Genomic DNA, 143,624 nt, shown 5'->3' on the forward strand with positions numbered 1-143,624 from the left:
CCCAGGAGCCGTGCGCGTGGCCCACGGCCTTCCCCCCCAAAGGGGGGAAGGATCAGAGGGGAGTGCTGCTGTTCGGCACACTCGCCGCCACCAACGCGGCAAGGGTCCCCTAGTTCGGCCCCCTCCTCCCCAGCGGGAGAGTCGCGACTCCAGTCCGGACACCTTCACCTCGGAGGAGGTGCGGAAGCTGGATAAGATGGCCGAGGATTCGGACAGGAGCCACACGGAGCTCATGAGCGTGGTGGGGCGCATGCCTGAGGCCATCGAGTCGCTGGCGACCAGTGTGCGCGAATTCGGGGCAGCAACTGCCGCGAGTGGCCGCATGCTGACTGATGCCGTCAAGACCCTGACGGCTGTGATGCGCGCGCACACCAGGACCACAGGGGCACTCACTGCTGCCACACGCGCTGTCTCAGGCAGGCATCGCCAGGGCAGCCGCCGCGCTGGACCATCCCAGCAAGCCGCCCCTCGGCTGATTGTTGCGGATCCTGCAGTGTGGGCCCGGCCGAGTGCCACCACGCCACAGCACCAGCCAGCGCATCCCACACGCCAGCTGGCCCACATTGCGCCATCCGTCGCCGCCATTCCCCCACTGGGGCGTCAAGGGCAAGCGGCTGCAGCTGATGGTGGCCAGGCTCAGGTGCGCCACTCAGCAGACGGCCCCTCGAGGCCCAAACGCCGTGTAGGCCGCCCCCCAGCGGCATCTAGCGGAAGGGCATCTGAGCCTCAGGCACCTTCCCCCAGCCTCGCAGCAGCCACTGGGCAGAGCTTGCGAAGGAGCAGCCGGCCGGGCAGGGGAGGCAAAAGGCTGGGCAAGGTCTCGCCCTCGCGGGCCACTCAGTAGAGGGTGTGCGCAGCTTTCCTTTTATATGGCGGTGGCCATCTTTATTTTGCCCATGGTTGTGTTGTTGGAGGGCTTATTTTTTGCGTTAGGCCGACGTTGAGGCCCGGTTTGAAGAAAGGTGGAGTGACTCCTCCCCAGTTTGTGGGAGTGAGTCGTTTGTTGGGCTTTTTGTGGGGCCCGTTTATTGTTTTTGGGGATTATGTGGGAAGGGCTTTTCATTTTTGTGTAATAAAAAATTATCTTTATTCATGCAGTCTCCATGGTTGTTCTTCTTAGTGTTTGTTGGCTTCGCTGGCTGAGGGGTTGCGGAGCGGCTGCATTCATCTTCTCTCATGGCCCCTGGCCATTCCCTGACAGGGGGCTTAGAAGTACCGTGTAATAAAGTGGCGTCGTGCGGCCCTTGGCCCTGGTCGCTCCCTCCTGGGAACGTACTCCTGCTCCTCCTCCTCCTCCTCCTCATGCTCCTCCTGCTCCTCCTCCTGAGGTGCTGGTCCAACGTCAGGTGGCAGTGCCTGAGTCCTGCGGATAGCCAGGTTGTGTAGCATGCTGCAAACCACCACAAATTGGGAGACCCGGTCCGGCGAATACTGGAGAGCTCCTCCGGAGCGATCAAGGCAGCGGAACCGCTGCTTGAGGACCCCAATAGTTAGCTCGATGATGTTGCCGGTGGTTTGATGGCTCTCGTTGTAGGCCTCTTCAGCAGCGGTCCTGGGCGCGCGGAGCGGGGTCATGAGCCAGGTGCACAAAGGATAGCCTTTGTCCCCGAGTAGCCATCCTCTTGGGGGAGGCTGTGCCTGGAACATGTCATGCACAGTACTCTGCCGCAGGATAAAGGCATCGTGGCTGCTGCCTGGGAAGCTGGCATTGACTGCCATGATGCGCTGCTTGTGGTCACAGACCAGCTGCACATTCAGAGAATGGTAGCCCTTCCTGTTGCGATACTGCTCGCCATGCTCCAGAGGGGCCCGCAAAGCCACATGCGTACAGTCAATGGCGCCCTGCACCAAGGGGAATTCCCCGAGTCTGGAAAATCCCAATGCGCGCTGATGCTGGCTCTCCAGGGCCATGGGGAAGGAGATGAATTGGCTTCTCCTTCTGAACAGTGCTTCGGTCACCTGGCGGATGCAGCGATGCGCGCCGTACTGGGAGATGTTTGCTATGTCCCCAGCAGCATATTGGAAGGAGCCGGTGGCATAGAAGTTCAATGCCACCGTCACCTTCACTTCCACCGACAGAGACGTCCTGCACCTGAGCTTTGGCCGCAGATCTCGGCGAAGCAGGTGGCAGATCTCTGCAATCACCTCCTTTCGGAATCGGAGCCTTTTAACACATCGCGCGGCACTCATGTTTAGGTAGGAGCGCTGCTGGCGGTATAGCCTGACTGGGTAAGGCCTACGTGGCCGACGCCTGTAGCCCCCTCTGCCTCTAGCCAGGGCTGCCCCTCTCACAATGCGTCTGCGAGCCCTACGGACATGGAGCTGCAGCTCCGCGTTGGCACCCCATGCAACCCCCATCAAATCCTGGCAAACACTCTAATTTCCAAAAGGCCACTTGCAGTGCTCTGGCCTGAGTCCAAAAATACCTGGCTCTTGCTGCTTGAAACCAGTTAGCTATCCTCCTTGTTGTGTCTCCAGAAATGCGTTGCACAAGAGTGTTTTCTGAAAAAAGGCTGGCCTTTATACTGGAGAGTACATCCCCTTTAATTTGCGCCCCCCGGGGCCCGCGCTGGTTGTGTTGCGTTCCTTTTTCCAAACGCTCCGGCCGCCAGCCGCACAATGGGGCGGTCCGACTGAAGTTTGGAATCGGGGCGCACAAAGGGCGTTGCACGAGGATGTGACGTCATTTTCTGCGCGCGCATCCGGGCGGGCGCTAAACTTTGCGTCGGCGCTAATGGGCAACTTAATTTGGGGCGGGGCGCAAACTGCGCTGCCCCCGGGCGCTACACGCATAGCGCCCGAAAAACACTTCTCTTAAGGCGCTAACTGCTGGCGCAAGCGACTGAAAATCTAGCCCTATGACTCTATGACATTCTGACCACATGCCACCTGACCATGTGATCCCTGACCATATGGCATCTGAGCACATGATAGCTGATCATGTGACACATGGTCACATGACTTCTACAAATGCTATTGTGTTTACCTTATAAAGGTCGGGTCCCCTGTCGGTGAGTATTTTTGTTTGTGGTTTCACGTCAGCAGCGGTTGTGACAAGTTCCAAGAACCAGGAGGCCTCCCGTGAGCAGACGCAGAGGAGAAACCGAGGGCGGGGAAGAGGAGAAACCGAGGGTGGGGAAGAGGGGGAAAGAGAGGGGGGAAGAGGGGGAAAGGGAGGTGGGGAAGAGGGGGAAAGGGAGGGGGGAAGAGGGGGAAAGGGAGGGGGGAAGAGGGGGAAAGGGACGGCGGGGAAGAGGGGGAAAGGGAGGGCAGGGAAGAGGGGGAAAGGGAGGGGGAAGAGGGGGAAAGGGAGGGGGAAGAGGGGGAAAGGGAGGGGGAAGAGGGGGAAAGGGAAGGGGGAAGAGGGGAAAAGGGAGGGGGAGAGGGGAAAGGGAAGGGGGGAAGAGGGGAAAAGGGAGGGGGGAGTGGGGGAAAGGGACAGCGGGGAAGAGGGGGAAAGGGAGGGCAGGGAAGAGGGGGAAAGGGAGGGGGAAGAGGGGGAAAGGGAGGGCGGGGAAGAGGGGGAAAGGGAGGGGTGGAAGAGGGGGAAAGGGAGGGGGGAAGATGGGGATAGGGAGGGGGCGAAGAGGGGGAAAGGGAGGGGGAAGAGGCAGAAAGGGAGGGCTGGGAAGAGGGGGAAAGGGGGCGAGGAAGAGGGGGAAAGGGAGTGGGGGAACAGGGGGAAAGGGAGCGGGGAAGAGGGGGAAAGGAAGGGGGAAGAGGGAGAAAGGGAGTGGGGGAACAGGGGGAAAGGGAGCGGGGAAGAGGGGGAAAGGAAGGGGGAAGAGGGGGAAAGGGAGGGTGGGGAAGAGGGGGAGGGGGGTAAGAGGGGGAAGGGGGGTAAGAGGGGGAAAGGGAGGGCGGGGAAGAGGGGGAAAGTGAGGGGGGAAGAGGGGGAAAGGGAGGGCGGGGAAGAGGGGGAAAGGGAGGGCAGGGAAAGGGAGGGCGAGGAAGAGGGGGAAAGGGAGGACCGGGAAGAGGGGAAAGGGAGGGCGGGGAAGAGGGGGAAAGGGAGGGCTGGGAAAGGAAGGGCGGGGAAGAGGGGGAATCCGAGGGCAGGGAAGAGAGAAAACTGACGGAGGGGAGAAGGAGAAACCGAAGGCAGGGTACAGAGGAGACCGAGAGCGGGGGAGCAAATCACAGAGGGGAAACCAGAGGTCAAAATAATTTTTTTCCAACAGTCACTCATAGTAACTCACTGAATTTGTAGTGATGACTAACAGTGATAGTGGTAACACTCAGGTTCCCCTCATAACCAACAGTAATACAATAATTCATTGATAATCTATATGCAACTGATAGTAATATATGTAATACCTCGATAACCTACGTGTAAATAGCAGTAATTATATAACCCACTGATATTCACCTTGAATCCAAAGCCAGAATCCCCCTGCACTGCACAAGGTGAGGTCAGGCTCCCCAGTCTCCCTCTCCCCCTGAGTCCCCATTCCTCAGGCTCCCTCTCCTCCCAAGCCCCCATTCCGCAGTCTCCCTCTCCCCCATTCCCCAGTCAAATTCAAATTCAAATTCAAATCGCTTTATTGGCATGATAAGGTACATCTTATGTTGCCAAAGCATCAAAATACATTTATGGTTGAACACATAAACGCAGTTCTATTCATACAGTGTATATCCCTGAGTGTATAAATATACATTCGCCTTGTTTATATATACTCTTTTCTTAGTTTACTGGTTGTCCCTCTGTTCATGGCAAGCTGTGACATAGTGTGCCGCCAGTGTTACACAGCTTCTCTCCTCCCCCAGTAGGAATGGGAGCTTTTGGTTGTCATTCAGATTTCTGAATTCAGGGCATATTTGTGAGAATTTTTGGTAGAAATTCTCCCTGATGCCCTGATATTTTCCACAGGCTGTGAGGAAGTGCATCTCTGTCTCCACTACTCCCTGACTGCAGTGAGAGCATATCCTGTCTTCTCTTGGCAGCCTGGTCTGCCTGTGTCTGCCTTTTTCGATCGCTAGGCTATGTTCGCTAAGTCTGTACCTTGTCAAGGTTCTTCTCAGTTTGTTATCCTTTACCAGGGTCAGGTAATCAGCTATGTTGTATTGTCTGTTTAGGGCCAAGTAGCAATTGAGTTTGCTTTGGGTTTTTGTTGTTTCTGCCCAATATGTCAGATATTTTTCCTTTTGCTTAGCGATGATTGTGTTGGGTCGAATTCTTTGTGTTACCCTGTCACTGTCCTGGGGCTGGTTATTGTTAGTATTGTTAGTAGTTACTTCACTGAGTCCCAGGACTAGTTGACTGAGGGTATTCTTCTTTATGGTCAGCTCTTGGCATTTCAGGGCGTCGTAGTGATAGCATTGGGGGTTGCTCATTTGTAGGTGATTCCAAAATTTGGTGGCTCTTTTTTGGATAGTGATTATTAATGGATATTGGCCTAGTTCCGCCCTGCATGCATTGTTTACTGTTTTCCTTTGAGTCCGGAGGATACTTTTACAGAATTCTGCATGTAGGATCTCAATTGGGTGTTTGTCCCATTTTGCAAATTCTTGTTGTGTTAGCGGTCCCCATACCTCACTGCCATAGAGTGCAATTGGTTCAATTACTGATTTGAAAATTTTGAGCCAAATGCTAATTGGGATTTCTATTTGGATTGATTTTTTGATGGCATAGAAAGCCCTTCTTGCTTTCCCTTTCAGTTCATTCACAGCCAGTTTGAAGTTTCCCGTAGAACTGATTTTTAAGCCCAAGTATGTGTAGTTAGTGGTTTGTTCAATTTTGGTTGTTCCTACTGTGAAATTTATTTTGGGTCCCTGATGTTTGGATCTTTGCTGGAACACAAGGACTTTGTTTTTTGGGGGATTTATTGTCAGGGCCCAAGTCTGGCAGTACGACTCCAGCAGGTCCAGGTTCTGCTGTAGGCCCTCCTTAGTTGGTGACAGCAGAACCAGGTCATCTGCATAGAGGAGGAATTTAACCTTGGGTTCATATAGGGTGAGGCCGGGTGCTGTAGATTGTTCAAGTAGTTTTGCCAATCCATTAATGTAAATATTAAAGAGTGTCAGTGAGATTGGTGAGCCCTGCGTCACCCCCCGCCCCGTGGGAAGTATTTTGTTTGTTTGTCTCCAATTTTAACTGCACATTTGTTGTTTGTATACATTGATTTAATTACATCATATGTTTTCCCTCCTACCCCGCTTTCGATAAGTTTCAGGAATAAACCGTCATGTCAGATGGAGTCGAAAGCCTTCTGGAAATCTACAAAGCATGCGTAGATTTTGCTTTTGTTATGGTGAACGTGTTTGTCAATTAGGGTCTGTAGGATGAAGATATGATCGGATGTTCTATAGTTTGGCAGGAATCCAATTTGGCTTTTACTCAAGACATTGTGCTCCTCAAGGAAGTTTATAAGTCTTTTGTTTATGATGCTACAGAATACCTTCCCCAGGTTACTGTTTACACAGATGCCTCGATAGTTGTTTGGGTTGATTTTGTCCCCACTTTTGTATATGGGCGTTATGAGTCCTTTGTTCCAGATGTCAGGGAAATAACCGACACTCAGAACCAAGTTGAAGAGTTTTAGGATAGCCAGTTTCATTTTGTCGTCTGCGTGTTTAATCATCTCGTTTAGTATGCCGTCTGTCCCGCAATCTTTTCCTGGTCGCAGGTCCTTGAGTTTTTCAAGAAGTTCTTTTTCTGTTATTATGGCGTCTAGCAGGTTTTGGTTATCTTTTAAGGCCATTTCTAGCTTTTCCAGTTTTTTGCATATTTGGTGTTGCTCTGGTCTTAGTGTGTTTTTCTGGTATAATTTTTCAAAGTGGTTTACCCATGTGTCCCCATTTTGAATGGACAAATCGTCATGTTGTTTTTTGTGTAGTGTTTTCAAGTTGTCCCAGAAACAATTGGAATCAATGGATTCCTCCATGGAGCTGAGTGTATTCTTAATATATTGCTCTTTTTTGGTTCTGAGTGTGTTTCTGTATTGTGTTAGTGTCTGACAATAAGTAAGGTGTAATTCCTCGTTTTCTGGATGTCTGTGTTTTTGGTTTGATATTTTTCTAAGTTTTTTCCTCATGTTATGGCAATCTGGGTCAAACCATTTTTCATAGTTTTTTGTTTTGGGTTTGTTCTTGCGAGCTTTCAAGTTTGCACTTGTTGCCAAATTATCAAAAATATTGTTTAGGTTAATAACTGCCCGGTTTACGCCTTCTTTATTGTGAGTGTATATGTTATCCAGTCCCTCTACCCCCATTCCCATCTCCCTCTCCCCGTCTTCCCCATTCCCCAGTCTCCCTCTCCCCCATTCCCCAGTCTCCCGAGCCCCCATTCCCCAGCCTCCCGAGCCCCCATTCCCCAGTCTCACTCTCCCCCATTCCCCAGTCTCCCGAGCCCCCCGAACCCCCATTCCCTAGTTTCCCTCTCCCACCTCTCCCCCCTCTCCCCATTCCCCAGTCTCCCTCTCCCCCGAGCCCTCATTCCCCAGTCTTCCTTCCACCCGAGCCCCCATTCCCCAGTCCCCCTCTACCCCGGAGCCCCCATTCCCCAGTCTCCCTCTCCCTGAGCCCCCATTCCCCAGTCTCCCTCTCCCCCCCGAGCCCCCATTCCCCAGTCCCCCTCTACCCCGGAGCCCCCATTCCCCAGTCTCCCTCTCCCTGAGCCCCCATTCCCCAGTCTCCCTCTCCCCCCCGAGCCCCCATTCCCCAGTCTCCCTCTCCCCCCGAGCCCCCATTCCCCAGTCTCCCTCTCCCTGAGCCCCCATTCCCCAGTCTCCTTCTCCCCCGAGCCCCCATTCCCTAGTCTCCCTCTTTCCCCGAGCCCCCATTCCCTAGTCTCCCTCTTTCCCCGAGCCCCCATTCCCCAGTCTCCCTCTCCCCTGATCCCCCATTCCCCAGTCTCCCTCTCCCCTGAGCCCCCATTCCTCAGTCTCCCTCTCCCCGTGAACCCCCATTCCCCAGTCTCCCTCTCCCCCAAACCCCATTTCCCTAGTCTCCTTCTCCCCCGAACCCCCATTTCTGTCGCCCTCTCCCCGCGAACCCTCATTCCCCAGTCTCCCTCTGCCACCAAGCCCCCATTCCCCAGTCTCCCTCTCCCCCAAGCTCCCATTCAACAGTCTCCCTCTCCAAGCCCCTATTCCCATCTCCCTCTCCCCGAGCCCCATTCCCCAGACTCCCGCTCCCCCTGAAACCCCATTCCCCAGTCTCCCCCTTTCCCGCGAGCCCCCATGCCCCAGTCTCACTCTCCCCCATTCCCCAGTCTCCCTCTCCCCGAGCCCCAATTCCCCACTCTCACTCTCCGCCATTCCCCAGTACCCCTCCGTCCCCGTGCCCCATTCCCCAGTCTCCCTCGCCCCCCGAGCCCCCATTCCCCAGTCTCCCTCTCCCCCCGAGCCCCCTTTCCCTAGTCTCCCTCTGCCCCCGAGCCCCCATTCCCCAGTCTCCCTCTCCCCAAGCCCCCATTCCCCAGTCTCCCTCTCCCCCGACCCCCCATTCCCCAGTCTCCCTCTCCCCGAGCCCCCATTCCCCACTTTCACTCTCCCCTGAGCCCCCATTCCCGAGTCCCCCTCTCCCCCCAAGCCCCCATGCCCCAGTCTCCCTCTCCCCGAGCCCCCATTCCCCAGTCTCATCTCCGTAGGGGGTTTTGGTTTGGGGTTTTGTGTCTGGCCAGTCATTCATATCTGAGCTGCTCCAGCCCCGTGTGGTTCGAATCGCTTCCCCTTTGGTTCTGACCACCGGACTTATTTACAAGTAGCGATATAGACAAACAAGACTAGTGCTTTGGTGCAAAGAAAACCAATGTTTATTAGAATAGATAAACAATTACTATACAGAACACAATTACACTTAACGGGGGAGGAGAAACGGACAAGTCGAGGGAAAATGACTAAAATGACACTTTAGCAATTCCGCTTATCTCCCTCCCTTTACACCTATCTAGGTTGTCTTGTGATGGGCCAGAAAATTGATGCTCACCAGTCTAGGATGTTGAAACGCCTGCTCCGTGCCCTGTTGCCTGTCGATGTTTTAGGTTTTCACCGCCCAAAGCAGAGATACCCCAGTGTTTGAAACGTAACTGCGGGTATTCTACTTCCCTGGATGGGCTCTTCGTCGACGATCTTCTCGCTGGGTTGATGATACGGCAGGGCACCGGAGGCGAGGTGGGAGAGAGAGAGAGAGAGATGGCTTCTCGAGGGACTAGTTATACCCTTCCTGGTAGCCCTTATCTCCCGCCAGATCAGCTCATTTCTTTTGTCTGATCTGGATGTGTTAAAACTCATACAATAGGTACCGATCTGGGCCCATCGACCTGGATGGCCGGTTAATCGGTTTTAAATGTCTCATCAGTGTTCCTCTTTGTCCATCGCGTTTCGTGATGGGGCCATTCCAGTCTGAATGCCCCGTTGATCGTTTGTAAACAATGTCGATGTTCTCTAATGAAGGTCTGAAATGCAGCTAAGCTTGTCCCACTACATATTGAATGGCCTTGCCTGCTCTTGATTGTTTGTGTAAACAACCTTGATGGGTTTTAATCAGAGGCCCGAATGCCACTGGGTTTGCTTCTCATGCATAAATGCAGAAGGTCTGTCTGCATTTGAGTTTCTGGAAAGTTCCTGCTCACAATCATCAGAATCCAAGTTTGTGAGTCCAAACTGAAACTTACCAGCCTTGGCCATGAGGCTGACAGCAGCCATCTTGTTGAGCCCTGGATACCAAACTCAGTCCAACCAGGGTTTCTTTACTAAACCAAAAGTAAATCTTCGGGGGAGACATGAAATTTGCGAATCCTTATATCCCCCCTAGGATACTGAAACTTGCTTGGAGTGTCTAATTAAGGTGAGCAAATTTCTGACCCCCCACAAACAACCTTCCCCTATATTTATCTATCCACGATCCCTCGACACATACATTCCCCTTACTTAGAGAAAACCGCAGTGCACGACAGGCATCTATCGATAGAAACAATTACTATCTGTTACAGTAGTCCAAGCACGGCGGGGTCCAACACCCCTGCACTACTTGGGACATCATAAAACTTTATTACAACACATAACCTTTAATAAAAATCAACATCAGGCCAAAAACATATTTATTAAAATAACGAACGGAAGGAACGAGCTTTATTAAAAATAACATACGAATTGGCCATCACTCGGTAGTGATACAACACAAAACTCGCACGGGTGTTTCTTCTTCCACCCGGGCATATTGGTCCTTCCACAACCCTTTTGTTTTAAATTCTACCCCGGGACCCTTTCTCCTACACTGGACACAAACCAGGTCGAGGACGATCCCTAGCTGACAGACTACTAAGATGTGGGACGCCATTCGGATCCAGGAGGGGACCTCTATACTCTCAAAAACGTCCCACCAGGGCAGGGTCATAATATCTAAAATGTCGGCCCCTATCAGTACAGTCTTCTGTTCCAAAGTGTAGAAGTGCTTTTGTGATACTAGAACGGCTTTTAATAATTTGGTAAGGTGTTCTGGGAGAGGGGGAATCGGGTAACTGAAGTGGGCGACATATTTCTGGAGGTGGGTAAAACTCTCCTCCACAGTGAGGTGAACAGTGGACGGCCAGGAATGGGGACAATTCGTGTCTGTGCCACTTGAATTTCTGCCTCGGGTTTGAAACAGAAACTGCTGTCACTCGCCGCGCACCAGCTGTGCTGTCCATGCTGGTAGTGAGACGCTCCTGTGGTGACACAATATGTCCCACCTCATCTTTATGTGCTACCTGTGGGGGAACATGACCTTGTGCCATGGCTTCCACGGTACAATTTATAGGTTTCACGTCAGCAGCTCTGAACCCGCATTGTGGTTTCGAATAGGCATTCAAGTGCTGGGGACACAGGATGATGTGTGCTCCCCGGCTGCGGCACCCCGAAAGGTCAGTACCCGTCATAGCGTGCTCCCACTTTATGACATAGGGCGGGACCACTGTAAAACGAATGTGTGCACCCCCTTAAATGATTCCAATGTTCTCCACCCTGTATACCGGTGCGGGTCGGGCCGTCCCGCCCATGACCGGCATTCTTACAACTATCCCCATGGCGGTGTGGTTGGACCGCCCACAGTCCACTGGGACTGGGTAAGCCTCAGAAGCTAACCGGAGATGGCACGGGCTTAATGTGTTCTCAAAAGGGTGGAGGGCTGCGAGGTGTTTGTTGCTGATCCAGGAGGGGACTAAACCTTGCTTTAAATCCTCCAGATTTCTGCGGCCCTTGCCCAGCAACCATGCCCCATACAGCACGCACACCTCATTTTGTGCAGCCTGGTCAGAAGCGTTTCTGTCCTCCCTGATGAGAGCATTTACCGTCTTTGCATGTTTTTCCAGCTCCGCGATGATCTCCTTCAAATGGAGCATCATGGCCTGGTCTTCATGCAACTCAGAACCTACCACCTTATTCTCATCAGTTAAAATACCCTTTAATTGTGTTTTTAGACCATTAATCTGGGTCTGCAGCTTGATGTCATCTAAACTGTTGATGACCGAGGACCCCGTGTTAAAACCAGTTAAAACGTCATTAAAAACACCTCTTCTTTGCCTCCCAACCCCGTCCCAAACCTCGTGGTGAGTATATAATGCAGCCTTATTGACCTCCGAAAAGTCAAATTCCCGGAATTTTTGAAACATTTCTGTTAATAGGGCTTGATACAATTTTGCAGTCTCTGCGGGGCACCACGCGGGTAAGTGTACCTCAGTGAGGTTTAAAATCACCGAGGCCACCGCGTAATGCACGCCTTGATACAGCACCTGGTCTGTGGGTACTAGCACCAGGCCGTTCCCTGGTCCCTTGGTGGTGGCGGGGCATCCCTCTGCTACTGTCCGTGACATCGGGGTCGTGGGCAGGGGCCATCGGGGGCGGGTCACTAGTTCAGTGGCATTAACCGAGATTGGGGAGTACGGGATCGCGCATGCATCCAGGCGGGACTCCCAGTCGATCCCCCTCCTGTTATTTTGCCACTGGCTGCGGAAAAAGATGGAAACGCCTGTGGGGCAGGCTTTCTCTGATCCCCACATACAGACGTAGATCCCCTGATCCGGTTCCCACCATTTATCCCAGCACACACTTAACCCTCCCTGAGTCCTTGTAATGGTCCTGTGAGTGTCATTCCCTAACCTTTCCCACTCTACCCTGGGGTTCCCCATGTCTTTGCTTAACTTTCTGAGCCACCACCACCTATCCAGGGGAAAGTTCCCTTTACACGTCAAACATATTCTTTTGCCCACGGTGACGCTAATCCTTGGGGTGACAATTCGTATCCTCGGGCACTGGAGGGAGGCCTCCCCATACGTGAAGCCGGTCTCACTAGAATACTGGGTTGAATTGGATCCCAGCCATCCTGACCAGCTCCCTCGTGGACACACGAGGTGATTTCATCCGCCTCCCATAGACCACTTCCATCGTGTGCTAGGGGTGCTCTCTTCCCCGAGCATCCGAAAATATGATGGTCCTCGACATCGCCCCTTCTCGCTCGAACAGGGTGAGCAGGATTATGCCTCCGCACATTTCAAAATTCTGAAAAAGACATAAAAGCATCTAGCCAGGTTCCCTGGAGGCTCCCTGGCTCGGGGGAAGTGTGATCAGGTCCCGCGACCTCGGCTCACGTAGACAGCACTCTGGAACGGTTCCAAACTTAAAACTTATAGACTACCGGTTCCTTACATAGAATTAATGAAAACACCCTAACTTAACCTTCTACACATTACTTAAAATTATACTACCTAAACTATATACATCCGCCGCCCGTCTCCGGGCGGCCAGCTTAATCCCTGTTTGGGCTGCTGCAGGCTGCTCCCTGCGGCGTGGCTGCACTGATTTCCACTTCTGGTCCCTCACAGCTTATAGCTGCTGGCTAGGGACCTCTGTCTTTCGGCTTCTCCCTGACAGGGGAGGCCGCCCTTTTTAACTGAAGAGCCGGTGACCATACTTTTCTGGGCTGGGGTGGCCGAGGAGACCTCCTAGGGAGTGCTACTGGTGGGGCTACCCTGGCGAACGGACCCTTGGCTCGGGTCACAGTCCTCGCTGGCTGGGGGCCTTCTCCCTCGGGTCCCTCCCCTCCCAAACCTGAACTGGGGACAGGCAATCCCTCGCCACCGGCTGCCGGTGGCTGAGGGTCTTCCCCTCCAGGTTCAAAACCTGGTTCGGGCTCGGGGCCATCTGATTCGAGCTCCTTCTCCTCGGAATCCCATAGGAGAGGGGGAGTGGTCTGGACAAAGTGCTGGGGAACTTCTCCCTTAACGCACGCGACTGCGCCTGCATGTGCAGCCTGCGTGTGCATACCCGCTGTGGGCTGAGGATTTCTAACCTCGGGTTGAATCCCAGCTGCCTGTTTCCCTGTCTTCGGCTTAAACAACTTACATTGATTCACATGGAACCATTTTGTGCGCCGGGGCATTTTTACTGCGTAAACCATGGGGCTGGCTTTATCGACTATGCTATAGGGTCCCATGTACAGTGGCTCTAAACTCCCCACTCGGGCGTCGTTCCTAACCATCACTTGGTCCCCTATCTCCCACTGGTGACTCTTGCTAGGCTCGAGCAGCAACCAGTTATTCCGATGCTGCTTCCTCATGCTACTTGCTGCCTGTTCATAAATCTGTTTCAGGCGCTCGAGGAGTGTTCGGGCGAATTTATCCCGATTTATCTCCCGAAGCTGCCCTTCAGTAAGAACTGGGGCTAGGACATGGGTGGGGGTCCTCATAACCCTACCGGTCATGTGTTCGTGTGGGGAATACCCTGTACCCTTGGACAGGCTGGCCCGGATCCTCATGAGGACTAGAGGCAGGACCTCCGCCCATTTTTGGGGCGAGCCCACTGTCTCCTTCCTCAACTTTTCTTTAACGATGCGGTTCATGCACTCCACAATCCCTGAGGACTGTGGATTATGAGCTACATGCCACTTCCCCTTGATGCCGAGCAGCATAAGGGTGTTCTGCATTACTTGGCCAGTGAAGTGGCTTCCCTGGTCGGACTCCACAAACTGGGGTAGTCCCCACCGCGAGAACATCTCTCGCACCAAGATCCTTGCAGTCCCTAATGCTGTGGCCGTTTTGCAGGGGAAGGCTTCCACCCACTTGGAAAACACATCTACCAGGATGAGGCAGTATTTGTAGCCTCCCTGGGCGGTGGGCAGGGGCCCGATGTAGTCGATCTAGATTGACTGCCATGGTCCCTCTACCCTCCTAACGTGTTCCATGGGCACCTTCCTTCTGTGGGGGTCGGGGTTGTTTGCAGCACACACAAGACAGCTAGCACAGAACTCGCGGATGTCTTCCCGGAGTCCTGGCCACCATCCCGCCTGTTCCACCCGTTGCCAGGCGGTATCAGGCCCGGGGTGTCCCGCTCCCGGACCCTCATGGGCCAGTTGAAGGAACTCCCTCCGGTGTTGCTGGGGTACTACCCACTGTTCTTCTTTGAACAGCATGCCTTCCCTTATGGAGAGGGCCACTGCGCCGTAAGGGCCTTCTACCTTCCTGCCCTCCACTACTGTGCTAATGACGACTTTCAGGACAGGGTCCTGGGCTTGGACCGTTTTAAGGTCCGGGGCTAACACTACTCCTAAGCTCCCTTGGGTCCCGTCCCTGCCTCTAACTGCCGCCACGGGCCCAGACTCATACGGGTCCCAGAAAGTGCCTGCGCATGCACCCTCCTTGGCCAGCATGTCTGCTTGCTGGTTACCCTGGCTGCGGGGTTCTGTGGAGGAATGGGCCTTCACTTTGTGGATGAAGACCTCGCCTTCCTCCCCCACAGCTGCCAGGATTTTCTCCAGCAGGGGCTTTACTGTTAAGGGCCTCCCGTCGGCGGAGGTATACCCGCGACGGGACCAGATGGTCAGGTATTCCGTACGCGAGTTACAAGTGAACATGCTGTCCAAGCAAATCGTGTATGGGGTGGGGAAGATTTTGGGGTGGGTAACCACGTACACCACTGCGGACAGTTCAGCTTGTTGGGCGCTCATGGTGCTGGGGAGCTTGATCGCCAGGGCAATGTTTGCCATTGGGTCATAAACTCCATAACCTGTGAGTCGTTCGCCAGCAGATACCATGCTAGAACCATCTACATAGATTTTGCGGCCTGAGGGATGTATCCCGGCCCGTAAACCTACGTTCACCTCCCATACCCCTTCTCTGGAACACCGATGGGCTGTTCCAGGATATACCATATTGGCCGCGAGCTTTGGCTCACAAAGGCCCCTCACCTTCAGATCCATCTGCGAGAGGAGGAAGGTCCAGCGCACAATGCATGCACTGCTGACTGTCCCATCTTTAATCCTCCCGTCCAGAAGCATCTTGGTGGGTGTGTGGTGTGTGAGGAGGGTGATGGGAGAGGTGCCTGTGAAGATCAAGGATCTTTTCAAAGCCCAATACGTGGCCAAAAGGTGCCGTTCGCAAATTGAGTAGCTCCTCTCCATATGTGAGTACTCTGGAGGAGTAGACCACGGGCCTTAGCCTGCCGTGCTGCTCCTGGAGCAGCACAGCACTGAGACTATCCCCGCTGGCCGCTACCTCCAAGAAGAACTCTTTCCCCCCATCTATGGCTCCTAGGGCTGGTGCGGCCTGCAAGTCTCCCTTGAGCTTGACAAATGCTGCCTGGCAACCCTCATCCCAAGACCACTCCACTCCTTTGTGTAGGAGTCGGAGCAAAGGGGCTGCTGTGGCTGCATAGTCTTCAATGAAGTCCCTGCAGTACCCCGTTAACCCTAGGAATTACCTCACACCTCTCACTGTGTTGGGGACCGGCAACTCTTGGATCGCTTCCCTCCTAGCCTTGTCTATGGCTCTCTCCCCTGCGCGGACGGTTAGGCCCAGGAATTTAACTTTCCGCTGGCCAATCTGCGCCTTTTTCGGGTTGACTTTGAACCCCTTACTCTGTAGCAGCTCCAGCAGTTCGGCGAGTAGCAGGCCATGCTCCCCGACTGAGTCAGTACACAAGAGCAGGTCATCCACATACTGCAGCAACTGAGTGGGCTGACTAAATTCCTTTAAGCTATCCGCCATACGCTGATGGAAGATGCTGGGGCTGTTATGGAAGCCTTGTGGCAAGCAGTTCCAAGTATACTGTTGCCCCTTAAAAGTAAAAGTAAACTTATACTGGTCCTCCCTCCTCAAGGGGATGGACCAAAACCCATTTGAAATATCCAGCACCGTGAACATGGTCGCGGATGCTGGAATATTCCCGATGAGGTCGGCCACTGCTGCCACTGTGGGGGTGCATGCGGGGATATTGCTGTTGAGCACCCGATAGTCCACCGTGGTTCTCCATGAATTGTCCAGATTTCTGACCAGCCAAAGCGGAGAGTTAACATGGGTGGCTATGGGCCTCAACACTCCCTGCTGTACTAAAGAGGACATGGCTGCCTCCATGTCGGGCTCTGCTTCTCTGGGTAAATTATATTGCTTCTGGGGCTGAGCCATGGGGTCCCCGTCTACTCTGACCTCAAACCCGGTGACCCTCTGCTTCCCACTTTGCCAGGATGCACGTCCATTTGGTCCAGAGCGTGCCCAGGCGGATTGAGAGCAGCTTGGAGAATACTCCCGCCTGTTCCTTACCGGTGAACCCCGATAGAACGTATGGAACCCCGCTAGACAGAGGTGAGGTGGTGGGGTTAGCTGCGTGGATCACGGTGCATGATGCTCCCGTATCCAGCAGATAAGTTCCTTTAACCTTCTCTACCTCCATCTGCACAAGCGGTCTCTTCCATCCGTCATACCGGAGAGCACACAGGTAGACAAGCTGCGTGGGCTCCAGTCATTGTGGGGCGTCAAAGGGGGCCGAGGGAACCCCCACACCGGTGATGGCTGCTATTTTCCCCTGGCCGGTCAGGAAGAGAGATTGTATCGACTCCAAGAGTGACTCGATCGCAGCGGGAGGGATACCTGGCTCTGCCTTTTGGGCTGGGGCTGATGAATTCTTTCCCTTATTCTCCTTCCAGGGATTCTTACAATCCTTTCGCCAGTGGCCATCCTTCCCGCACCCATAACAGTTTAACTTGGTCTGGGAGGGACGGTTCCCCTCCTGGTGCCACTCTTTCTTATTCTGGCCCCCAGGTTTAACCTCCTGGACTTTCCCCTTGGGTTGGGGCATCTCAATATTATATATATATAAAGCAGTTGGTTTGTCTGTCTGTCTGTCTGTCTGTCTGTCTGTATGTCTGTCTGTCCGCTATACACTCAAAAGTTATAGAGCGTACCTACACATATGTTATATCAAAAGAAAGCTGATGATCAGGGGAGTGTCATAGGTGTATTTACTTTTTGGTCAGACAAAAATTGTTCGGACAGTATACAAAAAACGTTCAAAAATCCGCTCATTAGTGGTTGACCAATCCTACCGCTCATTAGCATTGAGTGACGTGATAGTTGATCAATCCTACAGTTCAGTGACCTGATGGTTGACCAATCGGTGCATCATGGGTGGGACCTAATCCTGCAGCCTCCCGAAACATCGCCGCCATTTTTTCCCCTGCTTTTCTTCAACAACGAGTGGGGCAGCTGTGTCGGCCCACCGGTGCGGGAGGTGAGTTGGGGTCACTCGGGCTGGGCCTCACAACCATTCAGCCCAAGACACAGAGCGGGGCAGCAGCAGCGGGTGGCCGTCAACCGCGTGGCCCTCTAAACTGCCCTGGCAACGCCGGGCCCCCCCAGCTAGTCCCTTATATTTTTTAATGCTATCGTGAGCTGGTGGATCACCATTTCCTCGGTGGTCTGGGGGTTACTGGGGTCAAACCAGGCCGCAGCCTGGGCTTGGATTCGGGGCAGGTAGTTTGTCATTAGACAACGGAGCCAGTGGGTCAATTGGACTTGGTTCAGTAATGTCCGCGCTGGCATTCCCGGGCATGTGCTCCAGTAGACTGGCCACAGTCTGTCTGCGAACACCTGCGGGGACTCCCCTGGGAGCTGTACCACTTTTTCCACCCGGGCGAACGGACTACCGTCATTGAGTCCCATGGCTTCCAATATCTCATTCCTCAAATCCTCATAATCTTTCTGCCCCTTCTTACATTCATCAGATAGGGTCTGGAGGAGATCACTCCCCAGAGAAAACAGCAGCATCTTAACTTGCTCTGCGTCATCGCAGTCATTGATGCACGCTGCCTGTTCGATCTCCCTGAAGTGCAGAGAGGGGTCTCCCTTTTCGGTGAGCTTGGGGATGTGACTAACCATGGCCCTGAGCTGTTGGGTGCCATGCGGCACCACAAACTGATTTTGGATGGCCCCTGGGTCCTCGTCATCAACGGGCAGGCCGTATCTCCGTTGTCGGAGGGGGTACACCAGTCCTGGTCCCGGCCTATCTAGCGGGGCCTGTTGTGCTTCCCCTCCCACCTCATCCTCCACCTCCCCTTGCTGCCAGGACTCCTGAAAGCTCGGAGCTATGGGTGGTGGCCGTGGGACCTCTGATTCCCTAGCCAACTTTGTTCTGGGCACTGCCTGTGGGACGGTTCTGTTTGGGTTGCCGGTAAAGTCCGACTGGCCCGCCTTCAGGCTGATGAGGCATACCATGCCCTTCGCCCTCGATAAGGCAATGACCAAGCTTTCTATCTCCTCCCTACAGGGCCCGTGATCTGCCTCCTCGAACCCCCGGTCGCAGGCTAGCTTGTATGCTGCCTTTACCTCCCTTACTTTCTCCTCCTGCTCTTTAAATTTTTAGGTGAGATCGCAAATCGTGTGCTGCAGCTTTATCTCGCTGCCCCTCGCCTCTCTGACCTGGTATTCTAAGTGCTCCATCTTGCGCCTAGTGCTGGCTTTAGTTTCAGTGGTCTGGTATTCCAAACGCTCTACCCTTGCCTGGTGTTCCTGTTGCACTTCGTCGGCCTGGGCCTCCAGGTGCTCTATCTTTGCCTGGTGTTCCCTTGCGTCTGCGCTCTCTCTTGGCTTAACGCCTGAAGTGCCACTAGCATTTTCTCTTCCACTAAAACCTTATCCTGCATTTCTAGGGCCAATTTCTTGAGCTTGGCAGCCTGTGCTGCTACAACACTGTCCAGCACTAGGACTAGTTTCTTATAACACATTAACCAGACTGCCTTTTCAATTGCCCTCTTATGCTGTTTACTCGCCGTCCACTGAGCGGCAGCGCCTATGGGACGCTCGGCCTTTAACATAGTGCCCACCCATTTCTTGGCGATATTGACCTTTCTACACACATAAGTGAACAACCTCTCTTCCATTGCGGTTTCTCCCTCCGCACCACAGTCTGTTATATCACATACTGTCGCCGATGGTCCTGCCGCGGTCGTCATTTCTGTAGGGGGTTTTGGTTTGGGGTTTTGTGTCTGGCCAGTCAGTCATAACTGAGCTGCTCCAGCCCCATGCAGTTCAAATCACTTCCCCTTTGGTTCTGACCACCGACCGGACTTATTTACAAGTAGCGATATCGACAAATGAGACTAGTGGTTTGGTGCAAATAAAACCAATGTTTATTAGAATAGAGAAACAATTACTATACAGAGAAAAATCACTATGGATGCAATATAATTACACTTAATGGAGGAGGAGAAACAGACACATCGAGGGAAAATGACTAAAATGACACTTTAGCAATTCCCCTTAACTCCCACCCTTTACACCTATCTAGGTTGTCTTGTCATGGTCCAGAAAATTGATGCTCACCAGTCTAGGATGTTGAAACGCCTGCTCCGTGCCCTGTTGCCTGTCGATGTTTTAGGTTTTCACCGCCCAAAGCAGAGATACCCCAGTGTTTGAAACGTAACTGCGGGTATTCTACTTCCCTGGACGGGCTCTTCGTCGACAATCTTCTCGCTGGGTTGATGATACGGCAGGGCACCGGAGGCGAGGTGGGAGAGAGAAAGAGAGAGATGGCTTCCCGAGGGACTAGTTATACCCTTCCTGGTAGCCCTTATCTCCCGCCAGATCAGCTCATTTCTTTTGTCTGATCTGGACATGTTAAAACTCATACAAAAGGTACCGATCTGGGCCCATTGACCTGGATGGCCGGTTAATCGGTTTTAAACGTCTCATCAGTGTTCCCCTTTGTCCAACGGGTTTCGTGATGGGGCCATTCCAGTCTGAATGCCCCGTTGATCGTTTGGAAACAGTGTCGATGTTCTCTAATGAAGGTCTGAAATGCAGCTAAGCTTGTCCCATTACATATTGAATAGGCCTTGCCTGCTCTTGATTGTTTGTGTAAACAACCTTGATGGGTTTTAATCAGAGGCCCGAATGCCACTGGGTTTGCTTCTCATGCATAAATGCAAAAGGTCTGTCTGCATTCGAGTTTCTGGAAAGTTCCTTCTCACAGTCATCAGAATCCAAGTTTGTGAGTCCAAACTGAAACTTACAGGCCTTGGCCATGAGGCTGACCGCAGCCATCATGTTGAGCCCTGGATTCCAAACTCAGTCCAACCAGGGTTTCTTTACTAACCCAAAAGTAAATCTTCAGGGGAGACATGAAATTTGCAAATCCTTTCATCTCCCCCATTCCCCAGTCTCCCTCTGTCCCCGTGCCCCATTCCCCAGTCTACCTCTCCCCGAGTCCCCATTCCCCCATCTCACTCTCCCCCCGAGCCCCCATTCCCAGTCTCTCTCCCCCCGACCCCCCGTTCCCCAGTCTCCCTCTCCCCGAGCCCCCGTTCCCAGTTTCACTCTCCCCCGAGCCCCCATTCCCCAGTCTCCCTCTCCCCCGAGCCCCCATTCCCCAGAATCCCTCTCCTCCGTGCCCCCATTCCCCAGTCTCCGTCTCCCCCCGAGCTGCCATTCCCCAGTCTCACTCTCCCCCGAGCCCCCATTTCCCAGTCTCTCTCTCCCTCCGAGCCCCCATTCCCCAGTCTCCCTCTCCCCTGAGCCCCCATTCCCCAGTCTCCATCTCTCCCCCCGAGCCTCCATTCCCCAGTCTCCCTCTCCCCGGGCCCCCCAATCCCCAGTCTCACACTTCCCCATTCCCCAGTCTCACTCTCCCCCCGAGCCCCCATTCCCCAGTCTCCCCCGAGCCCCCATTCCCCAGTCCGCCTCTCCCCCAGAGACCCGATAATCCAGCCTCCATCTCCCCCCCGAGCCCCATTCCTCAGTCACCATCTCCCCCCTCCCAGAGCCCCCATACTCCAGTACCAATCTGCCCCCCAAGCTCCCATTCTGCAGTCTCTGTCTCCCCTGAGCCCCCATTCCCCAGACTCCCTCTGTCCCGGAGTCCCCAGACTCCCTCTGTCCCCGAGAACCCATTCTCCAGTCTCCATATCCCACCGAACCCCGATTCTGCAGTCTCTCTCTCCCGCGATTCCACATTCCTGAATCTCCCTCTCCACCATTACCCAGTCTCCCTCTCACCCAATCCCCAGTCTCCCTCCCTCTCTCCCCGAGCCCCCATACCCCAGTCTCTATCTCCCCCCCGAGCTCCCATTGCGCAGTCTCTCTCCCTCCCCCGAGCCCCCATTCCCCAGTCTCCCTCTCACCTCGAGCCTGTAAGATTCTGAAAAGTGTAATAAAACCGCTGCTACCGTGTGGAGATCAAAATTGTGAACGAATTGTAAGATGATAATGGACAGATTTAAAATGTAAGAAATCAGCATGTGTTCTTTGTTTGTGAAGACACAAAATGGTGGTCAGTATGTGTTCTTTGGTTGAGAGGCCACCTGAGCAAGAAGGGGAGAACATACATCTCACAGGAACAGGAATGTGTCAAGCGGATGGAACTCCAATTAGGGAAGATTTGGAGTGGAACAGACCTATGCAAGGGAGGCAGTAAGTAATTTACGATCAACGAGGCCTTATAACCCAGTGGCGGGAGTTTTTCAGAGATAAGAAGGAGAACAGAGAAGAAAAAGCAGGAGGAAGATTGAAGTGAGAAAGCTGGCCAGTTCATGTTTCAACTTAGTTTCCTTTGACCGATCACCCAGAAATGCAGGAGTATGTATGAGAATTGGACATGGGCTTAGATAAAGTTAAAGAGGGTACTTTTATGTACATTTGAATCATTAAAGGGGCATTTTTATATACTTTGAATTGATATGTTGCAGGCATATTTATTGCCGGGAGTTCTTTGAATTTATTGCCAAAGGTGCTTCTATGTACACTTGAATTTTGAACTATAGTCTGATTAATAGACCAATTTTATTGATCACATTCTTGTCTGTCATTGTTAAGCTAATTCATAATTCTCAAGGTCCGAACAGTAGTAAGGGAAAGTGCTACAATCCCCCATTCTTCAGTCACCCTCTCCTCAGAGCCCCCATTCCCCAGTCTCCTACTCTCCCATTCCCCAGTCTCCCTCCCTTACCCGAGCCCCCATTCCTCAGTCTCCCTCTCCCCATTCCCCAGTCTCCCATTCCCCAGTCTCCCTCCCTTACCCGAGCCCCCATTCCCCAGTCTCCCTCTCCCCCATAGCCCCAGTTCCCCAGTCACCCTCTCCCCCTGAACCGCATTCCTCAGTCTATCGCCCCATTCCCCAGTCTCCCACTCCCCCATTCCCGTCTCCCTCTTTCCCGCGACACCATTCCCCAGTCTCCCTCTCCCCCCGAGCCCCCATTCCCCAGTCTCCCTCTTTCCTGAGACACCGTTCCCCAGTCTCCCTCTCTCCCCAACCCCCCATTCCCCAGTCTCCCTCTCCCTGAGCCCCCATTCCCCAGTTTCCCTCTTCCCCAATCCCCCATTCTGCAGTCTCCCTCTCCCCCGAGCCCCCATTCCCCAGTCTCCCTCTTTCCCCGAGCCCCCATTCCCCAGTCTCCCTCTCCCCCCAAGCCCCCATTCCCCAGTCTCCCTCTCCCCATCCCCCATTCCCCAGTCTCCCTCACCCCCCGAGCTCCCATTCCCCAGTTTCCCTCTCCTCCCGATCTCCCATTCCCGAGTCTCCCTCTCCCCCGAGCCCCCATTCCCCAGTCTCCCTCTCCCTCCGAGCCCCATTCCCCAGTCTCCCTCTCCCCCGAGCCCCCATTTCCCGGACTCCCTCTCCCCCCGAGCCCCCATTCCCTAGACTTCCTCTCCCCCGAGCCCCATTCCCCAGTCTCCCTCTCTCCCTGTAGCCCCCATTCCCCAGTCTCTCTCTCCCCCTGAACCCCATTCCCCAATCTCCTTCTCCCCCCGAGCGCCCATTCCTCAGTCTCCCTCTCCCCCCGAGCCGCCATTGCCCAGTTTTCCTCTCCCCCCGAGCCCCATTCACCAGTCTCCCTCTCCCCCTGAGCCCCCATTCCTTGTCTCCCTCTCCCCGCGAGCCCCCATTCCCCAGTCTACCTCTCCCCATTCTCCAGTCTCCCCCAAGCCCCCATTCCCCAGTCTCCATCTCCCCCCGAGCCCACATTCCTCAGTCTCGCTCTCTCCCGGGCCCCCATTCCCCAGTCTCCCTCTCCCCCCGAGCCTCCATTCCCCAGTCTCTCTCTCTCCCGGGCCCCCATTCCCCAGTCTATCTCTCTCCCCTGAGCCCCCATTCCCCAGTCTCTCTCTCTCCCCTGAGCCCCCATTCCCCAGTCTCCCTCTCCCCCGAGCCTCCATCCCCAGTCTCCCTCTCTGCCCGAGCCCCCATACCCCAGTCTCCATCTTCCCCCTGAGCACCCATTGCGTAGTCTCTCTCTCTCTCCCCTGAGCCCCCATTCCCCAGACTCCCTCTCTCCCCATAGCCCCCATTCCCCAGACTCCCTCTCCCCCCAAGCCCACATTCTCCAGTCTCGCTCTCTCCCGGGCCACCATTCCCCAGTCTCCCTCTCCCCCCGAGCCTCTATTCCCCAGTCTCTCTCTCTCCCGGGCCCCCATTCCCCAGTCTATCTCTCTCCCCTGAGCCCCCATTCCCCAGTCTCTCTCTCTCCACTGAGCCCCCATTCCCCAGTCTCCCTCTCCCCCAAGCCTCCATCCCCAGTCTCCCTCTCTTCCTGAGCCCCCATACCCGTCTCCATCTTCCCCCTGAGCACCCATTCCCCAGTCTTCCTCTCCCCCTAAGCCCCCATTCCCCAGCCTCCCTCTCTCCCCATAGCCCCCATTCCCCAGACTCCCTCTCCCCCCAAGCCCACATTCCCCGGTCTCGCTCTCTCCCAGGCCACCATTCCCCAGTCTCCCTCTTCCCCCGAGCCTCCATTCCCGTCTCTCTCTCTCCCGGGCCCCCATTCCCCAGTTTATCTCTCTCCCCTGAGCCCCCATTCCCCAGTCTCTCTCTCCCCCGAGCCTCCATCCCCAGTCTCCCTCTCTTCCCGAGCCCCCATACCCCAGTCTCCATCTTCCCCCTGAGCACCCATTCCCCAGTCTTCCTCTCCCCCCGAGCCCCATACCCCAGTCTCCCTCTCTCCCCATAGCCCCCATTCCCCAGACTCCCTCTCCTCCCAAGCCCCCATTCCGCAGTCTACTTCTTGCCCCAAGTCACCATTCTCCAGTCTCCCTCTCCCCCCTTCCCCAGTCTCCTTCTCGCCCCGAATTCCCATTCCCCAGACTCCCTCTCCCCCCAAGCCCCCATTCCGCAGTCTCCTTCTTGCCCCAAGTCGCCATTCTCCAGTCTCCCTCTCCCCCCTTCCCCAGTCTCCTTCTCGCCCCGAGTTCCCATTCTCCAGTCTCCCTCTCCCCCATTCCCCAGTCTCCTTCTCGCCCCGAATCGCCATTCCCCAGTCTCCCTCTCCCCCATTCCCCAGTCTCCTTCTCGCCCCGAGTTGCCATTCCCCAGTCTCCCTCTCCCCCCTTCCCCAGTCTCCTTCTCGCCCCGAGTTGCCATTCCCCAGTCTCCCTCTCCCCCCTTCCCCAGTCTCTTTCTCGCCCCGAATCGCCATTCCCCAGTCTCCCTCTCCCCCATTCCCCAGTCTCCTTCTTGCCCCGAGTTGCCATTCCTCAGTCTCCCTCTCCCCCATTCCCCAGTCTCCTTCTTGCCCCGAGTCCCCATTCCCCAGACTCCCTCTCCCCATTCCCCAGTCTCCCTCTCCTCCCGAGCCCCTGATCATGGAGGCTTTTTCAGAATACAGCTAACCTCCAGATGGCAAATATCAGACATGGTCTGTTTCACTTTCCAGTTTCACTTTCAGTTTCACTTTCAGGCAGCAATTCCTCAAAAATCAGCTGATTCCAGATGGTATAAAAATATCCGGGAAGACAAACCTTGCAGTCTTTCAGTTGATGGGCTAGCTGAAGTACAGGTGAAATCCAGACCAGCATCATGAGGTCAGTGATCACTTCACATTATTAGATGTATCGAGATTTTACAAAATAATAGTGACATTGTCAGTGATATTAACGCGGAGACAGGATCAGAGTGGGGGAGGGGGCAGGGGCGATAGTGGGCGACAAAGCACAATATTGTGGGACGTGTGGGAATATCCGATTTCAATGGGGATTCCTCATTATCATTTACTTCCAGGTTTCGTGTCTCCAACCTGCAAGACATGATTTCACCTGGACTATTTAAAGGGCCAGTTCACAGAGGCAATGGAGGAGGAGGTTTGCAGTTAACTACACTGGGCTGGAAGGAGTATAGGGAGGGTTATGGAAGGAAGGAGGACAAAGGCTGCGCCCAGGTTTAATGAGGCGTCCCTGGATGTCATTGAGTCCTCATCAGATGAGGAGTGCTGAGCGGCTTGTTCCTCCTGCACCTCTAGTCCTCACTGCTGTGCTATGTCGTGCAGAGTGCAGCACACCACGATTATCCTGCAGACCCTCATTGGTGAGTACTGAAGGACGCCTCCAGACCTGTCTAGGCAGCTGAAGCACAACCTGAGCATGCCAATGGCTTGCTCAATGACACATCTGGTTGTCATATGGCTCTTTTTATAACGCTCCTGGTGTTCATCAGTGGGGTTCCTCAGAGGTGTCATTAGCCAGGTTTGAAGGGGATACCCTTTGTCGCCTCGCCCTTAAGGCTGGTTGCAGGTCTGAACGTGTTGGGGATGCTGGACTGTCGCAGCATGAACATTGATGGAATGGAATCTCTTGTGGTTGACAAATACTCCTGGTTGATCTGTGGGGTGCTCAGATTGCCACGTGTGTGCAGTCGATGGCAGCCTGCACCTGTGGGAAGGCAGCCAGAGATGCGGATCCGAGTGCCTGCTGATTCTGGCTATTGTCATCACAGGGGAAGCTTATATACCTCCCAGCACTGGCAAACAATCCATCAGTCACCTGCCTTATGCATTTACTTGCAGCCGACTGCAAGACCCTCGCTATATCTCCGGTAGCGCCCTGGAAGGAACCGGAGGCACAGAAATTGAGGCTGTGGTGACCTTCACAGCCACTGGTAATGCATGGCCGCCAGGTCCACCAGGGAGCAGGTCTTCTAGGAGGCTGCAGATGTCTGCGCCCACCTGACGTGCCAATCTCAGCCTTCGGACCCATTGCTCTTCCGACACGTCAAGGAAGCTGAGCATCTACCTGTAGACCCTGTTAGATTGGTAGCGCTTCCTGTGACCTCAACCCCTCTGTTACTCCCTTGTCTGCTGGCCACCGGCGGCTCTCTCCACAGCACGTCCTTGCTGCCGATGATGCTCATTCTCTTCCTCGTCTAAAGTCGAAACAAAGCAACCATAGCGCCACCCATAGTGATCCTCTGTGTGTGAACACCTCTAATCTCTACAAACAACTCTCCTACCAAGAACTCTCACTAAACTGTTCCAGAGGGAACTGGGAAAGCAGCTGTGAGCTCTGAACCTTTGGGCCTTCTGACCTTTAACCTCCCCTGTAAAGAGCCGCCCAATCCCGCCTTGGGTTCATTGCTGAGTTTCCCAACCCTCGAAAAACCCGTTAATTACAAATCAGGTTCACAATCGCATTATAGGAGCCTGATTTATATATGTTAATGACCGTCCGACCGCTCCACGGCAGGACACTCGGATGCCCTGATATCCGTCGCCATTAAAAAGGCGGCGAGCGTGTGCACGTTGGGTTAGGGCTGCGTTTCAGCATTTAAATGTTTAACTCCACCCCCGACATTCTCCCGCCCGGCGTGAGGAGTTAATATCAAAACCACTGCTTTCAAACCCACTGAAATGAAGGGAGCTGGAGCTATCTGTTTATAGCAGAGGCATATTTATAGCAAGGCAGCTACCTCAGGGCAAACTCCTTCCTAAACCTGCCTCCCTGAGCCTGCCACAGTGAAAATACAACATTTCATAAAGCAGGGGACTGGTGATGGTGGAATTGCTCTCTCTCTCTCTCTCCACTCGATCTCCCTGTGTTCCCTCCCTCTCTGTGAGAGCTGGGACTGGTGCCTGCACTAGGTTCCAGAGGGTGGCAGTGTAGCGTTATTAGTTGCAGACGTTACGACTGTACACATAGACTGTGCGTTTTTATAAAAGACACAATCATCAATCAGCAAGTGTGTTGCTAATGGTTACTCGAAGGATGCTGTTTTATAACAATAATCATGTATCATTGTCAGTGTGCCACTGATTTATGATAACAGAATCAGTCACATTTCATGTGAGCATTCGGCGGAAGGGTTTGGGATCTGTCCCTGGGTCTGTGAGCACTCAGGGGAAGGGTTTGGGATCTGTCCCTGGGTCTGTGAGCACTCAGGGGAAGGGTTTGGGATCTGTCCCTGCGTCTGTGAGCACTCGGGGGAAGGGTTTGGGATCTGTCCCTGGGTCTGTGAGCACTCGGGGGAAGGGTTTAGGATCTGTCCCTGGGTCTGTGAGCACTCGGGGGAAGGGTTTGGGATCTGTCCCTGGGTCTGTGAGCACTCGGGGGATGGGTTTGGGATCTGTCTCTGGGTCTGTGAGCACTCGGGGGAAGGGTTTGGGATCTGTCCTTGGGTCTGTGAGCACTCAGGGGAAGGGTTTGGGATCTGTCCCTGGGTCTGTGAGCACTCAGGGGAAGGGTTTGGGATCTGTCCCTGGGTCTGTGAGCACTCGGGGGAAGGGTTTGGGATCTGTCCCTGGGTCTGTGAGCACTCAGGGGAAGGGTTTGGGATCTGTCCCTGGGTCTGTGAGCACTCAGGGGAAGGGTTTGGGATCTGTCCCTGGGTCTGTGAGCATTCGGCGGAATGGTTTGGGATCTGTCCCTGGGTCTGTGAGCACTCGGGGGAAGGGTTTGGGATCTGTCCCTGGGTCTCTGAGCACTCGGGGAAGGGTTTGGGTTCTGTCCCTGGGTCTGTGAGCACTCAGGGGAAGGGTTTGGGATCTGTCCCTGGGTCTGTGAGCACTCAGGGGAAGGGTTTGGGATCTGTCCCTGGGTCTGTGAGCACTCGGGGGAAGGGTTTGGGATCTGTCCCTGGGTCTGTGAGCACTCGGGGGAAGGGTTTGGGATCTGTCCCTGGGTCTGTGAGCACTCAGGGGAAGGGTTTGGGATCTGTCCTTGGGTCTGTGAGCACTCAGGGGAAGGGTTTGGGATCTGTCCCTGGGTCTGTGAGCACTCGGGGGAAGGGTTTGGGATCTGTCCCTGGGTCTGTGAGCACTCGGGGGATGGGTTTGGGATCTGTCCCTGGGTCTGTGAGCACTCAGGGGAAGGGTTTGGGATCTGTCCCTGGGTCTGTGAGCACTCAGGGGAAGGGTTTGGGATCTGTCCCTGGGTCTGTGAGCACTCGGGGGAAGGGTTTGGGATCTGTCCCTGGGTCTGTGAGCACTCGGGGGAAGGGTTTGGGATCTGTCCCTGGGTCTGTGAGCACTCAGGGGAAGGGTTTGGGATTTGTCTCTGGGTTTGTGAGCACGCAGGGGAAGGGTTTGGGATCTGTCCCTGGGTCTGTGAGCACTCTGGGGAAGGGTTTGGGATCTGTCCCTGGGTCTGTGAGCACTCAGGGGAAGGGTTTGGGATCTGTCCCTGGGTCTGTGAGCACTCGGGGAAGGGTTTGGGATCTGTCCCTGGGTCTGAGCACTCGGGGGGAAGGGTTTGGGATCTGTCCCTGGGTCTGTGAGCACTCGGGGGAAGGGTTTGGGATCTGTCCCTGGGTCTGTGAGCACTCAGGGGAAGGGTTTGGGATCTGTCCCTGGGTCTGTGAGCACTCGGGGGAAGGGTTTGGGATCTGTCCCCGGGTCTGTGAGCACTCGGGGGAAGGGTTTGGGATCTGTCCCTGGGTCTGTGAGCACTCGGGGGAAGGGTTTGGGATCTGTCCCTGGGTCTGTGAGCACTCGGGGGAAGGGTTTGGGATCTGTCCCTGGGTCTGTGAGCACTCGGGGGAAGGGTTTGGGATCTGTCCCTGGGTCTGTGAGCACTCGGGGGAAGGGTTTGGGATCTGTCCCTGGGTCTGTGAGCACTCTGGGGAAGGGTTTGGGATCTGTCCCTGGGTCTGTGAGCACTCAGGGGAAGGGTTTGGGATCTGTCCCTGGGTCTGTGAGCACTCAGGGGAAGGGTTTGGCATCTGTCCCTGGGTCTGTGAGCACTCGGGGAAGGGTTTGGGATCTGTCCCTGGGTCTGTGAGCACTCGGGGGGAAGGGTTTGGGATCTGTCCCTGGGTCTGTGAGCACTCGGGGGAAGGGTTTGGGATCTGTCCCTGGGTCTGTGAGCACTCAGGGGAAGGGTTTGGGATCTGTCCCTGGGTCTGTGAGCACTCAGGGGAAGGGTTTGGGATCTGTCCCTGGGTCTGTGAGTACTCAGGGGAAGTGTTTGGGATCTGTCTCTGGGTTTGTGAGCACGCAGGGGAAGGGTTTGGGATCTGTCCCTGGGTCTGTGAGCACTCTGGGGAAGGGTTTGGGATCTGTCCCTGGGTCTGTGAGCACTCAGGGGAAGGGTTTGGGATCTTTCCCTGGGTCTGTGAGCACTCGGGGAAGGGTTTGGGATCTGTCCCTGGGTCTGAGCACTCGGGGGGAAGGGTTTGGGATCTGTCCCTGGGTCTGTGAGCACTCAGGGGAAGGGTTTGGGATCTGTCCCTGGGTCTGTGAGCACTCAGGGGAAGGGTTTGGGTCTGTCCCTGGGTCTGTGAGCACTCGGGGGATGGGTTTGGGATCTGTCCCTGGGTCTGTGAGCACTCAGGGGAAGGGTTTGGGATCTGTCCCTGGGTCTGTGAGCACTCGGGGGGAAGGGTTTGGGATCTGTGCCTGGGTCTGTGAGCACTCAGTGGAAGGGTTTGGGACCTGTCCTTGGGTCTGTGAGCACTCAGGGGAAGGGTTTGGGATCTGTCCCTGGGTCTGTGAGCACTCGGGGGAAGGGTTTGGGATCTGTCCCTGGGTCTGTGAGCACTCGGGTAATGGGTTTGGGATCTGTCCCTGGGTATGTGAGCACTCAGGGGAAGGGTTTGGGATCTGTCCCTGGGTCTGTGAGCACTCGGGGGAAGAGTTTGGGATCTGTCCCTGGGTCTGTGAGCACTCGGGGGAAGGGTTTGGGATCTGTCCCTGGGTCTGTGAGCACTCGGGGGAAGGGTTTGGGATCTGTCCCTGGGACTGTGAGCACTCAGGGGAAGGGTTTGGGATCTGTCCTTGGGTCTGTGAGCACTCAGGGGAAGGGTTTGGGATCTGTCCCTGGGTCTGTGAGCACTCGGGGGAAGGGCTTGGAATCTGTCCCTGGGTCTGTGAGCACTCAGGGGAAGGGTTTGGGATCTGTCCCTGCGTCTGTGAGCACTCGGGGGAAGGGTTTGGGATCTGTCCCTGGGTCTGTGAGCACTCGGGGGAAGGGTTTGGGATCTGCCCCTGGGTCTGTGAGCACTCAGGGGAAGGGTTTGGGATCTGTCCCTGGGTCTGTGAGCACTCAGGGGAAGGGTTTAGGATCTGTCCCTGTGTCTGTGAGCACTCAGGTGAAGGGTTTGGGATCTGTCCCTGGGTCTGTGAGCACTCGGGGGAAGGGTTTGGGATCTGTCCCTGGGTCTGTGAGCACTCGGGGGAAGGGTTTGGGATCTGTCCCTGGGTCTGTGAGCACTCGGGGGAAGGGTTTGGGATCTGTCCCTGGGTCTGTGAGCACTCGGGGGAAGGGTTTGGCATCTGTCCCTGGGTCTGTGAGCACTCGGGGGATGGGTTTGGGATCTGTCCCTGGGTCTGTGAGCACTCAGGGGAAGGGTTTGGGATCTGTCCCTGGGTCTGTGAGCACTCGGGGGGAAGGGTTTGGGATCTGTCCCTGGGTCTGTGAGCACTCAGGGGAAGGGTTTGGGACCTGTCCTTGGGTCTGTGAGCACTCAGGGGAAGGGTTTGGGATCTGTCCCTGGGTCTGTGAGCACTCGGGGGAAGGGTTTGGGATCTGTCCCTGGGTCTGTGAGCACTCGGGTAATGGGTTTGGGATCTGTCCCTGGGTCTGTGAGCACTCAGGGGAAGGGTTTGGGATCTGTCCCTGGGTCTGTGAGCACTCAGGGGAAGGGTTTGGGATCTGTCCCTGGGTCTGTGTGCACTCGGGGGAAGGGTTTGGGATCTGTCCCTGGGTCTGTGAGCACTCGGGGGAAGGGTTTGGGATCTGTCCCTGGGTCTGTGAGCACTCGGGGGAAGGGGTTGGGATCTGTCCCTGGGTCTGTGAGCACTCTGGGGAAGGGTTTGGGATCTGTCCATGGGTCTGTGAGCACTCGGGGGAAGGGTTTGGGATCTGTCCCTGGGTCTGTGAGCTCTCGGGGGAAGGGTTTGGGATCTGTCCATGGGTCTGTGAGCACTCAGGGGAAGGGTTTGGGATCTGTCCCTGGGTCTGTGAGCACTCGGGGGAAGGGTTTGGGATCTGTCCCTGGGTCTGTGAGCACTCAGGGGAAGGGTTTGGGATCTGTCCCTGGGTCTGTGAGCACTCGGGGGAAGTGTTTGGGATCTGTCCCTGGGTCTGTGAGCACTCGGGGGAAGGGTTTGGGATCTGTCCCTGGGTCTGTGAGCACTCAGGGGAAGGGTTTGGCATCTGTCCCTGGGTCTGTGAGCACTCGGGGGATGGGTTTGGGATCTGTCCCTGGGTCTGTGAGCACTCAGGGGAAAGGTTTGGGATCTCTCCCTGGGTCTGTGTGCACTCAGGGGAAGGGTTTGGGATCTGTCCCTGGGTCTGTGAGCACTCGGGGGAAGGGTTTGGGATCTGTCCCTGGGTCTGTGAGCACTCTGGGGAAGGGTTTGGGATCTGTCCCTGGGTCTGTGAGCACTCAGGGGAAGGGTTTGGGATCTGTCCCTGGGTCTGTGAGCACTCAGGGGAAGGGTTTGGGATCTGTCCTTGGGTCTGTGAGCACTCAGGGGAAGGGTTTGGGATCTGTCCCTGGGTCTGTGAGCACTCGGGGGAAGGGTTTGGGATCTGTCCCTGAGTCTGTGAGCACTCGGGGGATGGGTTTGGGATCTGTCCCTGGGTCTGTGAGCACTCAGGGGAAGGGTTTGGGATCTGTCCCTGGGTCTGTGAGCACTCAGGGGAAGGGTTTGGGATCTGTCCCTGGGTCTGTGAGCACTCGGGGGAAGGGTTTGGGATCTGTCCCTGGGTCTCTGAGCACTCGGGGGAAGGGTTTGGGATCTGTCCCTGGGTCTGTGAGCACTCAGGGGAAGGGTTTGGGATCTGTCCCTGGGTCTGTGAGCACTCAGGGGAAGGGTTTGGGATCTGTCCCTGGGTCTGTGAGCACTCAGGGGAAGGGTTTGGGATCTGTCCCTGGGTCTGTGAGCACTCAGGGGAAGGGTTTGGGATCTGTCCCTGGGTCTGTGAGCACTCGGGGGATGGGTTTGGGATCTGTCCCTGGGTCTGTGAGCACTCAGGGGAAGGGTTTGGGATCTGTCCCTGGGTCTGTGAGCACTCAGGGGAAGGTTTTGGGATCTGTCCCTGGGTCTGTGAGCACTCAGGGGAAGGGTTTGGGATCTGTCCCTGGGTCTGTGAGCACTCAGGGGAAGGGTTTGGGTCTGTCCCTGGGTCTGTGAGCACTCGGGGGATGGGTTTGGGATCTGTCCCTGGGTCTGTGAGCACTCAGGGGAAGGGTTTGGGATCTGTCCCTGGGTCTGTGAGCACTCGGGGGGAAGGGTTTGGGATCTGTGCCTGGGTCTGTGAGCACTCAGTGGAAGGGTTTGGGACCTGTCCTTGGGTCTGTGAGCACTCAGGGGAAGGGTTTGGGATCTGTCCCTGGGTCTGTGAGCACTCGGGGGAAGGGTTTGGGATCTGTCCCTGGGTCTGTGAGCACTCGGGTAATGGGTTTGGGATCTGTCCCTGGGTCTGTGAGCACTCAGGGGAAGGGTTTGGGATCTGTCCCTGGGTCTGTGAGCACTCAGGGGAAGGGTTTGGGATCTGTCCCTGGGTCTGTGAGCACTCAGGGGAAGGGTTTGGGATCTGTCCCTGGGTCTGTGAGCACTCGGGGGATGGGTTTGGGATCTGTCCCTGGGTCTGTGAGCACTCAGGGGAAGGGTTTGGGATCTGTCCCTGGGTCTGTGAGCACTCAGGGGAAGGTTTTGGGATCTGTCCCTGGGTCTGTGAGCACTCAGGGGAAGGGTTTGGGATCTGTCCTTGGGTCTGTGAGCACTCAGGGGAAGGGTTTGGGATCTGTCCCTGGGTCTGTGAGCACTCGGGGGAAGGGTTTGGGATCTGTCCCTGAGTCTGTGAGCACTCGGGGGATGGGTTTGGGATCTGTCCCTGGGTCTGTGAGCACTCAGGGGAAGGGTTTGGGATCTGTCCCTGGGTCTGTGAGCACTCAGGGGAAGGGTTTGGGATCTGTCCCTGGGTCTGTGAGCACTCGGGGGAAGGGTTTGGGATCTGTCCCTGGGTCTGTGAGCACTCGGGGGAAGGGTTTGGGATCTGTCCCTGGGTCTGTGAGCACTCAGGGGAAGGGTTTGGGATCTGTCCCTGGGTCTGTGAGCACTCAGGGGAAGGGTTTGGGATCTGTCCCTGGGTCTGTGAGCACTCAGGGGAAGGGTTTGGGATCTGTCCCTGGGTCTGTGAGCACTCGGGGGATGGGTTTGGGATCTGTCCCTGGGTCTGTGAGCACTCAGGGGAAGGGTTTGGGATCTGTCCCTGGGTCTGTGAGCACTCGGGGGAAGGGTTTGGGATCTGTCCCTGGGTCTGTGAGCACTCAGGGGAAGGGTTTGGCATCTGTCCCTGGGTCTGTGAGCACTCGGGGAAGGGTTTGGGATCTGTCCCTGGGTCTGTGAGCACTCGGGGGGAAGGGTTTGGGATCTGTCCCTGGGTCTGTGAGCACTCGGGGGAAGGGTTTGGGATCTGTCCCTGGGTCTGTGAGCGCTCAGGGGAAGGGTTTGGGATCTGTCCCTGGGTCTGTGAGCACTCAGGGGAAGGGTTTGGGATCTGTCCCTGGGTCTGTGAGTACTCAGGGGAAGTGTTTGGGATCTGTCTCTGGGTTTGTGAGCACGCAGGGGAAGGGTTTGGGATCTGTCCCTGGGTCTGTGAGCACTCTGGGGAAGGGTTTGGGATCTGTCCCTGGGTCTGTGAGCACTCAGGGGAAGGGTTTGGGATCTTTCCCTGGGTCTGTGAGCACTCGGGGAAGGGTTTGGGATCTGTCCCTGGGTCTGAGCACTCGGGGGGAAGTGTTTGGGATCTGTCCCTGGGTCTGTGAGCACTCAGGGGAAGGGTTTGGGATCTGTCCCTGGGTCTGTGAGCACTCAGGGGAAGGGTTTGGGTCTGTCCCTGGGTCTGTGAGCACTCGGGGGATGGGTTTGGGATCTGTCCCTGGGTCTGTGAGCACTCAGGGGAAGGGTTTGGGATCTGTCCCTGGGTCTGTGAGCACTCGGGGGGAAGGGTTTGGGATCTGTCCCTGGGTCTGTGAGCACTCAGTGGAAGGGTTTGGGACCTGTCCTTGGGTCTGTGAGCACTCAGGGGAAGGGTTTGGGATCTGTCCCTGGGTCTGTGAGCACTCGGGGGAAGTGTTTGGGATCTGTCCCTGGGTCTGTGAGCACTCGGGTAATGGGTATGGGATCTGTCCCTGGGTCTGTGAGCACTCAGGGGAAGGGTTTGGGATCTGTCCCTGGGTCTGTGAGCACTCGGGGGAAGAGTTTGGGATCTGTCCCTGGGTCTGTGAGCACTCGGGGGAAGGGTTTGGGATCTGTCCCTGGGTCTGTGAGCACTCGGGGGAAGGGTTTGGGATCTGTCCCTGGGACTGTGAGCACTCAGGGGAAGGGTTTGGGATCTGTCCTTGGGTCTGTGAGCACTCAGGGGAAGGGTTTGGGATCTGTCCCTGGGTCTGTGAGCACTCGGGGGAAGGGCTTGGAATCTGTCCCTGGGTCTGTGAGCACTCAGGGGAAGGGTTTGGGATCTGTCCCTGGGTCTGTGAGCACTCGGGGGGAAGGGTTTGGGATCTGTCCCTGGGTCTGTGAGCACTCAGGGGAAGGGTTTGGGACCTGTCCTTGGGTCTGTGAGCACTCAGGGGAAGGGTTTGGGATCTGTCCCTGGGTCTGTGAGCACTCGGGGGAAGGGTTTGGGATCTGTCCCTGGGTCTGTGAGCACTCGGGTAATGGGTTTGGGATCTGTCCCTGGGTCTGTGAGCACTCAGGGGAAGGGTTTGGGATCTGTCCCTGGGTCTGTGAGCACTCAGGGGAAGGGTTTGGGATCTGTCCCTGGGTCTGTGTGCACTCGGGGGAAGGGTTTGGGATCTGTCCCTGGGTCTCTGAGCACTCGGGGGAAGGGTTTGGGATCTGTCCCTGGGTCTGTGAGCACTCGGGGGAAGGGTTTGGGATCTGTCCCTGGGTCTGTGAGCACTCTGGGGAAGGGTTTGGGATCTGTCCATGGGTCTGTGAGCACTCGGGGGAAGGGTTTGGGATCTGTCCCTGGGTCTGTGAGCTCTCGGGGGAAGGGTTTGGGATCTGTCCATGGGTCTGTGAGCACTCAGGGGAAGGGTTTGGGATCTGTCCCTGGGTCTGTGAGCACTCGGGGGAAGGGTTTGGGATCTGTCCCTGGGTCTGTGAGCACTCAGGGGAAGGGTTTGGGATCTGTCCCTGGGTCTGTGAGCACTCGGGGGAAGTGTTTGGGATCTGTCCCTGGGTCTGTGAGCACTCGGGGGAAGGGTTTGGGATCTGTCCCTGGGTCTGTGAGCACTCAGGGGAAGGGTTTGGGATCTGTCCCTGGGTCTGTGAGCACTCGGGGGATGGGTTTGGGATCTGTCCCTGGGTCTGTGAGCACTCAGGGGAAGGGTTTGGGATCTCTCCCTGGGTCTGTGTGCACTCAGGGGAAGGGTTTGGGATCTGTCCCTGGGTCTGTGAGCACTCGGGGGAAGGGTTTGGGATCTGTCCCTGGGTCTGTGAGCACTCTGGGGAAGGGTTTGGGATCTGTCCCTGGGTCTGTGAGCACTCAGGGGAAGGGTTTGGGATCTGTCCCTGGGTCTGTGAGCACTCAGGGGAAGGGTTTGTGATCTGTCCTTGGGTCTGTGAGCACTCAGGGGAAGGGTTTGGGATCTGTCCCTGGGTCTGTGAGCACTCGGGGGAAGGGTTTGGGATCTGTCCCTGGGTCTGTGAGCACTCGGGGGATGGGTTTGGGATCTGTCCCTGGGTCTGTGAGCACTCAGGGGAAGGGTTTGGGATCTGTCCCTGGGTCTGTGAGCACTCAGGGGAAGGGTTTGGGATCTGTCCCTGGGTCTGTGAGCACTCGGGGGAAGGGTTTGGGATCTGTCCCTGGGTCTGTGAGCACTCGGGGGAAGGGTTTGGGATCTGTCCCTGGGTCTGTGAGCACTCGGGGGAAGGGTTTGGGATCTGTCCCTGGGTCTGTGAGCACTCGGGGGAAGGGTTTGGGATCTGTCCCTGGGTCTGTGAGCACTCAGGGGAAGGGTTTGGGATCTGTCCCTGGGTCTGTGAGCACTCAGGGGAAGGGTTTGGGATCTGTCCCTGGGTCTGTGAGCACTCAGCGGAAGGGTTTGTGATCTGTCCCTGGGTCTGTGAGCACTCGGGGGATTGGTTTAGGGTCTGTCCCTGGGTCTGTGAGCACTCAGGGGAAGGGTTTGGGATCTGTACCTGGGTCTGTGAGCACTCGGGGGAAGGGTTTGGGATCTGTCCCTGGGTATGTGAGCACTCAGGGGAAGGGTTTGGCATCTGTCCCTGGGTCTGTGAGCACTCGGGGAAGGGTTTGGGATCTGTCCCTGGGTCTGTGAGCACTCAGGGGGAAGGGTTTGGGATCTGTCCCTGGGTCTGTGAGCACTCGGGGGAAGGGTTTGGGATCTGTCCCTGGGTCTGTGAGCACTCAGGGGAAGGGTTTGGGATCTGTCCCTGGGTCTGTGAGCACTCAGGGGAAGGGTTTGGGATCTGTCCCTGGGTCTGTGAGTACTCAGGGGAAGTGTTTGGGATCTGTCTCTGGGTTTGTGAGCACGCAGGGGAAGGGTTTGGGATCTGTCCCTGGGTCTGTGAGCACTCTGGGGAAGGGTTTGGGATCTGTCCCTGGGTCTGTGAGCACTCAGGGGAAGGGTTTGGGATCTTTCCCTGGGTCTGTGAGCACTCGGGGAAGGGTTTGGGATCTGTCCCTGGGTCTGAGCACTCGGGGGGAAGGGTTTGGGATCTGTCCCTGGGTCTGTGAGCACTCAGGGGAAGGGTTTGGGATCTGTCCCTGGGTCTGTGAGCACTCAGGGGAAGGGTTTGGGTCTGTCCCTGGGTCTCTGAGCACTCGGGGGATGGGTTTGGGATCTGTCCCTGGGTCTGTGAGCACTCAGGGGAAGGGTTTGGGATCTGTCCCTGGGTCTGTGAGCACTCGGGGGGAAGGGTTTGGGATCTGTCCCTGGGTCTGTGAGCACTCAGTGGAAGGGTTTGGGACCTGTCCTTGGGTCTGTGAGCACTCAGGGGAAGGGTTTGGGATCTGTCCCTGGGTCTGTGAGCACTCGGGGGAAGGGTTTGGGATCTGTCCCTGGGTCTGTGAGCACTCGGGTAATGGGTTTGGGATCTGTCCCTGGGTCTGTGAGCACTCAGGGGAAGGGTTTGGGATCTGTCCCTGGGTCTGTGAGCACTCGGGGGAAGAGTTTGGGATCTGTCCCTGGGTCTGTGAGCACTCGGGGGAAGGGTTTGGGATCTGTCCCTGGGTCTGTGAGCACTCGGGGGAAGGGTTTGGGATCTGTCCCTGGGACTGTGAGCACTCAGGGGAAGGGTTTGGGATCTGTCCTTGGGTCTGTGAGCACTCAGGGGAAGGGTTTGGGATCTGTCCCTGGGTCTGTGAGCACTCGGGGGAAGGGCTTGGAATCTGTCCCTGGGTCTGTGAGCACTCAGGGGAAGGGTTTGGGATCTGTCCCTGGGTCTGTGAGCACTCGGGGGAAGGGTTTGGGATCTGTCCCTGGGTCTGTGAGCACTCAGGGGAAGGGTTTGGGATCTGCCCCTGGGTCTGTGAGCACTCAGGGGAAGGGTTTGGGATCTGTCCCTGGGTCTGTGAGCACTCAGGGGAAGGGTTTAGGATCTGTCCCTGTGTCTGTGAGCACTCAGGGGAAGGGTTTGGGATCTGTCCCTGGGTCTGTGAGCACTCGGGGGAAGGGTTTGGGATCTGTCCCTGGGTCTGTGAGCACTCGGGGGAAGGGTTTGGGATCTGTCCCTGGGTCTGTGAGCACTCGGGGGAAGGGTTTGGGATCTGTCCCTGGGTCTGTGAGCACTCGGGGGAAGGGTTTGGGATCTGTCCCTGGGTCTGTGAGCACTCGGGGGATGGGTTTGGGATCTGTCCCTGGGTCTGTGAGCACTCAGGGGAAGGGTTTGGGATCTGTCCCTGGGTCTGTGAGCACTCGGGGGGAAGGGTTTGGGATCTGTCCCTGGGTCTGTGAGCACTCAGGGGAAGGGTTTGGGACCTGTCCTTGGGTCTGTGAGCACTCAGGGGAAGGGTTTGGGATCTGTCCCTGGGTCTGTGAGCACTCGGGTAATGGGTTTGGGATCTGTTCCTGGGTCTGTGAGCACTCGGGGGAAGGGTTTGGGATCTGTCCCTGGGTCTGTGAGCACTCGGGTAATGGGTTTGGGATCTGTCCCTGGGTCTGTGAGCACTCAGGGGAAGGGTTTGGGATCTGTCCCTGGGTCTGTGTGCACTCGGGGGAAGGGTTTGGGATCTGTCCCTGGGTCTGTGAGCACTCGGGGGAAGGGTTTGGGATCTGTCCCTGGGTCTGTGAGCACTCGGGGGAAGGGTTTGGGATTTGTCCCTGGGTCTGTGAGCACTCAGGGGAAGGGTTTGGGATCTGTCCCTGGGTCTGTGAGCACTTGGGGCAAGGGTTTGGGATCTGTCCCTGGGTCTGTGAGCACTCAGGGGAAGGGTTTGGGATCTGTCCCTGGGTCTGTGAGCAGTCAGGGGAAGGGTTTGGGATCTGTCCCTGGGTCTGTGAGCACTCAGGGGAAGTGTTTGGGATCTGTCCTTGGGTCTGTGAGCACTCTGGGGAAGGGTTTGGGATCTGTCCCTGGGTCTGTGAGCACTCGGGGGAAGGGTTTGGGATCTGTCCCTGGGTCTGTGAGCACTCGGGGGAAGGGTTTGGGATCTGTCCCTGGGACTGTGAGCACTCAGGGGAAGGGTTTGGGATCTGTCCTTGGGTCTGTGAGCACTCAGGGGAAGGGTTTGGAATCTGTCCCAGGGTCTGTGAGCACTCGGGGGAAGGGCTTGGGATCTGTCCCTGGGTCTGTGAGCACTCAGGGGAAGGGTTTGGGATCTGTCCCTGGGTCTGTGAGCACACAGGGGAAGAGTTTAGGATCTGTCCCTGTGTCTGTGAGCACTCAGGGGAAGGGTTTGGGATCTGTCCCTGGGTCTGTGAGCACTCGGGGGAAGGGTTTGGGATCTGTCCCTGGGTCTGTGAGCACTCGGGTGAAAGGTTTGGGATCTGTCCCTGGGTCTGTGAGCACTCGGGGGAAGGGTTTGGGATCTGTCCCTGGGTCTGTGAGCACTCGGGGGAAGGGTTTGGGATCTGTCCCTGGGTCTGTGAGCACTCAGGGGAAGGGTTTGGGATCTGCCCCTGGGTCTGTGAGCACTCAGGGGAAGGGTTTGGGATCTGTCCCTGGGTCTGTGAGCACTCAGGGGAAGGGTTTAGGATCTGTCCCTGTGTCTGTGAGCACTCAGGGGAAGGGTTTGGGATCTGTCCCTGGGTCTGTGAGCACTCGGGGGAAGGGTTTGGGATCTGTCCCTGGGTCTGTGAGCACTCGGGGGAAGGGTTTGGGATCTGTCCCTGGGTCTGTGAGCACTCGGGGGAAGGGTTTGGGATCTGTCCCTGGGTCTGTGAGCACTCGGGGGAAGGGTTTGGGATCTGTCCCTGGGTCTGTGAGCACTCGGGGGATGGGTTTGGGATCTGTCCCTGGGTCTGTGAGCACTCAGGGGAAGGGTTTGGGATCTGTCCCTGGGTCTGTGAGCACTCGGGGGGAAGGGTTTGGGATCTGTCCCTGGGTCTGTGAGCACTCAGGGGAAGGGTTTGGGACCTGTCCTTGGGTCTGTGAGCACTCAGGGGAAGGGTTTGGGATCTGTCCCTGGGTCTGTGAGCACTCGGGTAATGGGTTTGGGATCTGTTCCTGGGTCTGTGAGCACTCGGGGGAAGGGTTTGGGATCTGTCCCTGGGTCTGTGAGCACTCGGGTAATGGGTTTGGGATCTGTCCCTGGGTCTGTGAGCACTCAGGGGAAGGGTTTGGGATCTGTCCCTGGGTCTGTGTGCACTCGGGGGAAGGGTTTGGGATCTGTCCCTGGGTCTGTGAGCACTCGGGGGAAGGGTTTGGGATCTGTCCCTGGGTCTGTGAGCACTCGGGGGAAGGGTTTGGGATTTGTCCCTGGGTCTGTGAGCACTCAGGGGAAGGGTTTGGGATCTGTCCCTGGGTCTGTGAGCACTCGGGGCAAGGGTTTGGGATCTGTCCCTGGGTCTGTGAGCACTCAGGGGAAGGGTTTGGGATCTGTCCCTGGGTCTGTGAGCAGTCAGGGGAAGGGTTTGGGATCTGTCCCTGGGTCTGTGAGCACTCAGGGGAAGTGTTTGGGATCTGTCCTTGGGTCTGTGAGCACTCTGGGGAAGGGTTTGGGATCTGTCCCTGGGTCTGTGAGCACTCGGGGGAAGGGTTTGGGATCTGTCCCTGGGTCTGTGAGCACTCGGGGGAAGGGTTTGGGATCTGTCCCTGGGACTGTGAGCACTCAGGGGAAGGGTTTGGGATCTGTCCTTGGGTCTGTGAGCACTCAGGGGAAGGGTTTGGAATCTGTCCCAGGGTCTGTGAGCACTCGGGGGAAGGGCTTGGGATCTGTCCCTGGGTCTGTGAGCACTCAGGGGAAGGGTTTGGGATCTGTCCCTGGGTCTGTGAGCACACAGGGGAAGAGTTTAGGATCTGTCCCTGTGTCTGTGAGCACTCAGGGGAAGGGTTTGGGATCTGTCCCTGGGTCTGTGAGCACTCGGGGGAAGGGTTTGGGATCTGTCCCTGGGTCTGTGAGCACTCGGGTGAAAGGTTTGGGATCTGTCCCTGGGTCTGTGAGCACTCGGGGGAAGGGTTTGGGATCTGTCCCTGGGTCTGTGAGCACTCGGGGGAAGGGTTTGGGATCTGTCCCTGGGTCTGTGAGCACTCGGGGGATGGGTTTGGGATCTGTCCCTGGGTCTGTGAGCACTCAGGGGAAGGTTTGGGATCTGTCCCTGGGTCTGTGAGCACTCGGGGGGAAGGGTTTGGGATCTGTCCCTGGGTCTGTGAGCACTCAGGGGAAGGGTTTGGGACATGTCCTTGGGTCTGTGAGCACTCAGGGGAAGGGTTTCGGATCTGTCCCTGGGTCTGTGAGCACTCGGGGGAAGGGTTTGGGATCTGTCCCTGGGTCTGTGAGCACTCGGGTAATGGGTTTGGGATCTGTCCCTGGGTCTGTGAGCACTCAGGGGAAGGGTTTGGGATCTGTCCCTGGGTCTGTGAGCACTCAGGGGAAGGGTTTGGGATCTGTCCCTGGGTCTGTGTGCACTCGGGGGAAGGGTTTGGGATCTGTCCCTGGGTCTGTGAGCACTCGGGGGAAGGGTTTGGGATCTGTCCCTGGGTCTGTGAACACTCAGGGGAAGGGTTTGGGATCTGCCCCTGGGTCTGTGAGCACTCAGGGGAAGGGTTTGGGATCTGTCCCTGGGTCTGTGAGCACTCAGGGGAAGGGTTTGGGATCTGTCCCTGGGTCTGTGAGCACTCGGGGGATGGGTTTGGGATCTGTCCCTGGGTCTGTGAGCACTCAGGGGAAGAGTTTGGGATCTGTCCCTGGGTCTGTGAGCACTCAGGTGAAGGGTTTGGGATCTGTCCCTGGGTCTGTGAGCACTCGGGGGAAGGGTTTGGGATCTGTCCCTGGGTCTGTGAGCACTCGGGGGGAAGGGTTTGGGATCTGTCCCTGGGTCTGTGAGCTCTCGGGGGAAGGGTTTGGGATCTGTCCATGGGTCTGTGAGCACTCAGGGGAAGGGTTTGGGATCTGTCCCTGGGTCTGTGAGCACTCGGGGGAAGGGTTTGGGATCTGTCCCTGGGTCTGTGAGCACTCAGGGGAAGGGTTTGGGATCTGTCCCTGGGTCTGTGAGCACTCGGGGGAAGTGTTTGGGATCTGTCCCTGGGTCTGTGAGCACTCGGGGGAAGGGTTTGGGATCTGTCCCTGGGTCTGTGAGCACTCGGGGGATGGGTTTGGGATCTGTCCCTGGGTCTGTGAGCACTCAGGGGAAGGGTTTGGGATCTGTCCCTGGGTCTGTGAGCACTCGGGGGGAAGGGTTTGGGATCTGTCCCTGGGTCTGTGAGCACTCAGGGGAAGGGTTTGGGACCTGTCCTTGGGTCTGTGAGCACTCAGGGGAAGGGTTTGGGATCTGTCCCTGGGTCTGTGAGCACTCGGGTAATGGGTTTGGGATCTGTTCCTGGGTCTGTGAGCACTCGGGGGAAGGGTTTGGGATCTGTCCCTGGGTCTGTGAGCACTCGGGTAATGGGTTTGGGATCTGTCCCTGGGTCTGTGAGCACTCAGGGGAAGGGTTTGGGATCTGTCCCTGGGTCTGTGTGCACTCGGGGGAAGGGTTTGGGATCTGTCCCTGGGTCTGTGAGCACTCGGGGGAAGGGTTTGGGATCTGTCCCTGGGTCTGTGAGCACTCGGGGGAAGGGTTTGGGATTTGTCCCTGGGTCTGTGAGCACTCAGGGGAAGGGTTTGGGATCTGTCCCTGGGTCTGTGAGCACTTGGGGCAAGGGTTTGGGATCTGTCCCTGGGTCTGTGAGCACTCAGGGGAAGGGTTTGGGATCTGTCCCTGGGTCTGTGAGCAGTCAGGGGAAGGGTTTGGGATCTGTCCCTGGGTCTGTGAGCACTCAGGGGAAGTGTTTGGGATCTGTCCTTGGGTCTGTGAGCACTCTGGGGAAGGGTTTGGGATCTGTCCCTGGGTCTGTGAGCACTCGGGGGAAGGGTTTGGGATCTGTCCCTGGGTCTGTGAGCACTCGGGGGAAGGGTTTGGGATCTGTCCCTGGGACTGTGAGCACTCAGGGGAAGGGTTTGGGATCTGTCCTTGGGTCTGTGAGCACTCAGGGGAAGGGTTTGGAATCTGTCCCAGGGTCTGTGAGCACTCGGGGGAAGGGCTTGGGATCTGTCCCTGGGTCTGTGAGCACTCAGGGGAAGGGTTTGGGATCTGTCCCTGGGTCTGTGAGCACACAGGGGAAGAGTTTAGGATCTGTCCCTGTGTCTGTGAGCACTCAGGGGAAGGGTTTGGGATCTGTCCCTGGGTCTGTGAGCACTCGGGGGAAGGGTTTGGGATCTGTCCCTGGGTCTGTGAGCACTCGGGTGAAAGGTTTGGGATCTGTCCCTGGGTCTGTGAGCACTCGGGGGAAGGGTTTGGGATCTGTCCCTGGGTCTGTGAGCACTCGGGGGAAGGGTTTGGGATCTGTCTCTGGGTCTGTGAGCACTCAGGGGAAGGGTTTGGGATCTGCCCCTGGGTCTGTGAGCACTCAGGGGAAGGGTTTGGGATCTGTCCCTGGGTCTGTGAGCACTCAGGGGAAGGGTTTAGGATCTGTCCCTGTGTCTGTGAGCACTCAGGGGAAGGGTTTGGGATCTGTCCCTGGGTCTGTGAGCACTCGGGGGAAGGGTTTGGGATCTGTCCCTGGGTCTGTGAGCACTCGGGGGAAGGGTTTGGGATCTGTCCCTGGGTCTGTGAGCACTCGGGGGAAGGGTTTGGGATCTGTCCCTGGGTCTGTGAGCACTCGGGGGAAGGGTTTGGGATCTGTCCCTGGGTCTGTGAGCACTCGGGGGATGGGTTTGGGATCTGTCCCTGGGTCTGTGAGCACTCAGGGGAAGGGTTTGGGATCTGTCCCTGGGTCTGTGAGCACTCGGGGGGAAGGGTTTGGGATCTGTCCCTGGGTCTGTGAGCACTCAGGGGAAGGGTTTGGGACCTGTCCTTGGGTCTGTGAGCACTCAGGGGAAGGGTTTGGGATCTGTCCCTGGGTCTGTGAGCACTCGGGTAATGGGTTTGGGATCTGTTCCTGGGTCTGTGAGCACTCGGGGGAAGGGTTTGGGATCTGTCCCTGGGTCTGTGAGCACTCGGGTAATGGGTTTGGGATCTGTCCCTGGGTCTGTGAGCACTCAGGGGAAGGGTTTGGGATCTGTCCCTGGGTCTGTGTGCACTCGGGGGAAGGGTTTGGGATCTGTCCCTGGGTCTGTGAGCACTCGGGGGAAGGGTTTGGGATCTGTCCCTGGGTCTGTGAGCACTCGGGGGAAGGGTTTGGGATTTGTCCCTGGGTCTGTGAGCACTCAGGGGAAGGGTTTGGGATCTGTCCCTGGGTCTGTGAGCACTCGGGGCAAGGGTTTGGGATCTGTCCCTGGGTCTGTGAGCACTCAGGGGAAGGGTTTGGGATCTGTCCCTGGGTCTGTGAGCAGTCAGGGGAAGGGTTTGGGATCTGTCCCTGGGTCTGTGAGCACTCAGGGGAAGTGTTTGGGATCTGTCCTTGGGTCTGTGAGCACTCTGGGGAAGGGTTTGGGATCTGTCCCTGGGTCTGTGAGCACTCGGGGGAAGGGTTTGGGATCTGTCCCTGGGTCTGTGAGCACTCGGGGGAAGGGTTTGGGATCTGTCCCTGGGACTGTGAGCACTCAGGGGAAGGGTTTGGGATCTGTCCTTGGGTCTGTGAGCACTCAGGGGAAGGGTTTGGAATCTGTCCCAGGGTCTGTGAGCACTCGGGGGAAGGGCTTGGGATCTGTCCCTGGGTCTGTGAGCACTCAGGGGAAGGGTTTGGGATCTGTCCCTGGGTCTGTGAGCACACAGGGGAAGAGTTTAGGATCTGTCCCTGTGTCTGTGAGCACTCAGGGGAAGGGTTTGGGATCTGTCCCTGGGTCTGTGAGCACTCGGGGGAAGGGTTTGGGATCTGTCCCTGGGTCTGTGAGCACTCGGGTGAAAGGTTTGGGATCTGTCCCTGGGTCTGTGAGCACTCGGGGGAAGGGTTTGGGATCTGTCCCTGGGTCTGTGAGCACTCGGGGGAAGGGTTTGGGATCTGTCCCTGGGTCTGTGAGCACTCGGGGGATGGGTTTGGGATCTGTCCCTGGGTCTGTGAGCACTCAGGGGAAGGTTTGGGATCTGTCCCTGGGTCTGTGAGCACTCGGGGGGAAGGGTTTGGGATCTGTCCCTGGGTCTGTGAGCACTCAGGGGAAGGGTTTGGGACATGTCCTTGGGTCTGTGAGCACTCAGGGGAAGGGTTTCGGATCTGTCCCTGGGTCTGTGAGCACTCGGGGGAAGGGTTTGGGATCTGTCCCTGGGTCTGTGAGCACTCGGGTAATGGGTTTGGGATCTGTCCCTGGGTCTGTGAGCACTCAGGGGAAGGGTTTGGGATCTGTCCCTGGGTCTGTGAGCACTCAGGGGAAGGGTTTGGGATCTGTCCCTGGGTCTGTGTGCACTCGGGGGAAGGGTTTGGGATCTGTCCCTGGGTCTGTGAGCACTCGGGGGAAGGGTTTGGGATCTGTCCCTGGGTCTGTGAACACTCAGGGGAAGGGTTTGGGATCTGCCCCTGGGTCTGTGAGCACTCAGGGGAAGGGTTTGGGATCTGTCCCTGGGTCTGTGAGCACTCAGGGGAAGGGTTTGGGATCTGTCCCTGGGTCTGTGAGCACTCGGGGGATGGGTTTGGGATCTGTCCCTGGGTCTGTGAGCACTCAGGGGAAGAGTTTGGGATCTGTCCCTGGGTCTGTGAGCACTCAGGTGAAGGGTTTGGGATCTGTCCCTGGGTCTGTGAGCACTCGGGGGAAGGGTTTGGGATCTGTCCCTGGGTCTGTGAGCACTCGGGGGGAAGGGTTTGGGATCTGTCCCTGGGTCTGTGAGCTCTCGGGGGAAGGGTTTGGGATCTGTCCATGGGTCTGTGAGCACTCAGGGGAAGGGTTTGGGATCTGTCCCTGGGTCTGTGAGCACTCGGGGGAAGGGTTTGGGATCTGTCCCTGGGTCTGTGAGCACTCAGGGGAAGGGTTTGGGATCTGTCCCTGGGTCTGTGAGCACTCGGGGGAAGTGTTTGGGATCTGTCCCTGGGTCTGTGAGCACTCGGGGGAAGGGTTTGGGATCTGTCCCTGGGTCTGTGAGCACTCAGGGGAAGGGTTTGGGATCTGTCCCTGGGTCTGTGAGCACTCGGGGGAAGGGTTTGGGATCTGTCCCTGGGTCTGTGAGCACTCAGGGGAAGGGTTTGGCATCTGTCCCTGGGTCTGTGAGCACTCGGGGAAGGGTTTGGGATCTGTCCCTGGGTCTGTGAGCACTCGGGGGGAAGGGTTTGGGATCTGTCCCTGGGTCTGTGAGCACTCGGGGGAAGGGTTTGGGATCTGTCCCTGGGTCTGTGAGCGCTCAGGGGAAGGGTTTGGGATCTGTCCCTGGCTCTGTGAGCACTCAGGGGAAGGGTTTGGGATCTGTCCCTGGGTCTGTGAGTACTCAGGGGAAGTGTTTGGGATCTGTCTCTGGGTTTGTGAGCACGCAGGGGAAGGGTTTGGGATCTGTCCCTGGGTCTGTGAGCACTCTGGGGAAGGGTTTGGGATCTGTCCCTGGGTCTGTGAGCACTCAGGGGAAGGGTTTGGGATCTTTCCCTGGGTCTGTGAGCACTCGGGGAAGGGTTTGGGATCTGTCCCTGGGTCTGAGCACTCGGGGGGAAGTGTTTGGGATCTGTCCCTGGGTCTGTGAGCACTCAGGGGAAGGGTTTGGGATCTGTCCCTGGGTCTGTGAGCACTCAGGGGAAGGGTTTGGGTCTGTCCCTGGGTCTGTGAGCACTCGGGGGATGGGTTTGGGATCTGTCCCTGGGTCTGTGAGCACTCAGGGGAAGGGTTTGGGATCTGTCCCTGGGTCTGTGAGCACTCGGGGGGAAGGGTTTGGGATCTGTCCCTGGGTCTGTGAGCACTCAGTGGAAGGGTTTGGGACCTGTCCTTGGGTCTGTGAGCACTCAGGGGAAGGGTTTGGGATCTGTCCCTGGGTCTGTGAGCACTCGGGGGAAGTGTTTGGGATCTGTCCCTGGGTCTGTGAGCACTCGGGTAATGGGTATGGGATCTGTCCCTGGGTCTGTGAGCACTCAGGGGAAGGGTTTGGGATCTGTCCCTGGGTCTGTGAGCACTCGGGGGAAGAGTTTGGGATCTGTCCCTGGGTCTGTGAGCACTCGGGGGAAGGGTTTGGGATCTGTCCCTGGGTCTGTGAGCACTCGGGGGAAGGGTTTGGGATCTGTCCCTGGGACTGTGAGCACTCAGGGGAAGGGTTTGGGATCTGTCCTTGGGTCTGTGAGCACTCAGGGGAAGGGTTTGGGATCTGTCCCTGGGTCTGTGAGCACTCGGGGGAAGGGCTTGGAATCTGTCCCTGGGTCTGTGAGCACTCAGGGGAAGGGTTTGGGATCTGTCCCTGGGTCTGTGAGCACTCGGGGGGAAGGGTTTGGGATCTGTCCCTGGGTCTGTGAGCACTCAGGGGAAGGGTTTGGGACCTGTCCTTGGGTCTGTGAGCACTCAGGGGAAGGGTTTGGGATCTGTCCCTGGGTCTGTGAGCACTCGGGGGAAGGGTTTGGGATCTGTCCCTGGGTCTGTGAGCACTCGGGTAATGGGTTTGGGATCTGTCCCTGGGTCTGTGAGCACTCAGGGGAAGGGTTTGGGATCTGTCCCTGGGTCTGTGAGCACTCAGGGGAAGGGTTTGGGATCTGTCCCTGGGTCTGTGTGCACTCGGGGGAAGGGTTTGGGATCTGTCCCTGGGTCTCTGAGCACTCGGGGGAAGGGTTTGGGATCTGTCCCTGGGTCTGTGAGCACTCGGGGGAAGGGTTTGGGATCTGTCCCTGGGTCTGTGAGCACTCTGGGGAAGGGTTTGGGATCTGTCCATGGGTCTGTGAGCACTCGGGGGAAGGGTTTGGGATCTGTCCCTGGGTCTGTGAGCTCTCGGGGGAAGGGTTTGGGATCTGTCCATGGGTCTGTGAGCACTCAGGGGAAGGGTTTGGGATCTGTCCCTGGGTCTGTGAGCACTCGGGGGAAGGGTTTGGGATCTGTCCCTGGGTCTGTGAGCACTCAGGGGAAGGGTTTGGGATCTGTCCCTGGGTCTGTGAGCACTCGGGGGAAGTGTTTGGGATCTGTCCCTGGGTCTGTGAGCACTCGGGGGAAGGGTTTGGGATCTGTCCCTGGGTCTGTGAGCACTCAGGGGAAGGGTTTGGGATCTGTCCCTGGGTCTGTGAGCACTCGGGGGATGGGTTTGGGATCTGTCCCTGGGTCTGTGAGCACTCAGGGGAAGGGTTTGGGATCTCTCCCTGGGTCTGTGTGCACTCAGGGGAAGGGTTTGGGATCTGTCCCTGGGTCTGTGAGCACTCGGGGGAAGGGTTTGGGATCTGTCCCTGGGTCTGTGAGCACTCTGGGGAAGGGTTTGGGATCTGTCCCTGGGTCTGTGAGCACTCAGGGGAAGGGTTTGGGATCTGTCCCTGGGTCTGTGAGCACTCAGGGGAAGGGTTTGTGATCTGTCCTTGGGTCTGTGAGCACTCAGGGGAAGGGTTTGGGATCTGTCCCTGGGTCTGTGAGCACTCGGGGGAAGGGTTTGGGATCTGTCCCTGGGTCTGTGAGCACTCGGGGGATGGGTTTGGGATCTGTCCCTGGGTCTGTGAGCACTCAGGGGAAGGGTTTGGGATCTGTCCCTGGGTCTGTGAGCACTCAGGGGAAGGGTTTGGGATCTGTCCCTGGGTCTGTGAGCACTCGGGGGAAGGGTTTGGGATCTGTCCCTGGGTCTGTGAGCACTCGGGGGAAGGGTTTGGGATCTGTCCCTGGGTCTGTGAGCACTCGGGGGAAGGGTTTGGGATCTGTCCCTGGGTCTGTGAGCACTCGGGGGAAGGGTTTGGGATCTGTCCCTGGGTCTGTGAGCACTCAGGGGAAGGGTTTGGGATCTGTCCCTGGGTCTGTGAGCACTCAGGGGAAGGGTTTGGGATCTGTCCCTGGGTCTGTGAGCACTCAGCGGAAGGGTTTGTGATCTGTCCCTGGGTCTGTGAGCACTCGGGGGATTGGTTTAGGGTCTGTCCCTGGGTCTGTGAGCACTCAGGGGAAGGGTTTGGGATCTGTCCCTGGGTCTGTGAGCACTCGGGGGAAGGGTTTGGGATCTGTCCCTGGGTCTGTGAGCACTCAGGGGAAGGGTTTGGCATCTGTCCCTGGGTCTGTGAGCACTCGGGGAAGGGTTTGGGATCTGTCCCTGGGTCTGTGAGCACTCGGGGGGAAGGGTTTGGGATCTGTCCCTGGGTCTGTGAGCACTCGGGGGAAGGGTTTGGGATCTGTCCCTGGGTCTGTGAGCACTCAGGGGAAGGGTTTGGGATCTGTCCCTGGGTCTGTGAGCACTCAGGGGAAGGGTTTGGGATCTGTCCCTGGGTCTGTGAGTACTCAGGGGAAGTGTTTGGGATCTGTCTCTGGGTTTGTGAGCACGCAGGGGAAGGGTTTGGGATCTGTCCCTGGGTCTGTGAGCACTCTGGGGAAGGGTTTGGGATCTGTCCCTGGGTCTGTGAGCACTCAGGGGAAGGGTTTGGGATCTTTCCCTGGGTCTGTGAGCACTCGGGGAAGGGTTTGGGATCTGTCCCTGGGTCTGAGCACTCGGGGGGAAGGGTTTGGGATCTGTCCCTGGGTCTGTGAGCACTCAGGGGAAGGGTTTGGGATCTGTCCCTGGGTCTGTGAGCACTCAGGGGAAGGGTTTGGGTCTGTCCCTGGGTCTCTGAGCACTCGGGGGATGGGTTTGGGATCTGTCCCTGGGTCTGTGAGCACTCAGGGGAAGGGTTTGGGATCTGTCCCTGGGTCTGTGAGCACTCGGGGGGAAGGGTTTGGGATCTGTCCCTGGGTCTGTGAGCACTCAGTGGAAGGGTTTGGGACCTGTCCTTGGGTCTGTGAGCACTCAGGGGAAGGGTTTGGGATCTGTCCCTGGGTCTGTGAGCACTCGGGGGAAGGGTTTGGGATCTGTCCCTGGGTCTGTGAGCACTCGGGTAATGGGTTTGGGATCTGTCCCTGGGTCTGTGAGCACTCAGGGGAAGGGTTTGGGATCTGTCCCTGGGTCTGTGAGCACTCGGGGGAAGAGTTTGGGATCTGTCCCTGGGTCTGTGAGCACTCGGGGGAAGGGTTTGGGATCTGTCCCTGGGTCTGTGAGCACTCGGGGGAAGGGTTTGGGATCTGTCCCTGGGACTGTGAGCACTCAGGGGAAGGGTTTGGGATCTGTCCTTGGGTCTGTGAGCACTCAGGGGAAGGGTTTGGGATCTGTCCCTGGGTCTGTGAGCACTCGGGGGAAGGGCTTGGAATCTGTCCCTGGGTCTGTGAGCACTCAGGGGAAGGGTTTGGGATCTGTCCCTGGGTCTGTGAGCACTCGGGGGAAGGGTTTGGGATCTGTCCCTGGGTCTGTGAGCACTCAGGGGAAGGGTTTGGGATCTGCCCCTGGGTCTGTGAGCACTCAGGGGAAGGGTTTGGGATCTGTCCCTGGGTCTGTGAGCACTCAGGGGAAGGGTTTAGGATCTGTCCCTGTGTCTGTGAGCACTCAGGGGAAGGGTTTGGGATCTGTCCCTGGGTCTGTGAGCACTCGGGGGAAGGGTTTGGGATCTGTCCCTGGGTCTGTGAGCACTCGGGGGAAGGGTTTGGGATCTGTCCCTGGGTCTGTGAGCACTCGGGGGAAGGGTTTGGGATCTGTCCCTGGGTCTGTGAGCACTCGGGGGAAGGGTTTGGGATCTGTCCCTGGGTCTGTGAGCACTCGGGGGATGGGTTTGGGATCTGTCCCTGGGTCTGTGAGCACTCAGGGGAAGGGTTTGGGATCTGTCCCTGGGTCTGTGAGCACTCGGGGGGAAGGGTTTGGGATCTGTCCCTGGGTCTGTGAGCACTCAGGGGAAGGGTTTGGGACCTGTCCTTGGGTCTGTGAGCACTCAGGGGAAGGGTTTGGGATCTGTCCCTGGGTCTGTGAGCACTCGGGTAATGGGTTTGGGATCTGTTCCTGGGTCTGTGAGCACTCGGGGGAAGGGTTTGGGATCTGTCCCTGGGTCTGTGAGCACTCGGGTAATGGGTTTGGGATCTGTCCCTGGGTCTGTGAGCACTCAGGGGAAGGGTTTGGGATCTGTCCCTGGGTCTGTGTGCACTCGGGGGAAGGGTTTGGGATCTGTCCCTGGGTCTGTGAGCACTCGGGGGAAGGGTTTGGGATCTGTCCCTGGGTCTGTGAGCACTCGGGGGAAGGGTTTGGGATTTGTCCCTGGGTCTGTGAGCACTCAGGGGAAGGGTTTGGGATCTGTCCCTGGGTCTGTGAGCACTCGGGGCAAGGGTTTGGGATCTGTCCCTGGGTCTGTGAGCACTCAGGGGAAGGGTTTGGGATCTGTCCCTGGGTCTGTGAGCAGTCAGGGGAAGGGTTTGGGATCTGTCCCTGGGTCTGTGAGCACTCAGGGGAAGTGTTTGGGATCTGTCCTTGGGTCTGTGAGCACTCTGGGGAAGGGTTTGGGATCTGTCCCTGGGTCTGTGAGCACTCGGGGGAAGGGTTTGGGATCTGTCCCTGGGTCTGTGAGCACTCGGGGGAAGGGTTTGGGATCTGTCCCTGGGACTGTGAGCACTCAGGGGAAGGGTTTGGGATCTGTCCTTGGGTCTGTGAGCACTCAGGGGAAGGGTTTGGAATCTGTCCCAGGGTCTGTGAGCACTCGGGGGAAGGGCTTGGGATCTGTCCCTGGGTCTGTGAGCACTCAGGGGAAGGGTTTGGGATCTGTCCCTGGGTCTGTGAGCACACAGGGGAAGAGTTTAGGATCTGTCCCTGTGTCTGTGAGCACTCAGGGGAAGGGTTTGGGATCTGTCCCTGGGTCTGTGAGCACTCGGGGGAAGGGTTTGGGATCTGTCCCTGGGTCTGTGAGCACTCGGGGGAAAGGTTTGGGATCTGTCCCTGGGTCTGTGAGCACTCGGGGGAAGGGTTTGGGATCTGTCCCTGGGTCTGTGAGCACTTGGGGGAAGGGTTTGGGATCTGTCCCTGGGTCTGTGAGCACTCGGGGGATGGGTTTGGGATCTGTCCCTGGGTCTGTGAGCACTCAGGGGAAGGTTTGGGATCTGTCCCTGGGTCTGTGAGCACTCGGGGGGAAGGGTTTGGGATCTGTCCCTGGGTCTGTGAGCACTCAGGGGAAGGGTTTGGGACATGTCCTTGGGTCTGTGAGCACTCAGGGGAAGGGTTTCGGATCTGTCCCTGGGTCTGTGAGCACTCGGGGGAAGGGTTTGGGATCTGTCCCTGGGTCTGTGAGCACTCGGGTAATGGGTTTGGGATCTGTCCCTGGGTCTGTGAGCACTCAGGGGAAGGGTTTGGGATCTGTCCCTGGGTCTGTGAGCACTCAGGGGAAGGGTTTGGGATCTGTCCCTGGGTCTGTGTGCACTCGGGGGAAGGGTTTGGGATCTGTCCCTGGGTCTGTGAGCACTCGGGGGAAGGGTTTGGGATCTGTCCCTGGGTCTGTGAACACTCAGGGGAAGGGTTTGGGATCTGCCCCTGGGTCTGTGAGCACTCAGGGGAAGGGTTTGGGATCTGTCCCTGGGTCTGTGAGCACTCAGGGGAAGGGTTTGGGATCTGTCCCTGGGTCTGTGAGCACTCGGGGGATGGGTTTGGGATCTGTCCCTGGGTCTGTGAGCACTCAGGGGAAGAGTTTGGGATCTGTCCCTGGGTCTGTGAGCACTCAGGTGAAGGGTTTGGGATCTGTCCCTGGGTCTGTGAGCACTCGGGGGAAGGGTTTGGGATCTGTCCCTGGGTCTGTGAGCACTCGGGGGGAAGGGTTTGGGATCTGTCCCTGGGTCTGTGAGCTCTCGGGGGAAGGGTTTGGGATCTGTCCATGGGTCTGTGAGCACTCAGGGGAAGGGTTTGGGATCTGTCCCTGGGTCTGTGAGCACTCGAGGGAAGGGTTTGGGATCTGTCCCTGGGTCTGTGAGCACTCAGGGGAAGGGTTTGGGATCTGTCCCTGGGTCTGTGAGCACTCGGGGGAAGTGTTTGGGATCTGTCCCTGGGTCTGTGAGCACTCGGGGGAAGGGTTTGGGATCTGTCCCTGGGTCTGTGAGCACTCAGGGGAAGGGTTTGGGATCTGTCCCTGGGTCTGTGAGCACTCGGGGGATGGGTTTGGGATCTGTCCCTGGGTCTGTGAGCACTCAGGGGAAGGGTTTGGGATCTCTCCCTGGGTCTGTGTGCACTCAGGGGAAGGGTTTGGGATCTGTCCCTGGGTCTGTGAGCACTCAGGGGAAGGGTTTGGGATCTGTCCCTGGGTCTGTGAGCACTCGGGGGAAGGGTTTGGGATCTGTCCCTGGGTCTGTGAGCACTCGGGGGAAGGGTTTGGGATCTGGGGTGAGTCCTAGGGTATGGGAGCACTGAAAGTGGGATCCCAGGATCTGGTAATAATTTTATGCAAAGCCTGTGGTCTTGGAGCTTTGAAGGGTAAGGAATTGGTTAGGAGCTGGGAGACAGACAGTTGGGATAATGGGTTTGTACTCGAATTGTCAGGATGTGATTAGTGGTGCCCTCAGAGATCTGTCCTGGGGCCTCAGCTTTTCACTGTGTTTATCAATGACTTAGATGAAGGAATGGAGAGTTGTATATCCAAGTTTGCTGATGACCCTAAGTTTGGTGGCACAGTAAATAAGGCAGATAGGATTAGACAGTTCCAAAGGCACATTGACAGCTTAAGCGAGTCGGAAAAACTGCAGCAGATGGACTTCAGTGTGAGGAAATGTGAGCTCATCCGCTTTGGAGCTAAGAAAGATCAGAATATTTTCTCAATGGTGACAAGCTTGGAACTGTGGGGGAGCAAAGAGATTTAGGGGACCATGTACAGAAATCACTAAATCTAGTGGACAGGTACAGTAAATAATGAAAGAGGCTAATGGATTGTTTGCCTTGATCTCAATGGGGCTGGAATACAAAGGGTAGGCATTATATTACAGTTGTATAAAGCTCTGGTTAAACCACATCTGGAGAAGTGTGTTCAGTTCTGGGCACCGCACCTCATAAGGATATATTGGTCTTGCAGCGGGTGCAGCGTTGATTCATTAGAATGATGAATCCTGGGCTAAAAGGGTTATATTATGAGGGCAGGTTACATACACTAGCCTTGTATTGCCCTGGATATAGAAGATTAAGGGGTTTAATTGAGGTGTTTAAGATGATTAAAGGATTTGATAGGGTAGACAGAGATAAACTATTTCCTCTGGTGGGGGAGTCCAGAACAAGGGGGCATCAGCTTGAAATTAGAGCTAGGCCATTCAGGGGTGATGTCAGAAAGCACTTCTTCACACAAGGATAGTGGAAATCTGGAACTCTCTCCCCCAATAAGATGCTGAGGCTAGGCCAAATAAAAATGTCAAAACTGAGATTGTTAGATTTTTGTTTGGCAAGGGTATTAAGAGTTATAGAACGAAGGTGGGTGGATGGAGTTGAGATACAGATCAGCCATGACCTAATTGAATCGCGGAAGATGTTCCTATGTTCCTACCTATGTTCCTACAGGGAACTTTGTTATATCCGGCACCGACGGGATCGAGCTGTTACCGATCTATCAAAACTGCCGGACATACAAAGTTAATGTTGAAGCATACGGAGGTTTTCATCTCCGTATCTGACAACAAACACTGTTGCTTAGCAACAGCTTGTAAACAGTTGGCCCGTACCTTGGAAGCATCTCTGTAGCTTAGCAACAGCTTCAGGGAGACTTTCCAGAGCCCGACTGTTGAAAACAAAGCCACGAGAAGAAAAAAAACCTAACAAAACGGCTCCTGATTTCTGCCGGTAGATCGAGGTTTCCGGACATACAACCTCCGGATAAACCAAAGTTTCCTGTATTAAGGGTTGATCGTGGATTTCTGCTGGCCCTCTTGCGCCAAATGTTCATTTTTTGTTGCCTCCAGGACCATTACGGGATTCCAATGGGTTTCCCCCTAACTGAGGGATGCCAGGCAGTCCGGCTGCAATGGAGGTGTTCTGTGCCCTCTTGCACTGACCTGCACACCTGTTCTGCTATTATGACTTTGCCAGCATTTCTACATTGATTATATATGAGCTAAAAATGTAAGTTAGATACACATAAGGTGGGCTTTGATGAATTTGTTCTCTTACAGCAACACACTGAACGATTGCTTGAAAGCAAAACTTGGCCAGCTTCAATGTCACTTCACGTGGGCCCCACAGAAGGACAGTATTGACTTGGACGACATGAAGTATAGATTACAAGATTTAATACAGGCTGGTGTGAAATATCAGGCCATGCCACACAACCATCTCGCTTTTGTAAACTGTCTGCAAGGCAACTGTGAAGAGGCAATTCAAAACTTAAAGGAAGCTGAAAAGATTCTGAGGGAGAATCATGAACATGAATTTGAAAGAAGAAGCATCATCACCTATGGAAACTATGCCTGGGTATATTATCACATGGGACAAGTGACAGAGGCCCAGTCCTACCTCGACAAGCTGGAGAGGATCTGTAAACGATTTACTAATGGCTCTTGGTATACAGCACCGATACCTGAAGTATACGGGGAGAAGGGTTGGTCACTGTTGAAATCTTCCAAGAAATATTATGAAGAGGCAAAGGAATGTTTTGAGAAGGCTCTAGAGGAAGATCCTGATAACACTGAATGGAATGCTGGTTATGCGATTGCTCTGTTTCGTCTGGAAGGAGATACTTGTACCCCAGAGAGCAGTGAACCTAGTCCATCAATGAAGCAGTTGCGACGTGTGCTGGAGCTTGATCCAGATGACTCTGTAGCCATGGTGCTGTTGGCTCTAAAACTACAAGAGTTCAAGCAAAAGGAGGAAGCTCTCAAATTAGTTGAACAAGCCTTGAACAAGTCCCCTGATCTTCCATATGTAACTCGTTATGCAGCAAAATTTTTGAGAAGAGAAGGAGATGTGGAAAAAGCTGTGGAGCTGTTGAAGAAAGCATTAGAAATTTGCCCAAACTCTACCTTCTTACACCACCAAATAGGTCTGTGTTACAGAAACAAACTATTTCAACTGATTAAGTATCCTGGCAGCAAAGACCCTCGCAATCCTGCTTTTCAACAGAAAGCGGAGTTGATCAAACTATGCAAGTACTATTTTGAAAAGGCATTTGAACAGAAGCCATCATTTGTTTTTGCACAATTGGATTTTGCAGGAATCTGTTCATTAAATGGAGAATATCTCAAAGCAGAGGAGATCTACAGTAATCTACTGCAATTAGAGGATAATCGTCCTGATAATAAGCAGGCAATATGTTTACAGGCTGGGCTATTTGAACTGCGTCACAGAAGATCTGAATCAATGGCCATCACCCATTTTCTGGAAGGACTTAAAATCCAACGTGGCACAAAAGGTTGGGAATTGTGTCGCGAAAACTTGAGAAACATTGCAACAAAACAAATTGACAGGAATCCCAGAGACAGCAAGGCCTTTGGTGTTCTTGGGTTACTTCACCAGCTGGACGGGGAGAAGTGCGAAGCTATTGAGTGCTTTGAAAAGGCCTTGGAGTTTGATCGTGACAATGAAGAATATCTATGTGCTCTTTGTGAATTGCGCCTTTCTATCTAGGTCAACGCTGACTTTCCCAGCTGAACCTACACACAGCGGGGTAGAGTTTCTGCTTTGGGCGTAATCGGTAACTTAGGCGCAAATTGTGCTTGAAATTGCGCTAGATAGGTTACAGTTGAAGTTTCCGCTAGAATGTATTTGCATAATCACAAACAAAAAATCTTCAATGAACCAGTCCAATCGATCAGTGTAATAAAATTTAATCAGTTATTTTTCTTTCAATTTAAAAATATTCATTGTTGTATTTAAGAGTGATAACTTGGTGCAGTTTTATTAATACAGCTGAAAGTGGATTTACCACAAAAAAATAAGCATTTTTAATAGAAGTGTCCAGCAATTCACCGGTTAGAAACCTGATGTAACATGACTGAAAATGACTTAAAAAAGCTATACTGAACCATTTATTAGTTTCATTGTTGTCAGTTTGTAAATAAATTAAATAAATTTAACATGTAATACTTTAAAATCTTGCCCACTACTGCCTGGGCGCCTAAGAAAACGAGCTCAATTTGAAAACCCTCCTCGAACGGCCACAAACAGGAGCAACCAGCGGAAACTCGCCATCCTCGGGATTCCGATCTGGGGGCGTGGCCAGTTTTGGAGGCGGGGCCGACTTTGGATGGAATGATTTTTAAACCAGCGTTAAAGATCACAGAAAACTCGATTTACACTTGACGTAAATCATGGCCGAGTTTCCGTGATCTTTTGCGCTGGTTCGGCCAATTTCACCCGGATTGTACGGATAAAACTAACGCAAATTAGCGAAAACTCTACCCCAGTGTTTGAAAGATGCACTGATGCTCGCTGATCTATGGAAAAGTTTGGCAGGATCTGACTTAACTTGTTAAATATAGACTGTTAGTACTTTCATTCCAAGCAGCCTTTACTTTGTAAACGCATAAATATTTGTGAGTACAGTCCCCACCGATTTGCCCGCTATGCGTGATGGCCAGTATAATGCCTGAATAAAGATTATTTTCTCTCTCTCTCTGAAACGAACTGCCCGCAGCTCCCTGATTTCCAGCCGCTTCAATGGAAGCGGTTCAATTCCACCAGGTGACTTACGGCTAAAGGATATAAAAATAGATTAAAATGGTTAAAAATAATGAAGCTTTATCGTTGCAGATACAGATTTTCCAATGAGAAATGTTAATTTGCTGTAATATCAGAGGCTGAGTGTTAAAATAACCAATAAAAAGAAACTGTAGCTATGATTTTATTAGTATCGTTGATCTGTGCTAATGCTGACAGAAAGTGTCGCTCATAGTCCATAAGCCGTGATGGTGAACTGTACAAGCTCTGTAAGGAACATTCAGATCAGCCTTTAACACTGGCAGTAAAGTTAACAGCTGATGATTGTGGAGTGAATCAAGGCCCTTGCACTGCTCACTGTAGACGTAATGCTATTAGAGAAAGGCTAACCTAGAAACATAGAAAAATAGGAGCAGGAGTCGACCATTCGGCCCTTTGAGCCTGCTTCGCCATTCAATATGATCCTGTCTGATCCTCTATCTGAATACCATATTCCCGCTCTCTCCCCATACCCCTTGATGCCTTTTGTGTCTAGAAATGTATCTATCTCCTTCTTAAATATATTCAGTGACTTGGCCTCCACAGCCTTCTGTGGGAGAAATTCCACAGATTCATCACCCTCTGAGTGAAGAAATTTCTCCTCATCTCAGTCCTAAATGTCCTACCCCGTATCCTGAGACTGTGACCCCCTCGTTCTAGACCCCCCAGCCAGGGGAAACATCCTCCCTGCATCCAGTCTGTCTAGCCCTGTCAGAATTTTAGACGTTTCAATGAGATACCCTCTCATTTTTCTAAACTCTAGTGAATACAGGCCTAGTCGACCCAATCACTCCTCATATGACAGTCCTGCCATCCCAGGAATCAGCCTGGTGAAGCTTCGCTGCACTCCTTCTATGACAAATATATCCTTTCTTAGGTAAGGAGACCAAAATTGCATACAGTACTCCAGGTGTGGTCTCAGCAAGGCCCTGTATAACTGTAGTAAGACATCCTTGCTCCTTTACTGAAATCCTCTTGCAATGAAGGCCAACATACCATTTGTCTTCCTAACTGCTTGCTGCACCTGCATGTTTGCTTTCAGTGATTGGTGTACAAGGACACCCAGGTCCCTTTGTACATCAATATTTCCCAATCTATCACTATTTAAATAATACTCTGCCTTTCTGTTTTTCCTACTGAAGTGGATAACTTCACATTTATCCACGTTATACTGCATCTGCCATGTATTTGCCCACTCACTCAACTTGTCTAAATTGCCTTGAGGCCTCTTTGCATCCACCTCACAACTCACAATTCCACCTAGTTTTGTGTCATCAGCAAACTTGGAAATATTACAATTTGGTTCCCTCATCCAACTCATTGATATATATTGTGAATAGCTGGGGCCCAAGCACTGATCCCTGCGGTGCCCCACTATTCACTGCCTGCCACCCCAAAAAAGACCCATTTATTCCTACTCTGTTTCCTGTCTGTTAATCAATTTTCAATCCATGCCAGTATATTAACCCCAATCCCATGTGCATTAATTTTGCAAACTAACCTCTTATGTGTGACATTATCAAAGGCCTTCTGAAAATTCAAATACACCACATCCACTGGTTCTCCCTTATCTATTTTACCAATTCTATCCTCAAAAAACTCCAGTAGGTTTCTCAAACATGATTTCCCTTTCATGAATCCATGTTGACATTGTCTAATCTCGTTGATATTTCCTAAGTGTCCTGTTATCACATCCTTTATAATAGACTCTAGCATTTTTCCCTGTTACTGATGCTAGGCTAACCGGTCTGTAGTTCCCCATTTTCTCTCTCCTTTTTTAAATAGTGGGGTTACATTTGCCACCCTCCAATCTACAGGAACTGTTCCATAATCTATAGAATTTTGGAAGATGACAACCAATGCATCCACTATTTCCATGGCTACCTCTTTTAGTACTCTGGGATGCAGATTATCAGGCCCTGGGGATTTATCAGCTTTCAGTCGCATTAATTTCTTCAGCACTATTTTTTTACTGATATTAATTTCCTTTAATTCCTCCTCACTGGACCCTTGGATGCCTAGCATTTCTGGGAAGTTATTTGTGTCCTCTTCCGTGAAGACAGAACCAAAGTATTTGTTTTATTGCTCCGCCATTTCCTTGTTCCCCATTATAAATTCTCCCATTTGTGACTGTAAGGGACCTACATTTGTCTTCACTAATCTTTTTCTTTTTATATACTTGTAGAACCTTTTACAGTCTGCTTTTATGTTCCTTGAAAGTTTACTCTCATACTCTATTTTTCCCCTCTTAATCAATCTTTTGGTTCTTTTTTGCTGAACTCTAAACTGCTCCCAATCCCCAGGAGGAATCGCTCACAAAAAATATTAAGAATTCTGAAAATAAGTACAATAAATGGTGCACAAAGCTCAAGTACTCACATTTAAAGCAATTCCCAGTTTAAAGATGTTTTCTCTTGTCTGGACTTTCTTGATGGAGTCTCCAACATGAAGGGTTTAAAGATCGTGCTGAATAAAGGTACATATGTGCATGCCTGATGACATCATTGCACATACCTGATGACGTCACCACGTAAGATTGGAAGTGTGCATGCTCGAGAAATTCGATTTGTGCATGTGTGAACACAGCCTGGTGGAGCCTATCAAAGGAGGACGCACGCCTGATGACGTTAACGCATGGATGTTCAACTGCGCATGCGCAAACTCGAGCACATACGCGAAATGCGGCCGATGTGTGCATGTGGAAACTTAACAATGTGAGGACAGCATTGCTGTCAACGTGAGCTTAGCCATGAACTTTTATGCATTGGGCTCCTTCCAGGCTGGAGCAGGCGATATTTCCAACATCTCGCAATTCGCCATGCACTGTTGCATAAGAGAGATTACTGAGGCTCTGTATGCAAAGAGAGCTAAATACCTTTCATTCTCTTTTGCCAGAGAGAAGCAGGCGGAGTGAGCACATGGCTTCACCAGGATTGCTGACTTCCCCATGGTGCAGAGTGCAATTGATGTACGCATGTCACTTTGTGGGTGTTGCATGTCAACTCTGAGATGTACCGCAGCTGGAAGGGATTCTACTCCCTCAGTGTCCAGCTGAACCACCACGACAAACCAGAGGGTGGCTACTGGGCAACAAGGGCAATCTGCTTACCGCCTGACTCATGACTCCGGTGCACAACCCAACCACACGTGGGCAGCATACATATAATGAAAGCCATGCTGCCACATGCAATCTGAAAGAGCAGACCATTGGCGTCTTTAAACAACGCTTCCACTGCCTGGACAGCTCTGGAGAGGCAATGCAAAACTCGCCAGAAAACGTCTCAAATTCATCGTTTCTGCCGCATGCTCCACAACCTCGAGATCCTGAGGGCACTGCCCTTACCACCACGTATATGGCAAAGAGCTGAGGAGGAGGATGAGGAAGAGGAAGAGGAGCATGACGAGGAGGAGGAGGAGTATGGGATAAGGCAACCAACACAGCTCCTTTCTGGCCGGGCTGTCCGTGATTGACTCATTCGGCTACAGTGCCAATGAATGCAAACAAAGTTACCCATTCAGCAACAATCCCACACCTTACTTACGTCTGTTACTGACCATTACAGTGTCCTCTTGGCCACAATGCTACAATAAAAGTCAGCACAAAACAAACATCCCTAACCAAATTTTTTAAACAAACCATCCAATATTGCATTCCAAAGTAAACTATTCACCCTTGTGCAGTCCCTTAGTGCCTGTCTTCCATCTGCCTTTGCCTGCCCCAGTGCTCCTATGCAGTCCTACACCAGTGGCTGCAGCATGGCTGGTGGAAGGCTGCTGACTTTCAGTGGGGGAGACTGCAGATGGTATTGGAGCATGACCTTGAGCAGCTCTGGGCCTAGAAGGCTCAGCTTCGGACTGCACCACCTCGGCATGAGCAGCAGCAGCCTGGTCTGGCTGACACGCAAAATCAAGGGCACTGACAGAGTGGCAGTGGTGGGAGGTGTAGGATTCGCAAAAATCCAGGAAAATACAGTCTACATTGTAAAACCCCTGAAATGGCCACATTTTATGAACACAAGATGGAGTTGGCAGATCACATGACTCATTTCAGAAGGACATACCACTGCAGTATCTTACAGAAACCTGAGTCGCCACCGATTAGAAGATTCCAGAACTGACTGCAATTGATATGGTAAAATGGTTACAGTAGTAACGAAGTCAAAACAAAAGTATTTACACCTCAAGGTGTGTTAATTGCTAGCAAAACGCAAACCCATCTCTGAAATCACAGAGCACAGACAAAACCTATTATCTGTACCAAACTCAGAGGGACACAGGACAGATCCCATTAGTTTCATTTACAAGACATTAAAATAAAGTACCCGCTTTTGTCAAAGCAGCCTGCCCATTACTTTAACAAAAGAAAACCCCTGATTTGGCGCCAAGATAAGGGCAAGAAAACTATAACTGTTGGGGGAAAAGAGACAAAAACACAGTTTCACACAGACACGAGGAAAAAAGGCAGAGCGAGTGGAGAGGTTTGATTATGGTTCGAGGAGCACGGAGGGCCTACAAGTGCGAGCAGGAGAGCAGGTTCAGGAGCCGGTCCCATAAGGAAGATTGGAGATCCCGGACGATACAGGAGCACCAAGGTCAAGGACAGTTTTTTTTAAAACCCTGGTGAGCATAGAGGCCCAACTCCACCTAGCTGATCTAGTTGAGGTATATTTTAGAGACGGGAGGGTTTTTAATATTAAGGGCTTTGTAATTCGGGAGTGTTATTCATCCTTCATTGTGCCGTGCGCTTTCTCCACCCCCGTTTTATTATATCGCTGATCTAGAATTGATGTATTATGATAGTCAAGGTAACTCTTGTGTGTTAAATTTGAGTTCCCATTGAGAGGCGTGTTCATGATTTTTGTCTGCATTGTTTCTTCATTCTCTGTTTTATTCTCCTTAAAAATAAAGATACCTTTGATTTAAAACTTCCCTTGTCTCACCTGATCCATTTGTCTTCCGAGTCACAAGTTGGGCCAACACATCAAGGTGGTCTGGCAATAAGCCCAGTGTCTAGAACTGGTGAGGGGGGAGCACTTCGGAACCACTCACGAGCAGTGTGAAATCAAAAACCGATCTCGCACACCACAAGCTCGTTAAAATGATCCCTTACAGAGGACGAATGCTGTCAACCTGAGAGAGGACAACAGGTTCTTGCTGCAAGAAGCCACGTCCACTCCCCTGGGGCGGCGCCTCGGCAATCCTAGTAATCTGTTGGAGGACAGATTGCTGGAATGCTGTGACACCCTGCAAGCTCCTTTCGACACTGGTAACCGCAGCCACGAAGGCAGCAGCCTGTGCCTGTGTAGCAACAAGCTGAGCTTGCATGACCTGTCAGAGCTTCCACTGCAGCACTCAGACGTTGGGTGGCTCCTGCTTGTGCTGCAATGGAAGCTGAGACATCGGGCAGCAGATGCTGCATCATGATTGGGTCCACAAGTGCGTTAATCGATTTACCCACCATTTCAATGCTGGAAACGATGGGCTCCAAGCTCTGTATAAAGCCCTTTGCAAGGTTAGTGCTGGATTGCTCCCTGCTCTTTGATATTGCACTCAGACTTTCTGGCAGGCCTGACAATGCACCAAGCATTTTGTTGTGCATACCCATCAGCATTCTTCTGTAGGTCGCCCCATTGAAGTCCTCATCTGAGTCCTCTGCCGTAGAACTCGTGTGCGACCTCCCACTCTGGTGAGTTGCTACCTGTGCTACATTTTCCCCCTGCCCTGGCTGTAGTCCACTCATGCCTGTGTCTCACCATGTGCAGATCCCGCCTCTATGCTACCCTCTAAATTCATGCAGTGTCAGTATCTGAGCTGCTGCCTGTGAGTGTGAAATCGAGTGACGGTGCTGTGCCTTCAGTATCACTGCCTTCTTCCTCTTCCAGTTCCTGCTCCTCCACCACTGCCTGGCCAGGTTGGAGTTCTTGGCTCTCTGAAAGGAGAAAGGCCCAAGGGGAGGGTTGTGGTGAGGGGAGGGGGGAAAGCAAGAGGTGCATGTAAATCAGAAGAGATTGTTGAATGAGGGGGAAGTGGGATGTGAGAAGGGGGATTAGGAATGAGGATACCATCATCTTGCAGTGTTTCGGCCGCACCTGTCACCACGGGCTCAGTGGTAAGCACTCCAATGATCTCCAGCACTGTCTCCTCCATTAGGGTAAGGTTTGCCGGCGTGCCTGTCTCCCTGCAGGTAGCCCAGGCTGGCTGCAGTTATCAGCCACCTTGTCCTGTAAGAGAGAGGGAAGTATGTCACTGAATGTGGTGCAATGTGTTTGGGTGATGTGCCTGTCAGGTTCAATACCTGGCAGTGTGTACAAGCTGTGAGATGTGTGTGTGAGGCTTGCAGCAGTGCTAAGTGTGTGAGGGTGAGTGAAGCCATGAATGTTAGGTATGAGTCGTGATTAATAGAGATTGTTGTTCGGTGAGTAAAGGTGGTGTGGTGAATTGAGCAGTGTCTGAGACTAGTGGTTCAGTTGTAAGGATATGGCATTTGAAAATGAATTCACTCACCTTGACTACTCGTGTGAGGTCATTTAACTTCTTGCAGCATTGCATCCAGGTCCTCGGGGCTACACTGCTGGCATTGACCCCGACGGCTAGCTTCCTTTTCCATGTTTGCCTGGAGGGCCTGTAAGGGTTGGGGGGTTCTTTAAACTGGTTTAAAGTAATTTTCCTGGTCTTGCAGCCTTTGCCTGCACCAGACCAATTCCAATAAAACCAATTTTAAAACAGCGGTTCCAAATCGCTCCCCCTCCTTTAGTTCTGAGTGGAGGAACTTATAATTAATGATATTAAAATGGAACAAGTGGTTTGGATGAGAGAAAAATCAAGTTTTATTACCTAAATAAACTACAATCAAAAGAATAAACTATACCACACGAACACAGTAATTACAGTAAAACTATATAACAGGGGGTTGCAGACGGTGAAAACGAGGGATACAATGGCTACAAAGTTATTTAAACAATCTTAGCAATACCCTTAAATCACCACCCCTTAACTCCTGCTAAGTTGCCTTGTTGAGGAGTCAGAACACCCTGCTCACCTGTGGTCCAGCGAAGTAAGAGTGAGAGAGAGAGAGAGAGCAAGAGAGAGGCTCACCTATGGTCCCAGGAAGTAAAGAGAGAGATAGCTTTTCAGCAGCTATCTTATATATCTGGTGAGCCCCCCCTCCCCCTGCTGTTCTGCCCTGCAAGGGCTGTGTGCAAAATTCCCCGCCCAAAGGGTCCAATACACAAGAGAAAGCTGTGATTGGCTAACTCAGAGTGGTTAGACTGGGTTAATGTGCCTTCCGGAGCTCCCTGGGCTGAAACAAAAGGGAAATACAATTGCTCTATTGTCCAGTGCTGGGTGATTTAAAACCATTCAATTCTTAAACGGATCCCATTCAAGATACAAAAGTCTCTTCTGCAGTTTAGATGTATCCACTTGATATACAAACAAATGCTAATAGCATTCAATTGCTTTGTAAACAAAGCATTGTCCTTTGTCTTCAGCCATGTGGTGACAGCCATTTTTATCCCTGGAAATTTAAAAGCACAACGCCCAGGGATTCTTTAATCAAAAAAATTGATCTTCAGAACTATAAATTATTGCAAATTCTTACAGGCCCCTGGCCCCCTGTGGAAGCAGGACCTCTCTCCTCCTGTCCATCTCCTGCACCAAGGCCTCCAGTTCTATATCCGAGAATTTTGAGTCACGCTCTATCCCCTGTTGTGCCATTGTACTTCCTCCTGCTCACACTCTGTTCCCCAACCAGTTAAATCACCTCCTGCAGCCAGAAGCACCTCCCCTTTGCAGACTGGCTTTAAGAAGTGCAGGCTAGCTTTAATTGGTGCTAGCCTGGCACAAATATGGATTCCCTGCTGAGCGTACAGCCACACAGCAGCACATTCAGAGCTGAGCTGCACACCACAATCATTCCAGTTAGCAGGCAACACGAAGTTTGCGTGCTGCCTTCATTACTTTGAATGGGCGCAGGTTGATGCCGCATTGTGATCCCCGCACCCGTTTTTGGGGCAAACAAATGTTTAGCCCATTACCTGGTCATTATCACATTGCTGTTGGTGGGAGCTTGCTCTGTGCAAATTGGCTGCCGTGTTTCCTACATTACAACAGTGATTTTACTTCAAAAGTACCTAATTGGCTGTAAAGTGCTTTGGGGAGTCCTGAAGTCATGAAACGCGTTTTATCAATGCAAATCTTTCTTTTTACGTAATTGTTAACATCCTGAAACAATTTTGGACGTATACCATTAGGGCCATGGGATCAGGAACAACTGCACACTTTGGGGGCGAATTTCGGTTCAGCCCCATTTGGGGGCGGTAACCGAATTATCGCCGGAGATTTAGCACCCGGCGTGGTACTTCAGCTTACCACACCAGTGTGGAAGAGGAGCGCTATCTCGGGCGCTCCACTTCCTGTCGGGGTGGTGTCGGTTGTGGCCACACCTCCCTTTAATTAGTGCCCCGCGAGCAGAGTTCAGCCCGGCTACTGATCCACAAGGCTAGCGCTGACACTGCCCGCAGCAGCCTCGCGGGGCACCACCGAAATTCTGCCATGGGGTGGTAAGGGGTCGCAGCGGGGCACTAAACGGTCACGGTGCACGCCGATAACGTGGTGCCAGAACCTGAGCTGTGTTTGATGTCACAGATCTCCATGGGCCCTATTACCAACATAGACCTGTTGACCATCAAAGAAAGACCCAACAAAACCCAACCTGTTTGGTTGATCTCAACTCTTCCTTCTCACCATATTCCTCAGTCACCTCCTCTGGAATCCACTGATATGACATGCTTCAATAGTATCTCCATGGTAAATTGATCTCAGTGTCTCTAATGCCTAGAACTGGAAATTCTAGTCAGGCTATTGAGCCACTGGAACTGGGCTGCGGCAGACCTTCCTGACAGCCAGTCTGCACTAGAACTGACACCATCCCCAATCCCGGGGTCAGGGCCATTAGTATAAAGGGGGTGGACACTTGCAAGACATTCTCTCCACCACCCACCCTAAGACCAAAGAGCTGAGTTCCTGATCCTTTGCAGCCCGCTCAGTGCCGCTGTATTCCAAAATTAAAAATATACAAAATAATCTGCACACAGTGAGCAGGGCAGAGAACATGAGACCGACAGCCTGAAGCCCCCGAGGGGAACACTTCCGGCGCCAGACTGGTGAGGTCAAGGCGGGAGCACGGCCTGGATAAAACAAGGAATCAGAGTGGCTGTCATTATTGAAAGAAAAGAAACCAGTCAGTCCCCTCCCGCAGGTTGCACGTTCCCACAGACCAATCAGATCACTAGAGCAGCATTAAGGATATGGGTCACATGACACCATGGAAGAAAGAAATTGGCAGAAAAATAACAGAATTGTATCACTCCACAATCATCAGCTGTTAGGTTTACTGCCTGTGTTAAAGGCTGGTCTGAATGTTCCTTACAGAGCTGGTACAGTTCACCATCTCAACGTATGGACTATGAGCGATACTTACTGTCAGCCTTAGCACAGATCAATGACACTAATAAAATCGTAGCTACAGTTTCTTTTTATTGGTTATTTTAATACTCCGTCTCGAATATTGCAGAAAATTTACATTCTCATTGGAAAATCTGCATCTGCAACTATAAAGCTTGATTATTTTTAACCATTTTAACCCATTTTTATATCCTTTAGTCGTGAGTCACCCGCTGGAATTGAACCGCTTCCATTGAAGAGGCTGGAAATCAGGGAGCTGCGGGTGGCTCGTTACAGGGGCAGAAAATAATCTTTCTTCCGGCGTTACAGCGGCCATCGCGTATAGCGGGCAAATTGCGCAATCTGGGTGAAAGTGGCCGAACCAACGCAAAAGATCGCGGAAACTCGAGCATAAGTTACGTCAAGCGTAAATCGAGCTTTCCACGATCTTTAACGATTTAAAAAACATTCCCATCGAGGATGGCCACTCCCCAAGATTGAAGTAACGAGGATAGCGAGTCCGTTTGTGGACGTTCGAGGAGGGTTTTCAAATTGAGCTCACTTTCATAGGTACCCAGGCACCAGTGGGCACGATTTAATAGCTTTTACATCTTAAAAAATACTTAAATTACTAAAAATCTGATGGGTGTACAACAATGAAACAAATACATGGTTCAGTATAGTTTTTAAAGTCATTTTCAGACACTTTTAATCAGGTTAATCACAGTTGAAAGACTTATTAAAAATACTTATTTTTTGTGTTACATTCATTTTCAGCTGTATTAATAAAACAACATCATGTTACCACTCTTAAATACATCAATGAATGTTTTTTAATGCAAAAAAAAACTGATTACATTCTATTACACTGACAGATTGCACTGGTTCTTGGAAGATATTAGGCCAGAAATTCCTCCCCAAAGGCGTGAGTACGGAAGGGGTACTCACGCGTCTGGCCGGAGGAAATGCCGGTTTTCAGCATGCACAGCGTATGCGCTGAAAACCGGCATTTCCTCTCCTCTAACCCAAGAGTTGAAGAGGCTAGCGCGTGCGCTGTAGGGGGCAGCGCGTGCGTCTTGGATTTCCTCTGTTTTGGGGGATTTGCGCATGTCTAAAGGCCTCCGGTCTTTACGCTTGTAAAAAGCACACGTAAGTATTTATTTTTACAGGTAAGTGGTGTTTTAGTGTAATTTAGAAAAAATTTTCCCACAGGTTTATTATTTTAAAGAATCTACAATAAGGTAAGTTTAGTTTTAGACCCTTTTTATTAAAAAATTATTTTTTTCAAAAAAAAAAATTATTCTTTAAATTATTTTTTAAAACTTATTTATACTTAATTTAATGATTGGGATGTTTTTTAAATTTTTATTTAAAGTTTAAATAGTGTTTTGGGCCCCCGTAGTTTTCATGAGTTTGACAGTTCTTACTCTCAAACTCATGATTGAACCTTCCCCTCCCCTGATTGGTTGTACAGTGCTCACCTGATCCCAGCCGGCACATCGCACTAACTGTGCCGCTGGATCAGGTAAGCACTGCGCGCTGACATCTGAATCGGGCCTGTGACAGGAAATGCAAGCAGGCCCGGGCTTCAGATGTCAGCGCGCAGGGTGAGTGCAGATCGGGGGCTTGCACGCGCAGCAAGCCCCCGACACCAAGTTCTGGGCCATTATGTTTGTGAATATTCAAACATATTTTAGCAGAAACCTGAACTGTAAGCTGTCCAGTGCAATTTCAAGCACAATTTGTGCCCAAAGCAGAAACTCGACCCCGCTGTGTGTAGTTTCAGCTGGGAAAGTCAGCGTTGACCTAGATAGAAAGGCGTAATTCACAAAGAGCACTTAGATATTCTTCATTGCCACAATCAAACTCCAAGGCCTTTTCAAAGCACTCAATAGCTTCACACTTCTCCCCGTCCAGCTGGTGCAGTAACCCAAGAACACCAAAGGCTTTGCTGTCTCTGGGATTCCTGTCACATTGTTTTGTTGCAATCTTTCTCAAGTTATCACGACACAATTCCCAATCTCTCGTGCCACGTTCAAATTTCAGTCCTTCCAGAAAATGGGTGATAGCCTTTGATTCAGATCTATTATTACGCAGTTCAAATAAACCAGCCTGTAAACATATTGCCTGCTTATTATCAGGATGAATATCCTCTAATTTCAGTAGATTGCTGCAGATCTCCTCTGCTTTGAAATATTCTCCATTTAATGAACAGATTCCTGCAAAATCCAGATTTGCATTAATAAAAGTTATTAGGCGGGGCTCAAATGCCTTTTCTAAATGATACTTACATAGTTTGATCAACTCAGCTTTCCGTTGAAAAGCAGGATTGCAAGGGTTTTTGCTGCCTGGATATTTGATCAGTTGAAATAGTTTTTTTCTGTAACACAGACCTATTTGGTGGTGTAAGAAGGTAGAGTTTGGGCTAATTTCTAATGCTTTCTTCAACAGCCCCACAGCTTTTTCCACATCTCCTCTTCTCAAAAATTTTGCTGCATAACGAGTTACATATGGAAGATCAGGGGAATTCTGCAATGCTTGTTCAACTAATTTGAGAGCTTCCTCCTTTTGATTGAACTCCTGTAGTTTTAGAGCCAACAGCACCATGGCTACAGAGTCATCTGGATCAAGCTCCAGCACACGTCGCAACTGCTTCATTGATTAACTGGGTTCACCACTCTCTGGGGTACCAGAAAACCCTTTTAGACGAAACAGAACAGTCGCATAACCGACATTCCATTCAGTGTTATCAGGATCTTCCTCCAGAGCCTTTTTAAAACATTCCGTTGCCTCTTCATAGTATTGAGCAGCAGAACTCAACAGTGACCAACCCTTCTCTCCGTATACTTCAGGTATCAGTGCTGTATACCGAGAGCCATTAGTAAATTGTTTACAGATCATCTCCAGCTTGTCGAGGTAGGACTGGCCCTCTGTCAGTTGTCCCATGTGATAATATACCCAGGCATAGTTTCCATAGGTGATGATGCTTCTTCTTTCAAATTCATGTTCATGATTCTCCCTCAGAATCTTTTCAGCTTCCTTTAAGTTTTGAATTGCCTCTTCACAGTTGCCTTGCAGACAGTTTACAAAAGCGAGATGGTTGTGTGGCATGGCCTGATATTTCACACCAGTCTGTATTGAATCTTGCAATCTTTGCTTCATATCGTCCAAGTCAATGTTTTCTTTCTGTGGGCCCCACGTGAAGTGACATTGAAGCTGATCGAGCTTCTCTTTCAACAAATCCTTCTGTACATTGCCGCAAGAAAACAAAATTCATCAAAATCCATTTGAGACTAGCTGAGTCACGCCCTCCCCTCCATCCAGTTTCTTTAACTAAGGCTTTCTCCCGACTCCTGGACCCTATGGCCATGAAGACTCTGGTCACACAATTTTTTAATTTTTTTATTGTTTTTAATTCATTGATGGGATGTGGGTGTCGCTGGCTAGGCCTGCATTTAGTGCCCATCCCTAATTGCCCTTGAGAAGATGGTGGTGAGCCACCTTCTTGAACCGCTGCAGTCCATATGGTGTAGGTACACCCACAATGCTGTTAGGAAGGGAGTTCCAGGATTTTGGCCCAGCGACAGTGAAGGAACGGCGATACAGGTCCAAGTCAGGATGGTGTGTGGCTTGGAGGGGAACTTGTAGGTGGTGATGTTCCCATGAATCTGCTGCCCTTGTCCTTCTAAGTGGTAGAGGTCGCGGGTTTGGAAGGTGCTGTTGAAGGAGCTTTGGCGAGTTGCTGCAGTGCATCTTGTAGATGGTACACACTGCAGCCACAGTGCGCCGGTGCTGGAGGGAGTGAATGTTGAACGTAGTGGATGGAGTGCCAATCAAGCGGGCTGCTTTATCCTGAATGGTGTCGAGCTTCTTGAGTGTTGTTGGAGCTGCACTCATCCAGGCAAGTGGAGAGTATTCCATCATACTCCTGACTTGTGCCTTGTAGAGGTTGGAAAGGCTTTGGGGAGTCAGGAGGTGAGACACTCGCCGCAGAATTCCCAGCCTCTGGCCTGCTCTTGCAGCCACAGTATTTATATGGCTGGTCCAGTTCAGTTTCTGATCAATGGTAACCCCCAGGATGTTGATAGTGGGGGATTCAGCGATGGTAATGCCATTGAATGTCAAGGGGAGATGGTTAGAGTCTCGCTTGTTGGAGATGGTCATTGCCTGGCACTTGTATGGTGCGAATGTTACTTGCCACTTGTCAGCCCAAGTCTGAATGTTGTCCAGGTCTTGCTGCATATGGACATGGACTGCATCAGTATCTGACAAGTCTCGAATGGTGACCTCTGCAAAAACCATTGCAAAAGCAAAGAGTATGACTGCAAAATTTAAGCTTACACTCGTCTCCTTCATGCTGGCTGATGCACTAGCTCCTGGCCATTTAGTCTTCTCACCCAATGCACAGCAACACCTCAACCACCCGCACTCCCAATGATATGAACAGTCTGCCTCTTGGTTCGCCCATTACTCCTCCTTCTCACTCTTGTATTCCATTCGAAAATGGGAGTCTCCTCACTAAAAAGGTCAGTGCTAATTCTAAAATGCTCCCCCTCTCATATTGGCAGTCCAAGTAACAATCTACTAAACAGGATCGCCAACCTCGTCCTCCACAGGGATTCTGCTGGCTGTGAGCCAGATGATTCCCCACTCCAACATGCAGAAGGAGAGCCTTGTTGAATCCGTGAATCTTAAGGTATGGTGTTCTTCAATAAATAGACGGAGACTGCAGATCAACAATCAACAGGTGTTTACTGGATGAGGGTAGTCTAAAAACTAACAGTACAGATGCCTGCTCAAAGCTTATATACAGGCGTGGTCACTGCCGGTACTACAGTATACAGGAGCTGTAAAAGTAGTTCTCTCTTAAAGGTACATACGCTACAATTCCTCCCCTTTTAGATTAACAGTACCATAACATTCAAATAACAGTTAACACTTTAACATGCACATTTAACTGAAATTGTCCATTTATAGATTCAGTCTTTGGGGTGGCTTCCTGATCCTTTCTGGATAGCGCCTTTCCTGGGTGTCTTGTTCTTGGTGCGGAGGCGATTCTGGCCCCCTGTCATTGGTTAGTTCATCAGTTTCCGCTGCTACTGTTTCTGGGATAGATGCTACCGGTATGTCGGGTTCATCCCCAGGTACGCGAGACATGGGGTTGACTCGTTCCTGTGACGCTAGGATCTGGTCGACATGGCGTCTCACAATGTTCTCCCCGACATCCACTGTGTACATTAGTGGCCCCTGCCGTGTGCATATCGTTCCGGGTTGCCATTTCTCTGTTCGGTAGTCGCGGGCCAAGACAGGTTGTCCTACATTGAAGCTCCTTGTCGGCTTCTCATTGATGTGCTGGAATTGCTTATCCTCAACATTTCTTCGCACATTTGGTCTGAGCAAATCCAGACGAGATCTCAACCTTCGGTTAAAGAACATCATGGCCGGGGTCTGGTTGGTAACTGCATGTGTCGCATTTCTGTAGGCTAACAGGAAATTGTCCACCTTATGCTGTAGTGGAATGTCATCATCGCACATGGCCCTTACTGCCTTTTTAAAGGTTTGTACGAACCTCTCAGCCAATCCATTTGTGGCTGGATGATACGGGGCGGATGTGTAATGCCTTACCCCAATCCTTCTCATAAATTTCCGAAACTCTTCGGACACAAACTGTGGTCCGTTATCAGAGCAAATCTGCTCTCGCAAGCCGTTCCTGGCAAATATTGTCCGTAGGACTGCAATCGTTTTCTCCGTAGTGGTGGAGGACATTTTGATTACCTCAGGCCATTTCGAGTGCGCATCCACTGCTATTAAGAACATTGAGTCCATGAATGGACCAGCAAAATCAATATGCACCCGTTGCCATGGAGAGGAGTGCCACTCCCATGGGTGTAGGGGGGCATGTGGTGGGGCATTTTGGACCTTCTGGCATCCTGAGCAGCTCTTTGTTAGGTCCTTGATTTGTTGATCAATCCCCGGCCACCACACATAAGCCCGAGCAAGGCTTTTCATTTTCACCCCTCCCAGATGGCCTTCGTGAAGCTCATTGAGCACTCTCTCCCTTAACTTGAGTGGAATTACCACTCGGGATCCACACATCACTGTCCCCTGGCATACTGACAGCTGTTCTCTTCTGGATGAGAATGCTGGCAACAGTGAGTCGCCATGTGTTGGCCATCCCTTCACCGTCAAATCATATACCCGAGACAGTGTCGGATCATTTCGGGTCTCCTTCTCTATATCCGCGTTAGTTACTGGCAAGCGTTCAATTATCGACGAATAAAATAGTTGGATAGGGTCCACTGCTGGTTTCCATGCTGTTTCGTGCCCTTATACTCGATTTCATATTGGTGCGCCCCTAGAAAAAGGGACCATCTTTGTGGCCGTTGTGCAGTCATCACCGGAACGCCCTTCTTTGGATTAAAGATGGAGACAAGTGGTTGGTGGTCAGTCAGCAAGGTAAACTTCTGCCCATGCAGATAGTGGTTGAATTTTTTTACTCCCCATACTAGGCTGAGGGCCTCCCTGTCAACCTGGGTGCAGTTGTGCTCGGCTGAGGTTAGTGACCGAGACGCAAAGGCTACTGGCCTCTCCAACCCGTCTGGGAATTTGTGCGACAGCACCGCTCCAATACCATAGGGCGATGCATCACACCTCTTTTGATGTGATCAATTCTTTGCACTTCTGGAAAGCTCGTTTACATTCGTCATTCCACTTCCATGGTACCCCGTTTGCAGTAGGGTGTTCAGTGGGTGTAATACTGTAGACAAATTTGGTAAGATCTTATGGTAGTAGTTCACCAGCCTGAGGAACGACCTCAGTTGTGACACATTTTCCAGTGCTGGAGCCTTGACTACTGCCTCAGTCTTTTCAGGGGACTTATGTAACCCCTCTTCTTCAATAACGTGGCCACAATACAAGATCTGTTTCTGGAAAAATTCGCACTTGTGGTGATTAGCTCGTAGCCCATATTCCTTCAGTCTAGTGAGCACCTTTTCCAGGTTGGCGAGGTGATGACTGTCATTTTCGCCCGTGAGCAGGATGTCGTCCAAATAACACTGGGTCCCTGGAATCCCTTGCAGGACTTGATCCATTGCCCTTTGCCAAATAGCCGGAGCCGATGCTACCCCGAACACCAGCCGGTTGTATTGGTAGAGACCTTTATGAGTGTTGATCGTGAGGTATTGTTTCGAGGCTTCTACCTCCATTTGCAGGTACGCCTGGGCAGATCAATCTTAGTGAAGCGTTTTCCTCCAGATAGCGAGGCGAAAATATCTTCAATCCGTGGAAGCGGATATTGTACCGTGTGAAGGACTGGGTTCACTGTCACCTTAAAATCCCCACAGATGCGGACCTTCTTTGGTTCCCCAGGTGTATTACTCAGCGACCTCTTCATTACAGGAATGATGGGTGTAGCCCACTCGCTCCAGTCCACTTTGGACAGTACTCCTGAACGTTCCAAACCTTCCAGCTCTGCTTCGACGGCTAGTCGGATCGCATAAGGCACCGGTCTGGCCTTAAAAAACTTAGGGCTTGCATTTTCCTCCATTTTAATCGTCGCTGTTATGCCTTTTAGTGTTCCGAGTCCCTCCTGGAACACCTCTTGTGTGTCAGTTAGCATTTTTGACAGTCGTCCAGGTGTGACGTCGTCATCCTTTCTGGCCTCAACCTTCAGTGCCTGTATGGAATGCCAATCTAATTGTATCTTCCGGATCCATTCACGTCCTAGTCGTGGTGGTCCTCCATCTGGCAATACATATAGGTCCATTTTTGGTATTTCCTGGCCTTTGTATATCACATTCACCCTTATTTTTCCTTTGGGGTAGACTTTTTGCCCCGTGTACGTCTTCAAGACAATCTCTGTAGCTTTCAAGGGTATATGTGAGAATAGCCGCTTGTAGTCCCTTCGGTTAATGACTGTTAGGGCTGATCCTGTGTCCAATTCCATTTTCACTTGGACTCCGTCTATCTTGAGCGTGACCCAGATAGTCTGGTGATCCTCCATTTTGATTGCATTATGTAGTGTCAGACAACCCAGCTCCTTGCTTCCGGAGTCTGTATCACTTTTCTGTTCGTCTGAACTACTGTCCATCACCTTATGTACCTTTTTGTACTTCTCCTGTGGAGATTTCTTGCTGCTGGTTTTCTTCCCTGACCTGCAGACTCTTGCTATGTGTCCTGCTTTTCCACACTGTCTGCACACTTGGTCCTTGAACCAACAATCCTTGTGGTCGTGTGTTGTTCTGCCGCAGCGATAACACTTCCCTGCTCCATATGACATTTCATTGGTGCCATATTCTTGCGGTCTCCGTTGTATCTCTGCAGTGCCCCATGCGGCTGCTTCGTGTGATACTGCCATGCTGAAAGCCTTGATAAGCGTAAGATCCTTTTCTGATAGAAGCCGTTTCTGGGTTCCTTCACTTTGAAGCCCACACACAAACTTGTCCCTTAACGTATCTGCTAGTCCCATTCCAAACTGGCAGTGTTTCGATAGCTTGCGCAGTTGTGTTAAATACTCAGCATTTCTTTCATCTTTCTGCTGGTTCCTTTTGTGGAACTTTAATCTTTCTGTTATCAGCAGCGGTGTGGGGTTTAAGTGGTCCTGTAGGATTTCCACTATGCTTTCGAAATCCTTATCCACTGGCTTCTCTGGGGTTATTAGGTTTCGCAGTAAGCCATATGTTTTTGCACCCATGGAATTCAACAAAACCAGTGCTTTCCTGGCATCTGGCACTTCATTCTCCTTGCAGTACACCTCAATGCGTTCCACATATGTCGCCCAATCTTCGACTTCATTGTCGAACGCTGTGACACTGCCACTCTTCGGCGTCCCTGGGTGTGGTTAGACTGGCTAAAATGGCATCTCCCGTGCTCTCCCTTCTTCTCCGCTTGCTCAAAATGGCATCTCCCGCGCTTTTCTTTCTTCCTGCGCTCGCCCTTCTTCTCCGCTGCGGCTTCAAAAATGGCGTCTCCCGTGCTCTCCCTTCTTCTCCGCGGCTCAATGGCGTCTCCCGTGCTTCCTTTCTTTCCCCGCGGACGCTGCTCAGCCCTTGAGCACTGGCTGCGCTCTGCGCGTTCTCCTGTGCGCCTCCCTCGTTGCCGTCGCTCAGTCCTAAACCCCGGCAGTGCTTTACCCTCTCTCTCTTTTTTGTTTTCCGTCGACGCCGCTCGGTCTTCAACCCCCGGCTGCGCCCTGTGCGCTTTATCCTCTCTCTTACCCCGTCGACGCTGCTCGGCCTTTTCTGTGCCGTCGGTCGGCTCCAGCCGCCGCTGTCCGGGAAGGGTCTGCACTGTACCTGTTGCCAGTCTGTTGCTGGATCGTCGTGGCTGGAGAACCAATCCCAGCTCTCAACAGCCTCCCCTGCGATGTTCACTCTCTGCCGGATGACTGGGCGGTTGCTCATGGTCGACGCCCGTGCTTCTGGCCTCGACTTTCTTCCACTGTCCTCCCGGAGCGAATCCTTGGGAGGAAATGCAGAGTTGCAGGTAGATTCGAATCGACCTCGTCGCCACTGTTGAATCCGTGAATCTTAAGGTATGGTGTTCTTCAATAAATAGACGGAGACTGCAGATCAACAATCAACAGGTGTTTACTGGATGAGGGTAGTCTAAAAACTAACAGTACAGATGCCTGCTCAAAGCTTATATACAGGTGTGGTCACTGCCGGTACTACAGTATACAGGAGCTTTAAAAGTAGTTCTCTCTTAAAGGTATATACACTACAAACATATCCTTAAAGCAGAAAAGAAGACCCATCACAAAGGTATTCTCAGCATTCTGAAAGACCATGGGCCAGAAATTCGGGTCCCCATGGGTGAGTACGCGCTGTGTGCTCATGCATAGGGCCAACGAAAGTGCCGGTTTCATACATGCACTGCGCATGCGCTGGAAACCGGAACTTCCGTTCCCTTGATGGAAGGGGTTCACAGGTCAAACGCGTGCGCCGGAGAGGCAGCGCGTATGCCTGGAACTTCCATTTTTTTTACAGGTTTCTCCGGGAGGGTAAGTCTCCAGCAGCTGCGCGTTTAAAAAGCAAGTGCAAGGCCTGCTTTTAACAAGGTAAGTGGTGAATTAAGTACAATTAAAACATTTTTTTCACAGTTTTATTATTTTTAAATACTTTAAAGCAAGGTAAGTTTATTTTTAGCCCCGTTAAAAACAGTAATTAATTTTTTCAAAAATTTAAATTATTGTTTCAAATAGTTACTTCATGTAATTTATAGTTATTTTTAAAATGTGATGTATTTTTAAAAATGTATTTGAAGTTTTAGTTCGGTATTGGGGCTGATCTCTATTCATAGATTTGACAGGTCTTCCTGTCAAATTTATGAATGGAGATTCCCTGCTACGATTGGCTCTCCATGGCCCGCATGATCCCAGGGGACGTTTCAAACTAACTGCACCCCTGGGATATGCAAACACTGCGTGCCGGCAGCTGGAGGATGCCCAGGATCAGAATCCCATGCGGGCCCACAACACAATGGCAGGCGTGCTAGGTAAGTGCAGGTCGGGGGCTTTCACCCACGGGAAGCCTCCGACCCCAATTTCTGGGCCCATGTTTCATGAACCGACTCTTACCCTGCTGGAAACCTTCCACTGTGCCAACCTCCAGGTGAGGTGTTAAACCAAGGCAGCATCTGCCTGTTCCAGTGGTTCAGGTGGACGTTAAAGATTCTGTCGCACTATTTGAAGAAAAGCAGGGAGTTGTACTTTCCAACATTCTTCCCTCAAGCAACACCACCAAAAACAGATCCTCTGAGAATTCTGCATTCCTCTAACTCTGGCTCCTGTCCATCTCCCACCTCATCCACCAATAGCGGCCGTGCCATCAGCCCAGACAGGCCTGAAACTCTGGAATTCCCTCGCTAAAACTCTCCACCTCAATCTCCTCTTTTAAGACTCTCCTTAATACCTACCTCTTTGACTAAGCTTTTTGTCACCCCTCTAAGTATCTCTTACTTTGTCTTGGTGTCAATTGTTGTCTGATTACTGTAATGATCAATAACATGTCATTCTATAGTGGACACTAGGTGGAGCCGTAGAGCGGTGTAGAGCTGTATATAGCTGTATGTATAAGACTACACTACCCAGCTGTAGGTATATTAAGACTACATTACCCATGAGGCACTAGGCTACCCACAAGGCAGCAGTCAAGATGGAAGCCTCTACAGATACTGTACCTAGTACACATGTGCACAATATAAGTGTCTAGCAAAAGCTAGCTTTGTTCATAATAAGAATGTCTATTTATTAATAAACATAAGATGGTACCAGGATACCAAGAGTTGTAAATATCTGCTAAAAAATTGTGAAAAGCGACATGGAGAATTTGAAGCCACCAGAGCGTTTGAAACTCACAGGAAAAATCGACTACAATTGGCAGACTTTTAAACAACAATTCGAACTCTACATTGCAGCCATCGGATTCGGTACAAAGCCAGACGCAAGAAAAATAGCGTTGCTGCTTACGGTTGCAGGCCCACAGGCGATAGAGGTATTTAATACATTTGTATTTAATCCAGAGGAGAACAGAGAAAAATTAGAAGATGTGCTAAAAAAATTTGATGCACATTGCTCTCCCAAAAAGAATGAGACCTATGAAAGATACATCTTCTGTTCTCGGACACAGCAGCAAAATGAGACTTTTGATAGCTTTATAACTGATCTGAAACTGAAAGCACAGACATGTAATTTCTCTGAGCTGAAATCATCCATGATTCATGACCAGATTGTGTTTGGTATTCATGATAAAAAAGTCAGGGAATGTCTGTTGAGAGAAACCGAACTAAATTTGGAAAATGCAGTGAAAATATGCCAAGCCAGCGGGCTAGCTCGAAAGCACGCGAAGACTTTCAGTGAAATCAATAATGATGCGATTGTAATGAGTGATAATGCTGCTGTCGGTGCTGTGTCCTACAAGGGGAAGAAACATGGGCAGAACAGAAATGAAAAGCAATCGGAGGATGACATTTTAAATTGTAAATGCTGTGGTTACAAACATCAGTTAAGACAATGCCCAGCGTTTGGAAAAATGTGCACAAAGTGTAATGGAAAGAATCACTTTGCCAAACAATGCTATTCAAAAGTAAAAACTAAGAAAGGGCAACGAGTTAATGTAATTGAGGACACTGATTTAAGTGAGACATTTTTTGTAGGAATGGTGTCATGTGACAATATCAAAAAGGATACAGAAAATGTGCAGCCCTCAGAAATGGACAATGCTGAACATAAAGTTAATGCAGTAAAAGAGGACAAATGGATGATCCCACTGCAGGTAAATGAAACATTAGTTACCTTGAAACTAGACACGGGGCAAAAGCAAACTTAATCAGTATGAGTGACATTAACAATATGAAAGAAAAGCCCAAAATACAGAAAAAGTCAGTACTGCTGAAGGACTATAATGGACAGAAAATAGATAGCTTAGGTGTATGCAGACTTGAAGTGTTTGTCCCAGAAATATTGCTGCCAGCACAGTAACATTGTGCACTGTCACAGAACTCCACAGAGCCTATTATAAACAGAGGCCAGCTTAACAGCAGTAAAAGACCACTTGGCCCAAATGCCCCAAGGTGATAGGTTGATCTGAGCGCTGCCTGGTCACCATATCTCTCAGTCACCTCCAGTTTTCTTCTGAACCCACTTATATTATTTGCTTCAATGGCATTTCCCTAATAACTTGCTCCATATTTCTCTTAACATTTAGAAGGCTGAATCCAGTTAATTTTCTGGATGAATGGCTGAAGCAGAGGCAACCTTGAGGACGTCAGTGCCTGGAATGGCTCCTAGTTTCTTAGATGCGTCCCTGGTGAAGTCAGAGCCGGAAGAGCAAGACTGTTGGACACTGAGGGCAGGAAGCCCCACAGAGGGTGGTGTAGGCTGTCTAGGGCGAGATGGCAGAGATACTCACTGCTACCTCCACACAGTGCTGGAAGAGGTTCAATTACCTCCTATGCTAAGGCAAGACAAGGCACTCATACAATACACATCATCTATCACTCATAGAACCTTCACTCACATCTGTCCCTCTCATTCTCTTTCTCAGAATCTGGGTGTCAGAGGAACTCACTTCTGAAAAGGGCAACCTCTAAACACTCAAGCATCTAATTCCTCAAATCTACTCTCCCAACTCATATTGCCTACCACAAGGGCTACAATTAGTCTACAAGGTAATTTCAGTTGAAGGAACAATGTACCTCCTTATCTCTAAAAGGATATTTACTAGTCCTAGCCCCTTTGGGGCTATCCCGGATCAGGCGTATTTCTCAAGATGTTCACTTTCAACTAAAGTTTGAGGTAGCCGAACCTAAATACACTTAACTGGGTCTAAAGGTCTGGTCTATCTCTCCCTAAAGGAAAGGAGCAACCTGAGAATGTTACCATCCTCCAGATAGCACTTTTAATAAGTTTAGCCAGACTGTAACATCCCAGATATTATGAGGGTCCGGAGATCTCCCTTCAGAAATGTACCTCTTCACCAAAGAGTATACAGAGATTGGGTTCGTGAGTTATTGATACAGAAGACTTATGTGAAACAATTTTTAAAAAAAGAGAGATTTATTAAAAGAACCGACATGCAATTTACAGTTGGTGAATCAGTCAATCGCAACATTAACAGTTCTAAAAAGTGAAAAAATACGATCTTATTTTGAACAGAGAACCTTACTTTTAAATCTTAACTTCGCTACAGTATTACAGTTCTTAAAATTTTCTTATACAGGACATCCATCAAATATCAAATTACCTTCGATCCCTGAGGTACAAAGAGTGGAAGACTACAGAGCCGCCCCTGTAGTCGAGAATCGCTTTGCCCGATTAAATCGAGTCTGCTATTTCATTCGAGACTTCAATATTGATACACTTTTTCAGTTGTATTTCGTAAGGTTTTTGTTGATCCAAGTTAATTATCACTAATCATCTTTTAGCTGACCCCTGCACTTCTTACTGCCACATCAGCAATAGTTATTGGGAGTTTACCATTTATGTTCAAAGGGCAGATGTCCTTTACCTCATGTGTCATCCTTAAAAGGTTTAATCAAGATCATTTATCCAGGGTTGACCATTGTCCTGTTTTAATAAAGTTACCTATTCGGGGCCAACCATTAGAGTCATAGGGCTGGATTTTGCCACTGGGGTCAGGCTGGGGCGTGTCAGGTGGTTTTCGTGTCAAGACCCCGACTCCGATGTGAAGTGGGGAAAAAGTGCGATTTTCCCCTGATTGGGCACTTGATTTCCAGCGTGTGGGAACCTCTGGCCCAATTACTCTTTCCATCCCGAAAGTCGCCTCCGTTTACGTCATCAGTGCTGCTGGATTTAAGGCCTGGAAGCAGCCTTGCTTCTTCTGGAGACTGGAAACGCTTTGGACATTGTATGAAGGACTTCATTTACCGACCATGTCCACCAGCAAGCAAAAGTGTGCACCTCGCTTTCATGAGCCCTCCCTCCAAGCTCTGGTGCAGGGAGCAAGATCTAACAAGGAGGTGCTCTTCCCTTCCTCAGGGAGAAAAAAGCCACCCCAGCAGACTAAAGCTGTGTGGCTGCAAGTGGTCCAGGAGGTCAACTCCATCCCCATCTGCCGCAGAACCTGGCTGCCATGCAGGAAGAGGTTTCATGACCTTCTCCGCACAGGAAAAGTGAGTATGACTTTCCCATCACCCTCAATCTGATCCCCATCGCCTCTCCTCACCAGCACTCTGCTTTACCAACCTCTTCCTCCACATCCCACTTGACACTTACATCCCTGCACCCTTACCCATTCCCTCTCTCTCTATGGTCACATTCACTTAACTATTCGACCATGCATCCCTCACACTTTCTATCACTGTGATGCAATGACAACAACTTACAACACACAGGGCGGGCCTTTTGTCTCCTTCTAAGCATCTATGCCATGGAATCTCTGCACTCACTCCTTCATTCTCAGCCAAACTCCACTTGTGTCCCTCATTGCAGGAAAAGAGAGCCCACAATAAGAGGGAAAGAGTGAGAACAGGAGGAGGGCCACCCTCAGTAACCCAGCTCACTACCTCGGAGGAGGCGGCCCTGGAAATTGCCGGGATCGAGGACGATTCCCAAGTGGGGAACGGACAGGCAGGCGCATCACAGCAATCTGGTGACAGAATAGTTTGGCATCTCTCCCATTGACATTGCATGAGTCACTGATAATGAATCTGATGATCTAAGAGATTGACTTATGATAATCTGCACTATTCAATGTGCATGTAACCTTGACCTCACATCTCTAACTCTTTCCTTTACTGCCCCACAGGACCATCGACAGCCCCCATCCCCACTGTCCAAAAGGAAGAGCCTGAGCTTCCAGACACCTCAAGAGGAAGCTGCAACATCTGAGGGCGCCGCGTCAGCAGAATTAAGTGCACACAGCACCATCGCAGACACTCACACCTCAGTGGGACCGTGGGACATAGAGTAGTGTTGTCACCTGGTGTATCACAGCTCACAAGTGAGCATCAGCAGATGGTGGAAACAGGGACAGCAGTGGAGAGTCCTCATCGGAGGGTGCTGGACTCTGCCAGCTCAGCTCCGCTGCATGTCGACCCTGTGCCTCCGGGTCCATCCAGAAGGAGAGCCATGCTGGAACTCCAGGAATAGGTGCAGGAGTCTCTGGCAGGTTTTGTCTCCAGGATCGCTGCCAGTGTGGAGTGAATGGAGGAGTCCATCGCTAACATGAGCAGAGCCTTTGTGGAGGCGTTGGCGCATGAACGCATCACCATGGAAAGGATGGCAACCTCTGTGAAAAGGATGGCTACCTCCATGGTAAGGCTGGCTACCGTAGAGGAGAGGATGGCTACGGTAGGGGAGAGGATGGCTACGTTCATGGAGGAGCTTAGTCACCAGGGTATTGAAAACATGGTAATTGTTCAGAATAGACTGACATCTCTTGAGGAGCGATGGTCAGCTATTGAGCAAACAAACCAGACCTTCATGCAAGTCTTCTGGAGTAGGACTTCCAGTGCAGAAACGGGTCCTCGTGGCCCCCCTGCAGTGCAGCAAGGTGCTGTCCAGCCACTTGCTAGATCTGAAGTGGGGCTGACCCATGAGAGGGATGTTGGTGGCATACAACAAGGAAGTGGGGGCTCCTCTCCAAGCACTCACACAACCATGCCACTGCAGAGCCCTCGGTCAGAGCCCCACCAGTGTCCCCACCCAACTGAGATCGGCGTCTCAACCCCTGCACAGCCGCAGGAGCAGCAGACTGTTGCCGAGCCTTCACAGGCTCGCAACCCTAGAGGAAGCCAGCCAAGTCACAGGGGAAGTACCACGTAGGAGCACGCGTAAGAGGAAGAGAATGCACAAGTAGTCACAAGGGTAGTCACTTGGGTGTAATGTGTTTATTTTTTAAATGCCATCAGTTGCTTATTGTCATAAAAAATTCTGATGGTAAACTGCTGCAGTTGTGGCGTGTGTCATTTCGCAAAAGGGACTTCCACATTGAGGGCTTAGGGCGACTTGTAATTGTCAGTATGGTGGTCAGAGTGATAGGAATCCGTAGGTTCTTGGCCATTGTCGATGGTCTGATAAGAATTTGCGAGGCCAAAGTGTTTGATTGTGCAGGCTAAGCAAATCTGACCAAGATGAGTGCGTCCTTGCATCCCGGGCAGCAATGTGGTCGTGTGCTGGAGCCTTCTGGCCTGTGCAGCTTCAGGTGGGTGAGCAGCAGCTTGGCACTCCAGTTGTTGCTGCTTCTGTTGGTGGTGCTGTTGTTCATGGTTCTGCTGCTGCCACGGCTGGTCTTCATCCGAATCTGATGTCCAGGAGGAAAGGAAATAAATGGTTCCTATTGTTGAGTCTGTATGTTCCAGTTAGGTTTAGGATCAATCACTGGACACAGACAACAAGAATAACTTTTAACAGGTCTTTACTATTCGAACGTCAGGGCTGAACTGCCCAGCAAATCCTTGCACAACACTTATATACCGGTGTGGTCACCACCGGTATTACAGTATTACAGTATACAGCAGCCAAGAGAAAGTAGTACATCTCTTAAGGTAGTTCTCTTAAGGTGGAACAGGTTACATACACCACAATCCTCCCTTTTTAGCTTAACAGTTATATCCCCATTTAACATAACATAATAACATATATATATACAACTTCATGCAAAACAGTTCAAAGATTCAGTCTCTGAGGAGGCCTCCTGTTTAGAGTTGGATAACGCCTTTCAGGGGTCTCTGATTCTCGTTGCTGGGGTGACTCATCTAGTTGGTCTCTTATGGATTGGACATCATCATCAGGTACATTCACTTCTGAGGTAGATGCTTCAGGTTCACTAACTTCTTTCACGGTTGTCTCTGCTGTAACCATGGGTTCGACCCTTGTTCTCGATTCTACCAGTTGGTCAGCATGACGCCGTATTACATTTTCACCAATATCTACCGTGTACATCAGGGGTCCTTGTCTGGCCCAAATTGTTCCAGATTGCCATTTCTCGTTTTTATAGTCCCGGGCTAACACTGGTTGTCCTATTTTGAAACTCCGAGTGGTCTTGTTATTTATATGCTGGAACTGTTTGTTTTCAACTTCCCTCCGCACATTTGGTTTTAACAAGTCCAACCTGGACCGCAACCTCCTGTTGTAGAACATCATGGCAGGACTTTGGTTTGTCACTGCATGAGTGGCGTTTCGATATGCCAGTAGGAATTTGTCCACCTTGTGTTGTAGTGGAATCTGATCTTTGCTCATGGCCTTTATTGCTTTTTTAAACGTTTGTACAAATCTCTCGGCCAACCCGTTTGTAGCCGGATGATATGGGGCAGAGGTATAATGTTTCACCCCATTCTTCTTCATGAATCCCTGGAATTCTTCTGACACGAACTGCGGTCCGTTGTCTGAACATATTTGTTCTGGCAATCCATTTCTCGCAAATATCATTCTTAACACCGCGATCGTCTTTTCCGAGGTAGTGGTAGTCATCTTAATCACTTCTGGCCATTTAGAATGTGCGTCCACCGCAATTAAAAACATGGAGTCCATGAAAGGACCAGCAAAGTCAATATGTACACGTTGCCATGGGGTTGAAGGCCATTCCCATGGATGCAGCGGTGCAATCGGAGGTGCATTTTGCACTTTTTGGCACCCTGAGCAGCTTTTCGTCAGCTCCTCTATCTGTTGGTCGATACCCGGCCACCACACATAAGCCCTAGCAAGGCTTTTCATCTTGACTCCCCCCAGATGACCTTCATGCAGTTCCTTTAGAGTTCTCTCTCTTAACTTAGGAGGAATAATCACCCTTGTTCCATACATCAATGTTCCTTGACAGACGGACAGCTGTTCTCGTCTTGCTGAGAATGCCGGTAACAGTGGATCACCATGTGCTGGCCATCCCTTCACTGTCACTTCGTAGACCCTGGACAGTGTCGGGTCGTTCCTGGTTTCTCTTTCAATACTTGCATTGGTGACTGGTAAACATTCGATGATGGTCGAGTGAAATAACTCAACAGGGTCAACCGTCGGTGCCTCCTCCTCTGTAGGTAGTGGCAGGCGCGACAGCCCATCAGCATTACCATGCTGCTTTGTACCTTTGAATTCTATCTGATATTGATGTGCCCCTAGGAAAAGGGACCATCTCTGGAGTCTCTGTGCTGTCATCACCGAAACACCCTTCTTAGGGTTAAAAATGGATACCAACGGCTGGTGGTCTGTCAGAAGCGTAAACTTTTGGCCCTGCAGGTAATGATTAAACTTCTTTACTCCCCACACAAGGCTGAGAGCCTCCCTATCTATCTGAGCATAGTTGCGTTCAGCGGAGGTCAATGATCTGGATGCGAACGCAACTGGCCTCTCCTGGCCATTTGGCAACTTGTGTGAGAGTACTGCCCCAATGCCATATGGAGAAGCATCACAAGCCAAACGAATAGGCAGCGTTGGGTTGAAGTGAGCCAACACTTCCTCTGAGGGGATCAATGCCTTGCTTTCGTGAAAGGCCCTCTTACAGTCCTCGCTCCACTTCCATGGTACTCCCTTCTGCAAAAGAGCATTCAGCGGGTGCAGCACCGTGGATAAATTTGGCAGAAACTTATGGTAATAGTTAATCAACCCTAGAAACGACCTCAATTGGGATACATGATCCGGAGCAGGAGCCTTCACAACAGCTTCGATCTTGTCAGGAGACTTATGAAGCCCCTCCTGGTCAATGACATGACCACAGTACGAGATCCGCTTCTGAAAGAATTCACATTTCTGGCGATTAACTCGAAGACCATATTCTTTCAATCTGGTGAGCACCAGTTCCAAGTTTGCAAGGTGTTCCTCGTCATCATCTCCTGTAATCAGAATATCATCCAGGTAACATTGTGTACCTGGAATTCCCTGTAATACCTGCTCCATGGCCCTCTGCCAAATTGCTGGAGCTGATGCCACTCCAAAAACCAGTCTATTATACCGGTACAAGCTTCTATACGTGTTGATCGTGAGATACTGGCGTGACTCTTCCTCAACTTCCATCTGTAAATACGCCTGCGCCAGGTCTATCTTGGTGAAGTGTTTCCCGCCAGACAATGAAGCGAAGATATCTTCAATCCGTGGAAGCGGATACTGCACCGTGTGAAGCACCGGATTAACAGTGATCTTGAAATCACCACAGATGCGAAACTTCCCCGGTTCCCCCGGCTTGTTGCTCGATGAACGCTTCATGACTGGGACAATGGGTGTGGCCCACTCACTCCAGTCTACCTTAGACAGTACTCCTGAACGTTCTAGCCCTTCCAGCTCAGCTTCCACAGCAGGTCGTATTGCATAAGGTACCGGTCTGGCTTTGAAACATTTCGGGTTTGCATGTTCTTCAATCTTGATGTTTGCCGTAATTCCTCTCAGTGTTCCCAGTCCTTGTTGGAACACCTCTTTAGCATTGTCCAATATTCTGGACAATCGTTTAGGTTTGACATCTTTTGTACCGGAATCTACCGTTAGTGCTTTTAAGGAATGCCAGTCCATATTTATTTTCCTAATCCACTCCCGTCCCAGTAGTGGTGGACCTCCCTCAGGTAGCACATATAAGTCCATTCCTCGGCTTTCTTTGCCCTTGTGGACCACCTTACCTCTATCTTCCCGATGGGGTATACTCTTTGCCCCGTGTATGTTTTCAATACAATCTCCGTATCCCGTAGGGGAATATGTGGGAATAACCTTTTGTAATCTTTCTTATTCATGACCGTCAATGCCGATCCAGTGTCCAATTCCATCTTCACTTGGACTCCTGCTATCTGAAGTGTGACCCAAATTGTTTGGAGGTCTGCTTCCTTACCAACATTGTGTACTCTTAGACTACCCAGTTCATTACTGCTGGCATCTGAATCTGACTTCTGTTCGTTCGAACTGTTCTCTGTCACCTTGTGTGCCTTTTTGTACTTTTTGTTGCTGGTCTTCTTTCCTGACCGGCATACTTTAGCTATGTGACCAAGCCTGCCACATTTTCTGCATTCCTGATTTTTGAACCAGCACTGGTTCTGATCGTGTGTTGTCTTTCCACAACGATAACATTTTACTGTACTCAAGACCATTTGATTGGTACAGAGTTCCGGTGACCGTAGCTGCATTTCCGCAGTGCCTCTTGCTGCGGCTTCTTGCGATGCTGCAATAGTGACAGCTTTATCAAGCGTAAGATCATTCTCTTCAAGCAGTCGCTTTTGTGTTCCTTCTTTTAACAATCCACACACAAATTTATCTCTCAGCGCATCTGCTAGCCCTGTCCCAAACTGACAGTACTTCAATAGCTTACGTAGTTCAATTAAAAATTCAGCATTGCTCTTGTCTTTCAACTGCGTTCTTCTGTAAAATTTAAATCGTTCCGCTATCATCAGCAGCGTGGGGTTTAAATGATTTTTCAGGACAGTAACAATATTTGCGAAAGTCTGATCCGCCGGTTTAATTGGTGATAGAAGGTGCTTCAATAGCCCGTACGTCTTCGCCCCCATTGAGCTTAATAAGGTTAATGCTTTCTCATCATCTGGTACCTTATTTGCTTTACAATAAACTTCCATGCGTTCTACATACGTGGTCCAATCTTCGACATCACTATCAAAGGCATTAATGCTCCCATGTTTAGGCATCCTTGCAAGTTTTAAATTTTTAATTTTTTTATGGCGGCTTCCCGCGCTTGTCTTCTTCCCCCGCCTACTAAAATGGCGGCTTCCCGCGCTTGGTGGTCTTTCCCGCGCTCGTCTTCTTCCCCCGCCGACTACAATGGCGGATTCCCGTGTTTGCCTTCTTCCCCCGCTGGCTGCAATGGCGATTGCCTTGCTGCTGCCGTTCTCGCCTCCCCAGCGGTTCTCACTCCCCGGCGCTGCTTTGCCTTGCAGCCCGGTCCTTTACACCGGCTGCGTTTGAATTCTCCGCGGCTCTCGTGCCTTAAGCTTCTCAACTCCCCGACGCTGTTTTGCCTTGCAGCCCCGCTCGCAGCCCGGTCCTGTACACCGGCTGCGTTTGAGTTCTCCGTGGCTCTCGAGCCTTAAGCTGCCCCAGTCACTGCGCCTCTCGGCCTCGATTGCAGCCCGGCCCTTTCTACCGGCCGTGGTCGAGCTCTCCGCCCTTATTCCTCCGTTTTCCCTCCCCTACTCCACAGTCAACGCGGCCGACTTTCTGCTCGTGTCGCTGATCGGCTTACCCACCACCGTGGTAGAAGGGATGAACACTGCCTGTCGCTGATGGAGGGCTTCGTGGTCAGAATTCTTTTTCTTTTTTTTTTTCTTTTTTTAACCCGGGTTCTCGATGCCTCCCGTGCAATGGTGCTCAGCAGGATGATGAGGGCGGATGCCTCTTCTCGACGCCCGTTTTGAGGACGAAGCTGCCTTGGATGTAATTTTGCCGCAGGGTAAGATCGGACTCATCACCACTGTTGAGTCTGTATGTTCCAGTTCGGTTTAGGATCAATCACTGGACACAGACAACAAGAATAACTTTTAACAGGTCTTTACTATTCGAACGTCAGGGCTGAACTGCCCAGCAAATCCTTGCACAACACTTATATACCGGTGTGGTCGCCACCGGTATTACAGTATTACAGTATACAGCAGCCAAGAGAAAGTAGTACATCTCTTAAGGTAGTTCTCTTAAGGTGGAACAGGTTACATACACCACACCTATGCTTCTGGTATATGCCTCAGTTGAGGAAGTGCTCAGTCAAGGTGGCGAGAGGGGTTTCACATGAGGTCACACTGGAGATGGGTGTCAGGCTCCAAACTTCCACAACAATGAGTAGGCCTGCTAGAAGTTCCCCCAGACCTGAGACAACAAAGTTCTGCCACCTGCAAATGATGATTGGTGAAAACTCCTTTTTAATGGTGGAGCTGCAGCTGTTAGTAAGCAGTCCACTTGTGAGGCCACCTGGATTCAGTAGCGTGTTCCAGAGGAGACGTACAGCAAGTGGGAAAAGTGGGAAAATCAGAAAGGCCTCTCAAAATGGGATTATAGAGGCAACTAACTGGTTGTTAAGGGCTTTAAGGGCCTATCCCGCCTCTTGGAGGCAGGATGGAAATAGGATCAGAAAACACGCCTTTGGGAAAATTGCTCGGAGGCGGGATGGAGGCAGGATCGGGCTCGCCTGCCATTTTTGCGATTTTACCACCTCACACACCTCCAATCCCGCCTCCTCGGGCCTGGCAAAATTGAGCCCACAGAGTCATAGGGCGGGCTAGGGCATGTCAGGTGGAAATCGTATCAGGACCCCGACTCCTAAGTGAAGTGTTGAAAAAGTGCGATTTTCTCCTAATTGGCCAATTGATTTCCTGCACGTGGGAACCAGTGGCCCAATTAGTCTTTTCATACAGAAAGTCGCCTCCGATGACGTCATCAATGCTTTTGGATTTAAGGCCTGCAAGCAGCCTTGCTTTTTCTGGAGACTGCAAAGGCTCTGCGATTTATATGAAGGAGTTGAATTGTGGAAAATGTCAACGATCAAGCAAAAGTGTGCTCCACAATTTGATGAGCCCTCCCTCCTAGCTCTGGAGCATGGAGCCAGCTGTAATAAGGAAGTGCTGTTCCTTTCCTCGGGGAGAAAAAAGCCACCCCAGCAGACAAAAGCTGTGTGGCTGCAAGTGGCCCAGGTTGTCAAGTCCATTTCAATGAGCCGCAGAACCTGGCAGCAGTGCAGGAAGAGGTTTCATGACCTTCTCCGCACAGGAAAAGTGAGTATGACTTTCCCATCACCCTCAATCTGATCCCCATCGCCTCTCCTCACCAGCACTCTGCTTTGCCAACCTCTTCCTCCACATCCCACTTGACACTTGCATCCCTGCACCCTTACCCATTCCCTCTCTCTCTATGGTCACATTCACTAAACTATTTGACCATGCAGCCCTCACACTTCCTATCACTGTGATGCTATGACAACAACTACTTACAACACGCAGGGAGGATCCTTTGTATCTTTCTGAGCATCTATGCTATGCATTCACTGCACTCACTCCTTCCATGGTCCATGGAGGAGCTTAGTCGCAAGGGTATTGAAAACATGGTCATTGTTCAGAATAGAATGACATCTCTTCAGGAGCAATGGTCAGCTATTGAGCAAACAAAGCAGACCTTCCTGCAAGTCCTCTTGAGTAGGACTTCCAGTACAGAAATGGGTCCTCATGGCCCCCCTGCAGTGCAGCAAGGTGTGGTCAAGCCACTTGCTTGCTCTGAAGTGGGGCTGACCCATGAGAGGGATGTTGGTGGCAGACAACAAGGAAGTGGGGGCTCCTCTCCAAGTGCTCACACGACTATGCCACAGCAAAACCCTTGGTCAGAGCCCCACCAGATTCCTCACCCAAATAAGATGGGCGTTTCAGCCCCTGCACAGCCGTAGGAGCAGCAGACTGTTGGCGAGCCCGCACAGGTTCACCACCCCAGAGGATGCCCGCCAAAGGCGTCAAGACAGGAGCAGCAAGAGAGCGAGCAAGGGGCCTCCACATCAGCTGAAGCCACAGGGGAAGCACCACGTAGGAGCACGCATAAGAGGAAGATAAAGCACAAGTAGTCACAAGGGTAGTCACTTGGGTGCTGTGTTGTTTTGTTTTTGGACCAGTCATCATTGTGATTGTATTATAAAGAGTTTTGATGGCAAACTGTTGAAGTTGTGGCCTGTGTCATTTTGCAAATGGGACTTTCACATTGAGGGCTTAGGGTGCCTTGCGATTATCAGAATGGTGTGGTCAGAGTGATAGGATTCCGTAGGTTCTTCTCCATTGTCGATGACCTGGTAAGAAGGAGCGCGACTAAAGTGTTTGATTGTGCAGGCTAAGCAAATCTGGCCAGGATGAGTGCGTCCCTTGCATCCCGGGCAGCAATGTTGTCACGCGCTGGCACCTTCTGGGCCTGTGCATCTTCAGGTGGGTGACTAGCAGCTTGGCACTCCTGTTGATGCTCCTACTGTTGGTGCTGCTGTTGCTCATGATTCAGCTGCTGCCGCGGCTGGTCTTCATCAGACTCTGATGTCCAGGAGGAAAGGAATTAAATGTTCACCATGCTTCTGGAATATGCCTCCGTTGAAGAAGCACTTAGTCAAGGTGGGGAGTATAAGGGGTGGTGATGTGTGTCAGCTTCACCTCTGACTTATGAGCGGTTCGAATCGCTCCCACTCCCTTGGTACTAGACCTTGGACTTATTGGGGGTTGTGACAAAAGTGCAGCAGAAAACTGGTTTTGGTGCAAGAAACTTTGCTCTTTATTCAAGAGAGAAAATATAACACAACAATCTTATCACTCTAATAAAATGGGGAACACTTTGATACACACGAGGGAAATTACAGTAGAAAAATACCTCACCCCTCCCAATCCCACCTTACTAGCTAAGTTGGGCTCTAGAGGACCAGGGACAATGCTCACCAAACGAATCCTTGACAGCTGAGCTGGTTCACGGTTTTGGGGTTCACTGGATGTGTTGGTTGGTGCCTGCCGTACCCCGGATGTGGTAGAGGACATCAACTGCGTGTCTGGTCAGTCTTCGCGAGTCCGCTGATGCGGTAGGGTGCGTATTGGATTTATCGGGTGAGTACCCACTTTTCTTCTGTTAGAGATAGGGTTTAGAGTCTTTTTAAGTAAAAATCTTACCCGGGGTAAGTCAGGAATAGTTTGCAGAGTGGAAAACTTGCGAATCTTCGGTTTTCTCCCGAGTTGGTTTTCTTTGGTCGTGGTGGCCCAATATTACTCGGTTGGTTGGTGGTAATATTCGGTTGGTTGTTTCGTAAGGCCCTTGATGCCGGGAGGTATCTGATGGTCACTGGAACTGTTGCTCTGGTTTCTTCTTGTGTGTTGACCTGCTTCCAGAACTGTGAACTTCTTTGAACTCGATGAACTCCTGAGAACTGCCGAGAACTGTAGAGCTTGTAGAGAACTTGTTGTAACTGTGTAACTGCTGAACTGTGTAACTGCTGAACTGTCTTCTTGAGAAAACAGACCTTCAATTATACTAATTGGGGCCTCCTAATCTGCGCGCCAAATCAGTCCTGGTTTATTGTAAGATTTTGGCAGGCTCGTTAATAGTAACTTGTTTATGAATGTGTAAAGTGGTTTTGGGATGGTTCCATGAGCTGTTGAGCTCTTACTTGATTGTAGTCAATGTGCTCAGGTTTCAAGTTTCCTGACTGTGCCTGAGATTTCTATGGAGTTGGGCGAGGTGATTTGTTTTATGCATGTTTTGGATGGGTCCTGTAATTTGGGTGGGGACTGCTTTTCCGTGGGCCTATTGTTAGAATGTAAATTGTCTGATAGGGGCTGGTTAGAAAAGAGTTCAAAGTCCTTTTCTTTAGGATTTTTCTCTGAGTTTTGGGGGATCTGTGAATTTTGAAAATCTTACAGGAGAGGGGTTTCCCAGGAGGTCACACTGAAGATGAGTGTCAGGCTCCAAACTTCCACAACACTGAGTATGCCTGCTACAAGCTCCCCCAGACCTGAAACAACAAAGTTCTGCCACCTGCAAATGACCATCGGTGAAAACTCCTTTGTAATGGTGGAGCTGCAGCTGTTCGTAAACAATCCACTAGTGAGGCCGCCAGGATTACCTGGCGTGCTCCAGAGGAGGTGTGTAGAATGGGGAAAATGTGTTAAAATTGGAAAGGCCTCTCAAAATGGGATTATAGAGGCAATTAAGTGGTTGTTAAGGGCCTTAGGGACCTATCCCGCCTCTTGGAGGCGGGATGGAAAGTGGGTCAGAAAACACGCACTTGGGAAAATTGCTCGGAGGCGGGATGGAGGTGGGTATGGGCCCGCCCGCCAGTTTTGGCGATTTTAACAACTCACACGCCTCCAAATCCGCCTCCTCGGGGCTGCAAAAATCGAGCCCATAGAGTTAAGAAGGGAGAGTTATACAGCACTGAAAGAGGCCCTTTGGTCCATCATATCTGCGCCGGCCATCAAGCCCTGTCCATTCTAATCCCATTTTCCAGCACTTGGTCCGTAGCCTTGTAAGCTATGGCGTTTCAAGTGCTCATCTAAATGCTTCTTGAATGTTGTGAGGGTTCCTGCCTCTACCACCCTTTCAGGCAGCGAGTTCCACATTCCAACCATCCCATGGGTGAAAACGTTTTTCCTCAAATCCCCTCTAAACCTCCTGCCCCTTACCTTGAAACTATGGCCCCTGGTTATTGACCCCTCTACTAAGGGGAAAAGTTCCTTTCTATCTCCCCTATCTATGCTCCTCATTTTGTACAGCTCCATCATAACCTCCCTGCTCTTATATTCTATGCCTTGGCTAATGAAGGCAAGTATCCCATATGCCTTTTTAACCACCTTATCTACCTGTCCTGCTGCCTGCAGGGATCTATGTACATGCACACCAAGGTCCCTCTGATCATCTGTCCTTCCTAGGGTCCTACCATTCATTGTGTATTCCCTTGCCTTGTTAGTCCTCCCAAAATGCATCACCTCACGCTTTTCTGGGTTAAATTCCATTTGCCACTGTTCTGCCCATCTAACCAACCCATCTATATCGTCCTGTAGCCTGAGGCTTCCCTCCTCGCTATTTACCACTCCACCAATTTTCGTGTCATCTGCAAACTTACTGATCATACCTCCTACATTCATATCTAAATCATTAATGTACACTACAAACAGCAAAGGACCCGGCACCGATCCCTGCGGTACACCACTGGACACAGGCTTCCAGTCACAAAAACAGCCTTCGACCATCACCCTCTGCCTCCTGCCACTAAGCCAATTTTGGATCCAATGTGCCAAATTGCCCTGGATCCCATGGGCTCTTACCTTCTTGACCAGTCTCCCATGTGGGACTTTGTCAAATGCCTTACTGAAGTCCATGTAGAATACATCAACTGCACTACCCTCATCCACACACCTAGTCACCCCCTCGAAAAATTCAATCAAATTGGTTAGACATGATCTCCCCCTGACAAAGCCATGCTGACTATCCTTGATTAATCCTTGCCTCTCCAAGTGGAGACTATTTACTGTCTCTCAGAATTGTTTCCAATAATTTCCCTACCACTGATGGTAGGCTCACTGGCCTGTAATTCCTTGGTATATCCCTACTACGCTTCTTGAATAATGGTACTACGTTAGCTGTTCTCCAGTCCTCTGGCACCTTCACTGTGGCCAGAGAGTTTCTGAAAATTTGTGTCAGAGCCCCTGCAATCTCCTCCCTTGCCTCACACAACAGCCTGGGATACATCTCGTCTGGGCCTGGGGATTTATCCACTTCTAAGCCCACTAAAACCACGAGCACCTCCTCCCTCTTAACAACAATTTGTTTAAGTATATCACAATCCCCCTGCCTGATTTCTATGCCTACATCGTCCTTCTCCATAGTGAACACAGGTGCAAAATATTCATTTAAAACCTCACCTACATCTTCTGGCTCTAGACACAGATTGCCACTTTGGTCCCTAATGGGCCCTACTCTTTCCCTGGTTATCCTCTTGCCCTTAATATACTGATAAAACACCTTGGGCTTTCCTTTACTTTGCCTGCCAGTGTTTTTCTGCTGGTTTAATAAGGTTACTTATTCAGGGTCAACAACTGTCTTATTTCAATAGCCAGAATTCTTTCATAGCTATTTCATAGCTAAGAGATCCAAATTTCCAAATCCAGTTTGTCATGTTTAAAAGAATTTATAAGGTAGAATTCCTTATAAGGTATTTTCAGGGTCAACCACTGTCTTATCTCAACAAAGCCAGAATTCTTTCATAAGGTAGTATATTTTTCTAAAAAGGTTATATGGTGTATTTTTCTGAAAAGGTTATAAGGTAGAATTCCTTCACATCTCAGCATCATGGGAAACATGCATTAATATTGGGGAAAGTTTGTATGCCTTTCGCACACTCTTAACATTGTAGGAAATACAACCAGAGCCAAAGAAATACAACAGAGGGGTGGAGCAGCAGATCCTGAGCACACATGAAGAGGAGATGCATTATATCGTGGGCAAGGAGACAGGAGAACCTGTGTAAGAGGTTGAAATTGGAGGCACGATAGCAACAGAAGGTTGGAAAAAGTTGGGAAATGCTCATCCTAGGTAGTCTCAGCTTTATGTGTTTTCTCAAAGCATCGCAATCACCTTACACTCAGCAATTACTACTTCAAGAGAGAATGTCACCATGCGTGCTGTTAAACAAGCTCTTCTTTGTTTCACATCATAGGGAATGTTTTCAGGCTAGAAGCCAGCCATGATGATGACCACCCAGGCACTTCTGCTGGGGTATTAGCCGCTCGAACCACAGACTCATCTGCTGTCACTTCCTCACCAACTCCGTCATGGCATTCTAATTGTACCAGCACCACCACAGAGACACTGACAGGGGAGGAAGTAGCTGATGATTCAGAAGGGTTGTCACAGGGTGAAGCAGCTGAATTGGGAGGAAGCAATTGAACAGGAGATTGAGTTGCCATGGTGCCAGCAGGGCAGCAAGCAGCAGAACAAAGGGCACAAGAAGCCTGAGTTCCCAATCCTTTGTGGCTTTCTCAGTACAGCTGTGTTAAAAAATGTGGGACAATAATCTTCTAACATCACACACCGATGAGTCCGGGCAGCACGAGATCCCTGGGAGCAACACATGCAATCCCAAACCAGTGACACTGAGGTGGGAGTGGGACCAGGAGTAAGAGTGGCCTCCCTACTGGAAGATAAAGGATCCAGCCAGTCGTCCACTGCAGGTTACACGTCCCCACAGACCAATCAGATCACTAGAGGAGTAATAAGGATATGGGTCACATGATTTATGTACAGCACAGAAACAGGCCATTCGACCCAACTGGTCTATGTCGGTATTTATGCTCCACACGAGCCTCCTCCCACCCTACTTTATCAAACCCTACCAGCTTAACCTTCTATTCCATTCTCCCTGATGTACTTATCTAAATCCCTCTCTTCTTTACTATAAAGGACTCTGAGACGTTGCCCACACTCAAGGAATGCAATATAAATGCAAATTGTAGAGCTGGACGACACAGTGCATTAGACACTAGGGAAGAGTCTACAGCACAAAACTATCCCGAATTGAACACTTACTGCCAATCTCACTTAACATAGAAACATAGAAGATAGGAGCAGGAGTAGGCTATTCGACCCCTCGAGCCTGCTCCGCCATTCAATGTGATCATGGCTGATCATCCAAATTCAGTACCCTGTCCCTGCTTTCTTCCCATATCCCTTGATCCCCTTAGCCTTAAGAAATATATCCAACTCCTTCTTGAATATATTTAATGAATTGGCCTCAACTGTCTTCTGTGGTAGAGAATTCCACAGGTTCACCACTCTCTGGCTGAAGAAATTCCTCCACAGCTCAGTCCTAAATTGCTTGCCCCTTATCCTTAGACTGTGACCCCTGGTTCTGGACTCCCCAACCATCGGGAACATCCTTCCTGCATCTAGTCTGTCCAGTCCTGTCAGAATTTTATAAGTTTCAATGAGATCCCCTCTCATTCTTCTAAACTCTAGTGAATATAAGCCTAATCGACCCAATCTCTCTTCATACGTCATTCCTGCCATCCCAGGTATCGGTCTGGTGAATCTTCGCTGCACTCCCTCCATGGCAAGAACATCCTTCCTCAGATAAGGTGACCAAAACTGCACACAATACTCAAGGTGTGGTCTCACCAAGGCCCTGTACAACTGCAGCAAGACATCCTTGCTCCTGTATTCAAATCCTCTCGCTATGAAGGCCAGCATACCATTTGCCTTCTTAACTGCCTGCTGCACCTGCATGCTTACCTTCAGTGACTGGTGCACAAGCATACCCAGGTCTCGTTGCTCTTCCACTTTTCCCACTCTATTGCCATTCAGATAATAATCTGCCTTCCTGTTTTTGCCACAGAAGTGGATAACCTCGCATTTATCCACATTATACTGCATCTGCCATGCATAGCCCAATCGCCCAACCTGTCCAAATCGTACTGGAGTTTCTCTGCATCCTCCTCACAGCACACGCGCCCAGCCAGCTTTGTGTCGTCTGCAAACTTGGAGATATTACATCTAGTTCCCTTATCTAGATCATTAATATATATTGTGAATAACTGGGGTCCTAGCACCGATCCCTGCGGTACCCCACTAGTCACTGCCTTCCACTTGGAAAAAGACTCGTTTATTCCAAATCTTTGCTTCCTGTCTGCCAACTGTGATGTATGTAACCTGTTCCACCTTAAGAGAACTTAAGCCTGTTCCACCTTAAGAGATGTACTACTTTCTCTGGCTGCTGTATACGTAATACCGGTGGTGACCACACCGGTATATAAGCACTGTGTAGTAATATTGTATTCAGTATAGTCCCTACCTCCAACCAGTAAAGACCTGTTGAATTTACTCTTGTAGTCTGTGTAGTAATTATCACTACAATACACAGACTTAACAGTGGCGTGAAGTCCGATTCTTACCCTGCGGCAGTTATTTCCACGGCGGCTTCGTCCACAGACAGGACGTCGAAGAGAGGTTTCCACCCTCATCACCCTACTGGAAGACACGTCGAGCGGCAGGCATCGAGAAACCGGAGTGCAGAAGACATCCTGACCTCGAAGCCTCCATCAGCGACTGTCAGCTTCTTCTTTCTACCTCGGTGGTGGGTAAGCCGGGCAGCGACGCGACAGAAAGTCAACCACGTTGGCTGTACAGACGGGGCTGGGAAGACGGAGGAATAAGGGCGGTGAGATCGATCGCGACCGGAGATAAGGGCCGCATTCGGGCTAAAAGGTGCAGCGTCTGGGGAAACTGAAGGCGCGAGAGCCGCGGTGAAGTGGAGACAGCGTCGGGGGACGGTTGAAGACCGCCAAGCGCGGGAAAACCGGCATTTTGTGGGCGGAGGGCAACGACAAGAGCGGGAAGCCGCCATCTTGGATAACATAAAAATACAATAAATTGCAACGATGCCTAAACATGGGAACATTAATACCTTTGATAGTGACATCGAAGATTGGGCCATGTATGTAGAACGCATACAAAATTATTGTAAGGCAAATAAAATTCCTGATGCAGATAAAGCACTAACATTATTAAATTTAATGGGTGCGAAGACATACGGGCAATTGAAACACCTTGTATCACCAGATGAACCGGCGGATAAGACGTTCGAGGAGATTGTTACTGTCCTGAAAAATCATCTAAACCCCACGCCGCTGATGCTAGCGGAATGATTTAAATTTTACGACAGAAGGCAGCTGCAGAATGAAAGCAATGCTGAATATTTGATGGAATTACGTAAGCTAGCAAAATATTGTCAGTTTGGAACGGGACTGACAGAGGCACTACGAGATAAATTTGTGTGTGGTTTATTGAAACAGGATACACAAAAGCGACTGCTCGAGGAGAATGAGCTGACGCTTGAGAAGGCGGTCACTATGGCAGCAGCACACAAAGCCGCAGCGAGAGGCACGGCAGTAATGCAGCTACGGTCACCGGAACTCGGTACAAACAAATTGGGTTTGAGTTCTGTCAAATGTTATCGTTGTGGAAAGACAACGCACGATCAGAACCAGTGTTGGTTTAAAAACCAAGAATGCAGAACGTGTGGCAGGCTTGGCCACATAGCTAAAGTATGCCGGTCAGGAAAGAAGACCAGCAACAAAAAGTCACCGCAAGGAAAATACGCAAAGGTACACAAGGTGACAAAGAACAGTTTGACCGAACAGAAGTCAGATTCAGACGCTAGCAGTAATGAACTGGATAGCTTAAGAGTACACAACGTTGGTAAGGATGCAGATCTCCAGACAATTTGGGTCACTCTTCAGATAGCAGGAGTCCAAGTAAAAATGGAATTGGGCACTGGATCAGCATTGACGGTCATGAATAAGAAAGATTACAGAAGGTTATTCCAACATATTCCCCTATAGGATACGGAGATTATATTGAAAACATACACGGGGCAAAGAGTGTACCCCATCGGAAAAATAGAGGTAGAAGTGGTCCACAAGGGCGAAGAAAGCCAAGTAATGGACTTATATGTGCTACCTGAAGGAGGTCCACCACTACTAGGACGGGAGTGGATTAGGAAAATGAATATGGACTGGCACTCCTTGAAGGCACTAACGGTAGATTCCGGGGAAACAGATGTCAAACCTAAACGATTGTCCAGAATATTGGATGATGCTAAAGAGGTGTTCCAGCAGGGACTGGGAACACTGAGAGGAATTACGGCAAACATCAAGATTGATAACATGCACAACCAAATTTTTTTAAAGCAATACGACCTACTGTTGAAGCGGAACTGGAAGCACTAGAACGTTCAGGTGTACTGTCTAAGGTAGATTGGAGTGAGTGGGCTACGCCCATTGTTCCCGTTATGAAACGTCCTGCGAGCAACAAGCCAGGAGATCCAGGGAAGGTTCGCATCTGTGGAGATTTCAAAATCACCGTTAATCCGGTGCTTCACACAGTGCAGTATCCGCTTCCACGGATTGAGGATATTTTCGCTTCATTGTCTGGCGGGAAACACTTCACCAAGATAGACCTGGCGCAGGCGTACTTGCAGATGGAGGTTGAGGAAGAGTCACGCCAATACCTCACGATCAACACGCATCGAGGGTTGTACCGGTGCAATAGGCTGGTTTTTGGAGTGGCATCGGCTCCAGCAATTTGGCAGAGGGCCATGGAGCAGGTATTACAGGGAATTCCAGGCACACAATGTTACCTGGACGATATTCTGATCACAGGTGATGGTGATGAACAACATCTCACAAACTTGGAACTGGTGCTCAACAGACTGAAAGAGTATGGACTTAGAGTAAATCGGCAGAAATGTGAGTTCTTCCAGAAGCGGATCTCGTACTGTGGCCATGTCATTGACCGGGAGGGGCTTCATAAGTCTCCTGACAAGATTGAGGCAGTTGTAAAGGCTCCCGCTCCGGAGAATGTCTCTCAGTTGAGGTCGTTTCTAGGATTAATTAACTATTACCATAAATTTCTGCCAAATCTATCCACGGTACTGCACCCATTAAACGCTCTTTTACAGAAAGGGGTACCATGGGAATGGGGCAAAAACTGTAAGAAGGCATTTCGCAAAAGCAAAGAATTGATCACCTCAGAGGAAGTGTTGGCTCACTTCAACCCGACACTGCCTATTCGGTTGGCTTGTGATGCTTCTCCATATGGAATTGGGGCAGTACTCTCACACAAGTTGCCAAATGGCACGGAAAGGCCAGTCGCGTTTGCATCCAGATCATTGACCTCCGCTGAGCGCAACTATGCGCAGATCGATAGGGAGGCTCTTAGCCTTGTATGGGGAGTGAAGAAGTTTAATCATTACCTGCATGGCCAAAAATTCACACTTCTGGCAGACCATCAACCGTTGGTATCAATTTTTAACCCGAAGAAGGGTGTTTCGGTGATGACAGCGCAGCGTCTCCAGAGATGGTCTCTTTTCCTAGGGGCACATCAATATCAAATAGAATTCAAAGGTACGAAACAGCATGGCAATGCTGATGGGCTGTCGCGCCTGCCACTACCTGAAGAAGAAGACACGATGAAAGTTGACCCTGTTGAGTTATTTCATTCGACCGTCATCGAGTGTTTACCAGTCACCAATGCAAGTATTGAAAGAGAAACCAGGAACGACCCGACACTGTCCAGAGTCTACGAGGTGACAGTGAAAGGATGGCCAACACGGGGTGATCCTCTGTTACCGGCATTTTCGGCAAGGCGAGGCCAGCTGTCCGTCTGCCATGGTACCTTGATGTACGGGACAAGAGTGATTATTCCTCCCAAGTTAAGGGAAAGAGTTTTAAACGAACTGCATGAAGGTCATCTGGGGGGAGTTAAAATGAAAAGTCTTGCTAGGGCTTATGTATGGTGGCCGGGTATTGACCAACAGATTGAGGAGTTAACGAAAAGCTGCGCTGGGTGCCAAAAAGTGCAAAATGCACCTCCGATAGCACCGCTACACCCATGGGAATCGCCTTCAGCCCCATGGCAACGCGTACACATTGACTTTGCTGGTCCATTCATGGACTCCATGTTCCTAATCGCGGTGGACGCACATTCCAAATGGCCAGAAGTCATCAAGATGAATACCGCTACTTCAGAAAAGACAATTGCGGTGTTAAGAACAATATTCGCAAGGAACGGATTGCCAGAACAGATCTGTTCGGACAATGGACCACAGTTTGTATCGGAAGAATTCCGACAATTCTTAAAGAAGAATGGAGTAAAACATTATACCTCTGCCCCATATCATCCGGCGACAAACGGGTTGGCTGAAAGATTTGTCCAGACATTCAAAAAGGCAATTAAGGCCATGAACGATGATCAGATTCCGCTGCAACACAAGGTCGACAAGTTCCTGATGTCATATCGAAACGCCGATCATGCAGTGACCAACCAAAGTCCTGCCATGATGTTTTATAACAGGAGGTTGCGGTCCAAGTTGGACTTGTTAAAACCAAATGTGCGGAGGGAAGTGGAAAACAAACAGTTTCGGCATATTAACAACAAGACCACTCGAACTTTCGACGTAGGACAACCAGTGTTGGCAAGGGGCTATGGAAACGAAAAATGGCAGTCCGGAACAATTCGGGCCAGACAAGGACCTCTGATGTACACAGTAGATATTGGTCATAATGTGATAAGGCGTCATGCGGATCAACTGGTAGAGTCGAGAGCAAGGGTCGAACCCATGGTTGTGACAGAGACAACTGTGGAAGACGTTAATGAACCTGAAGCATCTAGCTCGGCAGGGAATGTACTTGATGATGATGACACCCAATACATTGGAAACCAAATAGAGGAGGCACCTCAACAACAAGAATCAGAGACTACTGAGAGGCGTTATCCAAGCTGTATCAGAAAGCCTCCTGAGAGACTGAACCTTTGAACTGTTATACCTGAAGTTATATATGCATATATGTTATTATGTTATGTTAAATGGGGATATGACTGTTAAGCTAAAAAGGGAGGATTGTGGTGTATGTAACCTGTTCCACCTTAAGAGAACTTAAGCCTGTTCCACCTTAAGAGATGTACTACTTTCTCTGGCTGCTGTATACGTAATACCGGTGGTGACCACACCGGTATATAAGCACTGTGTAGTAATATTGTATTCAGTATAGTCCCTACCTCCAACCAGTAAAGACCTGTTGAATTTACTCTTGTAGTCTGTGTAGTAATTATCACTATAACACACAGACTTAACACCAACCAGTTTTCAATCCAAGTCAGTACCTTACCCCCAATCCCATGTGCTTTAACTTTGCATGCTAGTCTCTTATGCGGGACCTTATCGAAAGCCTTCTGAAAGTCCAAATACACCACATCCACTGGTTCTCCCTTATTTAGTCTATCAGTTACATCCTCAAAAGATTCCAGTAGATTAGTTGAACATGATTTACCTTTTGTAAATCCATGTTGACTTTGTCCGATCCTGTCACTGTTTTGCAAGCGCTCTGCTATTACATCTTTTATAATGGAATCTAGCATTTTCCCCACTACTGATATCAGGCTTACCGGTCTATAATTCCTCATTTTTTCTCTACCACCTTTTTTAAATAGTGGGGTTACATTAGCTACCCTCCAATCCTTGGGAACTGTTCTAGAGTCTATAGAATTTTGGAAGATGACCAGCAATGCATCTACTATTTCTAGGGCCACTTCCTTAAGTACCCTAGGGTGTAGATTATCAGGCCCTGGGGATTTATCAGCCTTCAATCCCATCAATTTCCCTAACACCATTTCCCTACAAATATTGATTTCATTCACTTCCTCCCGTTCATTAGACCCTATGTTCCCCGACATCTCTGGGAGTTTATTTGTGTCCTCCTTTGTGAAGACAGAACCAAAGTATGTATTTAATTGGTCTGCCATGTCTTTGTTCCCCATTATAAATTTCCCTGATTCTGACTGCAAGGGACCTACGCTTGACTTTACCAATCTTTTTCTCTTCACATATCTATAGAAGCTTTTACAGTCAGTTTTTATGTTACCTGAAAGCTTACTCTCATACTCTATTTTCACCCTCTTAATTAATCCCTTTGTCCTCCTTTGCTGAATCCTAAACTTCTCCCAATCCTCAGGTTTGCTGCTTTTTCTGGCCAATTTATATGTCCTCTCCTTGGATCTTATGCTATCCCTAATTTCCCTCATTAGCCAATGTTGAGTCACCTTTTTTGTTTTATTTTTATGCCAAACAGGGATGAACAAATTCTGTAGTTCATCCATGCGATCTTTGAATGTTTGCCATTGCCTATTCACCATCAACCCTTTAAGTAACATTCCCCAATCCATCCTAGCCAACTCACGCCTCATACCATCATAGTTTCCTTTAATTAAATTCAGTACCCAAGTCACTGAATCAACTACTTCACTCTCCGTCTTAATGAAGAATTCCATCATATTATGATCGCTCCTCCCCAAGGGGCCTCGCACAACAAGATTGCTAATTAATCCTTTCTCATTACATAATACCCAGTCTAAGATGGCTTGATCTCTAGTTGGTTCCTCGACATATTGGTCCAGGAAACCATCCCGTATACACTCTAGGAATTCCTCTTCCACAGTATTGTTACCAATTTGGTTAGACCAATCTATATGTAGATTAAAGTCACCCATGATAACTGCTGTGCCCTTAATACATGAATCTCTAATTTCCCATTTAATGCTATCCCCAACCTCAGCATTACTATTTGTGGGTCTGTATACAAATCCCACTAACGTTTTCTGGCCCTTGGTATTTCTCAGCTCTACCCATACAGATTCCAAGTCATCAGAGCTAATATCCTTCCTTACTATTGTGTTAATCTCCTCTTTAACCAGCAATGCTACCCCACCACCTTTTCCTTTTTGCCTGTCCTTCCTGAATATTGAATACTCCTGGATATTGAATTCCCAGCCTTGGTCACCCTGCAGCCAAGTCTCCGTAATCCCAATTATATCATATCCATTTACATCTATTTGCGCAGCTAATTCATCCACCTTAATATGAATGCTCCTCACATTAAGACACAAAGCCTTCAGGCTTGTTATTTTAACACTCTTAGACATTTTAGAATTTTTGTTTACTGTGGCCATGTTTGATTTACACCCTTGATTTCTCTGACTTCCACTTTTGCTTTTCTCCTTCCTGTCTTTTGCTTCTATCCTTGCTTCCCTTTCCTCTGTCTCCCTGCACAGGTTCCCAACCCCCTGCCATTTTAGTTTAAACCCTCCCCAACAGCACTAGCAAACACTCCCCCTAGGACATTGGTCCCGGTCCTGCCCAGGTGCAAACCATCCAGTTTGTACTGATCCCACCTCCCCCCGAACCGGTTCCAATGTCCCAGGAATTTGAATCCCTCCCCCTTGCACCATTCTTCTAGCCATGTATTCATCTGAAATATCCTTCTATTTCTACTCTGACTAGCATGTGGCACTGGTAACAATCCTGAGATTACTACCTTTGAGGTCCTATTTTTTAATTTACCTCCTAACTCCCGATATTCAACTTTTAGGACCTCATCCCTTTTTTTACCTATATCGTTGGTAACTATATGCACCACGACAACTGGCTGTTCACCCTCCCCCTCCAGAATGCCCTGCAGCCACTCCAAGACGTCCTTGACTCTTGCACCAGGGAGGCAACATACCATCCTGGAGTCTCATTTGTGGCCGCAGAAACGCCTATCTATTTCCCTTACAATAGAATCCCCTATCACTATAGCTCTCCCGCTCCTTTTCCTCCCATCCCATGCAGCAGAAGCACCATGGTGCCAGGAAGTTGGTTGCTGCTGCCTTCCCCCGATAAGCCATCCTCCCCAACAATATCCAAAGCGGTATATCTGTTTGAGAGGGGGATGGCCACAGGGGACCCCTGCACTACCTGCCTGTGCATACTACTCTGCCTGGCGGTCACCCATTCCCTTCCTGCCTGTGCAGCCTTTACCTGCGGTGTGACCAAATGATTAAACGTGATATCCACAATGTCCTCAGCATCGCAAATGCTCCAGTATGTATCCATTTGCAGCTCCAGCGCCCCAATGACGTCTGCCAGTAGCTGCAGCTCGATACACTTCCCGCACACATGGTCGTCAGGGGCAGAGGAAGTGTCCCTCATTTCCCACATGGTACAGGAGGAGATGCCACGGGGCTGAGCTTTGCTGCCATGACTTACCCTATAATTAATTTAAGTTAAATCAATACCACCAATTATACTACAATTAAATGATATACTCAAGGGCCCTTCCTTCCTAGCACTCCCCGCTACACAACAGAGACCTTAGAAACTATAACCACAAAATTAAGACCTTCTAAACTTTATAAACTATGAACCTTAACTGCCATACTATAGAGTAGTATAAGTACTCACCCAATCAGCTGCTTCCTCCTGCCCGCGTCACGTTTTGAATCGTGAATTGGCTCTGGAACACCGCCGCTGGTCTGCGAGATTGGTAAGCCTGTGAAAAAAAGCCCGCGAAAGTGAGGTTAAATACTCACTGACCCTCCGCTCTCACCGCACCCGACAATGGCCTCTGTAAAAAAGCCCACGAAAGTGAGTTTAAATGCGCACGGAACCTTCACTCTCACTGCTCCTGAAACTGGCCTGTGACAAAGAGCCCGCGAAAGTGAGTTTAAATACTCACTGAACCTCCGCTCACCGCTCACTTATAGGATGTTGGTGTGAGAAATGGAAGAAGTAAGACTGGGACTTGTAAGGACATTGGGATATGTACCCTGACAAGAATTTGAATCAAGGGCACCAGACAAATCCTTGACTCTCCACCTTAACTCCTGCCGTTTACTACTCAGTCTATGTCGAGGAGTTAATGATGCCAGAATTTAACTCACCAAACTACCTAACATCAGCCAGCTCAGAGTGTATTAGCATTTACACTACTAACCTCCAAATAGGATCCACATGAGCTACTGAGTGAATGGATTAACCCTTTCTATCCAATGATCAAAGAGGAAGTCAGACAGTAAACTCATGAACTAAAAATTGGCTTTGGGGTCCACTCTACATAATAGGACCCCGAACTACGTTCATTTAGGAGGCTACTACTGAGACAGACCACTGGGGGGGGTCCGGAGCTGAGGGACCATTTGGACAGGAGTAGGCCATTTTGCCCCTCGAGCCTGTTCTGCCATTCAATTAGATCATGGCTAATCTGTATCTTAACTCCATTTACCCGCCTTGGTACCGTAACCCTTAATAACCTGGTCACACAAAAAAAAATTCAATCTCAGTTTTGAACCTTTCAATTGACCTAGTGTCAGCAGATTTTTGGGGAGAGAGTACCAGATTTCCACTACCCTCTGTGTGAAGAAGTGCTGTCTGACATCACCCTGAATGGCCTAGCTCTAATTTTCAGGTTATGCCCCCTTGTTCTGGACACTCCCACCAGAGGAAATAATTTATCTATTGTGTATAAAATTCTTTAATCATCTTAAACAACTCAATTAGTTCACCCTTTCATTTTCTATATTCAAGAGAATAAAAGTCTATGCAACCTGTCCTCATAATTTAACCCTTTTAACCCCAGTATCGTTCTACTGAAACTTCACCACTCTCTGGGGTACAAGAAGCTCATTCCAGATGAAACAAAGCAGTCACATAGCCAACATTCCATTCAGTGTCATCAGGATCTTCCTCCATTGCCTTCTCAAAACAATCCTTTGCCTCTTCATAGTATTAACCAGCAGAAGTCAACAGTAACCAATCCTTCTCCCCGTATACTTCAGTTATCTGTGTTGTATACCGAGAGCCATCAGTAAATCATTTACAAATCATCTCCAGCTTGTCGAGGTAGGACTGGGCCTCTGTCAGTTGCCCCATGTGATAACATACCCAGGCATAGTTACCATAGGTGATGATGCTTCTTCTTTCAAATTCCTGTTCATGATTCTCTCTCAGAATCTTTTCAGCTTCCTTTAAGTTTTGAATTGCCTCTTCACAGTTGCCTTGCAGACAGTTTACATAAGAACATAAGAAATAGTAGCAGGGTTAGACCTTTAGGCCCCTCGAGCCTGCTCCGCCATTCAATAAGATCATGGCTGATCTTCTACCTCAACTCCACTTTCCTGCACGATCCCCATATCTCTTGTTTCCCTTAATATCCAAAAATCTATCAATCTCTGTCCTGAATATACTCAACGACTGAGCCTCCACAGCCCTCTGGGGTAGAGAATTCCAAAGATTCACCACCCTCTGAGTGAAGAAATTTCTCCTCATCTCAGTCCTAAATGGCCGACCCCTTATTCTGAGACTGTGACCCCTGGTTCTAGACTCCCCGGCCAGGGAAACATCCTCCCTGCATCTACCCTGTCAAGCCCTGTAAGAATTTAATATGTTTCAATGACATCACCTTTCATTCTTCTGAAATCTAGAGAATATAGGCCTAGTCTACTCAATCTCTCCTCGTAGGACAGTCCCCCAATCCCAGGAAACAGTCTGGTGAACCTTCATTGCACTCCCTCTATGGCAAGGATATCCTTCCTTATGTAAGGAGACCAAAACTACACAATACTCCAGGTGTGGTCTCCCCAGGGCCCTATATAATTTCAGTAAGATGTCTTTACTCATACTCAAATGCTCTTGTAATAAAGGGGAGAGAGGCTGCGATGGGGAGGGGGGAGAGCAGCCGTGATAGGGATGGGCTACAATGGGGAGGGGGGAGGGAAGAGAGGCAGCGTCAGGGAGGGGGGAGAGAGGCCGTGATGGGGAGGGGGGAGACATGCTGTGAGGTGAAGAGAGGGAGTGAGGCCACAATGGGAAGGGTGGGCGGTTATCGGGAGATTGAAGGCCAAATGCTTCCTTGTTATGTCCTGGCCCACAAGGAATACTGAGAGACACTTGCCTTTTGGATCCAACAGCTGCCCCTTTCCTTCCACTGCCCGGTTTCCCGACCCCTGGGAAACCCGCTCACCAGCAGTGAATTTTAAATCAGGCTCTCAGTTGAACTGTGGGAGCCCAATTTAAATAAGTTAATGAAGTGTCCCGGCTCTCCACAGCGGGACACTCGGTCGCCCTGAGATCTGCCACCATATATAAGATGGAGGGTGTGTACGCCGCATGTTCGGGACAAGTTGTGATGGAATAAGCCATATTCCAAGAGAAACACCATCATATGAACAGATTTCTGATTTTATTAATACATGATATACTGGGTTTAAAAATCTAAAGCCTCGGCAACACAGGCTGTGTCAATGCAGACTTCTGAGATGGGATGGTTTGATAACACAAAAGTTGTAAAACATCATACAAGCTTTGAAATGGGAATTAGTTAAATATACTAAAACAATGGCCCTATTGAAATAGCAGTTTGGCGCTTCCAGAAGGTCTGGAGTTTGGGAGAAACACAATGGAATGACCCAAGTAAAGTGTTAAAAACTAACACGTTGAACAGAAACACAGAAACATTAAAAGAGGCATGTGCCTTTGAAAAAATGACATCAAGTAAAAGAAACACCTGCTGGTCAAATAGTTTTTATGTTAAGCTTGAAATATGGAGTCCCAAAGTCTGTTGTACAACCAACTGAAGTAAATAGGAAAACAATCAAGTACCCTGGTTGAAGTGTTTTTAATTTACATGTAGTAAATATGATACCAACAGAACACTTTGAAGATATGGCTTCAATAGATGACACCAAGCAATTACATGTTTTTTGTATTGAACTTGGAACACCATGGAGACACAACGTCTGCTAATAACCAGTTAAGCCAATATTAAGAATTGAATGGAAAACCTTCGATAAGAATGACATCAAATAAATACGACTGTCATATTGTTTTTATGATAAGTTTTTGAAACACCTAAACACAGAGACAGGATTCTAAAAGTTAACGGCTAAATTGACAATAAGATCAGAAAGAGTCAACAGAGGATGACTTAGAGATAATTAGCTTACATCAGCAGAAAACTTCAAAGAATATACCACTAAAAAGAGTATAAAAGATAGGATTTTCAAATGGAAAGTCAGAAGTTTCTGGGAAGGGGCAAGCAATTCTCGGCTTCAGAACCACTCTATAAGCCTAAAACTCTGAGTCTCGGGTAATCAAGGTATTTGATTTTGGTGGATATTCTGGATGAGAATTAAAAATAAGAAATGTAAAAATGTATGAAGTTAAGATTTGAGAATAAGGATCTCTGAGGATAAGAAATGCAAGCTATTTGTTTTTGAACTGTTAATGTTGCAACTGACTCAACAACTGTTAACGGTATGTCAACTCTTAAATAAATCTATATATTTTTAGAATTGTCTCAAGTAGTATTTCTGTATCAATCTCGCAAACTCAATTTCTGTACACTCTTTTGTAAGGAGTTGCAGAATTCTGGGGGGTATTCTGAACCCTCATAATATCCAAAAGGTTACAGTCCAGTTAAACTTATTAAAAGTGCTATCCGGAGGATGGTAACATCTTCATGACGTTCCTTTCCTTTAGGGAGAGATAGTCTGAACCATTAGACCCAATTAAGCGTCTTATACAATTCAGCTATCTTTAACTTTAGTTGAAGGTGAACATCTGGGGAATACGCCTGATCTGGGGTAGCCCGAAAAGGGCTAGGACTAGTAATTATCCATTCAACGTTCACCGTATTTAAGTCTTTAACGTCCCTCCGACCCTCTCCTGCCCCCTCGTGGAGGCGGTGGGTTAATATCGAGGCCCATGCGTCTCTCTCCCCTCCACAAGCCGGTCAGGTTACTGCTGAGTGGGGCACCAGCAGTGGCGGGGGCAGGGTTGAGTGGGGGTTAGAGTTCACAGAGTGGGGGAGGTGGGGGTTAGAGGTCACAGAGCGAGGGAGGTAGGGGTTAGATGTCACGGACCGGGGAGGGGGCTATTGTTGAGGTCAGCGTGTGGGGGATGGGGTGCTGTTGTGGCACTAAGTTTAAGAGGCGCAAATTTCATGGCACTTCTTAGGCAGCACAGGCTTGCCTATGGAGACTGACTTTCACATTGAGCCCAAATAAAGAGTATTGGACCCAAATGATAATAGGCGGGAGGTCACAGCAGATAATAACAGTCTTCGTGTGGGTGGCTAATCAGTTGGGCCACTGAATAACGCAAAATCTGTTTTTGTTTGCCGATCCTCTGGGATGTTTAATTTTCAGGACAGGTTTCCTGACAATGAAACTGCAGGAAATGAAGTTCTCGCACCTGTGCAGTTCCAGTTTAATGCCATGACGGCATATTCAGTGTCTTCCAAGCCGCGCAGGCATCCTGTCATTTTCAAAGTTTAAAAAAACATAAGCAGCGTAAAGATGGCGACTGTGTGGTTGTTCGGGAAAGAGTAACGGTGAAAAGCAGATTGAGCCCGACCTGTGAGTGACGTGACAGCGAGGCCTCCGATTCACTCCACCCCCAGCACATCCAGAATCAGTCAGTGAGACGCGAGGATGTGCTGCTGCATGGCCGGCTGACAGCTCGGTATGGGTGTGGGGAGGATAAGCTGAGGGGCTCTGTGTGGAGAGGGTGCTCTCTGGTGACAGGGGGCGGATGTCTGTGCGGGGACACCCGGGAGAATCTGGAGGGTGGGTCGCTGTGTGTCCTGTTCCACCCCTCCCGGAGCCTGGTATTGGTGTCAGCTGTGGTTCAGTGGGTAGCACCCTCGCCTCTGAGTCAGAAGGTTGTGGGTTCAAATCCCACTCCAGAGACGGGAGCACAAAATCTAGGCTGACACTCCAGTGCAGTACTGAGGGAGTGCTGCACTGTTGGAGGTGCCGTCTTTCAGATGAGACGTTAAACCGAGGCCACGTCTGCTCTCTCAGGTGGACGTAAAAGATCCCACGGCACTATTTCGAAGAAGAGTAGGGGAGTTTTCCCCGGTGTCCTGGCCAATATTTATCCCTCAACAAATATCACTAAAACAGATTTTCTGTAATTATCATATTGTTGTTTGTGGGAGCTTCTTGTGCGCAAATTGGGTGCCACGTTACCTACAGTGCAACAGTGACTACACTTCAAAAAGTACTTCAATGGCTGTAAAGTGCTTTGTGATGTCCTCTGGTCATGGAAGTCTTTCTTACTTTCTTTTGATTCAGGGTGTGTGTGTGCATGGGGGGATGATTCAGGGTGGGTGGCCGCGATTTCACCTACTGAGGTAGGCTCAGAGCGGCTGAGGTAGGTGACAGGAAACGACCCCACTCATGGCTCCATCCCGCTATGTGAGAAGAATTCTCCATTGATTGGGCTTGTTAAGCCCGCCCTGCAAGATTCCCAGCCAATTAAAAGGAAGTGAGTCTGATGAAATAATTTCATGATGCGTCATCAGCCGGTTTTCTTAAAGGGGCTGTGGCGACACGCCACCACTGGACATAATCCGCTCACGGCGGCACAGACAGTCGAAGCAGAAGCCCCCAGCCGGGGGCCCTTTCCTCCAGCAACTTGTTTCCCGCAGGGACAGGCTGCCGGGAGCACTTCCTGTCTGGGAAGTATTTAAGTGGATGTGCGGGCTTTTCTAGTTCCTGTTTGCCATGTGGTCAGAACAAAGCAGTTGTGTTTTCAATAGCTCTGTCTCGGCTCCCACGTTTGCCGCGGTATCTCAACACTGGTGACCCCGACGCTCAGGACGAATCCTAAGCTAGCATGGCGGATACAAACGTAGTCACGGTTAAATTACCTGACTTTTGGGAGAACCTCGCCGAAGCCTGGTTCGTTCAAGCTGAGTCCAGATTCCGGCTGAAAGGCATTACAGTCGACGCCACGAAGTACGACTACCTCGTCGCCTCGCTCACCTACGCTACAGTCCCCAAGGTTTGGGCAGCGCTGCAGAATCCACCAACGGAGGGCAAGTACGAGCATCTGAAGGCTGCGCTACTTAAAAAATTTCAAACGTCCTCTTACCAGCGCCACTGCCAACTCCTGGACCTCCCCGGCCTTGGTGACGCTTCACCATCAGACCTGCTTTCCCACATGCTGTCCCTCTCCGACGACAAAAATCCCGGCGCCCTTTTTCGCACGCTTTTCATTCGGCAGCTCCCCGCCAGCATCCGCCCGCTCCTTGTGGAGTCTGACTCCACGGACCTGAATGAGATAGCCGAAAAGGCCGACCAGCTGCTCTCTGCACAGGCCGCTCGCGACGTCGCGCCCGACCTCACGGCAACGACCACGCGGTCTTCCCGGGCCGCTAGGCCCGACCGCCCTACCACTCCGGGTCACTGCTACTACCACACCCGTTTTGGCGCTAGGGCTCAACGCTGCATGCCACCGTGTTCCTTCAAACCCCCCCCCCCCGCACCGGCCCCCGCGATGGCCGTGGGGCAGAAGGAGCCCCTACTGTACGTCACTGACGACAGAACCAACCGCCGATTTCTGTGCGACACAGGGGCCCAGCACAGCATCACCCCCGCCTCCGCCCTCGAGATCCAACGCGGCACACAGGGTATCACACTGGCTGCAGCCAACGGCTCTGAAATCCGCACATATGGCACCCGCATGGTCACGCTCGACCTCGCGGGCCGCCGCTACCGCTGGGAGTTCCTGACAGCCAAGGTCCTCTGCCCACTCATTGGCGCCGACTTCCTACGCGCCCACGGCCTCCTTGTCGACATTCCGAGGCACCGCCTCGTCGACATCAACACTATGGCCCCCATCCCCAACGCCTTTACCCCGGCCCATTCGGCCGGCCCGACGACCTACTGCCTCGCCAGAGCCACGGACGACTACTCGGCACTCCTAGCTGAGTTTCCCGCCCTCACTAACCCGACCTTTTCGGCCAAAGCCGCCAAGCACGGTGTGGAACACTATATCCCCACCACCGGCCCCCCAGTTTCTGCCCACGCCCGCAGACTCAACCCGGCCAAGCTGGAAATCGCGCGGGCCGAGTTTACCAACATGGAACAACTCGGCATCATCCGCCGCTCCAGCAGCCCTTGGGCCTCGCCCCTCCACATCGCCCACAAGCCCGGCGGAGGCTGGCGCCCTTGCGGGGACTACCGCCGCCTCAACGACGCCACCACCCCGATCGGTACCCGGTGCCACACATCCAGGACTTCTCGGCCCGGCTGGCCGGACGAACCATCTTTTCCAAAGTCGACCTGGTGCGCGGTTACCACCAAGTCCCCGTACACCCCGCGGACATCCCCAAAACGGCCGTCATCACCCCATTCGGCCTGTTCAAGTTCCTGAGGATGCCCTTCGGCCTCAAGAATGCAGCACAGGCTTTCCAGCGCCTTATGGACTCAGTCCTCCAGGACCTGAACTTCCTATTCGTCTATCTAGACGACATTCTCGTGGCCAGCTCCTCCAAACAGGAACACCTCGAATACCTTCGCATCCTGTTCGGGCGCCTAGACCAACACGGGCTCATCCTCAGCCGGCGAAGTGCCAATTCGGCCTAACCGAGATCGATTTTCTCGGTCACCACATCACCCCTGCTGGGGCCGTCCCCCTGCCCAACAAGGTGCAGGCCGTCCAGCAATTCCCCCGCCCCACAACCATCAAGGGCCTCCAGGAGTTCCTCGGGATGGTGAACTTCTACAACAGGTTCATCCCCAGAGCCGCAGCCCTTATGAAGCCCCTATACGACTCCCTCCGAGGAAAATCCGGCAAGATGGACGTAGCCTGGACCACTGACACGGCAGCCGCCTTCGACGCCACCAAAAACGCGCTCGCCGACGCCACTCTGCTCGCGCACCCGAGGGCCGATGCCCGGGTCGCGCTCACCACCGACGCCTCCGACCACGCGGTCGGGGCCATGTTCGAGCAGTGGGTCAATGGCGCGTGGCAGCCACTTGCATTCTACAGCCGCCAACTGCGCCCCCCGGAGGTCAAATACTCCACTTTCGACCGCGAGCTTCTCGCACTCCACCTGTCGGTCCGCCATTTCAGGTTCCTCCTGGAAGGCCGCCCCTTCACTGCGTATGTGGACCACAAGCCACTCACATACGCGATGGCCAAGCACACCGAACCCTGGTCCGCTAGGCAGCAACGCCAGCTCGCGGCCGTCTCCGAGTTTACTACGGACATTCAGCACGTCTCCGGTAGAGACAACGTGGTCGCCGACTGCCTTTCCCGTCCCGCCGTCTGTGCGAATCACCTCACGGTCGACTACGCACAACTAGCAGCGGCCCAGCTCACGGACCCAGACCTCCTCTCGGCGGCTACCAGCCTGCCAGGGCTATGCCTAGCCAAGGTCGCGCACGGGCCCGAAGCCACCGCAGTCACGTGCGACGTCTCACTCGGCCAACCCAGGCCGGTCGTCCCTGAGACCTGGCGCCGCCGCGTCTTCGACGCGCTCCATGGGCTCTCTCACCCGGGTTCCCGCGCATCCGTCAAACTCCTCTCCAAGCGCTTCGTCTGGCGCGGCCTTAGCAGAGATGTTCGGACTTGGGCCACCTCCTGCCTCGCCTGCCAACGGGCTAAGGTACAGCTGCACACCAAAGCACCCCTGGGAGACTTCGAGGTACCCAGCCGCCGCTTCGACCACGTACACGTCGACATCGTCAGTCCCCTGCCGCCATCGCAAGGCCAAACTTACTCCTCACGATGGTCGACCGCTACACACGCTGGCCTGAGGCAGTGCCGCTGACCTCCACCACCACAGCCGACATCGCCAGGGCGTTCATTAACACCTGGGTTGCGAGGTTCGGCGTACCGGCCGACATATCCTCCGACAGAGGCGCCCAGTTCACCTCCGAACTCTGGATGGCCACAGCACGCAACCTCGGGGTGATGCTCCACCGCACCACGGCGTACCACCCGCAGGCCAACGGACTTTGTGAACGCTTCCACAGGTCACTCAAGGCCTCACTCCGCGCTGGCCTGCAGGACAGTACCTGGACTGACCGCCTACCGTGGGTGCTACTCGGCCTACGCACCGCGGTCAAGGAAGACCTCCAGTCCTCGGCAGCGGAGTTAGTCTACGGACAACCGCTGCGCGTCCCAGGCGAATTCCTTCCGGAGCCTACCAAGTCTTGGTTGGCCGAACAGCAGCGGCTCGACTCTTTCTCTTCCGCTCAGCAGTTCGCCCCACTTCCGGTCAACCGACACGGCGAACTCGCACCTCACGTCCCGCCAAATTTACAGCAGGCGCGCTTCGTCTTCGTGCGACACGACGCGCACCGCGGGCCCCTGCGACCCCCGTACGATGGTCCGTACGAGGTACTACAAACCGGGGACAAGGTATTCAAGCTGCGACTCGGCGACAGGGTCGAGACAGTCTCCATCGACCGGCTCAAACCAGCACACACAGAACCAGGGGAACAGGTCCCCGTGGCCCAGCCTCCAGCCAGAGGCCGTCCCCCCGGCAAGCCAGCACAGCCGGCGGCGAACCGCCCGACCCAACCAACCAGACCGGCGACCACTCAGAGCCGCTGCGGCAGAACCATTAGACCACCGTCACGACTCGTCCACTCCTCCTAAGCGGATTCTGGGGGGAGCTCTGTGGCGACACGCCACCACTGGACATAATCCGCTCACGGCGGCACAGACAGTCTAAGCAGAAGCCCCCAGCCGGGGGCCCTTTCCTCCAGCAACTTGTTTCCCGCAGGGACAGGCTGCCGGGAGCACTTCCTGTCTGGGAAGTATTTAAGTGGATGTGCGGGCTTTTCTAGTTCCTGTTTGCCATGTGGTCAGAATAAAGCAGTTGTGTTTTCAATAGCTCTGTCTCGACTCCCACGTTTGCCGCGGTATCTCAACAGGGCCATGTTTACATTCATTTTCACGGTTGTGCTGTCTGTGTTCTACAGCATTGAGGTGCTGCAAACACTGACAAGCACTGCACAGAGGTGCACAGCTGCATCCAGGCTCTCCTTTGACTCCCTCCATATTCTTAGGGAGGGAGTCACAGCATGCAGGGAGGTTCTCTTCCCTTCCAATGGGCGGAAGAGACCTCCCCAGGAAACCAACACAGCTTGGTTGCCCATTGCACAGGGGGCACAAGCAGGGATGTCATCAGAAGGACCAGGCTGCAGTGATGCAAACCTTTCAATGATCTCAGTAGATCACAAAATGTTAATGCCAAGCCACACTCAACCTCATCCCCATCACTCTGCCTTCCCTACCCAACTCCTGCACATCTTTACTCACACCAACTTACCTTGCACCTCAACCCATCCCTCTCTATCTATATTATCACTTCCCCATCTCACTAGCCACCCCTCACACTTACCCTCATCCTATTACAAGCATACTAACTGAGAACACACAAGGGTAGGCACTTGGGCCGTTTAGCCAATGTTCATGTGAAGTTTCTGGTAATGTGCTGTCAAACATTGAAATCTTTATTTTTAAAACTTTGCTTTCTTTGACAGAATTGTATTGATTGAGGAAGCAGCTTATACATGTTTACATTAAGATTTGTAACCAATCCGTGAAGATGCATGTGGGTCAAGATCCAATCAGGTGGCAGGAATGAATTGTGCATGAGCTGGGCATGCGTATTTTAATGTATAAAAATGTAGTGAATGCTGTAACAATTTGGAGAAGTCTGGTTAAAGACAGAGCAGACTTGTCTCCGCACCAGCGTAATAATGACAACTTGACCATCGATCTGAAAACCTTGTGTCGAGCGTTGGTTTAAAATACGCCACAACAGGGCTGATCGTGGTGGAATTCTAAGGACCAAGGTGAGATTTTTTCAAGGGCACCGGTGCTGCTGGAATAGATGGCAGCTGAAGTTGAGATGACAGAAGCGATCTGTCAATGGTGAGAGAGTTGACTCCAAGGAGTGGCATTGGATAGAGAATTTACTCCAAACACTTCCACTGCATAAAACTCAAAAGTGGGTTCCAAATCATGAAGGCTCCAGCTTCTAAGATTGGGAAGTGAACAGCTAAAAAATGGAAGGTTTTATACCACGTGTGCAGCTGTCACCTATTCACAGCAATGGAGAGTAATTGAGAACCCGACAGATTTACCAGACGTGATGGCCGCTCTTTGGGAACCTCAGTGAAAACCTGGTAAAATGGTAAGTACATGGGAAAATGGTTCTTAACTACCTTTTAATAAGCTTTTAACCATCTAAATTGGCTGACCCACTGCTTGGTGTCGGGTCTGTTCAGGGATGACAGACCCGACACTTGGGAAACTGGCAAGGAGGTGGTTTTACAGTGGAATTGCGGCCCGCTATCAATCTTTGTGATTGTGACAGCAGACCCGCCTCCTAACCCACACTCTGAGCGCTGGTAAAATTCCAGCCTGTGTGTGTATGGGGATGATTCAGGGTGTGTGTGTGTGTGCTTGCTGACCTTCACTGGCACCCATTCGACAACACCTTAATTTAAAGATTCTCATTCTTGTTTTCAAATCGCTCCGTGGCCAACCCCCCACCCCCCGCCAGCCCCCCCCCACCCCACCCCACCCCACCCCCCCCCACCCCCTCTGTAGCCTCCTCCAACTGCACAAGCCTTCGACATCTCTGCGCTCTTCCAATTTCGGCCTCTTGCGTGTCCCCGATTTTAATCTCACCACCATTGACAGCTGTGCCTTCAGCTGCCTGGGCCCTAAGCTCTAGAATTCCCTCCCTATTCTCTCTGCCTCACTACCTCTCTCTCCTCTTTTAAGATGCTCCATAAAACCAACCTCTTTGGTGAAGCTTCTGGACATCTGTCCTGATATTTTAATGCCTTTTATGGCTTAGATGAAAACTGCTTGCTCACTAAATTTCCTTGCTTAAAATTAATAATTTGTTTTTATGTCTGAGACATAGGGCTGTAGGCGGGACTGCTGGGAAAGTTGCAGAATTTGGGGGCAGGTGGCAAACCCGCCCCAACCCGCCTCCGTGGCCTCTTGCCAGGAGGCGGGAAGCCGTCCTGCTCCAGGTCCCGTCTCCTTGGAGGCGGGAAGGGATTAAAGCCTATTAACTGCCTGTTAGCAGGTATTTAACAGGCAAAAAATAAGATTTTTTGTCCTGAAGTGCGGGCTTCCTGACCTGGGGAAAACCCGCCGGGGTGTAGGAGGCAAATAGGAGGTCTGCGGGGTCGGAGGGGGTCTGAAAGTGTGATGTAGAGGTGAGTGATGGGTGCAAGTGTGGAGTGGTAAGTGTGTGAGGTGAGTGTAAAGTGTTCGAAAATGTTAACTTACCTTTGTTTCTACCTGCAGCCTTCAGCTGCTGTGGAGGCGGAGTCCCCGACATCTCCATTGCAGAGACCACAGACTGGCTGTTGCATCCTCCGATCCAACAGCCAGCTGATTTCTGCAAAGTAGAAAGGATTGATGAGTCCGGAACACAAGGGCTCATCCAACTACACAGAATGTCAGTGTTTGACAGCTTCGCAGAGCTGTCAAATGAGAACATTTCTTCTTTCAGAAGTTCTTGACAGATGACACGTCATACGTTGACATGCTCTGTCACTGACTTCCCCCTAATTGGCCTGCTGAGCCTGCCGGGTGGGCTTAACAAGGTCAATCAGGGGAAATTCCCGCTGGTTGGCCACAAGTTGACAGAGGCGGGACTGAAACACCGCAAACAGCAGTCCCGCCTCCAAAAGCTTCCCATTCAGAAAATCCAGCCCAATATTTTCCATCTCCAGTAGACTTATGTGCAGATTACAATGGTCAGTGTCAAAACTGGGATCTTCAGCCTCTTGAGTGTCTTCCAAGCTGCGAATGCGTCCCATGATTTTTGAAGATACTGAAGACAGACATGCGCATAACCGACTATTAGGAAACGGAATCCATTGTCACAAGAGTACTGGTACAGCGGGATGAAGCGCAGCATTCAAAATACCCCAGGAAAAATATTGAAGAATGGTGAGAGACAGCAGGCAAGGCGCAGAGGGACAGCAGCGACCAGGAAAGCTGCAATCTGTAAGATAAGACCGAATGAAGGACACCCACATTCCTGATGACGTCACCTGAAAGTTCCAACCTGTAAGATAAGACGTGGTAAACAGCCTCTTTCCTGTGTGTTTCTGGCACAGGAGGAGACCATTAGGCCCATGGCTGATGTGTTCAATCTGAGCACGAGTCAGCAATGGCCTGTTCCTGTTCCTGCACCTTCCTGCTCCATGGTCTCACCCCTCCCGATCTCTGTAACCTCCTCCAGCCCTACAACCCTCCATGCCTAGGCTCCAAGCTCTGGAATTCTCTTCCTAAACATCTCCGCTTCTCTACCACTCTGTCCTCCTTTAAGATGCTCCTTAAAACCTACCTCTTTGAACAAGCTTTTGGTCACCTTTCCTAATGTCTACTTCAACAAACAGAAAATACTGCAGATGCTGGAAATCTGAAATAAAAACAGGAAATGCTGGAGAAACTAAACAGGTCAGGCAGCATCTGTGAAGAGAGAAACAGAGTTAACATTTCAGGTCGATGACCTTTCGTCAGAACTGGAAAAAAGCAGGAAATGGAACAGATTTTCAAGCAAGCGTAGAGGCTGGGAAAGGGGGTGTAATGATCAGTAACCTGTCATTCTAGAATGGTACACTAGGTGGAGCTGTATGTATATAAGTGTGGGCTACCCACGATGCACCAGGCTACCCACAAGGCAGTAGTCAAGATGGAGGCCTGCACACTAGTCCACATGGCTGAATAAATGACTAGCTCCAAGCTAGCTGTTCATAATGAAAACGTCTAGTTATTAAAGAACATAACATGGTACCAGGATTGGTAAAAATCTGCTGAATATTGTGAAACGTGACATGGAGAATTTGAAGCCACCGGAGGGTTTGAAACTCACGGGGAATGTCGACTGCAATTGGCGGACTTTCAAACAACAATTCGAACTCTATATTGCTGCCATCGGATTCGGTACGAAGCCAGACTCAAGGAAAATAGCATTGCTGTTCACGGTTGCAGGCCCGCAGGCGATAGAGTTATTTAATACATTTGTATTTGATCAAGAGGAGAACAGAGAAAAATTGGACGATGTGCTAAAGAAATTTGATACACATTGTTCTCCCAAAAAGAATGAGACCTATGAGAGGTACGTGTTCTGTTCACAGACACAGCAGCAAAATGAGACTTTTGATAGCTTTGTGACCGTTCTAAAACTGAAAGCACAGACATGTAATTTCTCTGAGCTGAAATCATCAATGATTCGTGACCAGATTGTGTTTGGTATTCATGATAAAAAGGTCAGGGAACATTTGTTGAGAGAAACCAAACTAACATTGGAGAATGCTGTGAAAATATGCCATGCCAGTGAGCTAGCTCAGAAGCACGCAAAGACTTTCAGTGAAATTAATAATGATGCGACTGTAATGAGTGACTGTGCTGCTTTCGGTGCTGTATCCTACAAGGGGAAGAAACATGGGCAGAACAGAAATGAAAAGCAATCAGAGGAAGGAATTTTTAATTGTAAACGCTGTGGTTACAAACACCAGTCACGACAATGCCCAGCATTTGGAAAAATGTGCACAAAATGTCATGGAAAGAATCACTTTGCCAAACAATGCTTTTCAAAAGTAAAAACAAAGAAAGGGCAACAAGTCCAAGTCAATGTGACTGAGGACACTGATTTAAGTGAGACATTTTTTGTAGGAATGGTGTCATGTGACAATATCAAAAAGGATACAGAAAATGTGCAGCCCTCAGGAATGGACAATGCTGAACATAAAGTTAATACAGTAAAAGAGGACAAATGGATAATGTCACTGCAGGTAAATGGAGCATTAGTTACATTGAAACTAGACACTGGGGCAAAAGCAAACTTAATCAGTATGACTGATATTAAAAATATGAAAGAAAAGCCCAAAATACAGAAAAAGTCAGTACTACTGAAGAACTATAATGGACAGAAATTAGATAGCTTAGGTGTATGCAGACTTAAAGTGACAGTCAAAGACAAAGTGCATCATCTCATGTTTCCTGTTGTGGCTGAAGGACATGATTCACTACTGGGTGACAAAGCTTGTGAGGACTTAGAACTGGTCAAGAGAGTCTACCATATAAACTGAGCCATAAGCAGACCAGATGACTCGATGGATTCTGTAGTGAGTAATTTCCAGGATGTGTTCAAAGGATTTGGAGTTCTACCATTCACATACAAGATCCAGCTAAAGGAGGATGCTCAGCCAGTGGTACATGCTCCATGGAGAGTTCCAGCACCCCTGCGTGACCGGCTCAAGAAAGAACTGGACAGAATGACCACACTAGGAGTCATCAGGAAAGTCGAAGAGCCAACAGGCTGGGTTAACTCCATGTAATGTGTAAAGAAAAAGAACAATGATCTAAGAATATGCATGGATCCAAAGGACTTAAATGTAAACATAAAATGTGAACACTACCAGATTCCCAAGTGAGAAGAAATCACCAGTGAAATGTCAGGTGCCAGATACTTCACAAAGCTCGATGCCTCACAAGGATTTTGGCAACTAAAACTGGATGAAGAGAGCACCAAATACTGTACCTTCAACACACCATTGTTTCCTCAGAATGCCTTTCGGGATAATATCTGCATCTGAAATCTTTCATAGAGCGATGGAACACATAATTGAAGGTCTGGAAGGAGTTCGGGTCTATGTTGATGACATCATCATCTGGGACTCCACACTGAAAGAACACAATGAGAGAATGACTAAAGTGCTGCAGAGCATACGCCGGAATGGACTGAAGCTCAACAAAGCCAAGTGTCAGTTTGGCGTCCAGGAAGTCACTTTCCTAGGAGATAATCTATCTGGTAAAGGAATAGAGCCAGATATGGAAAAAGTAAACGCCATACTCAACATGCCCCGACCCACTGACAAAAAAGGAGTGCTACACATCATGGGGATGATAAACTTCATTGGAAAGTTCATTCCTAACTTTGGTGTGGAGATGCCGGAGTTGGACTGGGGTGGACAAATGTAAGAAGTCACACAACACCAGGTTATAGTCCAACAGTTTTATTTGAAATCACAAGCTTTCGGAGCGCTGCTCCTTCATCAGGTGAAGTGGAGAGATGCATAAAGACACAGCTTATATAGTCAGAGAATAATGCCAGATGATTACAGGTAATCTTTCTAACTGCCATTTATCGCACCTCGGCAGAGAGATAATCACAGCGATCAAAGGTATGAATTGTGTCCAAACAGGTTAGTCAGGAAAACATTACATCAAAGAACAATGAGGTGGGGTCACAAGAGGTCAAATGTTGTAGATGCTGGGGTCTGTATGAAAAACAAAAAAGACAAAAAACCAACAGAGTACCCTTCATCGTCCAATACTTCCCCGGAGCGGAGAAACTATGTCATGTTCTTCGCAGCCTTCAACATGTCATCGATGACAACGAACACCTCACAAAGGCCATCCCCACACCTCCACGACTCACCTTCAAACAGCCGCCTAACCTCAAACAGACCATTGTTCACAACAAATTACCCAGCTTTCAGGAGAACAGCGACCACGACACCACACAACCCTGCCACGGCAACCTCTGCAAGACATGCCAGATCATCAACACAGATACCATCATCACACGTGAGGACACCACCCACCAGGTACATGGTACATACTCATGTGACTCGGCCAACGTTGTCTACCTCATACATTGCAGGAAAGGATGCCCCGGAGCATGGTACATCGGCGAGACCATGCAGACACTGCGACAACGGATGAACGGACACCACGCAACAATCGCCAGGCAGGAGTGTTCCCTCCCAGTCGGGGAACACTTCAGCAGTCAAGGACATTCAGCCTCCGATCTTCGGGTAAGCATTCTCCAAGGCGGCCTTCGAGACACACAACGCAAAATCGTCGAGCAGAAACTGATAGCCAAGTTCCGCACTCATGAGGACGGCCTCAACCGCGATCTTGGGTTCATGTCACGCTACATGTAACTCCACCTGATGTCGGGTCACCCAGACTCGAGTCGTCATTGGCTTGTTCTCCCTACACAGATGCGGCCGGACCTGCTGTGATTTCCAGCAAAAAAAAAAAAATTTTAATGTTTTTTTGTCTGTTTTTTGTTTTTCATACAGACCCCAGCATCTGCAACGTTTGACCTCTTGTGACCCCACCTCATTGTTCTTTAATGTAATGTTTTCCTGACTAACCTGTTTGGACACAATTCACGCCTTTGATCGCTGTGATTATCTCTCTGCCGAGGTGCGATAAATGACAGTTAGAAAGATTACCTGTAATCATCTGGCATTATTCTCTGACTATATAAGTTGTGTCTTTATGCATCTCTCCACTTCACCTGATGAAGGAGCAGCGCTCCGAAAGCTTGTGATTTCAAATAAAACTGTTGGACTATAACCTGGTGTTGTGTGACTTCTTACATTCCTAACTTGTCAGCCAAGACAGCCTGTCTGCGAGACCTGCTACATAAAACAAATGAGTTTGCATGGACAGAAAGACATGAACAAGAGTGGATGAAACTCAAAACAGTGCTGACAACCACACCTGTACTCACCTTCTTTGACCCAACAAAGAGAATCAAAGTGTCAATGGATGCATCAAAAGATGGCCTAGGTGCGGTCTTGCTACAAGCAGAGGGTGAAGATTGGAAGCCTGTTGCCTATGCCTCCAGGTCTATGACTGATTCTGAGTGTCGATACGCCCAGATTGAAAAGGAATGTCTAGGCTTGGTAGTTGGACTAGAAAAGTTCCATGGCTACATATATGGACTTCCCACCTTCACAGTTGAGACAGACCACAGCCCACTGGTTGCCATCATAAAAAAGAACCTGAATGAGATGTCTCCAAGGATTCAACGACTCATGATGAAGCTGCAAAGATATGACTTTGAACTGATCTACACACCAGGCAAATACATAGTGTTAGCAGATGCACTATCCCGAGCACCCACAATGAGTCATGTGAGCTCTACTGAGGAAGACGTGGATGTTCATGTGAGTATGGTCACTGCTGCGCTGCCCGTGTCAGACACAAAATCAAAGCAAATAGCAGAAGAAACAGTAAAAGATACAGGCCTAGAAATTCATTATAGCCACTTTTGGGGCGGTAAAGTCGGGCGGCCGCTAAAGTTTGCGCCCGACGCAAATTCGAGGCCACTTCTCCGATATTCATTAGCTTCGCCCTAAGAGTTTGCTCGAGCGCTAAAACTGGCGATGCACGAATCTCTTTAGGCGCTAAGCCGGAGGTGCTGAGCGAGAGCGCCGAGGCAGGGCGCAGCGCAGGTGCGGCCATTTCTTGATTGACAGCAGATACCCTGGCGCCGGCCAGCTCTTAAGGGGGAAGGGTCGACTTGGTCTGCTGCCACGCCCTGGATAGTGGAGCCCTGCAGCTAGGCCTGAACACTGCTGCTGGACCCAAATAGCGCCTGAAACCATGGAGAAGGCTCGTGAACAAGCGCAGCGCTTCTCAGAGCTTGATCTGAGGGTGCTAGTTGGTGCTGTGGAGAAGAGATGCCATATTTTGTTTCCGGACAATGGCAGGAAGCCGCCGGCCCGCGTCTACCGGAGAGCCTGGAGGCATGTCGCCACCAAGGTGTCATCCAACAGCGAGGTCCCCAGGAGCGGTGTCCAATGCCGCAAAAAGCTAAATGACCTCGCCAGGATTGTCAGGGTGAGTACCCTTTCCAGTGTCCTCCTCATCCTTGCATGTGCACCTCACATTATGGGCAAAGGGACCTGAAAGCCCTAATGGCCAGCCCTCATGCAGCAGCTATGGGACACTCATGAACATCAATTGCACATTGTGCACTTAACAAACTGGCCAGACTATTCGACCATGGGAGGCAGTGCACACAAGATCAGGGCTACACACTGGCCAGGCTATTCGACCATGGGAGGCAGTGCACACAAGATCAGGGCTACACACTGGCCAGGCTATTCGACCATGGGAGGCAGTGCACACAAGATCAGGGCTACACACTGTACTTAGAGGCCGTCCTTTCTCTTGCAGGCCAAGCTGGCCAATAATAAGAGGAGCCGGACTGCGACCGGGGGAGGCGGACCCCAGATCCAGCCGCTCACCGAGCTGCAACATCGCGTGGAGCGCATCATGGGTGCCCGGGTGATTGGCCCCGTTGCATCTGGAGATGCCGACCCTGTTCTGGGCACCAATGGTAAGGACATCACCTTTTGGACCTCTCTCGTCCCACTTGCGCATCAGATCTACATCCTTTGCCACTGTCTGACCAATGCGCTGAATGCCACCACTCATGCATCCCTCGCTGATGCCCTCTCCTCACTCTAAAGCTACTCTTGTGCCTTCCTGCTTTCAGATGGTGAGGAGGAGGTCCCTGAAGTTGCCAGTGACAGCCCCTCAGAAGAGGAGGAGGAGGAGGAGCAAGAGGAAGGCGGCCCATCAGGGGAACCCTCAGCCGCGGCAACCCATGCCAATGTAGGGGACACGTCTTCCCTGGAGGGGAGCGTGGGGGAAGTGTCGGAGGGGAGGGTAGCTCCTGGGACCAGCGGCCTGCAGAAACGCGGGAGGGGGGTGGAAGCTCAGCGGCCTTCTCCCCAGAGGGGGGGAAGGGTCGGAGGGGAGTCCAATTGCTGGGCCCAGCGGCGTCTAGCAACGCAGGAAGGGTCGGCCAGCTCGGCGGCCTTCTCCCCAGAGGGAGAGTCCGGCCTCCAGTCCGGAGACGGCCAACGCCGAGGAGATGCGCCGCCTCGAGGACTTGTCCGCGGACTCGGAGCGCCGGCACACGGAGCTCATGGGGGTAGTGGCACGGTTGCCTGAGGCCATCGAGTCCCTGTCTCGGATTGTGACCGAGTTCGGGGCCTCACAGGCCACCAGTCGGGCGGAATTCGGGGCAGCTCAGGCAGCGAGTGGCCAGGTGATCAGTGGTGCCGTGCAGTCACTGGGTGCTCTGATGCGGTCACTGAACAGGTCAACACGGGCATTCACTGCTGCCACACTCGCTGTGTCAGCCAGGCATCGCCAGGGCACCCGGCGTGCTGCAGCAGCACAGAGGTCTGTCCCTCGGCAGATTGGTGCGCATGCTGCAGTGCTGGCCCGGCCGAGTGCCAGTGTCTCAGGCGACCAGCGAGCGCCTGCCATCCGCCAGCTTGCCCCCATTCCTCCAGCCGCCACTGCCACTCCCCCAGTGGAGCTGCCAGGAGCTGCTGCAGCGACTGATGCTGGCCAGCCACAGCTGCAGCATTCACCAGCCGGCCCCTCGACAATTCGAACTCTATATTGCTGCCATCGGATTCGGTACGAAGCCAGACTCAAGGAAAATAGCATTGCTGTTCACGGTTGCAGGCCCGCAGGCGATAGAGTTATTTAATACATTTGTATTTGATCAAGAGGAGAACAGAGAAAAATTGGACGATGTGCTAAAGAAATTTGATACACATTGTTCTCCCAAAAAGAATGAGACCTATGAGAGGTACGTGTTCTGTTCACAGACACAGCAGCAAAATGAGACTTTTGATAGCTTTGTGACCGTTCTAAAACTGAAAGCACAGACATGTAATTTCTCTGAGCTGAAATCATCAATGATTCGTGACCAGATTGTGTTTGGTATTCATGATAAAAAGGTCAGGGAACATTTGTTGAGAGAAACCAAACTAACATTGGAGAATGCTGTGAAAATATGCCATGCCAGTGAGCTAGCTCAGAAGCACGCAAAGACTTTCAGTGAAATTAATAATGATGCGACTGTAATGAGTGACTGTGCTGCTTTCGGTGCTGTATCCTACAAGGGGAAGAAACATGGGCAGAACAGAAATGAAAAGCAATCAGAGGAAGGAATTTTTAATTGTAAACGCTGTGGTTACAAACACCAGTCACGACAATGCCCAGCATTTGGAAAAATGTGCACAAAATGTCATGGAAAGAATCACTTTGCCAAACAATGCTTTTCAAAAGTAAAAACAAAGAAAGGGCAACAAGTCCAAGTCAATGTGACTGAGGACACTGATTTAAGTGAGACATTTTTTGTAGGAATGGTGTCATGTGACAATATCAAAAAGGATACAGAAAATGTGCAGCCCTCAGGAATGGACAATGCTGAACATAAAGTTAATACAGTAAAAGAGGACAAATGGATAATGTCACTGCAGGTAAATGGAGCATTAGTTACATTGAAACTAGACACTGGGGCAAAAGCAAACTTAATCAGTATGACTGATATTAAAAATATGAAAGAAAAGCCCAAAATACAGAAAAAGTCAGTACTACTGAAGAACTATAATGGACAGAAATTAGATAGCTTAGGTGTATGCAGACTTAAAGTGACAGTCAAAGACAAAGTGCATCATCTCATGTTTCCTGTTGTGGCTGAAGGACATGATTCACTACTGGGTGACAAAGCTTGTGAGGACTTAGAACTGGTCAAGAGAGTCTACCATATAAACTGAGCCATAAGCAGACCAGATGACTCGATGGATTCTGTAGTGAGTAATTTCCAGGATGTGTTCAAAGGATTTGGAGTTCTACCATTCACATACAAGATCCAGCTAAAGGAGGATGCTCAGCCAGTGGTACATGCTCCATGGAGAGTTCCAGCACCCCTGCGTGACCGGCTCAAGAAAGAACTGGACAGAATGACCACACTAGGAGTCATCAGGAAAGTCGAAGAGCCAACAGGCTGGGTTAACTCCATGTAATGTGTAAAGAAAAAGAACAATGATCTAAGAATATGCATGGATCCAAAGGACTTAAATGTAAACATAAAATGTGAACACTACCAGATTCCCAAGTGAGAAGAAATCACCAGTGAAATGTCAGGTGCCAGATACTTCACAAAGCTCGATGCCTCACAAGGATTTTGGCAACTAAAACTGGATGAAGAGAGCACCAAATACTGTACCTTCAACACACCATTGTTTCCTCAGAATGCCTTTCGGGATAATATCTGCATCTGAAATCTTTCATAGAGTGATGGAACACATAATTGAAGGTCTGGAAGGAGTTCGGGTCTATGTTGATGACATCATCATCTGGGACTCCACACTGAAAGAACACAATGAGAGAATGACTAAAGTGCTGCAGAGCATACGCCGGAATGGACTGAAGCTCAACAAAGCCAAGTGTCAGTTTGGCGTCCAGGAAGTCACTTTCCTAGGAGATAATCTATCTGGTAAAGGAATAGAGCCAGATATGGAAAAAGTAAACGCCATACTCAACATGCCCCGACCCACTGACAAAAAAGGAGTGCTACACATCATGGGGATGATAAACTTCATTGGAAAGTTCATTCCTAACTTTGGTGTGGAGATGCCGGAGTTGGACTGGGGTGGACAAATGTAAGAAGTCACACAACACCAGGTTATAGTCCAACAGTTTTATTTGAAATCACAAGCTTTCGGAGCGCTGCTCCTTCATCAGGTGAAGTGGAGAGATGCATAAAGACACAGCTTATATAGTCAGAGAATAATGCCAGATGATTACAGGTAATCTTTCTAACTGCCATTTATCGCACCTCGGCAGAGAGATAATCACAGCGATCAAAGGTATGAATTGTGTCCAAACAGGTTAGTCAGGAAAACATTACATCAAAGAACAATGAGGTGGGGTCACAAGAGGTCAAATGTTGTAGATGCTGGGGTCTGTATGAAAAACAAAAAAGACAAAAAACCAACAGAGTACCCTTCATCGTCCAATACTTCCCCGGAGCGGAGAAACTATGTCATGTTCTTCGCAGCCTTCAACATGTCATCGATGACAACGAACACCTCACAAAGGCCATCCCCACACCTCCACGACTCACCTTCAAACAGCCGCCTAACCTCAAACAGACCATTGTTCACAACAAATTACCCAGCTTTCAGGAGAACAGCGACCACGACACCACACAACCCTGCCACGGCAACCTCTGCAAGACATGCCAGATCATCAACACAGATACCATCATCACACGTGAGGACACCACCCACCAGGTACATGGTACATACTCATGTGACTCGGCCAACGTTGTCTACCTCATACATTGCAGGAAAGGATGCCCCGGAGCATGGTACATCGGCGAGACCATGCAGACACTGCGACAACGGATGAACGGACACCACGCAACAATCGCCAGGCAGGAGTGTTCCCTCCCAGTCGGGGAACACTTCAGCAGTCAAGGACATTCAGCCTCCGATCTTCGGGTAAGCATTCTCCAAGGCGGCCTTCGAGACACACAACGCAAAATCGTCGAGCAGAAACTGATAGCCAAGTTCCGCACTCATGAGGACGGCCTCAACCGCGATCTTGGGTTCATGTCACGCTACATGTAACTCCACCTGATGTCGGGTCACCCAGACTCGAGTCGTCATTGGCTTGTTCTCCCTACACAGATGCGGCCGGACCTGCTGTGATTTCCAGCAAAAAAAAAAAAATTTTAATGTTTTTTTGTCTGTTTTTTGTTTTTCATACAGACCCCAGCATCTGCAACGTTTGACCTCTTGTGACCCCACCTCATTGTTCTTTAATGTAATGTTTTCCTGACTAACCTGTTTGGACACAATTCACGCCTTTGATCGCTGTGATTATCTCTCTGCCGAGGTGCGATAAATGACAGTTAGAAAGATTACCTGTAATCATCTGGCATTATTCTCTGACTATATAAGTTGTGTCTTTATGCATCTCTCCACTTCACCTGATGAAGGAGCAGCGCTCCGAAAGCTTGTGATTTCAAATAAAACTGTTGGACTATAACCTGGTGTTGTGTGACTTCTTACATTCCTAACTTGTCAGCCAAGACAGCCTGTCTGCGAGACCTGCTACATAAAACAAATGAGTTTGCATGGACAGAAAGACATGAACAAGAGTGGATGAAACTCAAAACAGTGCTGACAACCACACCTGTACTCACCTTCTTTGACCCAACAAAGAGAATCAAAGTGTCAATGGATGCATCAAAAGATGGCCTAGGTGCGGTCTTGCTACAAGCAGAGGGTGAAGATTGGAAGCCTGTTGCCTATGCCTCCAGGTCTATGACTGATTCTGAGTGTCGATACGCCCAGATTGAAAAGGAATGTCTAGGCTTGGTAGTTGGACTAGAAAAGTTCCATGGCTACATATATGGACTTCCCACCTTCACAGTTGAGACAGACCACAGCCCACTGGTTGCCATCATAAAAAAGAACCTGAATGAGATGTCTCCAAGGATTCAACGACTCATGATGAAGCTGCAAAGATATGACTTTGAACTGATCTACACACCAGGCAAATACATAGTGTTAGCAGATGCACTATCCCGAGCACCCACAATGAGTCATGTGAGCTCTACTGAGGAAGACGTGGATGTTCATGTGAGTATGGTCACTGCTGCGCTGCCCGTGTCAGACACAAAATCAAAGCAAATAGCAGAAGAAACAGTAAAAGATACAGGCCTAGAAATTCATTATAGCCACTTTTGGGGCGGTAAAGTCGGGCGGCCGCTAAAGTTTGCGCCCGACGCAAATTCGAGGCCACTTCTCCGATATTCATTAGCTTCGCCCTAAGAGTTTGCTCGAGCGCTAAAACTGGCGATGCACGAATCTCTTTAGGCGCTAAGCCGGAGGTGCTGAGCGAGAGCGCCGAGGCAGGGCGCAGCGCAGGTGCGGCCATTTCTTGATTGACAGCAGATACCCTGGCGCCGGCCAGCTCTTAAGGGGGAAGGGTCGACTTGGTCTGCTGCCACGCCCTGGATAGTGGAGCCCTGCAGCTAGGCCTGAACACTGCTGCTGGACCCAAATAGCGCCTGAAACCATGGAGAAGGCTCGTGAACAAGCGCAGCGCTTCTCAGAGCTTGATCTGAGGGTGCTAGTTGGTGCTGTGGAGAAGAGATGCCATATTTTGTTTCCGGACAATGGCAGGAAGCCGCCGGCCCGCGTCTACCGGAGAGCCTGGAGGCATGTCGCCACCAAGGTGTCATCCAACAGCGAGGTCCCCAGGAGCGGTGTCCAATGCCGCAAAAAGCTAAATGACCTCGCCAGGATTGTCAGGGTGAGTACCCTTTCCAGTGTCCTCCTCATCCTTGCATGTGCACCTCACATTATGGGCAAAGGGACCTGAAAGCCCTAATGGCCAGCCCTCATGCAGCAGCTATGGGACACTCATGAACATCAATTGCACATTGTGCACTTAACAAACTGGCCAGGCTATTCGACCATGGGAGGCAGTGCACACAAGATCAGGGCTACACACTGGCCAGGCTATTCGACCATGGGAGGCAGTGCACACAAGATCAGGGCTACACACTGGCCAGGCTATTCGACCATGGGAGGCAGTGCACACAAGATCAGGGCTACACACTGTACTTAGAGGCCGTCCTTTCTCTTGCAGGCCAAGCTGGCCAATAATAAGAGGAGCCGGACTGCGACCGGGGGAGGCGGACCCCAGATCCAGCCGCTCACCGAGCTGCAACATCGCGTGGAGCGCATCATGGGTGCCCGGGTGATTGGCCCCGTTGCATCTGGAGATGCCGACCCTGTTCTGGGCACCAATGGTAAGGACATCACCTTTTGGACCTCTCTCGTCCCACTTGCGCATCAGATCTACATCCTTTGCCACTGTCTGACCAATGCGCTGAATGCCACCACTCATGCATCCCTCGCTGATGCCCTCTCCTCACTCTAAAGCTACTCTTGTGCCTTCCTGCTTTCAGATGGTGAGGAGGAGGTCCCTGAAGTTGCCAGTGACAGCCCCTCAGAAGAGGAGGAGGAGGAGGAGCAAGAGGAAGGCGGCCCATCAGGGGAACCCTCAGCCGCGGCAACCCATGCCAATGTAGGGGACACGTCTTCCCTGGAGGGGAGCGTGGGGGAAGTGTCGGAGGGGAGGGTAGCTCCTGGGACCAGCGGCCTGCAGAAACGCGGGAGGGGGGTGGAAGCTCAGCGGCCTTCTCCCCAGAGGGGGGGAAGGGTCGGAGGGGAGTCCAATTGCTGGGCCCAGCGGCGTCTAGCAACGCAGGAAGGGTCGGCCAGCTCGGCGGCCTTCTCCCCAGAGGGAGAGTCCGGCCTCCAGTCCGGAGACGGCCAACGCCGAGGAGATGCGCCGCCTCGAGGACTTGTCCGCGGACTCGGAGCGCCGGCACACGGAGCTCATGGGGGTAGTGGCACGGTTGCCTGAGGCCATCGAGTCCCTGTCTCGGATTGTGACCGAGTTCGGGGCCTCACAGGCCACCAGTCGGGCGGAATTCGGGGCAGCTCAGGCAGCGAGTGGCCAGGTGATCAGTGGTGCCGTGCAGTCACTGGGTGCTCTGATGCGGTCACTGAACAGGTCAACACGGGCATTCACTGCTGCCACACTCGCTGTGTCAGCCAGGCATCGCCAGGGCACCCGGCGTGCTGCAGCAGCACAGAGGTCTGTCCCTCGGCAGATTGGTGCGCATGCTGCAGTGCTGGCCCGGCCGAGTGCCAGTGTCTCAGGCGACCAGCGAGCGCCTGCCATCCGCCAGCTTGCCCCCATTCCTCCAGCCGCCACTGCCACTCCCCCAGTGGAGCTGCCAGGAGCTGCTGCAGCGACTGATGCTGGCCAGCCACAGCTGCAGCATTCACCAGCCGGCCCCTCGACGGCCAGACCTCGTCTAGGCCGACCCCCAAGGGCATCTGCCGTCATGACATGTGCCCCTCAGGAGCCTGCCCCCAGCCTTGCAGCAGCCAATGGCCTCACTTTGAGGAGCAGCAGGGCGTGCAGGGGCCGCCAAAGTTTGCAGAAGGCATCGCCCTCGCGGGCCACTAAATAGAGGGTGTGTCCAAATGTTGTGTTTTCTGGAATGTGTGTTTTGTGAAGGCCGAGGATGAAGGCCATTTTTGTTTACATCTTTTGTTAATGCTCCCCAGGTTGTGGGAGTGAGTCATGTGTGTGAGTGTTTTTTGGGGGTTTCGTCTGTTTTTGGTTTTCATGTGGGAAGGGCCCTGAGTTTGTACAATAAACCATTTTATTTATTCACATTGTCCATGTTTGATCTTTGAAGTGTTTGTTGCCTTAACCGGCTGACGGCTTGCGGAGCGGCTGCAATCATGTTCTTTCATTGGCACAAGCCATTCCCTGACAGGGGGCCTAGAAGTGACGGTTAATAAGCCGCCGATGGGCGGCCCTTGGACCTTCTGCCTCCCTCCTGGGCTGGTACTCCTCATCCTCCTCCTGCTCCTCCTCCTGAGGTGGTGGTCCAATGTGAGGTGGCAGTGCCTGAGTCCTGCGGATAGCCAGGTTGTGCAGCATGCAGCAAACGACGACGAATTGGGAGACTCGCTCCTGCGAATACTGGAGGGCTCCCCCGGAGCGATCCAGACAGCGGAACCGTTGCTTGAGGACGCCGATTGTTTGTTCTATGATGTTCCTAGTCGCTTGATGGCTCTCGTTGTATGCCTCTTCAGCAGGGGTCGTGGGCGCGCGGAGCGGGGTCATGAGCCAGGTACACAAAGGATAGCCTTTGTCCCCGATAAGCCATCCTCTTGGGTGAGGCTGTGCCTGGAACATGTCAGCCACAGTTGTCTGTCGCAGGATAAAGGCATCGTGGCTGCTGCCTGGAAAGCGGGCATTGACAGCTAGGATGCGCTGCCTGTGGTCACACACCAGCTGTACGTTGAGGGAATGGTAGCCCTTCCGGTTGCGGTAATCCTCGGCATGCTCCAGAGGTGCCCGCAAAGCCACATGCGTGCAGTCAATGGCGCCCTGCACCATGGGGAAGCCCGCTATTCTTGCAAATCCCACTGCACGCTGCTGCTGCTTGTCCAGGGTCATGGGGAAGGAGATGAATTGACGTCTCCTTCTGAAAATGGCGTTGGTCACCTGGCAGATGCAGCAATGCACGGCGAACTGGGAGATGTTAGCGATGTCCCCAGCAGCGGATTGGAAGGAGCCGGTGGCATAGAAGTTGACAGCCACCGTCACCTTCACTGCCACCGACAGAGACATCCTGCGCATCAGCTGTGGACGCAGATCTCTGTGCAGCAGCTGGCAGATGTCTGCAACCACCTCCCTTCTGAATCGCAGCCTCCTAACACACTGCGCGGCAGACATGGTCAGATAGGAGGACTGCTGGCGGTATACCCTGGGTGGGTAAGGCCTCACTTGGCGACGCCTGTTGCCCCCTCTGCGCCTAGCCAGGGCTGCCACTCTCTCACAGCGTCTGTAAGCCCTTCCGGCATAAGGCTGAAACTCAGCGTTGGCACCCAATGCAGCCCCCATTATATGCTGGCAAACACTGAGATCTCAATGAAGGCAAAGATAATTGCTAAGCTCTGGCCTGAGCCAAAAATACCTGTCCTAGTGTTGGGCCAAAGCAGTAAGCTCTCCTCCTTGGTCTCTCTCCAAAAAACCGTTGCACAAGAGTGAATGCTGCAAAATGGCTGGCCTTTATAGTGCAGGGTAAGTGCCCTTTAATTTGCGCTCCCCGCGGCGCGCCTCGGCTGTGTACCGTTCCACTTCACAGTCGTTAGGGCCGCCCGGCGCACAATGGGGCGGCGCGAGTGACGCTCCGGTTCCGGGCGCACAAAGGGCGTTGCACAACAAAATGACGTCATGATCTGCGCGCGCAGCAGGGCGCGCGCTAAGACTTTGCGTCGGCGCTAAATGTCTACTGAAGTTGGAGCGAGGCGCAGATCGCGCTGCACCCGGGCGCTAAGCGCCTAGCGCTCGAGATCTACTCCTCCTAAGGCGCTAACGGCTGGCGCGCCCAACTGAATTTCTAGGCCACAGTGTTACAAACAGTAATAGAGAACATTCACAATGGTTGGCCAAAAGGTTCCTGTCCAAAGTACGATCACATCAGGTCAGAGTTGAGTGTCGCAAGTGGACTATTACTAAAACAGAACAGAATAGTCATTCCACAGGCTCTACGTCAAGACATGCTCAAAAGGATTCATGAGGGACACCTCGGAATTGAAAAATGCAAAAGGTGAGCAAGAGACACTGTTTATTGGCCTGGCATAAATAAGGACATTGAGAACATGATAGGCGAATGTGAGACATGTCAGGAACACCAAAACAAACAAGCAAAGGAACCAATGATAGTAGCTGACTTACCAACAGCACCATGGCAAAAGGTTGGTATGGACCTTTTTCATTTAAATGGTAAAGAATATCTATTAGTGATTGACTACTATTCTAACTATCCTGAGATGGCACTGCTCTCAAGCACCACAGCAAGCAGTGTCATAATGCATGTGAAATCCATCTTCGCCAGATATGGAATTCCCAGGATTGCCGTTAGCGACAATGGTCCGTGCTTCAACTGTAAGGAGTGGCAACAGTTTGCAGCACATTATGACTTTCAACACATCACATCCAGTCCTCTGTATGCTCAGTCGAATGGTAAGGCAGAGAAAGGTGTTCAAGTTCTCAAACAGCTACTGAAGAAAGCAACAGAAAGCAAGTCTGATCCTTATCTCGCCCTGCTGAGCTACCGAGCCTCACCTTTAGACGTTGGTTTTTCACCTGCTGAACTCCTAATGGGTCGCAAGTTGCGTACCACGCTACCCTGCTGTGCAAAAGAAAAGCAGAGTAAGGAACTGAGACAGAGACTTCAACTGTTAAAGCTGAAACAGAAATCATACTATGACAAGTCATCCAAAACTCTGAAACCATTGACAAGGGATGATGTTGTCAGGATTGATTGATATTGACCAGGAAAGCTACAGTTCTTGAGGAAGTAGGACCAAGGTCATACACTGTTAGAACTGAGGAAGGACAGATTCTCAGGAGGAACCGCCGTTCCCTCCTCAAAACACAAGAAACTATTCAAGAGCAAATCGATGACAATGCCAAAACTGAATCTTGTCAATCACCACCAGAACAATCTAACACAAACACACATACAGGCTCTCATGAAAACACATCAGACTTACCTGTGCTGAGAAGATCCACACATGAAGTAAAAAAGCCTGCTAGACTTAATCTTTGAATACAAAGAAAACTATATTGAAAATGTATTGACTGTTCTGAAGATGTATATGTCATTATGATTGATTGATATTGATTGATACTGATTTTGTTTAACCTCAAAGAAAGGGGGATGCACGTAGCATTCGTAACAAAATAGACGAGTTAATGGCACAAATAACTACATATGGGTATGCTCTTGTGGCCATTACAGAAACATGGCTGCAGGGTGACAATGCCTGGGAATTAAACATACCAGGTTATTTAACGATCAGGAAGGACAGGCAGGAAGGAAGGGGAGGTGGGGTGGCTATGTTAATAAAGGAAGGAATCACTGTAATACAGAGAAATGATATTGGGTCAAAAGATCTGGATAGTGAAACAGTTTGGGTGGAGGTAAGGAATAATAAGGGGCAAAAAACACTAGTGGGCGTAGTCGAAAGGCCGCCGAACAGTGGCAACTCTGTTGGACGGAGTATCAATCAGGAAATAGTTGAGGCTTGTAATAAGGGAACATCTATAATTATGGGGGATTTTAACTATCATATTAATTGGACAAATCAAATTGGGCAGGGCTGCCTTGAGGATGAGTTCATTGAGTGTATTAGGGATGGGTTTCTTGAGCAGTATGTAACTGAACCAATCAGGGGGCAAGCAACCTTAGATCTGGTCCTGTGTAACGAGACGGGATTAATTAAAAATGTCCTAGTAAAGGATCCCCTTGGAATGAGTGACCATAACATGGTTGAATTCCATATTCAATTAGAGGGTGAGAAGGTTGGATCTCAAACAAGCGTGCTAAGCTTGAATAAAGGAGACTATGAAGGTATGAGAGCGGAATTGAGTAGAGTGGATTGGGAAAATAGATTAAAGGGTAACACAATACATGATCAGTGGTGTACATTTAAGGAGTTATTTTACAACTTCCAAAAAAAATATATTCCACTGAGAAGAAAAGGGTGTAAAAGAAAAGACAGCCATCCATGGCTAAGTAAAGAAATTAAGGATAGTATTCGATTAAAAACAAGGGCATATAAGGTAGCCAAATCTAGTGGGAGGATAGAGGATTGGGAAAACTTTAAAAGACAGCAAAAAATAACAAAAAGATTGATTAAGAAAGGGAAGATAGATTATGAAAGTAAATGAGCAAAAAATATAAAAACAGATAGTAAGAGTTTTTATAGTTATATAAAAAGAAAAAGGGTGGCTAAAGTAAATGTTGGTCCCTTAGAGGATGAGACCGGGAAATTAATGGTGGGAAATATGGAGATGGCAAAAACACTGAATGAATATTTTACATCAGTCTTTACAGTAGAAGACACTAAGAATATCCCAACACTGGACAAACAGGGGGCTAAAGGGGGGGGAGGAGCTAAACACGATCAAAATCACTAAGGAAGTGGTACTCGGTAAAATAATGGGACTCAAGGCGGATAAATCACCTGGACCTGATGGCTTACATCCTAGGGTCTTGAGGGAAGTGGCAGTAGGGATTGTGGATACATTGGTAATAATTTTCCAAAACTCCCTGGACTCGGCAAAGGTCCCGGCAGACTGGAAAACTGCTAATGTAACACCCTTATTTAAAAAGGCAGTAGACAGAAGGCTGGAAAATATAGACCGGTTAGCCTAACATCTGTGGCAGGTAAAATTTTGGAGTCCATTATTAAGGAGACAGTAACAGGACATTTGGATAATCATAATTTAATAGGACAAAGTCAGCATGGTTTTATGAAGGGGCACTCATGTTTGAGAAATTTGCTGGAGTTCTTTGAGGAAGTAACGTATAGGGTGGATAAAGGGGAACCAGTGGACGTAGTGTATTTAGACTTCCAAAAGGAATTTGACAAGGTGCCACACAAAAGATTATTGCTTAAGATAAAAAATCACGGGATTGGGGGTAATATTCTGGCATGGATAGAGGATTGGCTATCTAACAGAAGGCAGAGATTTGGGATAAATGGTTCATTCTCAGACTGGCAATCAGTAACTAGTGGTGTTCCGCAGGGGTCAGTGCTGGGTCCCCAACTCTTTACAATCTATATTAACGATTTGGAGGAGGGGACCGAGTGTAACATATCAAAGTTTGCAGATGATACTAAGATGGGAGGGAAAGTAGTGAATGAGGAGGACATAAAAAAACCTGTAAGGGGACAGAGACAGGCTAAGTAAGTGAGCAGAGATTTGGCAGATGGAATACAATACTGGAAAGTGTGAGGTTATGCACTTTGGCAGGAAAAATCGTAGAGCAAGTTATTATCTTAATGGCAAGAAACTGGAAAGTACTGAAGTACAAAGTGATCTGGGGGTCCTGGTACACAAAACTCAAAAGGTTAGTATGCAGGTGCAGCAAGTGATTAAGAAGGCCAATGGAATGTTGGCTTTCATTGCTAGGGGGATAGAATATAAAAATAGGGAGGTATTGCTTCAGTTGTACAAGGTATTGGTGAGACCGCACCTGGAATACTGTGTACAGTTTTGGTGTCCATACTTAAGAAAGGACATACTTGCTCTCGAGTCAGTACAAAGAAGGTTCACTCGGTTAATCCCGGGGATGAGGGGATGGACATATGAGGAGAGGTTGAGTAGATTGGGACTCTACTCATTGGAGTTCAGAAGAATGAGAGGCGATCTTATTGAAACATATAAGATTGTGAAGAGGTTGGATCGGGTGGATGCGGGGAAGATGTTCCCGATGATGGGTGAAACTAGAACTAGGGGGCATAGTCTTAGAATAAGGGGCTGCTCTTTCAAAACTGAGATGAGGAGGAACTACTTCACTCAGAGGGTGGTAGGTCCATGGAATATGCTGCCCCAAAAAGCTGTAGAAGCTACATCATTACATAAATTTAAAACAGAAATAGACAGTTTCCTAGAAGTAAAGGGAATTAAAGGTTACGGGGAGCGGGCAGGAAATTGGACATGAGTCTAGGTTCGGATCGGTCATGGCCCTGTGGGTAGCGGAGCGGGCCCAGGGGCCGTGTAGCCTGATCCTGCTCCTATTTCGTGTGTCTAATTCTGTTAGATTCAGGAGATGATTCTGTGATAGTGGATTGGCGGTTAGGATCAGATCAGCCATGATCTTATTGAATGGCGGAGCAGGCTCGAGGGGCCGATTGGCCTACTCCTGCTCCTATTTCTTATGTTCTTATGTTCTTATGTAATGATCAGTAACCTGTCATTCTAGAATGGTACACTAGGTGAAGCTGTACGTATATAAGAGTGGGCTACCCACGATGCACCAGGCTACCCACAAGGCAGTAGTCAAGATGGAGGCCTGCACACTAGTCCACATGGCTGAATAAATGACGAGCTCCAAGCTAGCTGTTCATAATGAAAATGTCTACTTATTAATGAACATAACAGGGGGGAGGGGATAATGTTTACTTGTTTGGCTTGTTGTCAAATTTTGCTGCAGGTGCAGAGGGTGGATTGGGTTACTCTAGCCCTGACTTGCCAATGTTGAAGGTGGAGAGGGTGGATTGGGTTACTGTAGCCCTGATTTGCCAATGTTGAAGGTGGAGAGGGTGGTATGGGTTACTGTAGCCCTGATTTGTCAATGGTGAAGGTGGAGAGGGTGGATTGGGTTACTGTAGCCCTGATTTGCCAGTAGTGAAGGTGGAGAGGGTGGATTGGGCTACTGTTGCATCAACTTGCTGATGTGATTGTTGTGCTGCACCGAGCAGGTGCGGCGCCGGTCTGTCTGTCATCGCCCGACGCCCTTTGCCACTCCAGGAGTGGCTGCTCGCTCTGGGTCTGGGTCACCTTGGATCATCGCTACGAATGCCAGCCTCCAGGGAGAGGGGTGTGGGAACACACGGTGGCCCACCCCCAGATTCTCCCGGGCTGCCCCTGACATACATCCGCCCCCTGCGCCTGGAGAGCACCCTCCCCACACCGAGCCCCCCCACCTCATGGTTCATCCTTCCCACACTCACACTGAGATGTCAGCGGGAGAGAGGAGATTGGGGGAGAAAGGGCAAAGGTTGGCAGTGGATGAGCATGGAGAGACATCCAGAGCAAAGGAGCAGACCAGCCCAAGAGCCATGTAACCTCACACAAAAAATATTGAGAATTCTGAAAATAATTACAATAAACGGTACACAATGCTCAAGTACTCACATTTAAAGCAATTCCCAGTTTAAAGATGTTGGCCTAGAAATTCATTAAGGCGCTGCCAGCTTTGCGGCCAGTTACCGCCTAAAGAGGGCTTCTGCGCCAAAAATGAGTTTACGCTGATATTCAGCGCAGCGGTATTGGCGGCGGTAGCCGTTAGCGCTGCGCTGGCACCGATGACGTCATCGGTGTGCGCAGTGCCCCGGTTCCGCCCCGAAACCGGCCCGCTCCCCATATTTAGTAGCGGCCGCCTCCTCCGAAGCGGCCACAAACAGCGACCAGAAAACGGGGCCGTGCTGTAGCCTTAGTGGGGCGCTTTAAAGGGGAAGGTGCAGCCGGCCGCTTTTTCAGCGGCCTCCTCCACCCACCCCCCCCCGCGGCATTGCCGGCTGCTTTCCGCGAACCCGGCACTTCTCCGTGGTGCCGGGCTCATTTGGCGGCACTCTCCAGCGGCGATCTCCCCGTTGCAGGCAGCTCCCCCTTAAGAGAAGGAGGAGGCCTGCAGTACCGCAGCCTGCCGCTCCGCAGCGGCTAGCGCAGCGGCGCCAAGAGCGCTGAAATTCAGTGTCAGCGCCCCAAGCGGAGGCGGGCACACCCTGGTATAGCGCCCGGTTCCGAATTGGGGCGCAAACACTGAATATCTGACGATCGCTAATGGCTCCCCGCCCAGCGCTAACTTTTGGGCGCGAGCGAGCTGGCCGCCCCAAAGTGAATTTCTAGGCCGTTTTCTCTTGTCTAGACTCTCTTGGCGGAGTCTCCAACATGAAGGGTTTAAAGATCATGCTGAATGAAGGCACTTATGCGCATGCCTGATGACATCACCACGTAAGATTGGATGTGTGCATGCTCGAGAAATTCGATTTGTGCATGTGTGAACACAGCCTGGTGGAGCCTATCAAAGGAGGACGCACGTCTGATGACGTTAACACATGGATGTTCAACAGCGCATGCGCAAACTCAAGCACATACGCGAAATGCGGCCGATGTGTGCATGTGGAAACTTAACAATGCGAAGACGGCATTGCTGTCAGGGTGAGCTTGGCCATGAACTTTTATGCATCGGGGTCCTTCCAGGCTGGAGCAGGCGATATTTCCAACATCTCGCAATTCACCGTGCACTGTTGCATAAGAGGTTACTGAGGCTCTGTATGCAAAGAGAGCTGAATACCTTTCATTCTCACTTGCCAGAGAGAAGCAGGCGGAGTGAGCACATGGCTTCACCAGGATAGCAGGCTTCCCCATGGTGCAGAGTGCAATTGACTGTACGCATGTCACTTTGTGGGTGTCGCATGTCGACTCTGAGATGTACCGCACCCAGAAGGGATTCCACACCCTCAGTGTCCAGCTGGTGTGTGACCACACACAGCGCATCATGCAGGTCAGTGATCGGGATCCTGGTAGCAGTCATGATGCCTTCATTCTGCAACAATCCTCTGTACTGTGTGTTTTTGATCCACCACGAGAAACCAGAGGGTGGCTACCGGGCAACAAGGGCTATCCGCTAACCACCTGGCTCATGACTCCGATGCACAACCAAACCACACGTGGACAGCATATATATATAACAAAAGCCATGCTGCCACATGGAAACTGAAAGAGCAGACCATTGGCTTCCTTAAACAACGCTTCCACTGCCTGGACAGCTCTGGAGGGGCCCTGCAGTACTCGCCAGACTGCGACTCAAATTCGTCATGGTCTGCCGAATGCTCCACAACCTCGCGATCACGAGGGCACAGCCCTTACCACCACGTATATGGCAAAGAGCTGTGGAGGAGGACAAGGAAGAGGAAGAGGAGCATGATGAGGAGGAGGAGGAAGAGGAGGAGTATAGGAGAAGGCAACCAACACAGCTCCTTTTTGGCCGGGCTCTCTGTGATTGACTCATTCGACTGCGGTGCCAGTGAATACAGCTCCAATTACACATTCAGCAACAGTCCCATACCTTACCTCCCTCTGTTACTGACCATAACAGTGTCCTCTTGACCACAATGCTACAATAAAAGCCACCAAAAAACAAACATTCCTAACCAAATTTTTAAATCAAACCATCCAATATTAAGTTCTGACAGGCAAAATCAAGGCACTGACAGAGTGGCGGTGGTAGGAAGGCGAATGCTGTCAATCTGAGAGAGGACAGCAGGTTCTTGCTGCAAGAAGCCACGTCCACTCCCCCAGGGCGGTGCCTCAGTAATCCTAGTAATCTGTTGGAGGACAGATTGCTGGAATGCTGTAACACCCTGCAAGCTCCTTTCAACACTGGTAACCGCAGCCACGAAGGCAGCAGTCTGAGTCTGTGTGGCAACAAGCTGAGCTTACATGACCTCATTCTGAGCTTCCACTGCAGCAGTCAGACATTGGGTGGCTTCTGCTTGTGCTGCAATGGAAGCTGAGACATCGGTCAGCAGATGCTGCATCATGATTGGGTCCACAAGTACGTTAATCGATTTACCCACCATTTCAACGCTGGAAACGATGGGCTCCAAGCTCTGTGCAAAGCCCTGTGCAAGGTTGGTGCTGGATTCCTTCCTGCTCTTTGATATTGAACTCAGACTTTCTGGCAGGATCTGACAATGCACCAAGCATTTCATTGTGCATACCCATCAGCATTCTTCTGTAGGCCGCCCCACTGAAGTCCTCATCTGAGTCCTCTGCCGTAGAACTCATGTGCGACCTCTCACTCTGGTGAGCTGGCACCTGTGCTACATTTTCCCCCTGCCCTGGCTGTAGTCCACTCGTGCCTGGTGTCTCACCGTGTGCAGATCCCGCCTCTATGCTACCCTGTAAATTCACGCAGTGTCAGTATCTGAGCTGGTGCCTGCGAGTGTGAAATCAAGTGACGGTGCTGTGCCTTCAGTGTCACTGCCTTCTTCCTCTTGCAGTTCCTGCTCCTCCACCACTGCCTGGCCAGGTTGGAGTTCTTGGCCCTCTGAAAGGAGAAAGGCCCACGGGGATGGGTTGTGGTGTAGGGGAGGGGGGAAAGCAAGAGGTGCATGCTTACGCCATTTGTAGCTTGTAAATCAGAAGAGATTGTTGAATGAGGGGGAAGTGGGATGTGAGAAGAAGGATTAGGAATGAGGATACTGTCATCTTGCAGTGTTTCAGCCGCACCTGTCGCCACAGGCTCAGTGATAAGTGCTCCAATGATCTCCAGCACTGTCTCCTCCATTAGGGTAAGGTTTGCAGACGCGGCTGTCTCCCTGCAGGTAGCCCAGGCTGGCTGCAGTTATCAGTCACCTTGTCCTGTAAGAGAGAGGGAAGTATGTCAGTGAATGTGGTGCAATGTGTTTGGGTGATGTGCCTGTCATGGTTAAATAGCTGGCAGTGTTTACAAGCTGTGAGATGTGGGTGTGAGGCTTGCATTGATAAAACGCGTTTCATGACCTCATCACCCCAAAGCACTTTACAGTCAATTAGGTACTTTTGAAGTAAAATTACTGTTGTAATGTAGGAAACGTGGCAGCCAATCTGTACACAGCAAGCTCCCACCAACAGCAATGTGATAATGGCCAGATAATGGGCTAAACATTTGTTTGCCCCCGAAAACGGGCGTGGGGATTGCGATGCTAAGTGTGTGAGGGTGAGGTGAAGCCATGAATGTTAG

General features: G+C 51.1%; 3 pseudogenes; 1 reads left to right on the forward strand and 2 right to left on the reverse strand.

Annotated features, from left to right (window-relative positions):
* Positions 1-54,833: 54,833 nt before the first annotated feature.
* LOC147113617 (interferon-induced protein with tetratricopeptide repeats 5 pseudogene) lies at positions 54,834-57,703 on the forward strand (annotated as a pseudogene).
* A 10,980-nt stretch (positions 57,704-68,683) lies between these two features.
* On the reverse strand, positions 68,684-70,573 carry LOC147113618 (interferon-induced protein with tetratricopeptide repeats 5 pseudogene; annotated as a pseudogene).
* On the reverse strand, positions 69,666-110,564 carry LOC147113619 (antiviral innate immune response effector IFIT1 pseudogene; annotated as a pseudogene).
* Between the last annotated feature and the right edge of the window lie 33,060 nt (positions 110,565-143,624).

This window comes from Somniosus microcephalus, chromosome 8 (genome assembly GCF_052327205.1).
Source record: "Somniosus microcephalus isolate GS21.2 chromosome 8, FLI_Smic_1.0, whole genome shotgun sequence".
Taxonomy (NCBI): domain Eukaryota; kingdom Metazoa; phylum Chordata; class Chondrichthyes; order Squaliformes; family Somniosidae; genus Somniosus; species Somniosus microcephalus.